This window comes from Myxocyprinus asiaticus, chromosome 10 (genome assembly GCF_019703515.2).
Source record: "Myxocyprinus asiaticus isolate MX2 ecotype Aquarium Trade chromosome 10, UBuf_Myxa_2, whole genome shotgun sequence".
NCBI lineage: Eukaryota > Metazoa > Chordata > Actinopteri > Cypriniformes > Catostomidae > Myxocyprinus > Myxocyprinus asiaticus.
Window position 1 is genome coordinate 48,697,185 of NC_059353.1, and position 144,179 is coordinate 48,841,363.

General features: G+C 37.1%; 2 protein-coding genes across 6 annotated transcripts in view; both read left to right on the forward strand.

The window, feature by feature from the left end:
• The first annotated feature begins 6,108 nt into the window (after window positions 1–6,108).
• LOC127447540 (RNA-binding motif, single-stranded-interacting protein 1-like) lies at window positions 6,109–114,611 on the forward strand. Of its 5 annotated transcripts, XM_051709499.1 has the most exons (15): window positions 19,629–19,771; window positions 19,931–21,298; window positions 44,300–44,481; window positions 59,302–59,360; window positions 66,475–66,566; window positions 76,873–77,030; window positions 80,210–80,289; window positions 85,151–85,266; window positions 101,345–101,394; window positions 101,697–101,784; window positions 102,579–102,629; window positions 106,112–106,222; window positions 107,039–107,119; window positions 109,128–109,203; window positions 109,660–114,611. In XM_051709499.1, the coding sequence occupies exons 2-14, from the start codon at window positions 21,266–21,268 to the stop codon at window positions 109,194–109,196; spliced, it is 1,170 nt and encodes a 389-aa protein (XP_051565459.1). In that variant the 5' UTR covers window positions 19,629–19,771; window positions 19,931–21,265; the 3' UTR covers window positions 109,197–109,203; window positions 109,660–114,611. The 5 variants fall into 5 exon arrangements, with proteins under 5 accessions (XP_051565455.1, XP_051565456.1, XP_051565459.1 ...); XM_051709495.1 differs by lacking the exons at window positions 19,629–19,771; window positions 19,931–21,298 and adding an exon at window positions 6,109–6,306; XM_051709496.1 differs by lacking the exon at window positions 19,931–21,298 and having other exon boundaries at window positions 19,617–19,771.
• A 14,184-nt stretch (window positions 114,612–128,795) lies between these two features.
• Window positions 128,796–144,179, forward strand: part of LOC127447544 (CD302 antigen-like) — a 16,761-nt gene continuing 1,377 nt past the window's right edge. The window contains exons 1-6 of the mRNA XM_051709506.1: window positions 128,796–129,077; window positions 132,017–132,142; window positions 132,274–132,384; window positions 137,742–137,924; window positions 139,854–139,877; window positions 143,495–144,179. The exon at window positions 143,495–144,179 is cut by the window's right edge and continues 1,377 nt beyond it. Of these exons, the coding sequence (XP_051565466.1) occupies window positions 129,008–129,077; window positions 132,017–132,142; window positions 132,274–132,384; window positions 137,742–137,924; window positions 139,854–139,877; window positions 143,495–143,697 (717 nt within the window). The 5' untranslated portion in view covers window positions 128,796–129,007 and the 3' untranslated portion in view covers window positions 143,698–144,179. The remainder of the gene's footprint in view (window positions 129,078–132,016; window positions 132,143–132,273; window positions 132,385–137,741; window positions 137,925–139,853; window positions 139,878–143,494) is intronic.

Below are 144,179 nucleotides of genomic sequence, written 5' to 3' on the forward strand. Positions count from 1 at the left end.
CAGGTTTGCGACTGTGCTGCGCTTATGTAAACAAAGAAGTTGTCGCGTTCATGCCAGATTCCCTTACAAAAAAATCTAGAGTTCTGGCAAACTTACCGCAAATTTGCCACTCGTTATTTTCACATGCAAATGAGCTTGTGATTCCCTACAAATGTTTGCCAGAAGTTTGTAGCTCTTCACCGGTTGTGGTGAACCTGCAGCAAACCTTTGGCAACAATGGACAATTTGCCGCAAGTTTGCCGCAAATTCGCCAAGAACTCTCGATTTTTGTAAGGGTTCGAATTGGCGAAGAGGAAGATTGTCAGTGAATTAAGACTCAAATTTTGGTCTGTTCCTCACTCAATGTGATCATATCACTTAAAATGAGCCTTCTCTGGTTTCCCTGACATGCCGTCGCCTGGTCCTCGATCACTCCTCCACCCTCTGGCGGACGACAGCCGCTCCTCCCCGGGCGGACCGGAGCCAGTCCTCCGACCCCTGGTGGATAGAATGCCCCTCCGCGTTTTGGCGGCCGGTAGGGATCTCCACCGCTCCAGGTGGCCGGCAGCGAGCCCCTCCTCCCCTCGCGGATAGCGGCCGTTTCTCCGCGTCCAGACGGCCAGCAGCAACTCCTTCGTCCCCCGGCGGATGGCCGTGGCTGCTCCTTTGGGTGGATGGCAGTGGCGAGGACTCCAATATAGCGCATCCCTCCTCCTTCCCGGGTTTCGGCACCAATGTAATAAGGTTCAAATGGGGAAAGGAGGAGGCGGGAACCGGCTGAACAGTCAAAATAATATTTAATTTAAACAAAAAGACACACAACACAAACACACACATGGCAGCTGCATGCGGCTCTCTCTCCTGAACTGCCACGTTCCGCTGCACTTATCCCTCTCCTCGGCTGATTAGCCCAACTGGGGGCCGGGCGTGCGTAGTCACGGCCCGGCCCCACCCTCCTCCTCGTCACAAACACCTTTAATCAAAAAGTCTTTGTTTACATAATTTAAGACCAGTTCTCAATCATTTGATCTCATGTATTAGGGAAAATAACATTAAATTCTTTTTGGGTGAACATGCAAGAATGCCAAGAGAACAAAAATATTTCGGGAACTGGCTCATTTGGCTCCGATTTTAAACTCTATTTCTCTAAATGACTCACGCAACTAACATCATATTGCTCAGAAGTTTCACTTCTTGGTGCCATGATAGTGCATTCTGTGCCAACATGCTTTAAAGCAATGCTCACATCAGTGATTGACAGAAAAGAAATTTGAGAAGAAAACATAATTAGCTACAGTCACCATAATTATTCTGTTATTTGTAATGTAGCTGAGGCTTTGTATCCAAAGAGATTTAAAGGTGAAGTGTACAACTTTTTCGATTTTAAAACACTTTATCATATCCCAGTTTTATATGCATATATAACTATAAGTAAACCATTATTAGGTTGATTTACCCTAAATATGTAAGAACTGTAGCTCAGTGGTGCAATCGAAATATTATTCTGTAAGTCTGAGCATCCCAACCAGTGTGACACAGCAACACTGGCTCAACATATGATGTAAGTTTAGGGCGGGACTATCTGTTTGACCATTGGAGGATGGGGAAGTGATTGGAAACAGTTCTGTTTGAAACAATTGTGTACTTTGAAAAAATTGCTACATACTGTAATGACTGCAACGGTGGTCTGGTTTGTTAAGCCATTTTCCACACAAAGAGTCATTTTTGTGAAAGTTAAACTCAAGATAACAGTCTGTCCTTCGGTTGGGGATTTTTCTTCTTAAGAGTAATCACCCAAATCTTAACTGTGTGCACAGATTGTTAAAACGTTATTGACATTGTTCTATTGTTAGAAAATGTTGCTGCTGTTTTCTAAACTACCTGGGGGTGTGGTCTATGGAGCAGGCTGACCAATAGGCTTGCTCATCAGAAAGGTCACTGAGTTGATGGACAAGAGAGAAAAACAAGCTACAGAATGAGACCTGTGAAGAATGCCATGACAACACAAAACACAAATCAGCAGAATGGAAAGTCCTCAAAACTACATGCGTTCACTGACGCGTTACTTTATGTGAACTTTGACACTTAATATGTCGCAGCATATACCTTTATTTTCTACATCAATGTTCTGTACATAAACACTGTCCACAAATCATTTAATGGATAAAAAGCTGGAAAAAGTATAGAAAAATCACAAATGAGATCTCTTTAATATCTCATTTGTTTCTTCTACAGCAGTGAGTTTAAATTGAGAACAAATGGAAACAATAAAAACCTCCCGTAATCCTCTAAAGATCTAATAAATGTCTCAAAATGTGCTCTGCAATCAAAAGTCAGAGATTTTAATAACATTTCTCATCAAATTCTTCCCAGAGCAAATGATCTGAGATACGCTATCCACATTAACAACTGTCTCTTTTGTGTCTATTTGTATTTCCCCATTTACTCACCCTCATGCCATCTCAGATGTGTATGACTTTTGTTTTTCTGCTCAACAAAAACGAAGACTTTTAGAAGAATATCTCAGGTTTGTAGGTCTATACAATGCAAGCCAACAGTGTCCGGAACTTTGAAGTTCCAAAAAGCATATAAAGGCAGCATAAAAGTAAGCCATAAGACTGAAGTGGGTAAATCTATGTCTTCAGAAGTGATATGATAGGTGTGGCTGAGAAACAGATGAATATTAAAGTCATTTTTTACTATAAATTCTCCTCCCTGCCCAGCAGGTGGTGATATGCACGAAGAATGCTAATCACCAAAAACAAAAGAAAAAGAACATGCAAGTGAAAGTGAAGATTTATAGTAAAAATAGAACTTAAATATTGATCTGTTTCTCACCCGCACCTATCATAACACTTCTGAAGACATGGATTAAACCACTGGAGTACTATGGATTACTTTTATGCTGCCTTTATGTGCTCTTGGAGCCTCAAAGTTCTGGTCACCATTCACTTGCATTGTATGGACCTACAGAGCTGAGATATTCTTCTAAAAATCTTAATTTGTGTTGAGCAGAAGAAAGAAAGTCATTCACATCTGGGATGACATGAGGGTGAGTACATGATGAGATAATTTTCATTTTGTGTGAATTATACCTTAAATACTTAGTCAACCTGAAACTAAAATCGAGTTACTTTCTAAGCACACGTTCTTGGACGATTAACAAGCTCACGTTATTACAAAGTCAATAATCTTTCATCGAATGTAATAACTTGCTCCGCCTCTGAAACAGCTTTCCTTTTTGGATGACATCACGAATCCCTCTTGCTTTCCAAACTCTCCCATCCAATCATCTGTCTCCATTCTGGTATGAAACGGACACTTTTCACGATTTAATCAATTCCTGATGGGTAAAAACAAGATTAGCATTTTTTTTTTTTTTTTTTTACCGAATATACTACAAATTAGTGTTTATGACTGTGTGTGTGTGTTCTGTTTTAACCCCTGGAAAGAGTGTTTCTTTTGATAGATGACATGTCACACAGCTCCATCTGGAAGTGTGTATCAGGATAGAGGAGCAGCAGGTAATGAATTGGGCATGACAGACATGAACAGACCAGAGGTCACCTGAAGAGGCCCTTCCCACGCTACATCCAAGGCAACATGGCATCTCATTGTGTAATTACTGCTTATGAACACACATACAAAGGGTAGAGTTACAGATGATGGGTGCATATCTAATAAGTATAACAAAGTGATACAAAGTAGACTTTGTGATCAGAATTTCAGTTCTTCCAAATGTAATATGTCCTGATTATGTCATAGATAAACTCAAACACAAGGCAGAATATAACGTTTTTCTATAGTTTATTTGCAACTAAGTGCTTCAAACAAACCTCGAAATATCTTTCAAAGATTTTGTACCACAAACCTGGCAAGCTTTGTCAAATCCAGTTATTAGTTCTTTCTCAAAAAAATTAAAAACCTCATTGATATCAGTTGGGTACCTTATAAACATGACTTTGTTTCCAGGCTGACTAACTTACCCTCTGACTCCCAGAAGTTGTGTTGCAGCCAATCAGATTGGAACTGCCGATTTCAGCCAACCCTTTCATTTTATGCGTGCAGTATACATCAGAGGGTCAGTGTGCCATTTAGGAGATTAATAAAAACATTTGAGACAATGGTGGCATTCAAAACTGTAAAGTGCCAGCTGTTCATTGAACAGTTCATTTCCAGGCGTACAGTGTGCTTAATTACATGACTATATCTTTTGTTATTTTGTCCTCTCTCTCTCTCTCTCTCTCTCTCTCATCTGTTGTCTAGATTAAGGGAATTAAGATCTTTAATGTGTGCTTGCACTTTTTCACTCTCTCATGGCTTCAGTCCAGGCCTTCTTCACAGGGTGCTTAGACATACGTGATGCTTCCTGTCTCCTGAAACTAAGCAGGAAGCATCACTCGCATGAGCAGCTGGATGGACTCCAAAGTAGAGGCCTCAAAAATATTTTTTCACATTCACATATGTGTTGTTGAATTGTATTTACAGTTAAAGGACCTGCATTTAATTGCATCAGTTGGGGTTAGCCTAACCCTAACCCCTTACCCTAAACCCTAACCCTAATCTAAACCCTAACTCTACCCCTAAACCTACCCGTACCTCAATCTCAGTAGCAACAAATGTGAATCTTGTGGTAATTTTGCAGAACAACATGTATATACACCATGCAAACATTGTATTGTATGTATTTTAATGTTAGTACATAGTAGTTAAAAACAACTTATATAAAGTGGGACCCGATTTCTTCTCCACCAGACCTGCTGTTGTAATACAGTTCAAAGTGTCAGCAACTGTTCTGTGTAAACAGGTACTGCTTAATTGCTTTAAATAAGCAGTTCTGCTACACTCCATCTCTGAGGGTTGAAATATTTAGATATATTTCTTTTCACAAGAGATCAAAATCAAAAAGTTATGTGGAATAAGTGTTGTTTTATTATTAAGTGAAATTATTGTTTTATTTTCTAAAATAAAATTATTCCACATGAAATTAAAGTCCCAGTTTTATTGGGACAAGTTATCACATGCACTCAAAAAATGTATTGGCCTATTTTATATATGGAAAACGATTGTGAAATACAAAGCGATTCATTAAACATCATGGCCCTCCACAAAGAATAATAATTTAAAAAACTATTAAGTGATAAAAGTATATTGGTAAGTGGTAAAGATATATTGAAACCTGTAAAATAAGACATGCATCACATGTAATTTACAGTCAGATTCCTGACCTCAGATCTGTGGAGACACCTCAAAATTGCTGTCCATCGCCAATCCCCAATTAACTTGGTACAGTTTGAGCAATTTTGCAAGGAGGAATGGGCTAATATTGCTCCATCACACTGTGCAAAGTTGATAGAGGCTTATCCAAAAAAGACTGATAGCTGTTATAATGTAGCTGCAAAAAGAAAATAAAAAAAAACACTCAAAAACATTATTTTAAAATGTACATATTTGGATTTCTTAAAAGTATTCCATCAAACTGAATTGTGCAATCATTAACAAATTTAAATTAATACAACTTTAAATAGTTTCTTATTTTATTCTATTAAATATTACTCCATTTAATTGAATTTTATTGTGCAACTGAAATGCGTTCATCTAAAAATCTTAATATTTATTTTTATTTTATTTAGCTGTTTAATGAATCACGTCATCCTGTATTTCATAATCTTTTTCTGTTTAAATTTTTCTGTAAAGAATAGGATAATAAATGTGTCCTATAAACTTTATCTCTTATTTCCAGGGTAAAATAGGTGCAAATGTTCAATAGCATTTTTTACAAATTATTATTATGATTATTATTATTATTAATATAAGACTTAAAGGTATGCCTTTTTAGGTATGCACAAAATTTGACTTTCAAAAATAAACCCGCCCCGAGAAATATTCACAATATTCACTGTGTGACAACTAGCCCCGTTGTCCCATATCTATCTATCTATCTATCTATCCTTAGCCTTTTGCTTTAGAATGAGTACACTATTGAGTATTCAGTTGATTCACTAGTTTATGAACAAGACTTCCCGAGTTTCATGTCACCAGATTTGAGTTTAAATGCACCGGAGCTCCACTGCAACTGCAGCGCCTCCGCCCACCAGTCCGTCAGTGCCGGGCAGCGTCTGGACGTCGACCGCAGAGGTAGGCGTGGGTTTTTCTCCGTGATTCGGGCGCAGATCTGGGCGAGAGCTCCGAAAGGAAAGTAAAGTGTCAGTGTCGGACTGGAGTGATATTTCACGTCTAAATTTACAGCTAATCTTCATGGGCAAGGTTTGGAGGCAGATGTACCCCCAATATACCTATTACTACCCCCCTTACCTGCAAACCAAGGTACGAGAAATCAGTTTTATATCGCTATCTAAAGATTAGGCTGCCGTGTTGCTTATTTAATCCACATTTTACGTTATTTATAGAGGCAATCGCTGCTATAAGTTTGTTCCTGATGGGATTTTCGGGCGGATATTTTAATAGCTTTTTTAAATTTTTTTTATGTAAAATATAAATATACAAACCTATATGTATCGTAATCGTTGCTGCTTTATATACAGTGTTGTTTTAAACTCTGTGGATGTCGGTTTTATGGCGTTATAATAATAATTACTATTTTTTGTTTTATTTATTTTTTTGTCGCTCAGCCATCGTGAATTCCTCTGACATGACATCATATGTTCTGGCTGACAAAAAGCTCTGTGAACTTCAGCACAACTGTGTGTTTGTGATCGAAAAAAGTAATTCATTACTAACTAGGCCTACTAATTACATCTTCTGCAGTGTAATTAGATTACTGTATTAATTACTTTGTTTGAAAAGTAATTGCATTACTTATTACTACTTTGTAAATCCCTTATCAAACTCGACCACATGAAAAACACAAGGATGGGCATGAAACTGTTCTTTTAACCCTTGTGCGACCTTCGGGACATTTTTGTCTTTTTCATTTTGGTTTTTACAATCATTTTGGCTATGTTAATGCCAATGGCATACATTTTGCCAAAGGTGGTTTTTTTGGGGGGGGGGGATTTTGACATTTCAGCCTTAGTTCCTATAATACATCTATAATACACTGTGAACACAAAATAGTTACACTCAGGACCTTCAGGACAAAAATGTCCCCATCAAAACCCATTACAACTGCAATATATGATCCCAGTGCCATTAAAGCATAAAATCATGAATTCTATGATATTATGCTTTCATTCCGGAGCCCAGGCTTCAAAATTTACATTTACAATTTTCCACCAGATGGCGCCATTTTACTCGTGTTTAGCCTATGGAGCAAATACATGCTTTTTCCCTATTTTCTGTTTGCTGTATTATGGAGCACTGCAGGCCAATTGAATAAATGATGCAGCTAAAATTGTGTGGGTGTGTTGGTATGGATGTCAGAGTGTGTTTTGTATGTGTGTTTTGAGAAATTTGTGTGTGTGTGTGTTTGTGTGTAAAAAACAATAGTGGCATTATGTAAACATGCTGGCATTTAAAGGGTTAAAATCCTGAATATGGAATGAATATTTGGTAGTTATGATCAGGACTGATGCTGGTTTATGGACGTACATGGGTTAATTCTTTCGAATAAATCATATACAATTATTTATGAACTTTATGAATACATATATTTTAACATTAGATGTTAAATTTTAATTTTAAATTCACTATTGTTTTATATAGAATTTGCTCTATACAATATTTAACGCAATTACATCAAAAGTAACTGTCAGTAAATTGCTGAAAAATTAAGAGTAATCCCTTACTTTACTTTTATCAATGAAAAAGTAATTTAGTTACAGTAATTAATTACTTAGTAATGCATTACATCCAACACTGTTAATGTGTTAGCAAAAAGCCACAGAAATCAGGCTGTTTATTGATAGACATTCTTTAGTATTGAGTCAGTGCAAATCAGAAATTAGGATTTTAATGTGTGTTATCCAATTTAGGCATTTTATAAAACATGGGGTTTTCCAAAAACTTTATTTCATGTATATTTGAAAGGGTTAGTTTATATAAAAATTCTGGCATCATTTACTCACTCTCATTTTGTTCCAAACCCATATGCCGTTATTTTTCATTGGAACACAAAAGTAGACAGTTTTAAAGAATCTTTGCGCTGCTCTTTTCCATACAATGTCAATTCATAGTGACCACAACTGTCAGTCTTCAAAAAAGACAGAAAGACACAATAAAAGTAGTACTCATGTGCTACGATATTTGTATTTTTATATAAGGAATGACCAAAATTTAAGTCATTATTCACTAATAATCTTTCCCTCTGAAAATATGATGCCAGGCTTCAGGTTTGACATCCGTAATATTTGATCACGCGACACAAAAAACTAATAACGCTCAATGATGTCAGGTGCTGTCATGTATTTTGTTGATTCATGTCTTTTATTTTGAAATGTTTAGTTCCTGTTTCCCTTGTCATGTGATTCCTGTTTTCCCTCCATGTTCATGTGTCATGTTTTCATTGGTTTATTGTTTAATTATCTTGTTAGAGTTCTGTTTGTACATTGGTTTATGTTCTCCCATGTCTTGTATTTAAGCCCTCATGTTTTCCATTGTCCTTTGTCAAGTACTGAATGTAACTTTGTAGTCAAGTCAAGCCATAGTCAAGTCCATGTTCATGTTTTATGTTTTCTTTCACGTTTATAGTTAGGATTTTTTGGATTATCACGTTTGTAAATAAACTGCACTTGGGTTCTCTCTACACTTCGTCATTGTCTTCATCATTGTCATTGCCAGTACTGCCAGCATCGTTACAGGTGCCGTACGCAGTTAATTTAAAAGTGACAGTGGAGATTTTCAGTGAATAACAGCTTAAATTTAATCTGTTCGTCACACAATGCTCTTAACACATAGTGCATGAGTCATACGGTCCTTTTTGGAGCTTAAAAGTCGTGGTCACTATGAACTGCTGTTGTAAGGAAAAAAGCTGTGTGAAGATTCCTCAGAATTCAAGTTGCTATATAAGGACTAGCAGCATACATTTTCAAAATACACGTCAGCTTCAGAATTCATGTTTGAGGTATGACTGTGTGTAATTTATGTTGTAGAACAAAATGTCCAAGTATCTTAAAATATTTTACTCTTAAAGGGATAGTTCAGCCAAAAATGAAAATTCTCTCATCATTTACTCACCCTCATGCCATCCCAGATGTGTATGACTTTCTTTCTTCTGCTGAACACAAACAAAGATTTTTAGAAGAATATCTCAGCTGTGTAGGTCCATACATTGCAAGCGAATGGTGACCAGAAATCTGGAGGTCCAAAAAGTAGATAAAAGTGGCATAAAAGTATTCCAAAAGACTCCAGTGGTTAAATGTATGTCTTCTGTAGCAATGCAATCACTTTGAGTGAGAAACAGCTCTATTGGAACTGGTCTTCAGCAAGGCATCATATTTTACTTTTCATAAATGGATAGTTAACCCAAAAATTACCCTCAGTCTCCATTCACTTTCATTCCATCCTTTTTCCATGCAATGAAAGAAAACAGTGACAGATTTTACATTTTTGGGTTTACTATCCCAGTGACTGAGAATCCTAAGATTTTTGTGTTCAACGGAGGAAGGAAAGTCATAAAGGTTTGTAAACCACATTAGTAATTGATGAAAGAACTGTAAGTTTTGGGTGAACTATCCATAATGAACATTAATCAGGGAAGAACGGTTCGATGCAGGAGGAGCATTGTTGTACTGCGTATTGACTTTATGTGGGTCCAGCAGTGTATACAAAAGTGTCCTGAAACTCCAAACACAACCATACTTACAGCTAAACAGGGTTAGAGTTCATAAACTGTCACACCACAATGAAATGGCCAGAATAAACTGACTTCATTTTAGTCCAGTTCATGGCCACGTATACAGTGTAAAGTTTTGGGAGTGATAACTGTGTTTAAATGCAGGAGTTAATCTCCTAAATTATCGTTCTGAATGTGTTGGAATACAGAAATCACTCCTGAAAACAACCATAGCAACATTTTGTGGCTGTAAACAAGAAACATGATGCAAACAGTTTAACTGTGTGTGCACTTATGACAATTCCGTGACTGTAGTGACATTATTGCAAAATGATATTATGTGGCTCCTTACATGCATCGCGGCAGTTCCGAGGTGAAATGTCCACTGTGTAGCGCTAAAAGCAAGTGAAATGTTCTCCCAAACACGAGGTTTTTATGCTCTACCGAGTTTTAAATCAACAAAACCTACCTCCCTACTGTAAACCTTAAACCTAAACCTAATCGATAGTGTCAGAAAAAGCAAATGTGAGATGAAAAACAACAACATCATTTTGTGGTGCTTCTATGACTCTTTCGGTTCACGTGTCGACTCGTGTGTTCTTCAGGACTCGTTTCCCGGTCCTTTGCATCACAAGAGCAACGCTCTATCAGTTGAGCTACTGTGCAGTTCAAATGGCTTGTAAATGTAATTGGTTATGTAATGAAAACTTTAAAATGTGTCGCTTTACAAGTCATGCGCTATAGTAAAATTGTTTTAGGGGGGGCCTGGGTAGCTCAATGGTAAAGACGCTGGCTACCACCCCTGGAGTTCGTTGTTCGCTAGTTTGAATCCCAGGGCATGCTGAGTGACTCCAGCCAGGTCTCCTAAGCAACCAAATTGGCCCAGTTGCAAGGGAGGGTAGAGTCACATGGGGTAACCTCCTCGTGATCACTATAATGTGGTTCATTCTTGGTGGGGCACGTGGTGAGTTGAGCGTGGTTGCCACGGTGGATGGCATGAAGCCTCCACACCCGCTATGTCTCCATGGCAACATGCTCAACGTGATAAGATGCACAGGTTGACGATCTCAGACGCGGATGCAACTGGGATTCATCCTTCACCATCCGGATTGAGGCGAATCACTACGCCACCACGAGGACTTTGTGAATTGGGCATTCCAAATTGGGAGAAAAAGTGTTTTAATGTTTGAAGTAGTGATGGACTGATATATCAGCCAGGCCGATTAATCGGCCGATATTTGGCCATTTTGCGATTATCGGCATCGACTGATAACTGTAAACACTTGGCAGATAAAGTGCTAACTTTCCCTTGTGTCTTTACCAATAGATTTTTCAATGGATTTAAAAAAAATTGTGTTTAAGGTTTTTTTTTATTATTATTTATGAATTTTAGCAAATATTGTATAAAAATAAGTGTTCGTTTCACTTTAGAAATGTTGTGTACATCTGATTTGCTGTTGTTAAATTGTATTATGTATAACGGCAGTTAGTGTTGTCAAAAGTACCGGTACTTCGGTACCAAGTCGATACTAAAATAAAAAAGATGTAACAATACCAGTGTTTCTGCAGTACAGGTTGTACCGAGCACCGACTCAATCGGGTACCAGCATGCAGTATTACTGACACATGACATTTTGAGCGCATGCTCAGTTACTCCTTACACTGAAATGGACAATTAATCAAATTAAAATCGTGACATGTCCCTGGTGTGAATGATTAAACTGCTAAAGTCTGCAATCTTAGTGTGGAAGATCTGTGTACTTTGAATAAATGCATAAATCTGACCGCTCAAACATATTGAGAATCATTCACATTGTATCAGATGACAGAGCAGAGCACTAATCTACTGTGAAACACGTAGCACATGTAAACTATATATGTAACTAAATCACAGCATTTGCGCTTTAATATGAACTCAACTTTATTTATATAGCATCTAAAACAACAGAGTTGACTAAAGTGCTGCACAGTAATACAATTTATTACATAACATTTCAAAATTACCACATACACAAACACCAGTAATCTAAAACACAAAATACCCCAAAACTGTGTCCTACATTTAATTTGTCAGACTCAAAGGCCAGTGTAAAGAGATGAGATTTCAGACGTGACTTAAAAGTCTGTGTCGAGATCTGTTTATCTGGAAAGTGAAGCTTCAGGCAAAGAATACGTCATAATAAAAGCACGTTTCAAAATATAAGCTAGAGCCCTGAAATGGAAGAAACTGTGACAGAAATATATTACAAATGTATAGTAAAATGTCATATTCACTGTAATGATGATGATAATAATAATAATAATGAAGCAATATATCACAAGCAAGACTGCTGTTGAATAAAAGTTTGGCAAAAAAAAATGCAACAATGTCATGTTGAAAAGTTATATTTATATTTTATCACTTGATAAATGTTTTAAGCATGAATTGATTAGTCACCATTTTGATGATGGAATTAAATTTAACTCTAAAACATGGAGTTCTGGATAATAATAATAATAATAATGACAAAAAGGAAAACGTGATTTGGTAAAGAATAAAACAGATTTCAGTAGGGTGCTACTTAAAAACACTTGCAATGCATTCTTTTTTTTTTTTTTTTGGGGGGGGGGGGATTTTTTCCCCTTTTTCTCCCAATTTGGAATGCCCGATTCCCAATGTGTACTAAGTCCTCGTGGTCGCATAGTGATTCGCTTCAGTCTGGGTGGTGGAGGACGAATCCCAGTTGCCTCCGTGGCTGAGACAGTCAACCCGCGCATCTTATCACGTGGCTTGTTGAGCATGTTGCCACGGAGACATAGGGCGTGTGGAGGCTTCACGCCATCCACCACGGCAACCACGCTCAATTCACCATGCGCCCCACCGAGAACAAACCACATTATAGCGACCACGAGGAGGTTACCCCATGTGACTCTACCCTCCCTAGCAACCGGGCCAATTTGGTTGCTTAGGAGACCTGGCTGGAGTCACTCAGCACACCCTGGGATTTGAACTAGCGAACTAGCGAACTCCAGGGGTGGTAGCCAGCATATTTTACCACTGAGCTACCCAGGCCCCCCTTGCAATGCATTCTTGATTGAGAAACACTTGAAGGAAACACGCATTTCTTTAAATATATTATTTACATTGAAATGTCATTTTTTAAATAGGATAAACGGGTGTGTTCAATAGCACATTGTCATATTAGCATACGGTATTTATGCTGTGGTACTGAAATTGGTATCGAGAACCGTGAAATTTCACTGGTATCGGTACCGACTACTGAAATTTTGGAACCGTGACCACGCTGTCTGCAGTTATATCAGTCGTCGGCCATCCTGCTCTGTAGATATCGGTATCGGCAAATACTGTATAAAATAAGTGTTTGTTTCTCTTTAGAACTGTTGTGTGCATCTGATTTGCTGATGTTTAATTCTATTATGTATATCGGCAGTTATGTCTGTCATCGGCCATCCTGCTTTAGATATCGGTATCGGCCATTGAAAAACCGATATCGGTTGACCACTAGTCTTAAGATAGCATTGTGTGAGGAACAGGGTTAAAAGTAAGTGTTCATGAAATGATAATCTGACTTTTAATAAAAGTCCTTGTTGTTGTAGCGCCTCTAGTGTTCATTTCACCAGGAAACTGCCATGATACGTACAATGAGCAGCGTAAAAATCATTTAGCAAAAACATAGGTAAAGAAACGTGATTCCAGGTCCAGGTTGGTGACTACAGTGTGAACATGGCCCATGTGACTTTCTTTCTTCATAAGCAGAGTTAGATATCTCTTTTTTGTGTGATTAGACTTACATTTCTAGTTCTAGGTCTTTTTTGCTTGGTGGCTGTTTTGCTTTGCTATTTTTGGATGCATGCCCTTGTAGGCGACTGGAAAAGTTGAGATGCTTTTGTAAGATAAGCCTTGACAGGGAAGGGAGGCAGAACAGCCTTTTTTTTATTATTAAGGAAGCTTGATTTCTCTCAAGGCTGGAAGCCAACAGCTTTTATCTTTATTTGAAAGGCAGAGAGGTAGAACACATTTATAAGGAGCTCTACTCTTAGTCCTGTTTACAGATGTCTAAAGTAAAACTTGGACAACTAAAATGATGTACATACTGAATTTGAGCATGTTTGGATGTGGTTAAGTGTTTAATTGTACATCAAAAGGGTGAATCTCAGAAAACCTGACTATTTGCCCTATTTCACACCAAAATCAGAAGAAAATTAAAAAATGATTCTATTTTTATGCTGAATTTTTTTTTCAATATTATATTGATTGACATGACAATGCAAATTTGCATCACTATAAAGCAAAACATATACACAATCATAACTGTTGATTTATATATTATTTAAATTGTAAAGTGTGTATACATAATTGTAGTATTTCATTTTACTTCCTTTAATTTATGCAGATTTAGTTTTTTACAGTAATAGTAATATATGACTTCTACATTTCCTTTTAAATGCATACATGCATGCATGCAATGGACTAGGAATTATGTAGCACTATGAAAAGCAACTAAACTATAACCAGATTTATTCATGTTAAATTTAAAAGTCAATGGAGCCATGGTTTTGCATCATTTCTCGTGCATAATTGTTAAAAAAATGCATAATTTATGACATAAATAAGAATTAAACCACCAGTTTGTTTCCAGGCTGGTTCAAGTCTGTCCAAGCGAAACATTAGCTTGTAGGTGGGCTGGCTGTGTCAACATGGGCCTTTGATCGAGGGGTGGGTTTTAGCGCATTAACTGCCATTGGACATTACACGCAGTGCCTGCAAACAAAGCCATTGTGAAGGGCCTTAAAAAGCCCCATACAATGTTTACAATACAGTCTGAAGAGTTGCCTGGCAGCAGAATGTACACAATTAACCAGCGCCACGGCATGCTCATTATGTGTGCGCCGAGCTAAAAGAATTCCAATTGTTCTCTTATGATAGCTTTCTGGGAACTTTTTGACATGAGTAAAATAAGGGACCCGCACACAATAATACCCACCGCGGCGGTACAGCACTCTGCCAAGGGCCCATTTCACAAACACAGGCGAAGAAATCTACAGGGCCCTTCTGCTTTACTGACAAGATCAAAGAGAGCCACATGGACTGAATGGGTATTAATAGACTGGCTTTGTTAGTTTGTGTAAACAGGCTATTCAATAAATGAGTAGGTAAATATATGAATATAAAAATAGGTTTTCTGTCAAGTAGGGCTGGGCATTGTGACGCTGTATATATGTAGAAACCGGTAGAGATTTTGTGATACCGTTTATACCTACCATCGTAGTCAAGTCAAAATTTGTATATATAGCACATTTAAATGCAACAGAAGTTGACCCAAAGTGCTGCACAATTAAAAAGAAATAAAGAAATATATTAATACAATAAAACTAAAACATATATATCCATATACATAAGATATTTGTCAGTTTGAGTGGTAGTTGTTCGTAGCTGCCAAGCAACATCGCATCTAATGCTGTGTTTATGTCGTGTCAGAATACTGCAATTATACAATATATGTAAAACAGTAAAAAAAACTATTACATTTCTTCTGCATTTCCTTTAGAACACATGCAGTGGACTAGGAATAATGTAGCTTAACAGAAAGCAACTAAACTAACTTATAATTTATTCATGCTAAATGGTGTAAAAATAGATTTGCTGTGGAAATAGTTGATTGTTGAGTGGGGATATATATATATATATATATATATATATAGATAGATAGATACATACACACTGTCTGCACAGTTATCAGTGGGCAGGACTGCTTAATGTCATTTACATTTGAAAGTAACGAAGAAACGTGGAGGAGATGTTTATGCTTTCCAAGCAACATCACAACTTAATATTTTAAGTTGTATTAATATACTGTATGCAAATATCGCTATTTTACAATGGCTTCGAACGTGGCTCATTCAGTCAGAATTTGAAATGTAGCTTTCATTTGTAATGTATTTAATTTGCTGTATTATCAAAATTAGGGCTGTTGATTTAACACGTTAATTCAGTGCGATTAATTATATAAAAAATAACATCTTCAAAATATTAGCGCAATTAATCATTTTTGTATTGTCTTTTTTAACGCTTCACTTGTGTGCCAGAATAATGTAATGCATTTTAATTAACAGTTATAATATTATTTATATATATATATATATATATATGTATAAGTATTTAAATATAACTGTTTATAATTGTTTAATCACTATATATTGAATTATTGTTATTTGAGCGGCTTTCTCAGCAAATATTTATTAAATGCGATTAATTGCGATTAATTCGATCAATTAATTGGCATACCATGTAATTAATCTGATTAAATATTTTAATCCATTGACAGCCCTAATCAAAATATAGGCTAAACATTGGTATCGGTTGATAAAAGCAATTCTCTGCAATATCGTTTAAAAACAATTTCCAATAAGTTCCTGTAATGAGGGGGTGGAAAAACGTTTCGGACAATTAGCCTGCCACTTGTGCTTGTGTGATTAATTATCAGTGATTTGAAACAAGGTAGCATAATATAAGCAGAACTACCAAACTATCTGTATCAGCAGATTTTGTTCTTAATAATCAGATATCGCGATGGACACACAAATTTTGTATAGGTGCATCCATTATGTAAACCAGTTTCCATTGAGTTTCCTGCTAAAATATTTTGATAAGTGTCTGACGATTTCACGCATTCAGTGCGAGTAAATATATATATAAAAAACGCCCCCCCCCCAAAAAAAAACCATAATTAATAGGGCTGTCAATCAAGTAATATTTTTAATCGAATTAATTACATGGTAATTAATCGTAATTAATCACATATATAAATATTTGCTGAGAAAGCCCCTCAAATAACAATAATTCTATATATAATGATTAAGTAATGATAAATGGTTATGTTTAAATAATTACATAATATATAATATATAGATATAGATAATTAAAATGCATTACATTATTGTAGCAGAGGAGTTCAGCATTGATAAGAGAATTCAAAAAGTGGCTTTAGAATCCGATATATTATTTATTTGCATATTATTGAAAATAAGACAATATATTTCCTATAGTTCACAGCAATCCATTTTGCAATTGTATTTGTCAATCAGTCCGAGATTTATTATAAGGGCTTGTCTAAGGATGCATCAATGTACACCTGCGTCAGATGTGCACTTTTGGAGCGCCTCACTTTGTTTGCATCGTGTCATAAATGTACCATTTTTAGGTCGCTGTGTCAAGTTAAATGTAGTTTAACACTTAGAAAAACACGTCTTGAGATCCCTAAGTTCAGATTTGCGCTCCATCAAGCTGTGAACGCAAGAGCGTGTCCTCGTGTGTTGTCTGCTGCTGATTTGTTCTCTGTATAAGCTGCACATTGCCTATACAGCTGAAGCTTCGCTTACTGCCCCCTGCAGAAAACAGGTGGTACTTCAAGCTTGAATAGCTCAGGAATCTTCCTTATTACAGTCTGGGGACATGATTAATTGCATACATTTTTTTTAGCACATTATTTTTTATATAATTAATCAGACTGAATTAACGTGTTAACTCAACAACCCTAATTAATCCTGTCCCTGGACTGTAATAAGAATTATTCCTACCATCGGACCAAGTCAAGCTTGATGTACCACCTATTTTCAGCAGGGGCCAGTAAGCGAAACTCCAGCTGTATAGACAGCGTGCAGCTGAACCGAGAACAAACCACACTCATGCTTGCTTGCTTGCTTGACAGCACAAGATAAAAACACGTTCTTGCTTTAAAACACAGCTGGACGGAGCGCAATTCCGAATGCAGGGATCTCATGGCGTGTTTTTTTAAGTTTCAACCTAAAAACTAACGACCTAAAAACACTATGTTTATGACACGACGCAACCAAAGTCTTAGAAAAGCCTTTTATAATAAATCTATCTATCTTCTAGATTGACGAATGGATCGCTGTGGACTGTAGGCCAGTGATAGGCTTATGTTCAATAATATGGAAATAAAGCCACTTTTTGTATTGTCTTTTCAATGCTTTACTCGTCTGGCACAATAATGTAATGCATTTTAATTATCTGAATTATTATTTTTATAATATATATTTTATTTATAATTATTTTAATATAACTGCATAAAATTATTTAATCATTATATATTGAATTATTGTTATTTGATGGGCTTTCTCAGCAAATATTTATATATGTGATTAATTTAAGTAATTAATCAGCCATTATTGTGATATATACCATTGCTGTGATATAAATGTACTCATACCTTGCTGTTAGATTTTGGTCACCACCCCTACTGTCAAAATGAGGCTGACATTTTAGTGAGGAAAATCTCTGGTAATTTATTCATTGATTGGTCTGTGAAATGAAGACTGTAATATAATCTCCAAAGAAGAGTTTATGAAAGTATCACAACTGACTTGTCACAATGTCACAGTCTTTCCCTCAAAGCAATTTATAAAAACTCATTTTCAGCAGATAACCAGTTTACATATGAATATTTCAAAAGACAACGGCATAATTGATGTTGTGATAGTCAGGTTTTGATGCAAAAAAGATGTTATATAATCATATTTTCGTCATTTGAGGACAATGTTTTTCAGTCTCCGTATATACTCTGGAGAAAATGTCTAGTGCGTTGTAATAATTTAAATTACATGCATTGGCCGCAGGAGTGTTGCGCAAAATGTTGTTTTGTTTCGTGCAAATGCAAAATCATATTATAGACATGATTTTCAGGATCTTATTTTACAAAATCTATCTTTCTATCTATCTATCTATCTATCTATCAAAATTCTAAACTTTTTTTTATTTTATTTTTTACTTTTTTTTTATTTTTTATAAACTTTCATACAAAGATTTGTCAAAACAGCAAAGTTTGTCTTGATAAAAAATTCCCTGGATGTATTAATTACATATTTTGGCTAATTTATGCTTTTAGTTGCCAAAGAGTGTAACACTCTCATCTTTGCCACACTGTTTGAACTCTGTGAATCACAATCTGAAGTTACACAACATTTTAATAAACCACTTGCTAATGCAAATAACCAACTATCAAATAATTAGTAAATTAATTAGTAAAAAAAATAAAAAAATAATTAAAATAAAATAATAAATAAAAGTTGGCACAGCAATTTTCTTGTTTCTATATTCCACAAGTTTTTTTTTTTCTTAAAAAAAAAAAAATACAATAACAAAATAAATCCACTAAATTGGTTAGCATTTTGTAATGTCACATAATGGAAAAAAATAAAGAATTATAAATAAATAAATACATAAAAATCAAATAAAGGAAAATGTACCATCAGCTGGTCGCAAAATAATAATAATAATAATACATTTTAATAAATAAATGACATTTAAATGCTAAATGACTAAATGCAAATAAAGTTTTAGCAAAATAAATATTAACAGGGTGATTATCAGGACGACAACACGAAGAGGATCCGCTTATTACATGGCTACTTACCAAATAAATAACTAAAAGGAATTGAACAATGACTTGACAATTGTTTGACAATCAACAATTGTTGCTTGGGACAATGGTTAATTTAGCATTTTAGCAATCATTATACAGCAATTTGTAATTGCAGAATGCTGCAATTTGCCAATCAGTGTCATCTATTCCAGAGCGATGTGTAATAATGATCAGTATGTCACAGTAAATGAACAGCATCAACTTATTTGGAAATATAAACATGATATATGAACATAATATATGACATACTACATGCCAAAACATGCAGTATACAACAGAGCACACTAGTACACTGCACAGTATACTGTATCCCACAATGAAATGCGTTCATTGCACAAGGCATTCTGTTTCACTTGTGCATTAGTTGTAAGCTAGTATTCCATTCCAAACATAGCCCCACACACATCCATACTCTCTCTCTCTCTCTCTCTCTCTCTCTTTCTCTCATTGAGCAGCCAAGAGACAGGCGTCTTCCTGTGCGACAGACTTGCACACATGTAAACACACTGCTTTCATAGCAGTAACAAACTTGCAGCTGTTGCTGTTTGTGTCTACGATGTGGCCTCCGCCGAGAAGATGGAGCCTTCGATTCGAGCACGACAGCCGAGGCAGGAAGGTAGGCAGGGCAGCACTGTTTCAACAATGCAGAAATTGCAACATTTTCTTTATACAGTGCAAATGAAGTGAGGCAGCAATGAGAAAGAATGTGGGAGGAAGTTGTCAGAAAAGATCTGTACGTCTCTTTAAGGAAGTTACAGTCTGAATTTTTTCTCAGTTACAGCTGAAGGCAGGAGAATGTCGAGAATGCAGTCCGGGCCAGTTGCACGCTTACTTTAACGTGCATGCTTCAGATGCTGTAGAGTTCAACAGCGGGAAATGTTTTTACTAGGGCTGTTACAGATAACAACATTTAATCGAGTTAATCACATGACACACTGATGAATTAATTCGATTGATTGCATATAATCGCATATATCAATATTTGCTGAGAAAAACCCCCAAATTTAGATAATTCAGTGGCATTCAATTATCGTGCCAGTATGAAATACGTAATAAACTGTAGAAAAAGTGGTTTTAAGCTCAATCAACAGCATTTGTGCCATATTGTTAATTACCTCCCTCGTCCCTGGGCCAGGTCCCTCGTTTATGGTTACAGTAAGGCAATTAAAATGGTAAATGGGGCCATTCCATAAACATTAAAATACACACACAAAGAATAGCCTCAGGATGTAAACATATTCATGTTAACATAATTTTAGAGTGATAAAATCAGGGATTTACTGGCGTTACAACAAAGTTGTAATAATGGATATAACTTTACACAGATGAGGTTAAGCAATTTTATCACACTAAAATCATGGTATACATGTGGCTATATTTATGAAATTACCCCATTCACGTTTTCCCAACATGTAATTGTGGTAATCAACATTATGCCACAAATGCTGTCAGTTGAGCTTCACTTGTATTGAACCTGAAGCATCACTTTAACCCTTATATTGTGTTGCGGTCAAAACTGACTGATTAACTTTTGAATAAAATTCCATGACTTTGTTCACACAGGGCATCTGAACACACAATTGTTTTTTTGTTTTTTTACAATTTTAATGGTTCTATTTCACTTTGTCACACCTGTTGTGTTCCTGGTCAAAAATGACCGCCATTGTAAATGAATATGTCAGACAGCAAGAGCGAGACAAAGGGACCCAAAAGCAGAGGAACAGTTCAAAGGATTTATTTACAATAAATGATAATGTTAACTGTGCTGGCGAAGACTGGAGATCCCGGTACCGGCTGCAGTAGAGGGAAGGAGTCTTGTGAATGAGTGTGCGACGTAATCGTACAATGGGCAGATCTGTGAAGAGTGTGTTCGTAGATGAGTGTATGCTTGTGGAAGTCAGGGGCAAATCCGTAGGAATCCTCTGTAGAATCGTAGTGAGGTGCAGAGAATAATGGCCAGCAGATCTGAAGGTAATCATATTCCCGACATGCGGGCAGAGACGAGGAATCCTTCGTTGAAGATTTGTGAGCGCAGAGAACAAGCGTGCAGCAAGCTGGAAGGTAACCACATTCCCGACATGCGGGCAGAGACGGGCAACCAAACAGATTCATGAGACAGGACCAACTAGGCAGAGAGAGTGAGGTAAGTTACTTCACATCAAACACTAATCTAGCAACGGTTCGGAGAACACAAAGGGTTTAAGTAGGGAGTGAATTAGAGGAGAACCAGGTGTTGCTAGCATGCTAATTAATGGCTAAATCAATGGGAATAATCAATGCTCCCATGGAAACACTGATCATGCATGCCGGCTTCGCCTGCCAAACATGAGGGAGAGAAAATAAAACACACAGAATAAACCGATATACTCACTGGAGCTGTGACATTACCCCCCTCCCCAGGGACACCTCCAGGCGTCCCCAGCAAAATTACCTTGCCGGAGGTGAAACTGATCTATGAGGGCACGGTCCAGGATGTCCTGAACCTGGACCCAACATCTCTCCTCAGGTCCATAATCCTCCCAGTCAACCAGGTACTGAAACCCTCCGCCTGACCTCAATCAGTCTCCTAACCGTGTACGCCAGAGAGCCCTCAACAAGATCTGGAGGAGGTGGGACGGGAGTGGTGGGATGCAAATTAGAACTAAAAACTGGTTTTATTTTAGAGACGTGAAAAAAACGTGGTGGATACATTTGAAGTAAGGTGGTAATTTGAGACGGACCGCCACCGGACTAATGACCTTGGCGATGGGAAACTGCCTGATAAACTTGGGACCCAGCTTACTTGAGGGGAGTCAGAGCAGAATGTCCTTGGAGGACAACCAAATCTTCTGCCCGCACACACAGCTGGGGGCTTAGCCCGGTGCCGGTCCACCGACCTCTTAACACGAGCGCCAGTCCGTATGAGGGCTTCTCTGGTGGCTTTCCAAGTGCGTCGGCACCTCTGTAAAAATGCATGTATGGACAGGACCTGAACATCGGGCTCTTGAGCGGGGAACAGAGGGGGTTGGTAACCGAGGCTACACTGGATGGGCAATAACCCTGTAGACGATGACTGCAAGGAGTTGTGGGCGTGCTCGACCTAGACTAAATAATCACTCCAAGAAGACGGGTTATGGGAGGCCATACAGTGCAGGGTCTTTTCCAGTTCCTGATTTGCCCGGTCTGCTTGCCCATTTGTCTGGGGGTGCAACCCAGAGGACAAACTCACAGTAGCCCCAGCTGTTGACAGAATTCTGCCCAAACATGACAAAAATTGGGGGCCTCTGTCAGAAACCACATTGATTAGAAAATGTGGCCTCAGCCCTCAGGGACCAACAAAAGTCAGTGCGGGTGGAGGTGAGATCCGTCAGAGGCACGGTGAGTTGGCTGTAATTTCTAAAAAACCTCTGATAAAAGTTAGCGAACCCCAGAAACCTCTGCAATGCCTTTTGATAATCTGGGGTTGGCCAATTGGAGATGGCTCTGACCTTAGCAGGGTCCATGTACACTCCCTCAGGAGAAACGATGAACCCCAGGAACGGAACTGACTGTGCATGAAAAGCACACTTCTCTGCCTTGACAAACAGCTGATTCTCTAGCAGTCGCTGAAGCACCTGCCTGACGTGCTGAACGTGGTACTGGATATTCTGGGAGAAGATCAGAATATCATCAAAATAAACAAACACAAAACTATCTACCATGTCTCTAAGCATGTCATTTAGGAGCCCCTGGAAGACAGCGGGGACGTTGACCAATCCGAAAGGCATAACTAAATATTCAAAGTGCCCCCTATGGGTGTTAAAAGCCGTCTTCCACTCATCCCCCTTCCTAATTCGGTGAAAAGGTGATTATTATTGTGTAGGTCCAAATTCATAAAGACAGATGCTCCCTGCAAGAGTTTGAAAGCTGAGGAAATCGACGGCAAAGGATAGCAATTCTTAACCGTGATGTCATTCAGCCCATGATAATCAATACACTGTCTAAGCGAGCCATCCTTCTCCACGAAGAACCCCATCCCTGCCAGTGATGAGGAAGGGCGGATGAGAGCGGCTGCCAGAGAATCATTGATATACCTGTTCATGGCCTCCCTCTTGGGAGCCGAGAGCGAATACAGCCATCCGAGGAGGCGAGGTGCCAGGAAGCAATTCAGTTGCACAGTCATACGGGTGATGAGGAGGAAGGGTCGGGGCTCGGGACCGGCTGAACACCGCCCTCAAGTCATGGTATGTCAGCAGTACTCCGGATAAATCCGCCAGTTCATCCTGCAACGAAACACATGACTGGACAGGGGAGACAGCAGAATTAAGACAAACAGTAATGAGTCCAAGCAAGAACAGTGTTGGTTGACTAATCTATGTGTGGGTTGTGCGTTACCAACCAAGGATGCCCCAACACTACCAGTGCCGATGGAGATTTGATCAGGTAAAAGGACAGCTGCTCCGAATGACTACCGGAGACGAAGGTGACTGGCTTGGTGGACTGGGTCATGACAGACAGGGGCGTGCCACTGAGGGTGCGGGTGGTGACAGGTTCATCCAACTGGATCATGGGAAGCCGGCATTTGGATGCCAAGTCGATGTCCATAAAGTTCCCTTCGGCTCCGGAATCCATCAGGGCTGAGACCGTGTGACAGGTAGGTCCATACTGCAGCCGGGCCGGGAGAAGTGTACAAAGTCTGAGGGCTTTTTCCAAAGGTGTTGCCCTCGCCAGTAACCCCCTTCCTACTGGCTACGGCATAGGGCCAGGCATTGGTCAACACGGATAGCCATATCCACCTAATCATCGAAACGTGGGGGCAGATCCAAAGGATAGATTTTGTCTTGGATGTCGTCGGAAAGCCCATGCAGAAACTGGTCCCACATGGCATGGTCGTTCCACTCATAAGAAGCAGCCAGTGTGCAAAACTTGATCGCATAATATGAGACTCGTCGATCTCCTTGAGACAGTCCGGATAAAACCCTCGCCGCCTCCAGATCGTGAGCCGAGCACTCAAACTCGGCGGTGCTCCATGGAGAAAGCGTGAAAAGAGGTGCAACAAGGATGTGTGTTGTCCCACATGGCAGTCCCCCATTCACTGGTCCTTCCAGTGAGGAGTGTGATCACACACGCCACCTTCATCGTCTCCGACGGGAAAGCAGAGGGCTATAATGTGAAGAACAGGGAACACTGTGGAAGGAATGTGCTACAGGATCCCACCTCACCTGAATAAGGGGTTGGAGGAGTGATACGAGCCTCTGAACATCCAGGGACTTGTGGAAATGCTGGAGTCGGTGAGGGTGCTTCCTGAGAGGGACCAGCACCAGGGTGGGCGGAGTTGTTGAACAACTGCGGTGAGCTCAGCGAGCTGCGAAGCCATCATCTCCAGAGCCCGATTAGATGCGGAGATTTGATCTTGTTGATGTCCCAGCAGGGCTCCCTGCTGAGAGAGGGCGGAGCAAAGAGTAGATTCCTCTGCTGGGTCCATACTTGGCTAGATTATTCTGTCTGAGAGCGAGACAAAGGGACCCAAAAGCAGGATTTATTTACAATAAATGATAATGTTAACTGTGCTGGCGAAGACTGGAGACTTGCACTGGCTGCAGTAAAGGGAAGGAGTCTTGTGAATTAGTGTGCGCCATAATCGCACAATGGGCAGATCTGTGAAGAGTGTGTTTGTAGACAAGTGTGTGCATTGTGGAAGTCAGGAGCAGATCCGTAGGAATCCTTCATAGAAGCGTAGTGAGGTGCAGAGAATAACGGCCAGAAGATTTGAAGGTAATCACATTCCCGACACGTGGACAGAGACGGGCAACCAAACAGGTACACGAGACAAGACTAATTAGGCAGAGAGTGTCTGATCAATTACTTCACATCAAACAATAATCCAGCAACGATACTGAGAACACAAAGGGTTTAAGTAGGGAGTGAATTAGAGGAGAACCAGGTGTTGCTAGCATGCTAATTAGTGGTGTGATCAGCGTTCCCCTGGGAACAATCAATGTTCCCATGGAAACACTGATCATGCATGCCAGCTTCACCTGTGAAACATGGGGGAGAGAAAATATATAACACATAGCTATCTCACCTTTTTTATGTTTTTACCAACTCTGAATATAATTGTTGAACACAACACAAGGGTAAAAGATCAATATATTTTTTGCTTTATTCTTTATTTTTGCAATCTGTCCAAAATAGAATTAGGGGCTGTTCTCAGTGTGCACTATTTTTTTAATTGTTAGTGTATGTACATATGTGTCAGACGAACGTTTTTGGTTGTTGCATCATATCTTGCTATGCTCTTTTTATATAATAATTTTACTACATTTACTTGTTAAATTGTCAGTTATAGTTTTTACACCTCTTCGTAGGGCACAGGTCGGTAAAGGCTAGGGAATACTTAGTATTTCCGCCTGTCTCATGGACAATCGAGCGAACCTTACAAAGTGTGCTCTTTTGTCCGCAAGACCATATGGATGTGTTCAACAACTGCTTTGTGATACTCTCTATTATAGTCAACTCAAGGCACATGCACAGACGTGGACTGTCTGCAAGTTTAGAGAAAGTAGGCTGCATGCACGCGAACAGTCCGTACGCACTGGGCCGATGACGAAATTTGCATCACGCTCACTGTGCGCGAGAAGTGCCGTCTCGGAAAAACTAAGTACACTTTGGCCTTAACAATGGGATGGTGCGGGTCAGAATGTAAAAGAAGTTAACATGCTAGCAACACCAAGGTCAAAGGTTTGATTCCCAGGGGACACACAAGTTTATAAAATGTGTACCTTGAATTCACCTCCAAATGCAGAAATGTAAATGGAACAGAAAAATGTGCATGTGTCTGTCAGTGTGTGTACAATATACAGTATGTGTGAAATGGATTTATGCACATGTGTGTGAGTTGGCACGTTGGTGGGTTAGAGTGATATATAACAGCTCTCATAGCGTGTGGGGGAGGCTAAAGCTTTCTTCTTCATTTATTTTCTCTGCACATGCAGCAAGGACAGCTGTATCATGTCATACTGAATCATTTAGGACTGATTTGTGGCCTGCTTTCCTCTGTTTTTGCCATGTAGGTCTAAAGGTCCTAGATTTTGTTGAACATCCTTGCTGTTCTAAACCACTAGTTCTCAACCGATTTGACATTGGATATGAAGTGGTGACCTAACTTAGTACCAAAACAAATGGGTAAACAACAAATGGATAGTCCAGTGACCCCGTCTCACAACTTGTGGCCTTGGTTGAGCCAGTGTTTGGTTGGTTGGGCTGTTCAAACAAACTGAGCAATGTTATGAGAGTATCACAGAGCCACACAGGAATCAACCTACGGATGACTTAATTATAGTTGCATCTGCATATTAAAGTGGGATAGGAGAAAGTATTTTAACACTGAAAAATCACCTTTAACATTTCGAATATATTATTATTTTTTATTATTTATTAAAAACAGGAGCCCTTGAATGTGATATCAGATCCTTATACCCACATCTGTTGCGGGGTCCAAAATAATTTCGCTGCTTTAAAGGAATATTCCATGTTCAATAAAAGTTAAACTCAATCGACAGCATTTGTGACATAATGTTGATTACCACAAAAAATTTCGACTCGTCCCTCCTTTTCTTTAAAAAGAGCAAAAATCAAGGTTACATTGAGGCACTTACAATGGAAGTCAATGGGGCCAATTTTTGGAGGGTTTAAAGGCAGAAATGTGAAGCTTATAATTTTATAAAAGCACTTACATTTATTCTTCTGTTAAAACTAATGTATTATTTGATCTGTAAAGTTGTTTAAATAGTCATTTTTGCGGGATTACATGGTTCACGACGTTGAGTTGTAAAAGTGTAACAATACACAGAAAAGGTTAATAAGTGATTTTATCACACTATAATCATGCTAACACACATATTGTTTACGTCTTGTGACTATACTTTTAAAACAGTGAGTATGTGACGAGGAGGAGGGCATGGCCGTGCTAGATCACGGCTAGCGCTGAATCAGCTGATCAGCGGGAGAGCGAGATAAGGGGCAGCCGGAGATGCCGGATTGGGAGAGAGAGACACACGTGGCCATGGTGTATGTGTTCGTCTTATGTTTTATGTTGTTTTAAGTTTATGTTTGACATTAAAATTTACGTTGACTGTTCTGCCAGTTCTCGCCTCCTCCTTGCCTGTCCTTTAACTGATACAGAGTATTTTAACAATTCGCCCCCATTCACTTCGAGTGTAAGTGCCTCACTGTTGCCTCTATTTTTGCTTCTTTTTTTTTTTTTAAGAAAAGGAAGGACGAGTCTAAATACATTTTTGTGGTGAATATCATTATGCCACTTGTATTAAACCTGTAATATTCCTTTAAAATGATCTAAAATGACTGTCCTTTTCTCGCTCCTCCTTTGTCCTCCCGTTTAATTTCGCATTCTGACCCTTGACTATTGCTGAGTCAGCCCGTTGTATTCGTTCATTTGCTTGTGACATGCTACCATTACTCAAAAACATGTACACAGCATTGCGAAAGGTGCGAAAAGGTCAACAACATGACCCTGAGTGTCCTTTGAGAGGAGAGAAGCATTTTATTCCACCCGTCCATCTACCTAACCATTTACAATCCATATCAATTCATCTTTTTTGAAAACATCCAAATGTCTGAGCAAAGTGGCAAAGCTAGGCCTAGGAAATCATAACTAAACACTGAGTAATTAACACAAATTAACTGATGTTTTAAAGGAATAGTGCACCCAAAAATGAAAATTCTCTCATTATTTACTCACCCTCATGCCATCCCAGATGAGTATGACTTTCTTTGTACTGTTGAACACAAACAAAGATTTTTAGAAGAATATCTCAGCTCTGTTGGTCCATACAATGCAAGTGAATGTTTACCAGAACTTTGAAGCTGCAAAAAGCATATAAAGACAGCATAAGATTAATCCATAAGACTCCAGTGGTTAAATCCGTGTCTTCAGAAGTGGATATGATAGGTGTGGATGAGAAACAGATCAATATTTAAGTCCTTTTTTTACTATAAATTCTCCTCCATGTCCAGTACATGGTGATATGCACAAAGAATGTGAATCGCCAAAAACAAATATAGAAGAATGCCAAAAGTAAAAGTGGAGATTTAGTAAAAAAGGACTTAAATATTCATCTGTTTCTCACCCACACATATCATATCGTTTCTGAAGACTTAAACTACTGGAGTCACTTGGATTACTTTTATGCTGCCTTTATGTGATTTTTAGAGCTTCAAAGTTATGGTCACCATTCACATGCATTGTATGGGCCTACAGAGCTGAAATATTCTTCTAAAAATCTATGCTTGTGTTCAGCAGAAGAAAGTAAGTTACACATCTGGGATGGCATGAGGGTGAGTACATGATGAGAGAATTTTCATTCTTAGGTGAACTATCCCTTTAAGGGAATTCCTTATTTGCCTCATGGAATTGATTTTCAGGGGCATTTTTACCTTTGTGAGGTCATATTTTTTGTAATTAGATAAAAACATAATCCATTTAAGTGCTTAAAGTGAAACATTTTATTAATTCTCAATTTGTAACAATGAAGGAATACATTCTTAGTCGTTACAATTATGGCTTTATAAAATCAAATCAACATCAGATACAAAAAAACAACTGTAAATAATGCATAATCTAATTGTAACATTGTACATAATATGTCCCTATACGTTGAAATTATACACAGAGTTTATAGTTACGAAGTACACATACTTTGTCACTATTCTTAAGTACAGTGTTTAACTATATTTCTACTCAAGTATAAATATTTCTGTTTCATCCATTCTACCACCCATTTTCTATCGGCAAAATATTTCTGTTGTCTTATACCTTACTACATCTTAAAGAAAAGATGAATAGTTTTACTCTAATACATTTATGCAGACACTTATGTTAATGTAAAATGCATGCAGATCGGTGATAGTGATGTAAAATTTATTTAATATATATTTTTTAAATGGTTAATCTGTTTGATATGGAAATTACCGCAAAACCACTGATAATCAATTCAAACAATAACATCAGTAATTTTGTTGTGTACTGTATATGTTTATACAACAGTTAGTTTCAGATTCTGTATGTAGATTATAAAGTAGTCTCACTCTGTTTGCTTTCATTCCCAGCATAGTTGAGCTAAACCCAGATAGTCTAAGAGACCCGATTTTGGTCATAACTCAATTTTGACAAAATGTCTAGTTTATGTTTTCCAGTGTGATTTTTAATCTAAGCCGCTGTCACAAATTGGAAAGGAGAGGATTTCCAAGGGCAAAGACTCCATGCACTCGGTGGGAATGTAAATGACCTATTTACATTATAACTATCCACCAAAAGACTGCTGTCTCAGCACGCTTGGGCATAGCTGGGGATTATTGATACCACAAGGTGTTTTCAGTGCTCCTAAAATCAAATGTATATTCGAAACAGCGGGCTGAAATCGAAAATGATGAGCTCAGGGGAAGTTATTTAAGAAGACAACAGGAAATGCAGTGTTTAGATTAGAGAAGGTGCTGCATGTTCACCACAGCCTCAGAGAGAGAGTGTGTTAGAGAGAGACATGACTTGTTATGCGTTTTGAGAAAGCACTTTTGAGAAATAAATAAAATTATAATTATTTTTCTCATTTATTTTTGTTGTTATATATGTATAAGATGACATGACTTGCATGGTGTTTAAATATACTGTATAGAATGCAATGGATAATCGATGCATGATGTGGTCACAGACATTTTTATTTTGTGATTAATATCAAGATTTTAGGTTTAAATTTAGATGAATGTATAAATGAATGTGCATCACTGCTGAAAAAATATTTTTTTCATTTTGAATGCTGGTGTTCCAACAAGACTTTTTGACCAGCTTAACCCTTTCAGACTTCCTTGGTTAACCGCAGCATTACCAGAAAAACCATATCAGTCGACCAGCTTCACCAGTTACGTTTTGCTGGCAAAAAACTGGCACCAAACCAGCACTAACCAGCACAAACCAGCCTAGACCAGCATGGGAAGATTTCATTTCAGAAGGAATGTCTTCAGTCCTTAAACTGGTTTATTTTATTAAAGGAATATTCCGGGTTCCATAACAGTTTAGCTGAATCGACAGCATTTGTGGCATATTGTTGATTACCACAAAAATTAATTTCCAGTCATCCCTCTTTTTCTTTAAAAAAGTAAAAATCAAGGTTACAGTGAGGCACTTACAATGGGAGTGAATAGGGCCAATTTTTGGAAGGTTTGAAGGCAGAAATGTGAAGCTTATAATTTTATAAAAGCACTAACATTAATTCTTCTGTTAAAACTTGTGTATTATTTGAGCTGTAAAGTTGTTTAAAACAATTTTTACGGTAATGTTAGGGTTTTAGGGTTTGTTGACATTAGAGATAGACCGATATATCGGTTTTACCGATTACCGATGCTTTTTGGAACTGTCGGTTATCTGCAAAAATCTATGCCGATAGTTGCAGATAGTTTTTTCATAATTTTGTCATGTCAAAATAAGAGTCCCCGGTGTGTTTTGGGCTTGTTTATACTTAAAAGTCCCATGTTATGCAACAAATTGTAATTTTTTTCTGGTTATTATTGGGATTTTGGTAGAACAAAAAAACTTTGCCCGCATTAGTAAAGAATTTTTTTTTTTTACTATCGGCCAATTTATTGGTTATCGGCCTCTCCCACCACCTTAGTTATCGATATCGGCAAAATCCGCCAGGGACTAAAAACGGTTCAAGGAACAAAAACAAAAACTATAAACGAACAAACATTTTTGCAGAACGTAACCGAAAACGGGAACAAAGTGATTTTCAATTGTTCCGGAGTGAAAACGTTATTTTTAAATGCAGGTAACCGGTTATAACCGTTTAATTTCGTTCTGATATTTTTTTAATGAAACCAATGGCTAAAGGGTTTATCACAGTTATTTTTGGCACTACACCACTTCCTGTTGCCTGAAAAAATGAAACATGTGCTTTGATCCATAAGAAAACTGCTGCATCACAAATTTCTTTGCCTAATTGCACTTTGTGGATGTCGCATTCTGTGAATGAAGACCTTTATTAACAACTATGTATAATTACTACATATACACGCACAGCTAATCCAGGTACAAGGAAAACATTACTAGAGGTAAAAAGTACATTTCTCAGTTGTTTCCAAGTCTTCACTGAATTATTGTTAGATATGATGCAATAATACAGATTTGATGCTACTGTGTTTTGGCTGAGAAGCAGATTTACCATTTTTGCTCAGAATGAACCAAAATTATTTTTTTGTTGTTTTTTTGTCCCTGAAATCCACTATCTGTCGATCTCTAGTTGACATTATCATCAAGCTACAACTTTACACAGAAAAGGTTAGTAAGTGATTTTATCACACTAAAATCATGTAAACACGCATATTGTTTATGTCTTGTGGCTATACCTTTCAAACAGAGTATGTTCCATTGTAAGTGCCACACTGTTACCCAGATTCTTGCTTTTTATAAAGAAAAGGAGGGGAAAGTGCATTGAACCTGGAATATTTCTTTAAATTGTCCTGCGGTGTGAAACACATTTATGTCATATTTCACAAATATGTCAACTTTCCAATAGTATTTCAAGTCGACTATTAGGGCAATGACAAGGTCATGGGTTTGAACATTTCAAGTTGAATATACTGTAAATCACTTTGGACAAAAGCGCCTGCCAAATGTATAATTATATATGTCAACTATCTATTTATATTCCTTTGCATTTATAGAACCACTGTGTTGAACTCATTTCTCTGAATGAAAATAGGAGTTTTACTAATATGATGCATTCCTGTATATTAACAGGTCCCTGTAGATGTTGACCAAATCCATAAAGCATTTTCCTTGAAGATAGTAAGGTGGCTTTACAATTAATGTAAAGCAATCAACAACAAAAAATTAAAATTAAAGTGGAGAAATGGATACACACTGTTATAATTTTAAAAATGTCTGTATTACAGTAATGAGAATCACCATTTAGGGATTATGAAGAATGACAAAAATAAAATAAAAATAATAATTTTTTTGAATTTTTGAATTGAAAGTCATTCAAACATAATAGTGGATTTTTTCTTTTGCTCTTGGAGCAAATGGGTAAGTGAAAATAATTTTTGCTGTTGTCTCCCATTCATCGCTGTCTAAGTTTACCCAGCAAACGTTTACTTCTACTTTCCAAAACCCGGAGTGTGAAAAAGGTCTATTGCACTCAAAGATCTTCCACCCAAGTCTGTTTACATAAGCTCTTCTACAATTTAATAACACAGCATAACAATAGGTTGACCCTTGTTAACTTATTGTCAACAGGAATAGACCACTGGCATTTTATTATTATTATTATTATTATTATTATTATTATTATTATTATCTCAGTTACAGTTCTTCTTGTTTCTCCTTTCAAACACAGTTAAATCAGCACATAGAGAACATAAACCACAAAACCTTATGGCCTCACTCAAGAATGTGAAGTATGCAAGCCGAAGGCGATCAATGCCATCCAAAGGGGGGCAGTGAAATGTCACATAGTATCCTTCGATACATTTGAACTCTTTACAATTTTCATAGTGAACAGAAATGTATAAAGATGCCCACACAATCGAAATAATCAGTAATATTCTTCCAAAAAAAAGCTTTTTAATTGATTTACTGTTAGCTGTGTGCAAATCCCTCCTATGAAGAGAGTGCAATGGTTGCTTCCAGAGTGGGAGGTGTTGTTGAGTGGAGGAGTCACCGCAGATCAATGAACTGCGCGGAGCAGACGGGCTTGGCACACCGACAACAGCGAGCGTTCTCTGGGATACATGCTGTTCATCCTTCCGCAACATATATTTTGGTCCCCGGTCTTAAAGATACGTCAAAGCGGGACTATATGACATCACAGCTCGGTTTCTATGTTTGATAGAGCCAGATATACAACTTTACGCTCTAATCTCTCGGATAGTAGCACGCACAACAAGACTGAAACATTTGAAAGAAATTGTTTCATCTGTCGGCGAAGATTCGCTAGTTGACGATGATTTTTGCGAATTCTGGCCACCCAGTGAGGACGTCGCATTATCGTAAACAGGTACACATGTATACATTTCACTTTAACTGTGGCCTTCTTTGTTGTTGAAAGTGTGGAAGTGTGGGTTTAAAGTCATAATTCCAGATTTTTCGCGTAAATTAATTGTTTGCGGAAACTGTTATGGCGTTTTCGCACTTTTATAATAACAGTAACAATGTAACATGTGAATGGAACGTTCGGCAGCACTTGCGATGATTGACAGATGGAAAACTACTACTAGTGTCCTTTTATAGAACACCATGAAACTAATGAATAAATAAAAGCTGTCATTTCTTCCCCCTCCGATGGGTGTGCTTTATGTTAGCTTTTAATTCTATTGTGTTAAAGCGCTCGCTCTCATTCACAATTTTATCATCACACCTCGTCCTCCCCCTCCTAATCAAACCCGTCCCACCGGTTTATAAATAGGCCTGTATTTGATCAAGTTTTTACGTGTCTCACGCGCGTCACAACATTTTCTTCCGATGGGAATATCCATTCACAGCCCTGCCTACCTTCCTGCTGTGCAGTTAATCCACTTAACCCAACCTGTAATGGTCAAAAGTCACAGTGCTGAATTAATGCATCCTGTTTGCTCTCAAATGACATTATCTTCATTAAACTAGTCTCTGATCTCACTGCATGCATGCAAGCATACATGTATTTCACGTGCATTTCATGTGCATAATAACACATTCTTATTATTATTTGTTGTAGTGCCTTCGATTTCAGTTGATTTAAATGAAAATAATGTTATTACAGTTATTTTAAGGTAATGTCGTTAAAATCAGCTCTTACTTACAGTAATGAGAATCACCATTTAGATGAATGTCAATTACAAAAACACTAAAAACACATCTGGATGCATTATGGTAATGAGAATGAGTGGAAAACATGCTTAATTGCCATGAAAACAGTGTCACAATGTAAACAAATCTCAGTGGTTCTAAAATAGCCTTTATTTACTTCATGCATTACTGATTTTGGGGTGAAATGGGACCTGGGCATGTTTTCGTGACATTCACCCTTTTACAGGTGAGAATTTGGGGGAAATGTGCTTAATCGTCAGGAAAATAATATTACAATAAGGGCTGGCACTGACATGCGATTTTATTTATTATTATAATTATTTATATATATATATAGATTTTTGATCTTAAGGGTGGGAAAGTGGTTCTCTCTTCATTTGAGCGGGAGTGGGGTGTTACAAGTTTATGGAAGGCACAAATCTTGGGGGGGCAATGCTCCACCAAGTTACCCGGCCATGGTCACAATGTCCAAAAAAAAAAAAAAAAAAAAAAGTCATATTGCTCCAAAAATATCAAAACAAAATTGTGATGCAAAGCATAATTTCTTTATTCTTTTCTTCTGATTTTGTAATTAAATGTGACCTGGACATGTTTTCTTGACATTCACCCTTTTACAGGTGAGAATTTGGGGGAAATGTGCTTAATCGTCATGAAAATAATATCACAATAAGGGCTGGCACTGACATGCAATTTTATTTATTATTATTATTTATATATATATATATATATATATATATATATATTTGATCTTAAGGGTGGGAAAGTGGTTCTCTCTTCATTTGAGCTGGAGGGGGGTGTCACAAGTTTATGGAAGGCACAAGAATCTTGGGGGGCAGTGCTCCACCAAGCCCCCCCCACACCCCCCCACCCACCGGACATGTTTTTGTGACACTCACCCTTTTACAGGTGAGAATTTGGGGGAAATGTGCTTAATCGTCATGAAAATAATGCCACAATCAGGGAAAATGAAGGGAAGGGAAGATGCAAATTTTGGGGGGCATTTGGATCTTAAGGGTGGGCAAGTGGTTCTCTCTTCAATGAAGGAGGAGGTGGGTGTCAGAAGTTTATGAGTGGCACAAGGAAAATCTAAAAGGTCAATGCCCCCCCCCCATGGCCATGGTCACAATGGCAAAAAAATCGAAATGCTCCAAAAATAGAATTATTATTCTTAATGCAAAACATAATTTCTTAGTTTTTCTGATTTTGAAGTTAAATGTATCCTGGACAAGTTTTCGTGACATTCACCCTTTTGCAGGTGACTCTGAGTTCAGATGTTACCAGGTGACCGTATCAGTGAATCACAATGGAATTAGTGTTGCTTTTCAAGCTGCGGAAGCCTTGATGATTTACGTGTTGCGAATTGCATGCTTTTAGTGCATCTTCTAATGATGAAATTTGATTTATCAGCAGCACGGTTACAGATTGACTGCTTGATTGAAAAGGGGGGCGGGCTTGCTAGTCACTCAAGAGGATTATGCATATATTCATAGCCCGGTTTAACCGCCGAGCACGCTGAGTAGGGTGAGGGCGGTTACTGGAAGTTCAGTGTATTTCCAGCACGGATATTATGGGCTGACTGAGTCTGTGGTGCTCTGATAAGACGCCAGACTCTCCCTGCCGAGCTGAATAGTCAAACAGATGTGCGTTACAAACAGGCTTTGAGTTCCTAAGAAAAGCCAGTTCCACTCTGGGAATGTGTTGCTTTTCATCGGGGAAGAGGACCTTACAGGGGAAACGTTAGTTTCTTTTCCTCAAAGATGTTCTTTGTCCATTTGTAGGCCCAGTTAATGCCACATTTCCTTTTTGGAAGACTGTTCTATGATGCAATGGTCAGATGAGATGTTTTGCTTTGTTTTTGAGAGGTTTGTTCTAAAAACAGATGAAGTCATGGCATGACAGAAAGACTCCGTTTTCTTGGACCTTGAATGCTGTTATGCAGACCAAAAATATATTTATACAGTGGGATCGAAAAGTCTTAGACCACATTGAAAATGTGTGATTTTGCTTCATTTAAACAAGGAAATTCATCGAAGTTTTAGAATTTTGATAAGTTTTTCGACGCAAAAAGATTTGACTCTTTTTCTTGGTCACTGATCAAATGTAAGCACATTGGTAATGTTGACCAGATGTTGACCTCCCTTATTAAAGCACACAAGAGGCTCTTTGGAATGTTCTCAAATCATGCGAGATTACATGATATAATCAAATTTTGCACAAACTTGTGGAGTTCATGCCAGCTTGAGTGCATGCGAAAGGTGGGGGGACATACCAAATACTAAAAAATTCTCAAATACATATATTTTTCAATTAAACTTTTCACTCAGATTGTGCCGATGCGGATGAAACACCATACTAAAATACTCTGATAGTGTTTCCTATGGTGCAGTTGAGCGATAACGCTGCCCCGTTACTGAAGTTACAACGTGACACACACAGCAGGACCAGTGAAGTCTGATTCTGGAATTAATAACTCTAATGAGCCGGTTCTTCTGAATCTACAGTGTGTCCAGTGTAGTCAGATTCCCAAACAAATGATTCTACAGAGCTAATTCTTTTAAATCTAAAGCACGAAACACACAGTGCAAGCAGTTTAATCCAATTCCTGAACTAATGAGTCGGTTCTTTTGAATCTACAGTGCAAAACACAGCACGACCAGTGTAGTCTGATTCCCGAACTAATGACACCTATGAGTCGGTTCTTTTGAATCTGCAATGCAAAACACACAGTGCAGGCAGTTTATTCCAATTCCCAATGACAACGTCGACAATAAAAAAAATTGTCAACAAAAATTTTCGTTGTTGAATAGTCGTTTGATGTCATTTAACGCAACATGAGATCACATTAAACTCTAATGATGACACGTGAGAGCAGCACTGCAGTTCACTACTGACCGAGGAGAGGAAGAGTTACACAGATCACAGTCCAGATGCACTCGAAACTTTCCAAACAGCTTCAGCTGATGTAGATCGCAAAGTGTGAGGGAATTCTACAAAATCAGAAGTAAAAACAGAAGCACTCTCGTTGCGGAATATGTGGAGCTAGACCTGCCGCTCCACTGAAGCAAAACTTGCGTGTCGAGCGTCTTTAAAGGAAACACCCCGGCGTTACATCTTTAATGCAGTTCTATTTAATGCATTATAGCTTTATTAAAGTTCAAATAATAAGGAAACTGTAATTTCTCTGTGCGTTCAGCGCCTCTTCTATGAGTTGACCGAATGTCCCGATCTAAGGGGGAGAGATTGAAACTGCACCCAGCTGAGGCACACTCTGTCACGGGACACTCATCCCTCGAGCGCACACGCTTAATGCAGCTAGATTATAACGTGATGGCTCGTGACTTATTGAATCATAATATATGTGTCACTGTGCATTTCTTATCGTGAAGAAAATTGGCCATATGCAGCTTTATTAATAAGAGAGAGTTTGTTTTTGTGAGTTAAAGATGGACTGAAGTGAACAGAAAGGTGAGAGAGGGTTGTCTTCACCCCATTATACACGGCAACAAAATACGTTTTTGATTTGTTTTTGTTTTGGCTTGTTTTCCAATATAAATATCTAAAACTCCTTTAAAACAATGTACATTTATTTTAGGAGCTATACTGCAGAATATATATATATATATATATATATTATCTGAGAATGTTGAATATAATATTAAATATTTAAATATTTGAAAATATCTAAAAATCCTTTAAAATAGATGCATTCACCTGAGAAGCAGCATATAAGATATTTAGACTTGATTTTAGAGAACAGATCTTGAATATAAGTATATTTTGTCTTCACTCGCAGAAGTATAAACAACTGAAAAAATACACTTGTATACAAAATACACTTATATTTAAGATCTATTCTCTTAAAGCAAGTCTAAATATCTTATACGTTGCTTCTCAAGTAAATGTATCTTGTTTTAAGGATTTTTAGACCATTTTAAATGGAAGACAAGACAAAACACTTGATAACAACAGGATTATTTTTACTGAATTAAACTTAATAAAAAGTATTTTTCCCTTTAATTCAGTGAATGTCATTTAGAGGTATTTTTAAAAGATGATTTTGTCCTCTTTATTGTTAGTAAGCACGTTTAATACAACCTTTTATCTCAGGCACAAGCTGAATAATCAGTTAAGAGCTAATGATTAATCGTTGCAATAATCGCCCGAATAGTCGAATAATCGTTCTAATAATGGTTAGATTAGTCAATTATAAACATAATCATTAGTTGAAGCCCATATGACAATGTTTAGTTACAAAAGGCATTTTGTTGTAATCAGTGAAATTATATGAATTAATGAAATACATTTTTTTGTTTGTTTAGAATCTTTATTTAATATATATAGTCTACTGAGAGCCGTAAATGCAATAAAAATGCATTTTGGAATTTCCAGGAATTTGTTTTTCCCTCAAAAATAAGTTATCATTAATGGAACTTTTAAGGCATTGAAATCAGAATCAGCTTTATTGCCAAGTATGCTTACACATACAAGGAATTTGTCTTGGTGACAGAAGCTTCCAGTGCACAAACCATACAACAACAAGACAGAGATAATAATAATAAAAAAAAAAGAGAATAAAAATAAAAAGTGAATAGAAAATAAAGTATATATAGAAATACACATCTGTTATATACAGTGCAAGGGAATGTAATGGCAGAAGAAGTAGGATATGTTGGATAAATATAAATAGACTAAGCTGTTATTGCACATAGTTATTGCTCAATGGAGCAGTTTCAACTGTTCATGAGATGGATAGCCTTGGGGGAAAAAACTGTTCCTGTGCCTGACGGTTCTGGTGCTCTGAAGCGTTGGCCAGTAGGCAACAGTTCAAAAAGGTAATGGGCAGGGTGAGTGGGGTCCAGATTGATGAACCAGACAGTGATCAGAGAGTCCCAAAGCTGTTCTAGGGACAGAGCGATATGCATCCTTTAATGTTGTGTAGCAGTGATGCAGTATATTTCTGTCTCTGGTGGGGCATGTAATGTGCTGTCTGTATTTTGGCAGTTCACGGGTGAGATTGGCTCTGTTAAAATCGCTGAGAATTATAATAAGTGGGTCCTGGTATTGTTGTTCAGTTTCTGTGATTTGATCAGCCAGCTGTTGCAGCGCTGTGATCAAACACGCTTGTGGAGAAATATCAACACTGACCATCCCGCGGCGAGTAGAAAGGCTTACAGTTGATAAAGAGCGCTTCCAAATTAGGACAGCACATCATCTTTAACGTTGTTACATCTGTACACCAACTTTCATTAATGTAGACAGATTAAGATTAAGGCAGACGTAACGCGCTGTCCGGAATGGCTTCACTCAGCCAGGTTTCCGTGACGCACAAGGTAGCAGAGATTGAAAAGTCCTTGTTTGTACGGGCGAGGAAATGTAGTTCATCCGTTTTGTTAGGAAGAGAGTGGAGATTCGCTAGATGAATACTAGGCTTCGAAAGCTGTGCTGACGAAGCTTGTCCAGTGCACCGGCTCGCTTCCCTCGCTTGCGTCTCATAGCGCGCTTGAACAACACAGTTGCGCCTCTGATTAAAATGTCCAGAAGAAGGTCAGAATAGTCAAAAACCGGGAAAAGATTGTCTGTTATGTGCTGCTGAATGTTCAGAGGTTCGTCCCTGGTAAAACTGATTACTGATGGCAGTGGTGGCTGAGTGGTTATGGCTCTGGGTTACTGATCAGAAAGTTGGGGGTTCAAGCCCCAGCACTGCCAAGATGCCACTGTTGGGCCCTTGAGCAAGGCCCTTGACCCTATCTGCTCCAGGGGCGCCGTATCATGGCTGACCCTGCACTGTGAAAAAAAAGAATTTCACTGTATATGTGCAAATGTATAATGTGTGATAAATATAATTATTATCAAGGCTGCCATCCGCGGCACCATCTTGTATCCTTGTCCGCACCATCTTGCATCCTTGTACAAGGTTTAAACAAAATCTATAAACATTTTCTCCATTAACGATAAGGTAAATCATACTCCCCCCTCCCCCCCCCCCCTTTTTTTTTTTTTTTTACAATGTTTTAAGGTACAATTACATGGATTGTCTTGTTAAATAAAATATAATTTTTCCCCATACATTGTAAGGGAACTACTAGTCTCATGACATGAGGAAATAAATAATAAGGCGTGGGAGTCACCGTGAGCAATGCTGGAAAATTGCAAAAAATGTGTTGAGTGTCAGAATGTACAGCACATAAAACCTCATTACAGAGAATTTCATAGACATAACTAAGTAGACAAAGCAGAAAATGCAGCTCTGCTCATGGATATCCGCTTTACTTTCTGTTGCGTGCCTCAAACGAAACTCTGAATATCTTTAAAATATTCAATAAACTGGTAAACTTGGGAAATGATCTGATTATTTCATCCTCAAATGTGCTCATTGTATCAAAGCGGAACTTTGTGAACAAAACTCGGCTTGCAGGCGGACTGATAATCCATACTGTGTGTGCATCTACTCACGGAAGTTCCATCGAACCATGCAGTCAGATTTGCGCTAAGTGGTTCAAGAAAGCGGTTTCCAGATTTGCGTGCTATATGCATTTGTTTCAGAACAAATTGTGGGCGGTGAGCTCTGAGGCTGAGACTAGGGAACTACCATCCAGATTTTTTTGTTTTGTTTTTTACTGTAGCATTTTTAGTTTTTGTTTAATTACAAAAAACAAAAATTGACAGTATATTTAAACAATGGACTTTCTGTTAATTTAATGGAGTAGCACAAATTTTATTTAATAGGTGGAAATAGTGGCAGACAGTTTTACGCTCTTTGATGGGCATCCAGTGAACTGTGTCACTGCTGCATTCCAGAGATTCCGAACACTTCCTCCTCCTTGTTACTTCCACAAAAGAGCGCAAAGGGCTAATCACAGTTTAACAGCGAGGGTACTTGAGCAGGAAGACCTCCACAGCTCAGAACATCTGTGTCCATACACACAGGACGGAAGAGATGTCTTTACCACACAAGAGCTCTTTTATAGTACGGAGAATGAAGCCAGCAAAGCGTTGACCTCCAAAGCCTTTTCAAACATTCCCAAAGATTTTCTCTGCCATTGGCTTCACATTCAGATAAAGCTGTTTTTTAATGTATGTTTCATATGGATCATCATGACTAAATGATTTGATGTTGGTATAGCAGTAGATTGGACTGAATTTTGTGTTCGTTGTTGAAAGATCAAGCCAAAGTTCTGGGGTTTGCTTCATTTTCTCTGGCGTCAATTGGTCGTTAGATTGCTTTATATATAGAAAAACTGGGCTACAGACCACACATACTGTGCTGATGACGAAATTTGCGTTATGCGCACTGCACGAGTTGCAGCGGCACGTGGAATACCGAAGTATACATTTCACCTATTAGAGATAAACCTGCAATATTTGGGGTCTGTTGCACATCTACTCATATCTAGCTCCACCAGAGATGTCAAGCTAATACGTGTTGATCAACGCCACAGACAAAGCTCATCCTTTGACTTCCTGCACCACGTTCACTTCCTTGATGTTCTGAAAGCATGCTCTCTGTCAGCTGTGCTCCTGGGTCAGAGCTTCAAGCCCCTGTGGACCCACTTTAATGCTGACAGCAGCTTTCTGAAGCAGAAGACACTGCACTGCAGATATGGATCACAGTGCTGCCAGATATACATCTTCACAGTGGACACCTCCCTAATACTGACAAACACGAGCAGTGTAACATTTGAGCTGAGGAGATTCTGTGCACACAGGAAGTGGATCCTCTGTACACACACTTCCTTCATGACCAGATTTATTTCAGAGCTTCAACATTCTTGTTTTTCTTGTTAGTTTGGCTAACCCTAGCACACTGATTTTGGTTTACTAAGTTCTCCAATAGAGCTGACCCTTGGTCTTTGTACTTGCATATTAGACTAGATGTCCAACATTTGGAGTTATTCTTTATTAAGTTTGTAGATCTTTTGGAAAACATTCATCTACAGTGGAATTAGCTGGTTTTCTGCATTAATTGGTCATAAAATGTGATCTCATCTTCATTAAGTCACAAGTATAGACAAACACAATGTGCTTAAGATAACACCACACAAACAGTTATAATCTTTCATGTCTTTATTGAACACATCCCATTAAACATTCACAGTGCTGTGGAAAAAGTAAGTGAACCCTTGTATTTAATAACTGGTCGATCCTCCTTAGGCAGCAATAACCTCAACCAAGCGTTTCCGAATTAGACCTGCACAATGATCAGAAGGAATTTTGGACCATTCTTCCTTACAGAACTGCTTCAGCTCAGCCATATTCGTAGGATGTCTGGTGTGAACGGCTCTCTTGAAGTCATTCCACAGCATCGCTATTGGGTTAAGGTCTGGGCTCTGACTGGGACACTCAAAAAGGTGGATTTTCTGTTTGTGAAGCCATTCTGTAGTGGATTTACGTCGATGTTTAGGGTCATTGTCCTGCTGCATGACATAACTTGGTTCAGCTGGCGCACAGCCACCCTGACATTATCCTGTAGGATACCTTGATAAACTTGGGAATGCATTTTTCCCTCGATGGTGGCAAGCGGTCCAGCCCCCGAAGCAGCAAAGCAGCCCCAAATCACGATGTTCCCTCCACCGTACTTTACCATTTGGATGATGTCTTCATGTTGTTATGCAATGCCCTTTTTACATCATACACCGATCAGCCACAACATTAAAACCACCTGCCTAATATTGTGTATGTCCCCCTCGTGCCGCCAAAACAGCGCCAACCAGCATCTCAAAATAGCACTCTGACATGATATTCTTAGTCATACAAGTTTGGAACAGCATGAGGGTGAGTGAATGATGACAGAATGTTTTGTAACACTTTAGGTTGTAATAAGGTTGTATTTGGTAACATTAGTAAATGTATTAAGTTGGACTGGGTATTGATACAGTTATCCCGATTTGATTCGATTTCGATTCATTTGGGGATATTTCAGTGATATTGTCCATTTTGCTTGGGTATGAAAGAAATTCTCTCTCAGCTAATGCTGTTAATTATACTGGAGACTTTCTATCTTGGTACATTACTAAGGGTGGGTAAAAATACAGATTTTCCGATGCATCGTGATCTTCATGAGAATGATCTCGATATCGATTCTTAAATACCAAGATAGATCTTTACCTCTATGTGCAACCCTCCACTACAGTGAGATGAAGTCACTCGCATTTGCAACCAAATTTCACGCTATGCAACTAAAAATGTATATATTTGGCAAAAGGCTGGTATATATTTATATTTCACTCACCAATAATTGTGTAGTGTAGTGGTGAAGTATTCAGCAGCGAGATCCTTTCACTGTATGTTGAGAGTAAAAGTTGTTCCGTGTAATGTGTATCCGAAGACAAGATCCATGCAATTAATTTGTCATTGAGTAATGTCTTTTTTAATATCCTTTCTGTTATTTACAGTCAGTTGTTGATCAACAACAACAAAAAAGAAACATTCTTATCACAGATGAGATAAAGCCATTCGAGTCCACGCTTGTTAACATGCGCTCTCATTCGCTCTTTACAGAAATGCAGGTTTTCTTAAAGAGACAATACCAGTTTTTAGCACGTGTTCGACCAATCATTTTAAATACTTGTAAATAGTACAAATTATACAGTTAAACATGTAACAAAGCATAATATTTGCAATATAATATCATATTTATTGACTGAATACTTGGATTTGTTCATTTTTTAAAAGCTAAAATGTGACCAAAATGATGAAAAACAAATAAAATATAACTAGTAAAATTAATATTTTCATCATGTACCTAGTAAGAAGGTCCCCTGTATGATTAAGTGCATTAGCTGGGAGAGAATTTCTTTTATATGTAAGCAAAATAGACATTATAACGGAAATATACCCATTTGAATCGATATCGAAAGTGGAGTCGAATCGGGAAATCTGTATCAATACCCAGCCCTATACGTACGAAAAGATTTATCTAACAAATGTTATTTTATTATTAGTTTTTCATCATTTTGGTCACATTTTAGCTTTTTCAAAATGTAAAATTCCTTCAATAAATATGTCTTGAAACTGCACATATTATATTGCTTAATTGGTACTGTCTCTTTAAGAAAAGTGGCAGTTCAGCGAGCGTCCCACAGAAGTGTTTTGGTAGAGCGCATATAACCAGAGTCGCACGGCTTCTTTACTGCATCTGATTACAATTAAATATTTCATGCTAGTCATGCTTTTTCTGTCCTATACATTTGTGAAGATACTCTCCCTTTTGCTTCGTTTTCCTATTTCCACTCCACCATAAAGAGAACCTGCTGTTTAGTTTTCACTCGCATGTTTTGTTTTATGTCTTTCCAGTCTGACCGCAGTTTGTTTTGTGTCATTTTCCGGCAGCCCCCTGTTGGCCACGCCTCCCACCCGATGGCTCCGCCCAGTCCTGGAACCAACAGCAGCACTAATCACAGCAGTAGCAGCAGCAGCACTGCCGGCTGGGAGCAGCTCAGCAAAACGAACCTGTACATCCGTGGGTTGCCCCCAACGACCACTGACCATGACCTGGTCAAACTCTGCCAGCCGTGAGTACCACTTTACCATTCATCATTGATGAGAGATGTTGATTCATCCCCCTCATCTTCAGAGTATCAGAGTGCCTTGTGTGTGTGTTTGTGTGTGTGTGTGTGCACACTTCATGAATTAAAGGGATAGTTTCCCCAAAAATGAAAAATTCTGTCATTATTTACTCACCCTTATATAGTTCCAAACCTTTATGATTTGCTTTTTTTCATAAAAAGTCGGTCAAGTAGTCGGGCTCAATTTTTTAACTGAACAGCTTTCTTTTAGCTACTTGGTTTGTTATTGTAATTTTTATTGAATAGCGACATTGTGTTATCATTTACATGTCAGGGACTATATCTTCTAAGAAGGTTGAATTTTTTTTTTTAAAAGAAGAATTTCTTTAATAAAACAATATTTTTATAATAAGTGTGTAATTTATGCACCACAGAGAAAATGTATGTACAAATGGCTTTCTTATAGTTGTCTCTGCATAATAAGCTGGAATGGAAGATATTTTAATATGGAAAAAGTTACACACTTCAGCTTTAATGAAAATTTTGACCTCTTTTGTACCTTTTTGCTTGGTAAATTATTTTAATTGGAGCATTGAAATTATTTTGGCAACATTACTAACATTTCTAAACATTATAACGGCATGGCATTATATGGTAGTATTTAAGGTTGGGTATTGATACAGATTTTTCAATTTGATTCCGATTCACAAGCCTTACGATTCGATTTGATATCGATTCATATAAGTACATTTCTGTTACAATGTTCATTTTGCTTATATTTGAAGAAATCCTCTCTCAGCTAATACTCTTAATTATAAAGGAACCTTCTAGGTACAACTCGAAAATATAAATTTTACAAACTATATTTTAGCATTTGTTTTTCATCCAATTGGTCACATTTTAGCTTTTGAAAAATGTTCGAATTCAGTCTGTTCCATCAATTAATGTCTTGAAATTGCATATACAGTTGAAGTCAGAAGTTTACATACACTTAGGTTGAAGTAATTAAAACTAATTTTTTAGCCACTCCACAAATTTAATATTAGCAAACTATAGTTTTGGCAAGTCGTTTAGGACATCTACTTTGTGCACGACACATGTAATTTTTTACAGACAGATTGTTTTACTTTTAATTGCCTATATCACAGTTCCAGTGGGTCAGAAGTTTAAATACACTAAGTTAACTGTGCCTTTAAGCAGCTTGGAAAATATCAGAAAATGATGTCAAGCCTTTAGACAATTAGCCATTTAGCTTCTAAAAGGAGGTGTACTGAATTGGAGGTGTACCTGTGGATGTATTTTAAGGCCAACCTTCAAACTCAGTGCCTCTTTGCTTGACATCATGGGAAAATCAAAAGAAATCAGCCAAGACCTCAGAAAACATTTTTTTGGACCTCCACAAATCTGGTTCATCCTTGGGAGCAATTTCCAAATGCCTGAAGGTACCACGTTCATCTGTACAAATAATAGTACGCAAGTATAAACACCATGGGACCACACAGCCATCATACCGCTCAGGAAGGAGACGCATTCTGTCTCCAAGAGATGAACGTAGTTTAGTGCGAAAAGTGCAAATCAATCCCAGACAACAGCAAAGGACCTTGTGAAGATGCTGGAGGAAACAGATAGACAAGTATCTATATCCACAGTAAAACGAGTCCTATATCGACCTAACCTGAAAGGCTGTTCAGCAAGGAAGGAGCCACTGCTCCAAAACCGCCAAAAAAAAGCCAGACTACAGTTTGCAAGTGCACATGGGGACAAAGATCTTACTTTTTGGAGAAATGTCCTCTGGTCTGATGAAACAAAAAAAAAAAGGAACTTTTTGGCCATAATTATCATAGTTATGTTTGGAGGAAAAAAGGTGAGGCTTGCAAGCCGAAGAACACCATCCCAACCGTGAAGCATGGGGGTGGCAGCATCATGTTGTGGGGGTGCTTTGCTGCAGGAGAGACGGGTGCACTTCACAAAATAGATGGCATCATGAGGAAGGATATATTGTTGAATTATGTGGATATATTGAAGCAACATCTCAAGACATCAGCCAGGAAGTTAAAGCTTGGTCATAAATGTGTCTTCCAAATGGACAATGACCTCAAGCATACCTCCAAAGTTGTGGCAAAATGGCTTAAGGACAACAAAGTCAAGGTATTGGAGTGGCCATCACAAAGCTCTGACCTCAATCTGATAGAAAATTTGTGGGCAGAACTGAAAAAGCGTGTGCGAGCAAGGAGGCCTACAAACCTGACTCAGTTACACCAGTTCTGTCTGGAGGAATGGGCCAAAATAACAGCAACATATTGTGAGAAGCTTGTGGAAGGTTACCCAAAATGTTTGATCCAAGTTAAACAATTTAAAGGCAATGCTACCAAATACTAACACAGTGCATGTAAACTTCTGACCCACTAGGAATGTGATGAAAGAAATAAAAGTTGAAATAAATCATTCTCTCTACTATTATTCTGACATTTCACATTCTTAAAATAAAGTAGTGATCCTAACTGACCTAAGACAGGGAATGTTTTCTATGATTAAATGTCAGAAATTGTGAAAAACTGAGTTTAAATGTATTTGGCTAAGGTGTATGTAAATTTCTGACTTGAACAGTATTATGTTGCATATATATTTTTGTTACATTTTTATTGTTAACTTGCATAATTTTTACTTTTGCAGCTATTTGCATTGATATGTAGAATACATGCCGAATTGATACTGTCTCTTTAAGACTAGCGGCATCAGCAAGTGAACGCATATAACGAGAAAAGACGTGCATGATTTCTTTAGCGCATTCATTTGTGATTTAGAATTAAATGTTTCTTTTTATTGTTTTTAATTAATAACTGTGTAAAAAAACAAAAACAGAAAGGGTATTAAAAAAGACATTATTCAATGACAAATGGATCCGTGGATCTCGTCTTTGGTGTACGATTGAAACCAAACTCTTAAGGCCTGTTCACACCAAATCCGTGATGATTTTGCGAGACGAACCTCTGACGGAAGGTCTATTCACACAGAGTCTGTAGAAACATGAAATGAAAAAACGATTTCACCCTTGTACAGTAGGCGGCGCTGTTGTTATACCAGCCTCCTGCCCACACCTTCATCTGTTAGAGATTAATATATTGAATGCTGTTAAAGCATTCGGCATAACTGAGGAGTATATTATCTTTTTTTAATGTGAGTGATATGAGTAAAGGTCACTGTTGCATAAATATATGTCCTATTTATATTTGCACATGTATTTATCTACGAGTATCTTCCAAATGTACTCCAGAACCCAACTTCTCTTTATAATACCTTGATAATATAACACTAGGTACAGTGATATAAATACACATGGAATAATGCACATTAATATAAAAGAAAATACTGGCTCTCTGCATTTTCTTTATTTAAATTATTGCAATACTTTGTTACATTCGTACCGAAAAAGCGGGTTTGGTGTGAACAGGCCCTTACTCTCAAGGCGCACTAAAAGGACCTCTGTGCTAATAACATCTTCACTTTACTAGTCAATCATTGGTGAGTGAAATCTGAACATTTACCAGCCAGTGGCTAATCATCGAAATTTTTAGTCGCATAGTGAGAGATTTACTTGCATTATAGAGGGTTGCCACATAGAGTGAAAGATCTATCTTGGGATTTAAGAATCGATATCGATATCGAGATCGTTCAAACAAAGGTTGCGATGCATCGGAAAATCGATATTTTTACCCAGCCCAAGTAGTATTTGTTGTATGTAGCTTTTAATAGTAAAAAGTTTTACTTTTAAATTACTGTATAGAAATGGGAATTTAGTGCTTCATTCTTGAAATTATTTAAATTAGTTTATTTTTGATTTTGGTGTTTAATATGACCTATACATGATTTTATGAGATTCACCCATATAATATAATTTTACTGCATTAATTTAACAAGTTGGGAACTAGAGCTCATGCAGGATGTTCGAGGAATATGTTCGGTTTATTTGGATAATGAAAGCATCATTAGATGCTCTGATTTTTTTTAGTAATCTCACACAGCCTGGCTGTATCGCTGAATGAAGTCTCATATTTCGGTTACTCTGTATGAAGGGCTGCAGGCTGACCATCTCCTCTAAGAGGTCTGGGATTAATGCCATCAATAAAAAATGAGGCATATGCTGTAGCACTCTGAGTCTTATTGGGTCATTTGATTTAGTGATTTTAGAGCAGAATCACAGTATCGAAACTACCAAGCGAAATGAATGAAAAATGTGCAGAGATTGACAAACAGACCATTATGACTTTTAGCAACAATAAAATACAATGTGAAAAAGAAAATGGTTTTGATGACTCCAAGCAGGAGTGGATGGCATCACCAAAATATTATATTACAGTATGAGTAATTTTATATCATGGTGATAGTATGTATAACAATATAGTTATTTTTGCTCAGAATTTAAACGAAAAAAATCATTAATATATTTAAAAACCATGTGGCAATGGCTGTTTTTGGATAATCCAGTGAATTTAATTCTTAAATACAAATGAAAGGTACTTTTCATCATTCATAACAAATGAACGAAAAGTCTTCATCAGTTCACAAACAGCTTCAAATGATGTAAAACTAATATTATAAGACAAATTTTCTTAATTCTGATAAACCTTGTTCACAGCTGTCAAAAATAGCTGATATACGTGCACACCTGTTACTGCACATCAGTTGAGTTATATATGAATGTGGTGAGATGCACCGATGCTTGGCAACTGTAATATAAAGAGCATATAAAGAGAAAATACTCAAACAACAAAGTACTTTTTGTACTTTTCGAAAATAAGCTTTACCACACCCATTAGTTTAAATTTCCAGCAAAATAACTATATTGTGATAGTAACTGTTACAGTGATTAGGAATGGGACAGCATATCGAATTTCGAAATATCACGAAACCATACGACTGTTCTCTCGCTAATGTGCGCTGAGCCGAAATACACTTTTTGAACTCTTAAAGAGACAGTACTATTTTGCTGCTTGCACTTTGCAAGTAAATCGCTTGCATATGCGACAGAATTCCGTGCTACGCAACTAAGATGTGTTTGCTGTTAGCCACTGGCTTGTACATATTAATATGAGGTAAAAACAACTATGTAACTTCTCTCTCATTAATGTGCACTGCGCTAATTTAACCGTAAACACTTGCTAGCAGATGCGCACGTTAACTTTTTCTCTTAAAGAGACAGTACAAATTTAGTGCTTGTTATACATATTAAAGTAAACTCAATGTAAATTGTAAGTGCATATACAAAAAAACATGTAACTAAATGTAGTAATGTAGTAAGTGTAATAAATGTGTAATGTGTTATTAATATTTAAAGGGACAATCATACGTTATGAAATGTTTTTACTTAAAAAAAACAAAAAAAAAACACTGTAAATATTAAAGAATTTAACAAATATGTTGCTTGCAGCATTTATGCAGGGGTTTGGTAAAAAAAAAAAAATTATATATATATATATATATATATATATATATATATATATATATATATATACATTTTTTTTTTTTTTTTTTTTTTTTCAAAAGTAGTTTTCATAGAGTAATTTTTAAATAATTGTTATATTTGTAAAATTTCTGTTTTCATTATTAGGTTTCAAACTTGTGAATATCTAGTTAAAAATGTGTATGAAATTTCAAAGAGTGACAACCGTTTATATCACTATTAATAATGCAATTTCACGACATCATATAAATGTATGTGAAATGTGAATGAAATTTGTCGATTTTTAGAAGTTTAAATGTGATTAAAATGATGAAAAGCAAAATATAAAATAAAGTGTACATTCTCACACACTATATTACGTGATGTCATATATAAATACTATATATATAGGTGAAGATGTCCCCTTCCTGGTTAACTTAATATCTTTTTCAGATATTGTCAGATACATGTCGCCAAAAGTCTGGTGAGTAAAAACTGAAACGTACTAGCCAATCGTGATTCTTTCTCCAACGTGTCCACAGAGGGTTGGCTTGTTATACAAATGAATATAATCTCAATGTAAATACTTGTAATTGTACACATTATATCAAACGATGACAGCTCATATCATTAATGTATATTAAATTTCATGACATAATATTAATTAATAGAATGTAGAATTATTTTTACACAAGGTAAAATGTGATTTATAATAATGTTTAGTTATTTTGCTTGTCCTGCACCTGATCAGCCTGAATATAATTATTTTTGAAGGTTTATTTGTTTGTGATCTTTTACTATAGAGAAAAGTACTGTTTATGAGAAACTCTTATTTGGATTTTAAGCATTTATATTATGTATTGGAGAACTTTATTCTGATGAGAAATTTTGCTCAAACATTTATCATGTCATACTTTGTCATTTAAGAGTTGTTATATTGAATCAAGATTACTTCGAATCGTGAACATCATATTGTACATCGAACCATATCGTCCCATCCCTGTTAGTGATATAGAATTACTCATACCGTTATGTAAGATTTTGGTCATACTGCCCATCCCTATTAGGGTCAGTACGTTTCAGTGTGGTGTAGATGCCAATGTCACTTTGCTGCTTCAAGAAATCCACGTTTATTTATTTGGATTACGGGAAATAACATGTTAAATCTCAGAATTTGTGTCTTGCGATGTTCACAGGTTTGTCCTCAAAGGAATTCAATCAATGTCTTTAATTAGAAATCTGTTCCAGTGTACAGACTCATGCGCAGTTCATCTCTGTGAACACTTCAACTGTGAGCATTTGAAGCACTGGATTAGTGTTGGGCTCTTCACTGCAGGGTCAGTGGTGTGATCGTCTGACCCTTAGCTGTATTTAGCTTAATCTCATCCTGATGGCTAAAGCGGTATGTCCTTTGACCTTTCAGATGTAACCTTTCAGTAAACAATATAAGGTCAGAGGTATTGATGTCATAGTACGGGCATGTTGAGCTTTAAGTATCAAGTAGAATATGATATAATATTGGGCGTGCAACAATGGAATAAATGCTTAATATATATTGTGTAAGAAAAATGACTGCTATAGCTATAGCTAAATCTCAATATTTTTTCAGCCTTTTGAAGATCTGAAATGCTCTGAAATGACCTAAATGTGTCAACCCTTTCCTCCGGCGGGCCCACAAGAAAAACTAAATTGCCAAAACATTAATAACTTCAGTTTTGACCAACACAAAACAGGTATCGTTTGAAAGCTTAGAAGCTCTACTTTACAATGCATGTAGGCATTATCACCAAAACTGAACAAGTGCTTTGAAATTTGCAGACAGATCAGAAGTGTTCCGGTTTGGTAATTTATATAAAAAAATTAAAAAAAGAAATTACACTGAACATACAGTATTATTGCAATCAGTAAAAACATCAAACTCATCAAATAGCCATGTGTTATATGTTGTTGGTAAGCTCTCAAAGAGTAGAATGCAGCCAGCCTATTTGTTTTACTCACAGACAAAAATATAGCGAGTAATAGCTAAGTATATGTCTTTGACAATTATGTTGGTGTTGCTTATATGCCACGTTTTTGCTTATAACTTAACGAATAAACAGAACATAAAATATCACATACCATTACTTAGAGGAGGTGATTATCTTTCAAACAAGCCCACACACAAGGTAATCGGATACATAAATCATTAGATAACCCACACAAAGCACAATGTTACATGTGACCACCAGGAGATGGCGCCAAATACATGACACAGTCTCAATGATGACTCAGATGACACAGAATGAAACTCATTCTGTGAAATCTCATTACTAAAATCATGTCTGCATGCTATGCAAACCTTTAGTCATTGTTGTGTTTGCATGTGTAATTAGTTCTTATGTACAATTATTATGTTTTATTTGTTTGGAGAGGCTTTTGGACACTATGATAAATTATATTTGTAATGCTAGAACTTTTGAATGCTTTTTCGTATCAACACAAACATTTTCTCAGATACAGTTGACATGATTGGGAACAAAACAAAAGCAGTTTTTCGGAGCCACCTTATTTACACCTAGAGATATATAATGTTAAATCAGAAAAAGAAGAAAAAATGTTCATTTTTGGATACATTTTAAAATGTATTTTTCAGCAGTTTGTTAGGCTGAGAGTCTTAGAATGCATTGATACCAAACACTTGACCATCCATTTTTTTTTTGTTTTTTGTCGAGTTATAAGCCTTTCATTTTGGGGATGCCACTGTAACAGGAAACCTTTCAAAACACCTTCAGAACATAAAGGGTTAATTTTTTTTCCTTTTCTTTTTACAATCTGAGAAATCATAATTTGACTAATCATCCATTGCAACAAAGTAGATTCAAAATGTTTAATTGCAAAAAGTAAAATGCTTTAAAAATCTAGTTGAAAATACTGCAATAAAGGCATGTTTAACTGTTTATTATGTATATTTAATCATTTTCATTTATATGCACCAATACATCTTAACAATTGAATATTTGTTGTGAATGATGCAACATTTTGACTGATGATGCAAATGAATCGAGTGCGTTTACATGCACAATCTTACACGATCATGCTTAAAAAGCCGACAGCGTGTGTAGACATTTAGACGCATTAAATGACTTTCCTTTTTCTGTGTAAGGTTAGAAATATTTTAAGAATAAATTGAATCAACACGGGAAGATTTTTGCCCATAACACACTGGTTTTGCGTTGCATGTAAACACTTCAACCAGCGTTCATACCGGCTCATCCAATGTACGCATGTGTTGTGCACGTGATTCTTCACGATTTGACATCAAAAGCAGAGAATAACTCGATAATTTCAAATCAAATGCAAACGCAGTTTTCTTACTTTTGTATTTTTTTTACATTTTTTTAAATAAGCTGATTTTTGGGAGTTATCAGCATATTGGTGTGCATGTAAACTGGCTTACTGAATCAGAGTTTTGAACTGATTCGTTGTAACAGACATTATGAACTGATTCACGAAAATGAGTCCAACTTACCAGCTTTAACACAGTTTTTGCTACTGAAGTTTAAAATCAGTCTAAGCGCTCTCGCACTCGTGTCAAGTTGCGAGACTAAGAAGAATTGCAAAACAAGTTTAATGATGCAGTCCTGAGGGAACTTAATGCCCAAATAAAAAGCGATGTTGCTAATAAAAAGTAATTGCTAATTTATTGTGAATATTTTATATAAAACCCAGTACAAATTATCAGAGGTCTCAAATGCAGAACGTCTGGAGGTGTTTGGTAGAAATAAAGATTCAAAAGCTGATATTTACACTTCTATTTACAAATCATGGTATGCATGGTGAATATGTATACTTTGGCAGCTTAGAAACTGTCACCATACGACACGGTGTGAAAACAGCCTGTTGTTGAAATCAGTCCAGTTTGCTGTCTGTTGCTACAGATTTTCTTAAAGGAGAAATAAGAGGATAATACACTAAAAAAAAGAGTTTGTAAGGCAGCGCTTTGTTGATACTCGTAATAATTTCTCGATAAGATTTGTTCTTAACCCCTAACCCAAAGGATTGCATTTCTGCAATTAATTTAAGCCTGAACTGCTTAACATATAGACTCTATTTAAACATTAAACATTGTTTTGTAATAATTTCAACCTTTTGGTTTACTATCTTTTTTGTGAAAGTCTTCCATTGACTCCCATCAATGTTAAATGATGTAACCGACAGCGATGACATAATTGTAATATTTGCATACTGATTTGTGATTGTTTTTGCCTTTCTTGCATATATTTATCCATTTGCGTTATGTGTTAATTCTCATGCACTGCTGACAGAAAACAAGACGCGTGCTTGGTATCATAACAATGGCAAACCGGATGTGAAATAAAAATCTGGTTGTGGTATATTCTTTAAAGACATTGGTAGGGATATTTTTAGGTTAAAAGCACCATTCTGTTCTATTTTTTTATGTTATTGATGACTGCATGATTGTAAGGGTTTTACTCTCCAAAAAAATCCACTTAACTATAGCGCCTGTAAGTCGCATTTTCATGCAAATAAGAAGATATGCTTTTTCAAACCTTTTCACCTTTGCAAATATCCAGACTGGAGCAGGTTATAGGTGTGTCCTGAAGGAAATTCTGTCTAGCTGTAAACAAAACGGGCTGTTCCCCAAGGGACTGAACATTCTTCAAACATTCTTTGTTGTGCAAGGTTTGCATTCTTATGATTGGTTAGTTTATACTGTGTTCTAACTTGTGGTTGACTGATATGAGTTGTTCAATTACCGATATCTAGAGAGCAGGGTGACCGATAGGCAATGTGATGTTGATATACTGTATATAAGGGGTCGGCAACCTTTTTGACATGGAGTGCCAATTTTTATTTTCCTGGTCAATGGCTGTGCCCATTTGACCATGGTTTAAGGTGGGTGTACCTGTATGATGGGTTGGAAATCTCAAGGATTAATAGTGGTGTTTTCCTTATTACATGACGTGTTGTTCTGAAAGCAAAAACAAACAAATGAAACACGGAATACAGGCTGTCATCCGTGCAGTCTGACCGAAGCAAAGCGGGTGCATTTACTGCACGATTAATCGAAAGTGAAGCGCTGCCGGCTTGTGATGCGCGAATGGCTTGCACGAGTCTGTTGGGTATACTGCAGTCTCATCATATTTTAACTTTTTGTTTAGATTCCCATTCAGCTCATGAAAACATGTTGCATGATAATAAGGAATTATTATATCAAGATGTAGATTGGAATGCATGTGTGGAATTTATATAAACGAAATAGTCTACTCCTCTCTTGTAGTTGCTGGCGTGCCAGTGGTTACTCGCCATTGGTTGCCGACCCCTGCTGTATATAATGCAGTAAAATGCAAATTAGATGCCATTTTTATGTTTAATTAAAGTGGATTGTGAGGTCATTTTATTTGATTTTTTTCAGGGTTAGGGTAAGTTAGGGTTAGGGTTAGTTTTAATGAAAAAGTATTTTAGTTTTTTCCAATTATATCAGTTTTTATTCTTTATATTCAGTTAACAAACAATGTTTGCAATCACGGTAACACTAGTACCCATATGTCGTACACCCCTACTCTTGTTTATCTCTCAACATGTATATGAGTCAGACTTATAGCTACAGTAGAGAAGAGGACTGTGATGTTTGCTTAAACGGGGTTATGAAGCATCGCCCTCAGCTCTTGACTGTGGAGATTAATAATCTTCTGCTGGATGGTAACTTGAGCTATGGACGGCCTCCATAATGGGATCAGGACTGGGGTTGAAATGGCAGGTGAAACAGCAGTCACATTGTTCTCCGGGCCGTGCTCCTCATAGCGTCGACATTCTATCAGTCTTTGAGCTTCTTTTCCACTGTAGGAGAGGACACTGCAATTCAATTGTAATAGATTTTCAGCAGAAGCTAATGGAGAGGAGGCCTAATAGAACAAGTTTTCCTCTCGATAGCCTCGCTGTTTTCCGGTAAACCAGATGCTGAAGTGCACAAAACAACGCCCATAAACGCTGTTGTGTTTTTCTCTCTGGACACAGAGATTAATGAATGACACTTGTCAAGTTTTCATAACGCGTTCCGTCTGTTCCGAAATCTAGTGAGCTGCCTCTTTAGGCTGCATTTTAAGGTGTCATAGATGTGCACCAGACACAAAGTCTGGCACAAAAGGTAGGCAGATTAATCATGCTGCCGTCTAAGATACTTTTGCCCATGTGTTGTATTTAAAAAAAAAAAAAAATATCATCTATATCTCCTCCATTTAAATGTCTGTGAAGCATCTGTTTCTTAACCCCTTAAACTCTTAATTTTAAAAGGTTACCATTGACATACTGTGGACTAATTGCAAAAAAAATGTCACATTTTATCGGAAACCACAAAAAAAAAAAAGAAAAAAAAAAGACTCCAATTATTCATAAATAATATTGTATGCGTTTGAAACTTATGATGTGGTTTTTTTTTATATATATTTTTTTTTTTTATCCTAAATTTGTAAACGTGTAGTTTTGGTTCTGTTCACTTTACCTCACTTTGAAAAGTCTTATTTTATTCCACTAGATGGCAGCAAGCACTAGAAAAAATATTTTCTTCTCTATCACATTCCATCACAATATACAGATCTGAAATGTAGGTGGCACTATAACGCATTTTAGCCCTCGCAGATGTGCTCGTCCATAGACATTCAGTCTAATTTTCAGTTCATGCACCACCCTCGTTGTTTCATTGAATATCTTGGCCTCTGAGTGGACAAGCTCAATCCAAGTGTCATTAGAAAGCTGATATCCTCCCCTTTGCAATGATTTACAATATATATGATTTACAATTTGAAAATGTTATCATCAATAGTCGATAACATATTTTTCTGATGATTTGTTTAGCATGCTTTTCCTGCGTGACCGTATATATTGTTCTGGATATCTAAGATATAACACTAGATTATTCAGCCAAGTAAACTCACAGACAAACTGCCTAAGGTGAAGCAGATATAAAGTTTTTGGCTATTTGGTGCTTACTGCAGCAGTTATCAGAACATAAAAGAGACGTTTGTATTTGATGACTTTCAGAAATCATATTTCACTTTGTGATTCTTTTGAAAATCTTTCAAACTTTGGTATTAGGACAATAAAATAAACTGTACAGTCGCATTCCTGCGAATGAGAGCTTTCATTTGATATATAACTTGTCCATTTATGTGCTATGTGAAGGACTTTTATTTTCAAATAAATATTTCTACCTCATTACCTCTAGGGGGCGCTCATTTTCAATGTGAATGTTTTGAGGCCTTATTTTGTTATTTTAAGTAACACAAATGCAGAAGTGATGGTTACCTATGAAAAGTTCACATTCTACGTTTTCAAATGATACCTCGTATGCCTGACTTATATATACATTAATGTTTCTGTTGTATTTGTTGCAATGCGTGGTTTATTAGCGCAAGAACGTGTCTGGTCTAAATGGTCATTTAGAAGTCAGCTGTAGGCAGAAATACAACCTCACTAGATTTTGTAACGGAGTTGTTTTCGCCCACAAAGCTTTTGATTGAAATACTGCTTTCATAAGCCACTCGCGGTGTGACAGGGAAGGCAGAAGGGAGTTAGCCATCATAACTGATTAATATAAGGTCAATTGGTGGAAACCCTTCATCTCCCAGGAGAAGCAGAACATGAGGTCACCACGACTCCAAAGAGACGTGCACAGGCTTTAGGAGTCATTCGCTATAATTGGATTTAAAATCTCATGAAGGCTTTGCTATTTGGTTATTAATTGAAAGAGCTTAATGACCCTTTTTTTCATATTGTGCTGTCGGTGGCTGTGAAATACTCGAGAGGCTGGATTGAGTACAGCATTCCACTGCAGTTTTTATAAGCTCCTCATAAATCAGTCACATTTCTCTCCAAAGACCCTCATCCTTTCTTCCTCTCTCATCTCTTTCTGTAGTGTTATTTCTAGCTTTAGCATTATTCCTGTCCTGAATTTGAGATCATTTGTGACCAAACAGTCCAAGATGGTTTTTGTGTTGGAAGTCTATGTTGATTCTTTTTTCTTGATTCTCTGACATGTGTCCTGTATGCACATAGGATGTGGCAGAGCCGTAGGCAAAAGCAGTTTAAATATTGTTGCAAGAAAACTAGTGTTCATTCAAATAAAGGGTTGTGGTGTACACTACAGGTTCTGCATGAGTTCTTCAGTTCAGATCAAGGAAAGCAGACTCGAGGCTTTTAAAATACATCCTTATAAATGTTGTTGTAGTTCTTTGATTTTCATCTTGCATTTTTCAATAACTGTGATATAGAAATGAATTCCTACTAAGGCTGGACAATACTGAATAGGGATGTCCCGAGACTGATACTGGTATTGGAGTCAGGTACAATACCACAGTCATGTGTTTTAAAAATGGTCCGATACCAGAAAACAACACCACATGACATACGAATATCATTTCGTAAATATATATATATATATATATCTTTCAAACATATATATACTGTGTATACAGTGGCAAGAAAAAGTATGTGATCCCTTTGGATTTAGCTGGTTTTCTGCATTAATTGGTCATAAAATGTGAACTCATCTTCATTAAGTCACAAGTATAGACAAACACAATGTGCTTAAGATAACACCACACAAACAGTTATAATCTTTTATGTCTTTATTGAACACATCCCATTAAACATTCACAGTGCTGTGGAAATAACTTGGATATAATAACTTGTTTATCCGCCTTTGGCAGCAATAACCTCAACCAAGCATTTCTGGATTAGACCTGCACAACGTTCAGAAGGAATTTTGGACCATTCTTCCTTACAAAACTGCTTTAGCATTTAGCAAACTTATATATATATATATATATATATATATATATATATCTATAGAGATAGATAGATAGATAGATAGATATATATATAAGTTTGGAACCACCAGGACTCTTATATATACATACATACATAAATATACATATACATGCACATATATATATACACACACACATACATATATATACATATACATATATATACATATACATTATATATATATATATATATATATACACACACACATATATATATATACATATACATATATATACATATACATTATATATATATATATATGTGTGTGTGTATGTATGTATATACGTATGTATATGTGTGTATGTATGTATGTATGTGTGTGTGTGTGTGTGTGTGTCTGTACGAAATATGTACAATTCTCCCTGCTGTAGTATAAATCTGTATTTAAAGCAACTTCCTGTCTCAGATGTTTTAGGTATGATGTCCTGAATTCTTGTATGAGCAGTACCATTTCTGTCTGTGTGTGTGTGTGTGTGTGTGTGTGTGTGTGTGTTGGGGGGGGGGTGGTGTTTTAAAATAAAACACATTTCTGAACACATTTTTGTTCTTTTTTGCAGATATGGAAAAATCGTATCAACGAAGGCCATCTTAGACAAAACCACAAACAAATGCAAAGGTATGTACTGTATATGTTTTTCCTCTGATTCATGTGGCTTAAAATCTGTGCTGTTTCATGTTTTGGTCAAATATGTGTTGCATTGTAATATTCCTGTAAGACTCCTTCTCAAACATTTGTGAGTGACAAATAAGTCTTTGTATCAGAGTTTTGAATCGGTTCATTTAAAATTACCACTTAAACCTGTTTTACACAATTGAATCGCACTAATTTTAACAATGTTTAATGGAGGTACTGAAGTTTAAATTGGAGACACTATCAAAACAAAACTAGTCTAAAATCACGGCCTTTAGAAATGGGGTTTCTGTGATCATGGAAAACCTGCAAATATAAAAATAGTATTTATTTAAAATTGTGTTTTCCAGTCATGGAAATTTCTATGGTGACAGGTTTTCCAAAATATGTGTCCAGTTATCAATGCCTGGAAAAGTAATGGAAATTCATTGGTCTAAAATGGTGGGAACCAAATAAATAGCCAAATAATTTTATATCACTAGCAAAATCTTTACAGATTTAACATGAACACTCAATACATCACCCAGCCCTAGTGTTTAGCAGATTAATGTGAAAGTGGAAGTTGCGTTTTGCCGGTTTGACCCTGGGTTGGGTCGATCAGTCGGTCAGATGTAAAACATTTGCATTTGCAGCTGAACATTTTCCAGTTCAGGATCTGTTAAAACCCCACGGTTGAGGTTGCTGCAGGAACCCAAGACATAAAGCAGGTTTATGGTTGCTCTGCTTAGGCCTGGCTGAAGTTACTCATCACATAAATAATCCACAGAGCTCTGACTCAGACACTTGCTCCAGGGCAGTCTTGCCCCTTAAGGTGCCAAGCCCAGGAACAGAGCCAGCTACTCCCTCTGGTTCATGACCTTCCCTGGAACAAACACAGACTGGGACGGGAATAACAGCAAGGGGTTTGGGAAGCAGTGACAGACTGACTGGATATTTGTTTCCGGATCCACCCACGTCAGCATAGCAGTACAATGACGCAAAGCAGGGCGTGCGCACACACACACACACACACACACACACACACACACACATCCAACAAACACATGCATATATAAACACTCACACATCACATATGTGTGTTTATAGGTCACTAACTCAGATTTGCACACAACACACATTGAAATGGGTGAATTTGAAACATGTTCAGAAATTAAGGGGGGCTCGGAGCAAAAATACCACCAAAAATGACCAAAATATCATCAAAATTCAAACTGTGGGGGCAAAAAGTTAATACATTAAAAAAATGCCCTCATAATTTATTCTTCTGTTTTTTATTTGTAAGATCTTAATATTTTATTATAGTCCTTGTTGTATATGTTGATAAGACACAGTTTATATATTAAGTGGTTAGAAAAAAATGCCGTCATTAAGGTAAAAAAAAAAAAAACCCCTTTGAAATCAAATCCGGGGGCAGTTAATGTAAAAGTTATTTTGTGACACTGATTTGAACATATATTGAATGTTCACACTATATTTGTGATGATTTTGCTGGTGATCTTTAAATTGCATTGATTTTAATGCACTTTTTATTTGGCCATTCATTTTTCTAAATTACGTTTTCATGTCATTAGACTAGTTTCATATTCCTTGTGTTGAAACTCCAAATATTAGAGCATAAAGACTAGAGGTCGACGGACAGTGGATTTTGCCTATACTGATAACTGAGGTGGTCGAATGGGACGATAACTGAATAATCGGTGGATAGTTTTTAAAATAGATTTATAAAATGTTAAAAGTTGTTCTTAGAATTTCCTTACTACGACGGACAGTGTCAGAGGCTACAATTCCAAAAAAATCCCAGATTCAGTCTATTGTGGAACCAAATATAGGACTTTTAACTAAGTACAAGCTCGAAATACATGTACTTTTTTTGGGACTCTTATTTTGAAATGATAGAGAGATGGCTTAGTTAGAATGCTCTGTATTTAATTATTTACCAATTTAAGCTTTTATAGCCTATATTATCACCATATTAAGGATTTTATATACAAAAAATACATTATTATTCACAAGAAAGTTAGAGACACGATGTATGTGCTGTGGGTCACATTTCTATATAGTCATTTTTATTTGCATGCTCTCGTTTCAATTTAGATTACTTGATTTATCTAATCAAAACAAGATTTAGATATAACAAATCCCCACAAGGTGTCAGTGCTTGTTTTTATTTTAGTTAGAGGCTGCTGTTATACTGTAGGAATAAAAAATAAAAAACTAGCAGCTTAGAGTTTTGCATATAACCGATAGTTCCAAAAAGCAACTATCAGCACCGATTAATCGGTAAAACCGATATATCAGTCTGCCTCTAAAGACAGAGATGATTTTTATTTATTTTTTTCTCCCAATTTGGAATGCCCAATTCACAATGTGCTTTTAAGTCCTCGTGGTGGCGTAGTGATTTGCCTCAGTCCGGGTGGCGTAGGATGAATCCCAGTTGCTTCCACGTCTGAAATCGTCAACCTGCGCATCTTATCACGTGGCTTGTTGAGCGCGTTGCCACGGAGACATAGCGCATATGGAGGCTTCACGCCACCCACCACGCACAACTCACCACACGCCCCACCGAGAACGAACCACATTATAGCGATCACAAGGAGGTTACCCCATGTGACTCTACCCTCCCTAGCAAATGGGCCAGTTTGGTTGCTTAGGAGACCTGACTGGAGTCACTCAGCACGCTCTGGGATTCAAGCTAGCAAACTAGCGAACTCCAGGGGTGGTAGCCAGCGTCTTTACCACTGAGCTACCCAGGTCCCAAGACGGAGATGGTTTAAAAGTGTCTCTGATTAGCAAAATCAGTGTTAAGGCCACAGTGTTCTTCCGTTGTCCGCATTGCTAATCGCTCTGCGCACAGGATACATGATGCAAATTTCGTCATCAGCACAGTCTGTGCGCGCCCCAGATTTCTTGACACACGGACTCGCAATTGGACTGTTTTGACTCTGACTTGAACAAGTGTTGACTCGGACCTTGCCCCGAGACTAGTCAATTCCCTTTTAAAAAAATATACAGTGAATTAAGCTTCAATATCAGCGGTTATGACGCGTGTGGAATATTTCTGTCAGCTGCGTAGAATCAGAACTAGTGATCCATAAATATATCATACTATTGAGTCGGTTCTTTTCAGTGAATTGGCCAATTAGCCACTACAGCACTTATCTGGGATCAGCTTCCTCATGTCCATTTAATTGTTCGCATTAGAGGAAGCAAACACTGATAGTGGAGCTGCTCTCTTACTCTTACTCTGGCCTAAGTGATCTATGACTCGACACGCACTTAGTCAAACAGGTTGAGATAAGATGCATTCTAGACTGCAAACCGGCACTACAGTAACTAGTCGAGTCCCTTTTCAAAAAATATACAGTGAATTAAGCTTCAATATCAGCGGTTATGACACGTGTGGAATATTTCTGTCGGCTGCGTAGAATCAGAACTAGTGATCCACAAATATATCATACTATTGAGTCGGTTCTTTTCAGTGAATTGGCCAAACGGGTTAGCAGAAAAGTCTGAATCGATTTGCTATTCAGTCCGATTTGTTTGGACTGATATTTCACTGAATAATTTGCAGCAGTTTCTCACTCAGTAAAACGGCATTGGGATATTACAGAAAATGGAGAATAAACCAATTGTTGCATAAAATGAACAAAAAGAACGCTTATTTTTTTTTTTAGATAACTTTGAGAAACTGCCATTGGTGCTGTGTCATGTTAATAAGGGGCTGCGTCCATCCATGCTGTTTTTCAGTTGCTTTCACCCTTAAAAACGTCTCGAGACTGCATTGGTCTGAACAGCCTCTAGGTCTTTTAGAAAGAAAGAAATGCTTTAGCCATTAGTTACATGAATGCTTGTAGGCAAAAGCAAGCAGAAATGCTTACTTGACTTACAGTAAATGGAATATAGTAGTGCAATTGAGTAACAACTTGAATGTAAAGGTTTATATTCACTTTGTGCGTAAACACTGTCATATTTAATACATACAGTAAAACAGAAATGTTTACTTGACTTGAATGGAATAAAATAGGATACATAAGCTGGTAGTTTGTATTGCCATGCTAAGCCAAATAGGCACTTTGCACCTGTAATTTCACTGCCATTTTGTAAACACTGACATGCCATAATTGTAATACCGTTGTGTTTACTTAACCTAGGATGTGGCATTTATTTCATTTTTATTCTCAACTGGTAATATTGTTTAACCAGCATAAGCTTAAGCAAATAATAAATTAGATATATTTGATAAACGAGTCAATAGTTGTTTAAACTATATATTTAATACATTCAAAAACAGTCTTGTCTCAGACTTGACCTACTCTGGTCTTGGCCAGGACTTGGACTCGGATGAGCTGATCTCGACTACAACACTGGTCAAAAGAGTATACTTTGAAAGGCAACGTGGTCGACCGGGCGCGATCTGGTATGGAACGCAGAAAAACTGAGAATACCTGGTCCTTTAGAGTTGTTAAGTTTGGTTTAAGTCTGTTTCAGTGAATCACTTCATAACTCTTTCTTTGATCAGAAATGTTTTTATAGCACCACAGAGTCACCGAGTTTGCACTTTTATGGAAATCACCTACGAACGGCTTGCAGCTGGGATAGAAGAGTTCTCTCACTTTAAGAAAAATCAAACACCTGAACTTTTTATCTGATATTTAACAACAATTAACAACAGTTCCGTCAGATGTTCATAAACCAACACCCTCAACAGAATGTGTTTTACGAGCATTTCTTTGTACTGTACATCACAAATATATTTTGGGTGTTAGTCAGGATGTTTTAGGCTGGCTGAGTTTGTGGTTTGACCTTTTCACTGATTAAATGTAGCAGCCGAGGTGAAAGGAAGGGGCTGAACTACAGCACTTATCTGGGATCAGCTTCCTCGTGTCCATTTAATTGTTCTCATTAGAGGAAGCAAACACTGATAGTGGAGCTGCTCTCTTACTCTTACTCTGGCCTATGTGATCTATGACTTGACACACACTTAGTCAAACAGGTTGAGATAAGATGCATTCTAGACTGCAAACCAGCACTACAGTAACTGGCCCAGCCCACAACCACCAACGTTCCCATAGAATAGGACGCAACAGTGCCCGCCCACTTTTTCAGCCATCTTGGTACCGGAAGTGTTTTTCCTATACATTTTTTGCATAGGCTTTCCATCAAATCCTTCACAAATGAGCTGTAAGCCATGTAAAGCAACCAGCTCTGAGGTGAATCACAACATTACAAACTTTTATTTGAAGCAAAAAAATTATTTGAAAATTAGACAAGAAGACAAAGGGACAAGGCTGTGTACTTATAACACCTTTATTGAGATAATGAACTACAATCCCATGAAGCATTGCGAATGATGCTATTGAATTAAAAGCGATGGAAATATGTAAAACTATTGATTTATCGTTGCTGATTTTAAGTCTAGAAACTGTATATTTGAATTCTATAGCAAAATATTCAGATATATACAATTATATAAGTGTTTTGAGAGTTGGACTCAATTACATCATTCACATGGGAATAAGCGGTCGATGCAGAGCTCTTTTGACGCATTTTGTTCGCCGCAATTTTCTGATCGGTGGATCTTTCTCTTTAGGATCATGGGAAATGTAGTTCTTCAACAGAAGCATATACCATTGATTAACAACCTCAAAATATATATATGTGTGTGTGTGTATGTGTAATATATATATTATATATATGTGTGTGTATGTATGTGTGTATATATATATATATATATATATATATATATATATATATATATATACATATATATGTGTATTATTTTAGTGAGTTCTTAGAAAACATTATTATTTTAAATTTACGCATTTCAATTTCCTAACAAAATTCCATTGAATTGATTTGAGTAATCTTTAATAAAATGAAAATAAATTTTATTAATTTAATTTAGTTAAAAATTACACAAATCAATTTGATGGAATATTGTTATGAAATGGAAATGCTTAAATAAAAATAAAAAATAGGCTAAAATATTTTTAGTGTGTTGCCACCGGTCATTGAAAAATCCGTATTTGTTTTGGATTTTCTAAACCAGGTTTTTTTTTTTTTACTTTTTGATGCCAAGGATCCCCAAATGTAATGGTCTTCCTTGTGAAGGATCTGCTTCTTAAAGGGATAGTTCACCCAAAAATGAAAATTCTCTCATCATTTCCACATCCTCATGCCATCCCAGATGTCTATGACTTTCTTTCTTCTGCTACAAATGAAGATTTTTAGAAGATATCTCCGCTTTGTTGGTCCATACAATGCAAGTGAATAGTAGCCAGAACTTTGACGCTCCAAAAAGCACATAAAGACAGCATAAAAGTAATCCATAAGACTCCAGTGGTTAAATCCATGTCTTCTGAAGCGATATGATAGATATGGGTGAGAAACAGATGAATATTTAAGTCCTTTTTTACTGTAAATCTCCACTTTCACTTTCATTTCCACATTCTTCTTCTTTTGTTTTTGGTGATTCGCATTCTTCGTGCATATCGCCACCTACTGGGCAGGAAGGAAAATCTTATGTAAAAAAGGACTTAAATATTGATCTTTTTCTCACCCGCACCTATACTATCACTTCTGAAGACATGGATTAAACCTTTGGAGTGGTACGGATTACTTTTATGCTGCCTTTATGTGCTTTTTTGAGCTTCAAAGTTCTGGTCATCATTCACTTGCATTGTATGGACCTACAGAGCTGAGATATTCTTCTAAAAAATCTTAGTTTGAGTTCAGCAGAAGAAAGAAAGTCATATACATCTGGGATGGCATGAGGGTGAGTAAATAATGAGATAATTTTTACTTTCAGGGACACATTTATAGTTTGAGAAAAAATAGTAATTGTGATTTATCATAAAGACAAAATTAAATAATTGGCTTTAAATATTTCCATTTTACTACATCCCCAAGATATTCTTAAAAATAAAAGTTTTTTTTTTTTTTTTTTTCTGTGGACCCCCTAGCACCCCATTGGTGGCCCTATTTTGCCACGGTTGTCATGAGAGTCACCCTGTTACGGCAGCTCGTTACAACACTGCTAGGGTCAGTGCTTTGTGTTTTAAGGTGTATCTAAGCTCGACTTTTTCTCTTTCTCTCTCAGGGTATGGCTTTGTGGATTATGACAGCCCGGCTGCAGCTCAGAAAGCCGTCAGCGCTCTGAAAAGCAGTGGAGTTCAGGCACAAATGGCAAAGGTAAGATCACACTAGTGCACACCTGTTCTTATGGTCACCTGCACTGACACAATAAACTGAATGACTGTGACATCAGTTGACTGTGTATGATGTCAGAGGCGGGTGCTTACGAGACTGAATGTACAAGTATGTTATGTTTTTATGGATGAAGCCACACCCTTAAATGTTTTGTATTCAGACAGTAAACAAAAGAAAGAAAGAAATTTCATAACTATGTTGTAGCATTTATTTATTTATTTCACGGACATAGCTTGAGATGTTTGCGATACCAGTGTTCGTATAAAGAAGAAAAATAAGTAGAACGCACAAAGATTTTAGCTTGTTTTTCTGGCCTGGATGTAAACCAAAATGTGTAAAACTGAAAGTTATCTGATCCTAGCACTGAAGGTGGCGTCCAGAGGCAAAGTAGCAGATGGTAACAAGGTAGTTTACATTCCTGAGCTAAAGAAAAGGAAGTAAATAATTGGAAGTTGTCATGGTAACAGATTCTCTGTAGTCTCGACACTAAGGCCCTATTAAAACAGAGTCTCAGTCAGGGCGTGTCTACATTTACTCCCTAGTTCCCTGTAACGTGAATTGGTGGCTCTGTTCCAAATCCTAGTGAGCAGACTACCTAGACAGCATTTTAAGGCATCAGACACACTCCCAAAGCAAAGGCTGTTCCAAAAGTTAGGCAGGTTATGCTGCTTATATAAATATAATTAATTCAGTACTGAGAATTAGCAATAAAAATAGTTCAATATAAATACAATTATTCTATTTTAAATTGGACTTTTAATTAAAACAGCCAGGATATTCTTCAATATTTCACCTTGTGTTTCAAGAAAGAATGTAATATGGGTTTGGAACGAAAAGAGGGGTAAGTAAATGATGACAGAATGTTTTGTTTTTGTATTTTTATTTTTATTTCAAAATGAAAATTTTCTCATAATTTACTGACCTTCATGCCATCCCAGATGTGTATGACTTTCTTTCTACTGCAGAACACAAATAAAGATTTTTAGAAGAATATTTCAGCTCTGTAGGTCCATTTAATGCAAGTGAATGGTGGCCAGAACTTTGAAGCTCTAAAAATCACATAAAGGCAGCATAAAAGTTGTGCTTATGTTTAATCAATGTCTTCTAAAATTATCCAATTGGTTTTAGGTGAGAACAGACTAAAATATATTTACTTTTCACAGTACATATTAACACTATAGACATCTGCAGTTTCCTTGGCGATCATGATCGTATCTTGACTGCAGCGGCAAGATGTATAGAACAAAATGTGTTACTCTTCTCACCCAAAACCAATTGGATCACTTCAGAAGACATGGATTAAATCCGGGAGTCATATGGATTACTTTTATGCTGCCTTTATGTGCTTTTTGGAGCTTCAAAGTTCTGACCACCATTCACTTGCATTGTATGGACCTACAGAGCTGAAATATTCTTCTAAAAATCTGCGTTTGTGTTCTGCAGAAGAAAGAAAGTCATACACATCTGGGATGGCATGAGGGTGAGTAAATGATGGGAGAATTTTCATTTTTGGGTGAACTATCCCTGTTGGTGTTTTAGAAACATATGCATGAACACTTTTTAAATCAGAGTGAACTGACAGCCATGAACTCTGTGCACTAAAGGAGACGTGGAGTCGCTCATGTGCGTTCTGTGTGATTTTTCATACTCTCGTTATGTGGCCTCGACATGTTGCCGTGTTGTCCTTGGATGTGTCTTTCTCTCACCTTGGTTACGATGTAAACAGATGGTTCAACATCAGTATATCAGATAGGAAGCCCCAGGAGTAACCCAGTGACCCCTGCGCTCATAAGAGTCATTGGATATAGGCCTATACGCATCAAACTTTGCATTTTAAATCAAATTTGTGTAAAAATGTCTTGATCAAATAATGAGTCAAGAATGTAATGCTAAAATTAATTACTGACATCTATCACACTGGAAATGGAAGGTCAAGTCAAGCTCATAGTGTGCACAATATACGTGCTGCATACTGCAAAATTAGTATGGTAGTATGCTATTCCGAATATAGCCATACACATTGCACACATTGTATGCTATTGTTTAGTTGAAGTCACGTGTTACATGTTGAGTAAACTGTTAGCAGGTGACACACGTGCACGTACATGCACAGAAATCACACCCGGATGGGACATTTAAAGGGATTTGTTCATCCAGATTTAAAATTCTCTTACTATTTACTCACCCTCATGCAGCCATATACTTTAATCTGCTTTCCGATTCATTCCTTATGCAGTGTTCACTGCTCTAGAGTGTGTACCTTTCAACAGCGGCCCCCATAAAACACCAGCAATTTACGATGCTTTGTAGACGTTGTCATTCTTAACAGCGCTATCTATTTTAAAGGGATCGTTCACCCCAAATTCTGTCATCATTTACTCACCCTCATGTTGTTCCAAACTCGTACGACTTTCTTTCCTCTTTGGAACAAAAAAGGAAATGCAGTTATTCAGTTTCTTTTGAGCTCTGTAACTTTAAAAAAATTAATATGCTTCTAAGGGCTCCAGACTGCAAATAAACGGTTCCCATCTGTGCGACTAAATTTTGTCAGCTCTCTTTCTCTCTGATTATGTGCTGCCCTTTTCTGTTGCAAACCCCTGTGAATATATCCATGAGTGTGTTTACATGCACATTCTTACACCGATTATGTTTAATTAGCCGAGAACGTGTGTGGTCATGTAAACTCATTAAACAGCTTTCCTTTATAAGGTCATAAACACCTTGAGAATAAACCGATCGACACAGGTCGAATGTTGCCTCTTAACCATTTGATGTCAAAAGCAAAAGAATAACTAATAAAAGAAAATCTCATGGTTTTCTTGCTTTGTCTGATTTTTTTTTTTTAAATAAGCTCATTTTTGGGAGTTATCGCATATTGCTGTGCATGTAAACAGGCTCAATGTTTCGGTGAACAAACTAGTTTGAAACCGTATTAATTGACCCCGACATTCTAAACAAAATTGACGAGATGAACAGGAGAAAACATCAAAATTAAGGCACAGACATTATTTAGAAGACCTTTCAGTCATGGATTGAAAGGCTCAGGACCCAAAAGCAGAGTGAAAAATAAAGGTTTATTAAATACAAAAATAAAACACAAAAATCCAACATAAAACTCCCACGAGGGGGAACAATAAACATAAACTACCCTGAAGGGGAAAAAAGGGTAATCTAGGCTGGGGCAGGGGAAAACAGGACCGACCGGACCGAAACAGGAACCAGGTGGGGGAAACGGGACCGACTGGAAACACTAGCACACAAGACTGCAAACAAGATGAACTGGCACTGGACAGCAAACATGATGAGACTAAAATAGGGAGAGAAATTAACAGGTTAACAAGACAGGGCAGGTGTGACTAATAAACTAATAATGGGCAAACAAGGAGGCGGGGTATGACGTAAGACAGAGAGACACGCGGCAATACAGAAACAAAACAAAGCCACGTGCTCTCACAAGACAACAAAACACCCGAATGGCATGAGCGCACATCGCCAAGACAATGAGGCAATATACGCCCATGCCAACCGACAAACAAGACGAGAGAATGCGAAGCAACACCAAACAAAGCGATGCCACACATTCTCACACACCAAACGAAACCTGAGCGTACATCGCGAGGCAAGCGCAACAGGCGACAAAAACAAGACAGGACACCTGTGCAAGAGTCGGCCATACACACACCCGACATCTTAGACTGAAGTGACCGAACCTCAGCACAACATGAAGACAGCTCGCGACCCGGGCGCGCAACGCACCCGTGTTCACGAGAGACAGATTAACAATTGACACGAGTGCATGCGGCCAAGATGACGTAAGTGCGATGCACCCACGTCAATAACAGACAGACATGGAGCACGAGTGTCCGGATCCCGACATAGACCGAAACCGAACCAGACAGGAAGTCAGGATCCAGACACCGTGCTCCCGACATGAAACAAGACAGACCGAAGAGCGCACAGCAGGGAATACAACCGAAACCTTGCGCTCACACAAAGACAGACTACGAAACACAAGACAGACATGGGATGATGATGCCATGGTGACACTTTCAATCTACACATCATTATTCTTAAAAACACTTACCATGTATTTAGTATAGCGACACTAACTGTATTAACTATTGTTTTTTAGGCAGAAACATATTCACATTAAATATTTACATATTTACATACGCTGAACAACGGCTTTAAAAACGGGTTAAAGGTGCTGTACGTGATTTTAGCCGTTGTAGAATTTCCACAAAATGAGCCGTTGGATTAGCCACGCCCCCTATTTCCAACGCCCTGTACTCCAAAGACACCAAATGAGCTTTATTGAGACAGATATCAAGCAGAGGCTGTCAAAAGCAACAGCAGTAAATAGCGCCCTCAACTGACACCTGTTATAAGCAACATGGCATAAAAATGGCTTTAAGCTTCAAAAATTTCGCTGCAACTGCAATACTATGAGAATGCGCTAAATGATTGACAGGCTGAAGGCATCATTGACCGCAGACACATTTTTGGTTGCTGTTTACAAAGTCTAGAGCTGTCAGAGAGACTGAGATATCTCACGACACTTATTTCATTAATATCTTTCAAGGAGTGTGATATTTTTTGCATACCTTTCCATGAAAAAATTGCTTACAGCACCTTTAATTACCTCACCAAAGTTCATCCTATTTATTTGTAGAGATTAATCACTATGTCCACAACATGCATGTAATATTACATCTTACATCTGCACAGACAACGATGCAAATGAACAAGTGAACTTGAACTAAGTTTTGCGGCAGTCATAATATGCATAACTTGTGTTGCATAACTTGCGTTGTGAATACGCTGTTTACGTAAAAAAGACGCTACATGAAATGCAATATCCTAAATTGACTAAACACGAAAAATCAATAAGTCTCTAATGCATGAAAAATTCTAACTTCTGGAGTAGCTAATACTTCAGTATATTCATCATGTGCTATTATTTCAGGAGCTTTGGTTTTCACAACAAGGACAGTTGTACAGTATTTTGTATGTGGCCTGTCTTTTATATGTTTGATACATGTTTGAATTGAGAATATGTTTATACATTTTTACATATGCCATTTTAGTCAGAGTAAAGCTGACTAAAATGAATGAAAATGGCATGACGAAATGTTGACTAATTTTAAAGGACATTTTCATCAAATGACTAAAAACAAAAATATGATGGAAAATGAACACTGGTTACAACCAATAATTTTCATCTTTTATATTTACATTGATTTGTAGTACACGGTACCATCTCACTTCTTCGTCTCTATACTACTCAATCACTAGCTGGGTTTCCATCGAAATGTTTAGCGTTTTTAAAGCGCATTCCTAAAAATAAGACTAAAGAAAATACAAATCGTTGCACGTTTCCATTCACTACGTCATGTGCATTATCTTGAGGGAGCAGCTGAATGACCTCCTTGCTTCGGGAAGAGTTTTATTTGCAGGATTGGAGCTATTGTACCTCATTTTATTAAATGCTGCCAGGAGATGCCATAGAATAAGTGCAATAGCCTATATAACTCTCTGAAATGGATGCAATGCCCATATGATGCCAGCCTCTGCGGATTGATTGTGAGGACCCACTTTAAAGACCAGCTGTGGGTTAAACACTTCCGAATGCCAAGGGCTTTGCACAAAGATCGGACCTTTCATTGGGCTAGTCAGATCAAGCAATCGCACACTCATCACACATGCACAAATGATCAAAACACGCCATCGTTTTGTGAATAAACTGTTTCCATCAGCTTAATGTGCATTTTAACGAATGCGAAACTCTAGAAAATCCACCTCCTCCTAGCACATTAAATTTGATGCAAATTTTGAGAGTTTATTCGAGCATTTCCATTCAGGATTTCTTATGTGCATAAAAATTGTTGGATGTAAACCCAGCTAACGGCAAGTGAAATCTGAACATTTACCAGCCGGTGGCTGATCACCAACATTTTTAGTCGCATAGCGCAAAATTTGATTGCATATGCAAATTATTTACTCACATTGAAGAGGGTTGCACATAGAGTAAAAGACCGATCTTGGTATTTTAAGAATCAATATCGTGATCGTATATTTAAAGATCGATATTTTAACCCAACCCTAGTTATAATTTAAGGAGGCATTTGTATGTAAATGGGTTTAGCAGACTTTCATAAATATGCTCTGATCAAGGTTAGACGCTTAAACTTTATTAATTATAACTTGATTATTTAGACAATGGCATGATATTAACACTATGGAAATGAAGAGCTGATGTTTCTTACATGAGGGTGTCAACTTGAGGTTTATTTTGACATCTTTTGACATTTTGATACTAGTATATTAAGGCATGTATGAGGGTGGCATGAAAATGTACTGTGTAACAGGAATGACCCTGATGGCTGTTTATGATCTCCACCCCCTAGTTTCCTCTTCTGTTCGTCGCCCGTGATGGAACGCCCTTCTCTGGGTAATTCAGCTTCGAGTCAGGCCTCTGCCTTTGTTCACTAATAGTGCTATGCTGCATTTTTCTGTCAGCATATTACTTTAGTAATCCGATCCGCCTCTCCTCTGTCGTCTCTTTGTTCTGCTCATTTTTCCTCCGTCTCTTTCGGGTGGAGATTTAACACAGTAGGATGTTAATGAATATTAATGTAGCGGACGTTTTGTCCCTGGGGGAAACCTCTCTCTCTCTCTCTCTCGCTCTCTCTCGCTCTCTCTCGCTCTCTCTCTGTGTGTGTTTCTGCTGACAGAAGGGAAACTATGGCAGGAAATCAGTAAGCGTTTGGATGGGGTGGCCGAGAGCCGCATGCAAATCAGCAGCTTATTAATATTAATGCTGACTGTTTATTAGCAAGAGAATCGAGGCAGGGAGACATGTTTCCACTTTAACCTCTTTTAATGTGCTTTACATTCCTGTACTGTGAATGTACTTTAATGCTTTGACTTCATTACTATCCTTAACAGTTCTGCCAACAAAGATGTGTTGACCCTGACTTTGAAAGCGGTAGATAGAGATTTTTATAGAAAGATTTGTTCAGAAACCTAGTGAGCCACCTAAGTAGACAGCATTTTAAGGCCAGTTACATGCTCTATGCAGGTACATCAATGCAAATTTAGCTATGCAACCTCGATTTCTGGGGATGTGTGTTCTGAAATGCATTGCATTCTCAGTGTTGGCATTAGGGACGCTATGTCATTGCTTGTTTCCTGCGTGGAGAAGCCATTTCCATTATGCTTTGCGACATAAATGATGAAGCAAAATATATTTGTACATCATTGAAAAATAAAGTATTAGCAAATAGTTAAAATGCACTATTTTAAAGGGCCTGGGTAGTTCAGCGAGTATTGACACTGACTATCACCCCTGGCGTCGTGAGTTCGAATCCAGGGCGTGCTGAGTGACTCCAGCCAGGTCTCCTAAGCAACAAAATTGACCCGGTTGCTAGGGAGGGTAGAGTTACATGGGATAACCTCCTCATGGTCGCGATTAGTGGTTCTCGCTCTCAATGGGGCGTGTGGTAAGTTGTGCGTGGATTGCGGAGAGTAGCATGAGCCTCCACATGCTGTGAGTCTCCGCGGTGTCATGCACAACGAGTCACGTGATAAGATGCACGGATTGACGGTCTCCGAAGCGGAGGCAACTGAGACTTGTCCTCCGCCACCTGGATTGAGGTGAGTAACCGTGCCACCACGAGGACCTAGTAAGTAGTGGGAATTGGGCATTCCAAATTGGGAGGAAAGGGAGATGATATAAAAAATTCACTATTTTACGTAATATAACACTGTGTTTTATTAATTTTATGCAAAAAATAGTGGTGCGTTCACGTCATTTCGAATAACTGTAATTACTTGAAGATTCTACTCTGAGCTGTCCATGTACTCGGATATCAGAAATTATTTGATCATTATAATCATTATAATTATTATAATCATTATAATTGATTATGCTACAGCGGATCCATGTGTAGCTTTGTCATTGACGACAGCAAAATATTTAATCACTCCATCAGTTTATTAATTCACCTCTATGTTCTTGCAAAACGTTTAAGAAACAAAGCAAGTGCTCCAGGTAACAGTGGCTACAGTGAAATGGCATATCAAAAGAAATATGTGTAAATTACCTGTAACTGTTGAGGCTGCTGCCATTTTGGTTCATTTTACATGACACCATGATGGTCAAGTCGGAGCTTTCATACAATTCTCTGTTTACAGCTTGTAATTACGAGTTCTGTGAAGACGTGAATGCTTTTGACAAGTCAGAATCTTGTAATTACTGTAATTCCGACACGACGTGACTGCCCCATATTGTGTTATTAGCTTAGCAACATGCTAACAGCAAATCTATTGGAATACATTTTGTGTCGAGTCTCCCATGCGCTATTTGTGTTGCCACTTAAAATCAGCCACTTAAGAGGGTCAATTATGGTTATGGCACTATTTAGGCAGTAGACAGCAAAGCAGCTCAGTAGGTTTTGGGGCGTTTCTCTTAATAGCAGATAGACAGGTGTGAAAGGCCAGTGATTTTTGCCGCCCATGTGTTTCGGCCGTTAACTGATAAAGTGTATGTAAATACCTGAATGATAAGATTTGAGGCTCTTTACAGGTGTATAACTCGGGTATGACCATTAGCACCTTCTATTTCCCATAACACCTGTTGTACAAAAAGAAAAGTAAATATTGGTTTAGTTAAATTTATCAACAGCATTTATGGTACAATGTTGAAAATAAATCATATATGTTTTTTTTTTTTTTTTATGGTTACAATAAGAAACCTACAATGGAAGTACACAGGGACAGATATCTGGACTGTTTTAAAAGAATAGCCACAAAATGTAAACATTATGCGTGTTTAACCCTACTGTTACAGTATGTTCGACCATTTTTGACCCATTTAAGACTAACCTTAATCTTGTATTCTGTCAAAATCATAGTGCAAATTATGGGGTTGTTGGGGGGGGTCTAATCCCCCCACAAAAGGATCTCAAAACGAAGACACATTTCTATAGCTCTGCTTGATTTTAAGTTGTAATTTTAGCCACACCTGAAATAGGTCATACTGATATTGCCTGAGCGGTTCAAGTAAATGCGCTAAAAGGAAGTGCATTTATTCCGTGCATGGCCAGAGTGCAGAACATCACATAAATGTCTAAAATGAGCGTGCACAGTTCAGTTGAATTATAAAGTTTTACCCTTTTTAACTTAATGCTGGTTAACCAAACGTATGAAGCAAGCTGTCTGCTGAAATAACAAAATATAACCATAAAGTTAACAACACTTTTCAAAAATCAAAATATTGAAATAAGAGTGAGCGTTTTACCTGTCAATTATCCACACGTGGAAGTTGCGTTCGTTATAGTAGCAACAATATACTATGGGCACATTTTCTTTCACAATCATCATTGGCTGGTAGAAAGAAAAAGTTGGACGTACTCCGACAAAATAACTGTAGCATTTTACTTGAAATGAAAATAAGATAGAGACTCTCATATAATGTAGAGGTTTTAATTTATGCGTCAGCTAAATTGTGTAAGTATTCTAATTATAATCTTTTTAAGGTATGAACTCTGGCCACATCCACACTAATACTTTTTCATTTGAAAATGCATTGATTTTGCTACGTTTACGCCTCTCATCCACACTGGAACAGAATTTCCAAAACTGCAATTGTTTGGGAGACAATGACGATAGGAAACTTAAAACAGAGTTTTCAAACTTAAACGGATTAGTTTGGATGTGGTCTGTATTTTTACTCTGAAAAACAGTACCACCACTGCAATATAGGTGGTGCTCTTTCCAGAAGAATTGCTATTTTATAAAAGCATGCGTTCAATGTGAAAAACAAGCCTATGGCAAATTTCATGTTTATTAAAAAAAGGGAGCTGCTGGATATCTATTGGACTGGGTCTTTTTTGACCCGAATAAAAAAATTTTGGGGGAATATTCTCCAATACAAAAGGATGTAAGTCGTATCCGATTTTTCACCTTCAATGTCATGACCACGTAACTCTGGTAAACCTGGTAACTTTTGGATGAAACGCCCAAGGATACCAGAAAGGGAAGGATTAAACTGAGCAAACTCCACTCACAGTGTTCACGTCAATAATCAGAAGTGTGTCCTACTTGTAGTCCCACCTGAAAAGGATACATTTATTTTACCAAGTAACTAAGTGCTTTTTTGTAAGTAAACAGAGGGACGAGTCAAATTGTTGGCATGCGACTGGAAAGAAAATCGGCTTATGCTGCGAAAAATTATGTGTACGTGTTTTAATACAGTTCTAGTATAACACTCTGTCTCTCTCTACAGCAACAGGAACAGGACCCCACTAATCTTTACATCTCTAACTTGCCACTGTCGATGGATGAACAGGAGTTAGAGAGTATGCTGAAGCCCTTCGGACAGGTCGTCTCCACGCGCGTCCTGCGTGACGCCAACGGGGCCAGCCGAGGGGTCGGATTTGCAAGGTGAGGCCTTCTTTGTATCAGACAATACACTGGTTTGGAAACAAAATAATTCAAGCGATTGCACTGTTAGACTTAACGTTTACCAATGGTTCAAGACTAACGCATTTATAAGGGCACAGAAATCAAACGTCCTGGAAAGCAACACAAACACTTCAGTCCCTCCTGTACCAGTTACGTAGTTCTTTTGAAATATTCTTCATATCTGTTTATCTGACAAATCAACACGATAAAGCCTGGAAACTCTTGCTGAACTCTCTTGGTAAATTTATTACACAAAACACATTCACCGAAGGGTTATTCTTAGCACACTTGAAAGAAAAACCCCTAAAAATGTTTAGTTTTTTTTTTTTTATGAGAAAATATCTTAAATATATATACTGTATATATGACATGAACATTAACATGAAACACATTTATTTGCACCAATATTACAATACATAGTAATAAGCAGGCCCAGATGGAATCTGTGTGTGCAGAAACTAAGTATCATTAACAATGTATCAATCCGAACTGCAAAACTTCTATTAAAATCTTCTGAAAAAATGCGAAAAGTCTGCAGATTCTGTCTGAGCCTGATAATAAATAAGCATAATGTACATTTGACATTTAATTGGACATAAAATATTGATTTAAGTTTGAATTATTTCATTTGCTTACATATAGAGACACATAGTGATACGAGACAGAACACAAACACAGCTTTGTTGGAAACGTAGCTTGTACAAAGTAACATTTATCAGAACAACAATGATAGATGCGCAACAACAGCGCTGCCGCCATCTTTGTTTTTTAGGTTAAATGGATCACATGACAAAATACATCATCATTTTTTAATATTTATGTTTTCCCTGTCCACACTGCAACGCGAAGACAACTGGACAAAAACACAGTCTCAGTGTGGACGAAAGGCCAAAACGTAGCGAAATTAACAAAACGTAATTTATCAGAAACATAGTGGAGATGACGTGGCCTTAGATTGCCTGGTTGAGTTTTAATTGATTAAGCAAAACACTTTGAACCGATTCTTGGAAATGAACAGTTTTGCTGCTGAAGTGTAAATCAAAGACGCTATTTAAAAAATTGCTGTCGAAATATTGATTTAAGTTTAAATTATTTAACTTGCATATAGAGACTTCATAGTGATGCAAGAGACAGAACTCAAACACAGCTATGTTGGAAGCACAGGCCACATTAATCAGTTTTTGGTTAAAAGTAAAAAGTAGACTGTTTTACGTTTCCTAACGTCATTGTTTTCCAAAGTATGCAGCACTAGAGTGATTTCGAATGTTGTTTTGAAAGAAAAAAGTTGTATTAGTGAGGGCGTTGCCTTAGGCTACGTCAATATTAATGTGGATAAATTTGAAAATGCCGTTTTCGTTTTTTCGAAATGTATCCATCCACACTGCCGTTTTCGAACGTTTTCCAAAAGTTGCTCGTCAACTCTGAAACGTCTGAAAACGCTTAAATCCCCTAACTGCGCATGTGGTAAAAATGTAAGACGTGTGGCAATGTCCATGTACGGTCTGAAACGCAATTGTCCACGTGCACAGAAATTCCGAGTAAACTTCCCAACGCCTTTGAAAGAATGTAATGTGAAGGTTGTAGTGCAAAGAAACTTCTTTAATAACAATGATAAATGCACATCGGTGCTACAACACAGGCCACCATCTTGATTGTTTTGGGTTGAATGGATCACATGAATGTCACTTGACAAAAATACGTCATTGTTTTCGAATATCTCCATTTTCACTGTCCACACTACAACTCGAAGATGCCGTTTTCATATGTATCCATTTGGAAGAGCGTTTTCGAAAAGCTCAGTTTTTGCTGGACAAAAAGTGTGGACGAGGAGACCACACTTTTTATTGTTGAGTTTTGAATCGATTAAGGCTACGTCCACATTAATTCAAATAAATTTGAAAACAGTGTTTTCTAAGCACTTTCCCACCACACTGCCGTATTCAAGTTGGTCGTTCACACTGAAATCTCTTGAATCCCCTTACTGTGCATGTGAAACATTGGCGTTCCATGTGTGGTCTGAAACGCAAATGTCCTCGTGTTGCTTCATGTTTATTTTTAACAAGGCTATCAAAGTGAAAAACCGGCACAACGCTGCTTCATCATGGGCCGCCGTCTTGATTGTTTTGGGTTGAATGGACCACATGACTGTCACATGACAAAAAAATAAGCCATCATTTTCATTTATCTCCGTTTTCACTGTCCACACTACAACGCGAAGACAGCGTTTTCAAATTTATCCACTTGGGAGAACGTTTTCGAAAAGTTACATTTTTGCTGTCAAAAACGCTGTCTTAGTTTGGACGAGGAGACCAAAATGTAGCAAAATTAATTCAATTAAATTAATGATTTTTCAAATGAAAACTTATTAGTGTGGATGTGGCCTTGAGCGGTAAATGGTGGTTGAGTTTTGAATTGATTAAGACTACGTCCACATTAATTGAAATACATTTTTCAAGCATTTTCCAAAAGTTGCTCGTTCACACTGAAACTAATGAAAACTCTTAAATCCCCTTACTGCGCATGCGAAAAATCGACGTTCCATGAACGGTCTGAAGCGCAGTTGTCCTCATGTTGCTTTGTGTTTATCTTTAACAAGGCTATCATAGTGAAAAACCGGCACACTTTCGACTGTCACATGACAAAAAAAATTCATCATCATTTTCAGATATCTCCATTTCACTGTCCACACTACAACGCGAAGACAGCGTTTTCAAAAGGATCCACTTCTGAGATTATTTTCCGAAAAGTGGTCAAAAATGCTGTCTCAGTGTGGATGGAATTTTCATACGAAAACGTGTAAGTGTGGACATGCTTAGGTCAAAGCCGGTTTTGCTGCTGAAGCGTAAGTAAAAAGACGCTATAAAAACATCGCTGTCTAAGTACTCTCATACTCGTGAGTCATGAGACAATGAAGGATCGTGAGACAAATTTTATGTTAATATTTACGATGTTGTGAATTTTAGACGGCCAGCAAAATCATTGAAAATATATTATTAATATTCAATAAAGAATGTTTATGCAAGTTTAACGTGTTTCCCAGCATTGAAAAATGGCACATATTAGCAGTTTTATTCTGAGACTGTGAATTAGAAGTTTTAATAATACTAACCTGCAATACATAATCCATATGTACTAATAAACACAATATTATTCTTTAGGATGGAGTCGAAAGAGAAATGTGAAGCCGTCATCTCACACTTCAATGGCAAATTTCTGAAAACACCAGCCGGAGTCATGGGTAAGCGGGTGTGTGTGTTTGTATGTGTGTGACGTCTGTTTTAACTCTATTTGTTTGTGTACAAAGACACAACACTGCTCTCTGTTAGAGCACACTCATTCTTTCACTGGTAATGAGTCTTCTCGGCTGCAAGTCTATGGAAACAAGCTCTTGGGCATGTAGCGGAACCATTCAGCCATACCAAACAACCATTGCACAAATGTACATTTAGACACGCTACACAAAATGCTGAAATGATAAAAAGCTGGAAGACGTTGCATAAGTTACAAAGCTGTTCGTAATTTAAAATAGTTAAACTACAGTCAAGCTACACTTTTGAAAATAGTTAAAAACACTAAACTTCTAACAAAAAGTTGCTAACTGCAGTGGAGTTATTTTGCAGATGTTGCATTTTTGAAAATAAAACTAGCAAATGATATAATTTTTTGTAATAAGAGCACTATTTATTCAGCCTGATCTCTTGAAAATGACATGACTGTGACGACAATTTCGCCAAATGATTTTACGTGGTTCCTTACACATATCGCGGCAGTCTCGAAGTAAAATGTCCACTGTGCTGTAAGCGATTTCAGCCTTTCTACTTCCACGAGACTGAGCCGTTGAATAAGCCACGCCCCCTCGTTCCAAAACCCCACACTCCAAAGATACCAAATTAGCTTTATTGAGACAGAAACGGTTGTTTAAAAAAACAGCAGCAAAATAGCGCCCTCAACTGACAACTGTTATGAGCAACATGGCATAAAAATGGCAGTAAGCCTCAATAATTTGCTGCAACTACAATACTATGAGAACGCGCAAAATGATTGACAGGTGAAAAGCGTCAATGTCCATGGACACATTTTGGTTTGCTGTTTACAGAGTCTAGAGCTGTCACAGAGACCAGTGAGATATCTCAGGACACTTATTTCATTAATATCTTAAAGGGAGTAGGACATTTTTTTGCATACCTTTCCATGAAAAAATCGCTTGCAGCACCATTATATGTTCTCCCAAACAGATGAGGTTTTTAAGGTTAATGCTCTATCGAATTTTAAATAAAAAAAAACGACCTCCCTACCCTAAACCTTGAACCTAAACCTAACCGATAGATTCAGATAAAGCAAATGTGAGATGAAAAACGCAATTATTGTCATTTTGCTCTTCAGGACAGGCCATATTAAAACTGTTTAGATGTCATAAGATAGCACTGTGTGGCGAAAGTAAGTGTTTATGAATCAATAATCTGCTGTTTTACTTGTGATTTGTGTGAGAGTGAATAAAAGACGTTGTTGTTGGGCCTCTACTGTTCAATGTAACTGTTGCGATATGTTCAGTGAGCCTTGTAAAAATCATTTTGCAGAAATCTAGGTATAGGGATGCACCGATATGAAAATCTTTGGCTGATATGATACCAATTTTTTTACATTTTATTTTATTATTGGCCGATAATGATACAGATATTTGGACACTTATCTTATTTTGTCATCAGATCACTGTTTTACTTTTGAAATTATGCTTTTAAAGTGTACAAAGAGATACAAAAACATTTTTACTGTTCAAACAATGAATAATTGCCATTGAACATGGATTGGATCTAAACACATGACAGGCCAAACTTTTTAAGAGAACCACAATAAAAGGTAAATAAAATATAAAAAATATGATAACATGATCATTGATATAAAAAATTGTATTTTGTTTTTAACATTTTTGCACTTCTGTTTTTGCAGTTCAAAACAACAGAACTCACATTTTACATGTATGCACAGTATGTAATAGAACATTACAAATTCATTTCCAATGCCACATGTTAGGCAATTCCACGCAAATGTCAACCACATCATGGAAAAATAAAACAATTTAACCAAAGGAACAAAACACCCTTTTAAATTCTGTGTTATGGTGGTATAATAGATAATGCTGTCCAAACCGTTAGAGGGCGCCGCTTGCTCACACAGCGCTGAATGCAGCAATGCAGCCTTTTAAGGTTTAGTAACCGCACAAGGCCATAATGAGATTTCAATCTTAATTCAAACAATCATGCAGCATTAATGATATCATACCGATGTCTCAGAAGTTAAAGTCTGCTGGTTTCAAAGCGTTTTTTGATGGTTTTCCTCATGTCCGTTTATGCCGTTTTTCCCTCATTAACGTGAAAACAAGAAAGAAAAAAAAAGTTATATTACATGTTCTTAGGAGTGCCAACCCTTCTACATATTGTTTCAATTATTATTTCTAGATTGTGCATTTGAACTCAGAGTTTTTACAAAGTGTGTTACTAATTAATTATAAATAAACCATTGTTTTTTTTTTGTATTGCCGTTTTCATGCTAATAACCGATTTGCCAATGATTTTAATTTGGATAATAATTAGCTGATTAATATCAGCAAAACAATACATCAGTGCATCCCTAATAGTAACGTGGTTTTATAGGACCAGGTTGATTTATTTGGCATAAAAACTATTATGTTGATGCCATTCAGCAGCTTTTGAACGGATAACTTTACACTAAATTTTACCAATAAAACCATTCGAAAACATTGTAATAAACTTGTAGTTTTTGTGGTGCAAGTTGAAAGCTGTGTGTGCTCATTCTTTCTGTGTGAGTCTTGGAGTGGAATCCAGGCCTGTTTTGGCCTCTAAGCATATTAATTGGATTATTAGACTGAAATAGTCTCCACTGACCATGTCAGAAAGGAAGAAAAGGGGATTATACTGTATGAAGACAGCTTCCAAATTAGATGACTACTCTCTGAGCTTTGTGGGAATGTGAGTAGAGACAGCGAAGCCTCAGAGTTCTTACACTTAGAGGGATAGTTCAGCCAAAAATGATAAATTCTGACATTTACTCACCCTCATGAGGAACACAAAATGAGATGCCTCAGTCACCATCCACTTTCACAGGTGCAATGAAAGTGAATGCATTGAAATTGAAAAATATCTTTTGTAATGCTAGCACCAATACCAGTAGAGAAATGCAAATTTGGAACAAATTTAAATTCTGTATTATAGTGCTGTAATTAGGGCTGCATCAACTATTTGATAAAATCGATGATTATCGATAATGAAAATCATCGACAACGAATTTCATTATCAATTAGTTGGATATGTGCAGCCTGCACTGAGAAGCTCAGCCAGTGACGTCACTTTACAGCCCAGTTAAAATGTGTTGCATGATGAAACTGGAGACAAATTGAAGTGTGAAAAACACAACCCAAGATGTACAGCACACAAGAACACTTTATAAACACTGCAAAGAAGATCATAGCAAGCATACAGTTTAATATGGAGCGGTTGCTGCATCAGGTGCGTTGAAAGAGGGCGTGTGTTGTTTGATGCGCTTAAGAGTCGTTTCTCTCCAGTGCATAACTTACATTTTACTGCTATTTTCTATGTTTTATAATGTATACATGTTATGAATTCAAAATCAGGTGTGTATTTCCAGGTATTTCGCAAAACTGTTTGCTTTTACCACATGCAAGTCTCCGTTAAACTTCACTGAGCAAACGAGCGCGCACATCCACATCAATCAAATCAATCGCAATGGAGAAAGGGAGTGCAATCATTTTGATTAAACTCATACAACATCATACCGTGCTTTTAATTTCATTGTAATCAATCGTGCAGCTTTCATGGATGTCATGGTCATGTGTGCCGGTTTTTGAAGTGTTTTAGATCATTTCTCATCATGTAACCGCATGTAATACAATAAGCACCAGGATGAGACTTTTAGCACGAGTGAATCTGCACTGCATTTGCAGATGTTTGTATTATGTTAAATTGTATATAATACTGAATATAATGTATAATAGTGCTAAGGGTCCTGATATTTGATAGTCCAGATAGTGCCAAATGTAATGTCTGATTTCACCAGTAAATTTATACTATGTCAAACATGATTTTACTGGATAAGCTTTCAAAAGAATACTTTTGAAACATGTAATCAGTGACAATATGGTTTTAAAACATACAATATTAATTTAAAATACTTCAAATGTATGTAAGCAATGACAGTGAACAAGCATATATACGTATCTAACATAATTATGTATTTTTCAGCTGGGCAGAATTATTAATATTTCTATTCTGGTGTCACCATTGCCCTCTCCTGTGCTGATTTTTTTGTCCCACTCCATCCCTGATGGATCATTTTACTCTTTAATAAACAATACTTTTTAAGTATTACAAGTAACGGAAGGGAACTGTTTTGCATATGTCCTGAAAATAATAATAATAATAAAAATCAAACCTAACTTATCAGGCTTTGTTCAAAGTTTTGTGAGAGTGTAGAATCGTTCAGTACAGTAAACCAAACCAAATCCTTACGCCCATTATCATTTAAGTTTCCTAAAAAATAAAATGTAATAAAATACATTTACCCGATTAATCGAAGAAATAATTGAAGATTAATCGATTATCAAAATAATCATTAGTTGCAGCTCTATCTGTAATGGACAATGGACAATGGATAATGCTGTCCAGACACCTACAGGGCGCCTCTTGCTCGCATAGCGCTGACTGAAGCGCTGAATGCAGAAGCGCATCCTTTTAATGTTTAGTAATCACGCAAGGCCATTTTGCGATTTTAATCTTAATTCAATCAATTATGCAGCATTAATGGATATCATACCAATGAGGAACTCTTGAGGAACACAAAAGGAGATGCCTCAGTCACCATCCACTTTAACAGATGCAATGAAAGTGAATGCATTGAAATTGAAAATTGTCTTTTGTAATACTAGTACCAAGACCAGTAGAGAAATGCAAATTTGATCACCTGTGTACACCCAGTGTTGAATGACGATAAAAGCTGACTTGACTTGATTGGTAAAGAGAGGAGTCAATATCATGCAGTGTTCATGTCTCTCTCTCTCTCTGCAGCTCCGTCAGAGCCCTTGCTGTGCAAGTTTGCAGATGGAGGGCAGAAGAAGAGACAGAGTCAAAATAAATATGTGCAGAATGGACGAGGCTGGAACAGAGACGGGGAGACCAGACTTGTGAGTATTTCTGTGTTTGTGTGTGCAAATCTCTGTCCGTATTTCACCTGTCACAGCTCGTTAGTAAAGAGACATGGGCAGCAGGGATCGCACACACAGTCTGGTTTTGGTAGGCATGTGGGTGGATGTTTTTATACAAACTATGGTTTATGCAAAATGGTTTAACGCCCGATTTACTAAAGGAATTGTTTAGATCAGGCAGTGGCACAAACGTGGCCTCAAAATTTGAGCTGAACGCAGTTTGCACGGCGCAATTCCGATCTTGCGACCCAATTTTGAGTTCATCACTCCACTACTGTGATCCAGACACCTGAATTATCTCTTTAATGGTTTTATTATCATTAAAAGAAACTTAATCAAAAACTAAACTTTTTTACTAAAAGAGTGGTGATTGGTCAACTGGGTAGAGCGTGTGTCGGAAATATAACGCCCCTAACCATAACTGAGTTTCAGCTCCCGAAGCTTCGTGACCAGCTCTGTAAACACTATTGTAACTTTGGTAACAGTGGCGTCAGTTTTTACCGTACCAGCTCTAGCCCAAATCCAATAATGAAAGTTTGGAAGAACAAGCTGATTGACCCAAACCACCTTCGCAAGCACGACTTGAGCAGGACATTTTGTAGCTTTCTTACAAGTACACTGTTGATTATTGTGAACCTAACAAAGCTTCAAGTAAAAGACACAGAGTGCATCTAAGTTAGTCATCTTTTGCTGGAAAGGGAGTAGCCGAACTTTTTTCACCCGAGATATGAACAGAGAACAGAGGCTTACTCCCTCATTACCAGGTGTATTAGAGAGTTAATGAGCAAGTTAGCCATGTACCTCCGTGGATAGCGGCCGTAACATTACAGCTTGTAATTATGTAATTATATAAGACTCTTGAGATCAACCATTTTGTTACACAGTTTTAGGTAAAAGCCGGCCCACAGCTGAATAGTAAACCCTTACCAAAACAACGTTACATAGCAAGTTAACCGAGCACTACCGTGGATTGCAGATGAAAAGTGAGCGTTTGTAAAAATAAATCCATCTCCACACTTGATCACTATTCATGATAGTAATAACAACAAACAATCTAAATAATTCTACACAATTGTAGGTAAAAGTGGGCCCACAGCTGATTAGCAAGTGCCAGTTGTGATTCTGAAGTGCCAGATTGTACCAACAAAGTGGGAACTGCACCATCTTTCAGGAGTAACCGTCTTGAAAATCTGGCATTGGTTGTGGTTGTAGTACTAAATAATTCAAATAAATTTTAACCACTGATTCTTCAATTTGTCTGCCTTTGGAAGTGCAAACAAAGAGGTTTTGATTTTGCAGTGAAGAAAACAGCATCTTCTCGACATGGCGACAACACTAACCCAACTCATCCTGGTGGGTGGGCCAAAGTAGCCCTTAGGCGGTCATTATGCAAATGTGTTACATAGTGACGTAGATACTTTACAGAATAAATGGCTGGACTACAATCCAGCCGTTTCTTGTAGTTTTTGAGCAGTGTTGTCTGTGGGAGAGAATAACTCCCTTTTGTGTGGACTTTGTGCTTTGTAACTTTGCAGACCTTTTACATGCACAAAGAGCTATGTTACACTCTAAAGGAAATGTAAAATCCCAAAAAGCATAATAGGGCCTCTTTAAGTAAGTGAGGTGTGTGGGTGAAGCAGAGTCAGGGTAAGGAGAAAGTTTGCCTTTGTGTACGAGTGTTGTGCATATGGAACTTGATTTGAGGATTGAGACAAAGACAATAAAAGGACTGAATAAAAGTGCTCAGCACAAAAAAGTGTTGTCCATAAAGGCATTAGCAACTGGTCTACTTGAGTTAATGTGGAGTGGCATGTGTTACGGTAAACTGCAAGAAGCCTGCTGACCTGCCGAAGTGCTCTGCGGTCAAGTTGTGCTGGAGTCAAAGTTTTAAGTTGATGCTCCACCAGATGATCACTCTGGTCTTCTGACCTGCCCAGTTCCTTCTTGTGACTTTTCCTCTGTGCTCCTGCAAGCCAGTACCTCACTCTCAGGTACATGTAAACACTCCTGACCCAGCGCACATCAGTGCACTCATTTCAGAGCAACTGAACTCTCTTTCATGCACCTACTCCCACCTACACCACTCACACACACCTACACTCATTGTAACTGTTTGCTATGGAAATTGTTTTTGATTTATTGGATTGTTTAATTGTTTAGTTTTGTTGGTCATTGTTTAGAATAAATGTGTTAATGAGTTGAGTTACAGACACTGGTGTCCTTTAATGGTCATTATCCTCCTTTGTTTTAAAGAGATTTCTTTTAAGTGACAGTTCCCCAGAACTCAACCAATGTCACTTTCATCACTGTAACTGGTGGCTTGTTTAAAGCTATCCTGGGCAAAAGATTTATTTTGACTAGCCAAATCCTGTCTGGCGCCCGAAATAAATAAAAAAGAACTTGTATTTACCCCCTTTTGAGTACGCCACCATTACAGAAGTGGTGCCCAAACAGGGACCTGAAGTGACTTGAACAGTTGATTTTGTGATTTTTCTAACCCCTGAAAACTTAAGGTGTTTGTTAGAGGTGTAACGGTTCTCGGTAAAAAACCGAACCATACAATTCACCACCCACGGTTTGGGAAACATTGGCACCGCGTTCTGTTCACCTCACATTTAATGACGCATCTGGAGCACAAGTTTTGGTCAAGAAAACAAAGCGTCATACAGACAGGCACAGTTACAACCTCCGCTAAATGCACCTGAATGGATCTGTAAATGGATACGATCCACCTGTGTTTCACGTGGGTTAACTTGATGACATCACTGTTCTGCAAGAGTTGTGTGTAGTTGAAAATGGCAAGTGGAGAAAACGAAACGCTGATAGAGAAGCCCCCTGTGTTTCTCCTTTCTGGGAACATTTTCTTTTTGCAGTCAATTACAACAGCGATGGTCAAAAGACGTTTACAAAACAGGCACTGTTTGCAGACATCGCTCGGCACAAGTGCTGTATACTGGTAATATGTGTCAATAATGCGCATGAGGGTTTGTTTAAAACGCGCACGCAAGTTCTTCCTGTTTCCTCACATGGCTGTAATCTATCACGAGTGTCAATAATGCGCTTTGATAAATGGCATTTAGATGCCGTTATAGTGATACATTGATACATGATTAATCATTTACGCCGACATCACCCATGGAAAGAGCCGCAGGTGAGCCGAAACTGCACACACTCCCTTCCATTTTTAAGCAGGCACTCAGTGCTAATTCGGACAGACATGAAACAATAACTAAAACGCTTGGGGTGTTCATGTGGGATTTCCATGTATGATTAAAATACTCACAGTATTATCACAACATCCCTTCTTGTATGCATTCTAATAGCAAGGTTATTCCTTCTATAGTGATGTACAGCTTCTGAATATTTAATATGTTGAGATGAGTTTGAAGTGTTGATGCATGTAGCATATTAGCATATTAGTGCAGGTATTAAGTTAAAATGTTGATTTAGTAATTAGAGAAAATGTTTGTTTGTTCTTAGTTAAGGACCCTGACAAAAATTAACCATGATTTTACTGTGGTAATATTGTAGTAACCATGACTGCTGTCACCATGGTTTTCTGAGCAGAAATCATGGTTTTGATACAATTAATCATGGTTTTACAACAGTAATAGTGTATTTTCTATATAGTAACCATGATTTTACTATATATTGTAACCATGACAGTAACATGTTTATATTGAGGTTACTATGATTGTACTACAAATGCCATGGTTAAACTATGGTTACTGTTGTAAAACAATGATTGTTATTTAAGGGCAAACCTGTTGAAGTGTTTACCAAATAGATTTTTCTTTGGATTTGGCAGTAATATGTTTTTATTTTATTTTTTATTTTAAACTAAGCAAATACTGAACCTTACCGAAACAGTGACCCTTAAACCGTGATGCAAACCGAACCGTGAGAAATTCGAATCGTTACACCCATAGTGTTTGTGGATTGTGTTGAATAATTTAAACTAAATGTACTGAGAAACTATGAACTGAAACACTGAAACTTTGTGCTTGTGATTTTGTTATTTTGTGGAAAAGTGTTTGTAACAATAACTCCAAGTTCAGGTATGGGAAGGAGGAGACAGGGAGTAGTGACATGCTTTAGGTAACATTTTATTTCTTGGAATGTGCAGCAGATGCACTCTTTTCAGTTTCTTTTACTCAGTTCAATAATTCACTCTCAGAAAATAAACAAACATTTTACAAACACTCAACAGCTTCAGTACACACAGTGTCAGCAGTTTGGCAACGCTGCACACTCGTTCTCTCTCCCTTCTCTGGCATGCTCCTCTGTTTTAAGGCGTCTCTCTGCTATCACTATAATGAGAAACAGCTGTTAGAAATCATGTCAACCAGTTTGATGAGCCACACCACTCCCTCTCTCCACAGACAGACACACGACCACGCCCCATCACCATATAACCCACCGCCTGACTCAGGCCGAGGCAACATCCCCCTTTCGAGTGAGATCAGTCAGCGGGCTGGTGACGTCAGAGAAACTAGGCACAAACCTTTGGTAGTAGCCAGCCCCAGAAACTGTCTCACCTCCTTTTTGGTCTTGGGCACTAGGAAGGTCGTGATCACTGTGGTTTTGTTAATTTGGGGACGCACCTGCCCATGGCCCAAGTAGAACCCCAGATACGGAACTTCCACCCGCCCAGTTCCGCACTTCTTCGGGTTGGCCGTGAGCCCTGCCCGCTGCAGCGAGCTCAGGATGGCTTTCAGATGTTGCATGTGTCGCCGCCAATCATTACTGTAAATGATGACATCATCTAGATAAGCGGTGGCATATGTCGTATGTGGTCTGAGAATTTTGTCCACGAGATGCTGGAACATGACTGGGGCCCCGAACAAACCAAACAGAAGGGTCACAAATTGGTGTAAACCAAATGGTGTGGAAAAAGCATTTTTTTTCTCAGGAGATTGGAGCCAATAACTCTTTGTTAAATCCTGTGTCGAATAAAATTGAGCCGCACCCAACCGATCGAGCAATTCATCAATCCGGTCTCAATCCGGTTGGGTACGCGTTTCGATAGTCCACACAGAGTCGGACTGTCCCGTCGCTCTTAGGTACCAGAACCACCGGGCTGGCCCAATTGCTGTGTGACCCTTCTATTACGCCCATCTCCATTACGCGCATTGCCTCTAATTATTCCTGATCTACCTTTTTTGTGTTCGGGAAGGTGATGGGGCAGCTATGAACCACCACCCCTGGGTTGGTCTCGATGTGGTGCTCTGAGGTTTGTGCGACCGGGCAGAGGTGAGAACGCATCCGCGAATTCAGCTTGCAACTTGGCTACCTCTGTGAGCAGTGATGATGAGAGGTGGTCTCCAGACAGGACCGGGGTGAACTGATTAGGTTTACGCGTCACTTCTGGCCAGAGCTCTGCCCTCTCGGGAACTACCATCACCAAGGCCTCAGGGACTGCCTCCCTCCATGATTTTTGGAGGTTGAGATGGTAAACTTGATGTGCTCCGCCCCTATCCGTTCGCTTAACCTAATAATAGAGATCTCCAACTCGCCGTTTGACCTCACAGGGCCCTTGCCACTTGGCAAGTAATATAGAGATTGATGTGGGCAGTAATACAAGCACTTTATCTCCCGGTGCGAATTCCAGTAGTCGAGTGCCCCTGTTATACAGCCGGCTTTGACGTTCCTGAGCTTGGAGCAAATTCCCCTGTGTTAGTTGACCCAAAATGTGGAGTTTTGCTCTAAGATCAAGAACGTACAGAATTTCATTTTTACTGTTTGAAGGTCCCTCCTCCCAAGCTTCCCGCATGATGTTGAGCATGCCACGCGGCCAGTGCACATACAGCAGCTCCAATGGGGAAAACCATATGGAGGCTTGCGGGACCTCTCACAATGCAAATAATGGGATCGAGCCACTTATCCCAATTTCTAGCATCCATGTGCATGAATTTACAGATCATGTTTTTCAGGGTTTTATTAAATCGTTCCACCAACTCTGTGGTGTAAAAGGGTACCTCGATTAATGGTAGAGGGCGCAATGGTGCTTTTGTGGTGGCCGGTGGATTCACCAACTGACATTCACGGCACGCCACACACTACCTGTGAATGTCCCCATGAATGCCCGGCCAAAAAAAAAAAAATGGGCCATTATATGGTTAAGTGTTCTTTCCTGTCCTAAATGGCCAGCCATTGGATTATGGTAAGCCGCCTGGAAAAGCACTTCCCGACGGCTCTTTGGGACTAATAACTGGGTTATATTTTCTTTTGTTTGAGTGTCCTGCGTCACTCGATACAACTGTGGCGAGGAGGAGGGCGGGTAGGGCTGTGAGTGCACACGGCCGGCCCCCAATCTGGCTAATCAGCCGATGAGAGGGATAAAGCCAAGCTGGATGTGGCAGTTCGGGAGAGAGCCACACGCAGCTGCCGCATCTGGCTTGGCTTTATCCCTCTCCTCAGCTGATTAGCCCGATTGGGGGCCGGCCGTGCGCACTCACGGCCTGGCCCCACCCTCCTCCTCGTCACAACAACTTATCTTTGATAATTGAAAAATACAGGTATGTGAGTCCGACATCAGGCCATAGCTGTTGACCATCGATTACTCTCACTTTGTCAAATTCTTGTTTCAAGGACTCGTCGCGTGACTGCTCCAGAGGGAAATCCTCCTCAGGGAATTCCCTGAGGATGGGCCCCCCCACCCCCCGTGTCATCTTGACGCAGACCAGATGTAGTCGGCCCTGGCACTGCCTCTCCAGCCATAGCATCGCACGTCACACACCAAGACATTATTTCACAGGACCCATCTGCACAAATTCGTCGGCTGGCCCCATTTTGACAAAGGTGACCGGTTGGACAGCTGGGGTGGGCTCCGGGGCTGTAGCAGCAACCCCTCGTGTCTGACCAGACTCTGGAACACCTGTCGGTCCTCCACTTGGGCATGGAGCAGGAGTTGAAAACGCTGCTCCTGCTCCAGGCGCAGCTCGACGAGGGCCTGATGTTGGGTTTGCTGGATGCCGGCGAGGGTCTTGATCACCTCGCCCAGTGGTGAGGACTCGATGATAACATGTCTCCTCATCCCGGGTTTCGACACCAGTGTAACAATAACTCCAAGTTCAGGTATGGGAAGGAGGAGACGGGGAGCAGTGAAACACTTTAGGTAATGTTTTATTCCTCGGAATGTGCAGCATGTGCACTCTTCTGGTTCTTTTACTCAGTTCAATAATTCACTCTCAGAAAATAAAAAACTTTTTACAAACACTCAACAGCTTCAGTACACACAATGTCAGCAGTTTGGCAACGCTGCACACTCGTTCCCTCTCTCCCTTCTCTGGCATGCTCTGTTTTAAGGCGTCTCTCAGCTATCACTGTAACGAGAAACAGCTGTTAGAAATCATGTCAACCAGTTTGATGAGCCACACCACTCCCTCTCTCCCGCAGACAGACAGACACACGACCACACCCCCATCACCACAGTGTTTATAATATGTGGGAAGAGTGTGTTTAAACTTTGTGAACCTTGGGAAAAAAATTTGTCAGTCAGATATTTTTGTAAACCCATGATATTGAACTTATTGAATGATTGTGGTAATTGAGTGTTAGCTTCCAGGTAACAACCAGTTACGTTAATGGAAGTGTAACCTATTAATTGAAAACCAGTTGGGACCGACCGTGTGGACTTGGTTTAAAAATGTGTGGTCGGGAAAAGTGTGCTGATTGAGCATTTGTAAAATATTGTAATTTGTTGTTTTTGTTTATAACCCCTGATTGCCCCAAATATAAACACACATTGCAATTTGGCAATTCACTCATTTACTAACATCTTACACAACATTTTACATACCAAATGAACTTACATCAACACAAGATTGAATCATGGCTGCTCCCCCTCTACCTCACCAAATCACTTTGGTGGAAATTGAGGCTCCGGACATTTCAAATCCAGTCTGGCCACCTGCACCACAACTTCTGATTCCTCCGGGTCCTCCTCCTTGTGTCCCCGCCTTCTATGACATCCCTACTCAGCTCAGCCCCACCTATCCAGGAACCCATGTGTGAATTACCTCAGCTCTAGCTGGCAGCACTGCTGTGCAAGCCTTCACCTGGGCACCAGAACCAGACCACATGCAAATCTGCACTTTATCTGAAGTTTTACCTCCCTCTTCAGTGGAACAGCATGACCTGCCCGGCATCTTTCCAACTCCTGGAAAGGAAATACATCATCTTACTGCTCAGGTACAAGGGAACTGGGATACCTTTTTTGAATTCATGAAAAAAACAGGAGAGAACAGTTAATAAAGTCACCCAGGAAGTAAAAACAACTTTTCCCACCACGAGAGCCAAATCGCAAACCTTGCTGCCAAAATGGAGGATAAAAAGCATCAGGTTTTCACAACTGCAGCCAAGCAACAAGAGGAGTCTGAGGCGGATCAACTGACTAAAGCCATGAGAATTATGATTTCAGAGGAACTTCAAAAAGTGGAATCTACCTTTGTGTTTGAGGTTCAACAGGACATCAGAGCTGTCCAACACTTGTTTCAAAGAAGCCATGATCACATTACTACAGAACTTCATCAGTGCTTCACACAAACTGACAAATTTTACACCTGTTTAAAGGAGCTAAAAAATGAAATGGAGGACGGATTTAAAATTTACAAAAAGGAAAGTGTGGATAAACAAAAGCTAAGTGCATCGTCCACCTTTACTTCTCCCCTGGCATCAGTGACTGCTCTAACCCCTCTTCCAACTTCTATGGTTAAAAGTGATCATATTAAATGAACTTTTCCCACTTTTGGAAGGCCATCAGATGATGCTGACCCCCTACTTAACCAGATGTCAGGATTTTTTGCCACTACATTCCCTGACAAATGTTGACATCCTGGCTACCTTCCATACTGTATTGGATGGCACAGCATGTGATTGGTAGAAAGTCGGACGTTCCACAATAACCACATGGAATGAGTTTGAGTCTGTGTTCCTCTCTGCTTTCCTTTCCAAGGATTTTGAAAATGAACTGGCCTAAAGTGTCCGTACTAGAACTCAGGGAGATAAAGAGACTATAAGAGACTTCACATTCACCTGCAGAGCTCTCTGTAAAAGATGGAAGCCAGACTTAACAGAGAGTGAGATGGTAAAAATGATCCTTAAGAATATCAAGCCTTACCTTGCCAGCCAGTTGCAGTCGGAAGAACACCGTGGAGGAAATGGTCAAACTGGGACATCAGCTAGACAAGGATTATAAGCAACAGCTTTGATATAAAGGTCGAACAGGCCCTAAGTATCAATCCATGTCACAAAGACCCTCATCTAACTGACCTGCTGATATACCCCCGGTTCAGTGTTGGAGATGTAGAAGACATCATCCACCAGGCAACTGCCCTCACTATGCCTCTCCACCATCACACCAATCATCTGGTCAACATTATTCCACCAGCGGAAAAAATCCTTACCAATCTCCTAAATCGAATGGTCAACCTTCCAACAACTCTGTGGCTGCCACAAAAACGCACAAGTCACAATCAACCACCAAGTAAACCTCAACCACTACAAGCCCTAATACACTCATGGCAGTACCTCAACAATTAGTAGTCCCCATCAGTATTGATGCCTGGTCTGGAAAAACCATAGTGTATACTGGCGCAAGCTACACTCTTATCCACAAGAGTCTCATGAAGCAGCTCACATCACCAGACCACCTCCATCCATTGTCCCTTGGCCCTCTCTATCTGGCAAATGGAGAAGCTGAAATTCCATTAGGATGGAAGAATACCACCATACACATACACAACAAAGTTTTCACCTTACCTGCTGTCATTCTTTCTTCCCAAGCCCTCGCCTATGCCGTAGTCCTAGGGTTGGACTTTATCTTCTTCAGCAGCCTACAAATAAATGTGACAGACCAGAAATATTCATTCAAGTCTGCCCCTGATGAAGATCTCCCATTTCAACCAGGTAACGCAAGTGTACCAATTGTCAATCCACAACACCTGAAAGAGAGACGACGTCCTAAGAAAACCAACCAAAGCATTTCCCTGTTAAGTTCTGTTCCTCCTCCTCAACCCACATTGACAATACGACAACCTGACAGTGTGGATGAAGAAGCATTAATTAAAATTGCAGTGAATGAAGCTCACCTACCTCCTGACGGAAAACATCAGTTACTCCAAATCCTGGAGGCCAACCCTCAGGTGTGTACTCTCCATACTGGGCATACTGATGTCCTACAACACCATATTTACACCACTTGCCAAGTGCCCATCAAACAATGGTCATATCGCCTGTCCCCTATAAAACAAACTGCAGTGGGAGAACAGCATGAGGAGATGCTGAAGGAAGGAAACATGGAACCATCTCACTCTGGTTGGGCCTCACCTGTTGTCTTGGTACCAAAAAAAAGATGAAAGCCTCTGATTCTGTGTAGACTACTGTTAGGTTAATGCTATTACAGAGAATGATGCCTACCCTCTTCCACCATTGACCTCAACAGTGGTTATTGGCAGGTGACCATGGACCCCGACAGCAAATCAAAGACATCACTCCAGCAGGTCTACACCACTTTAATGTCATGCCATTTGGGTTAAAAAACGGCCCAGCAACATTTCAGAGTCTGATGGAGAAGGTTCTGGGAGAGTTAAGGCGAAACATATGCTTTGTCTATATCGATGACATAATCATCTACTCACCCTCTATAGACAAGCAATACTTCAACCTCCAGACTGTTCTCCACAGGTTAGAAACCGGTGGTCTGACCATTAACCTAAAAAATAGTAAGTTCTGTCTTCAAGAAATCACGTTCCTAGGACATGTTGTGAGCGTCAAAGGCATTTCAGACGATCTAATAAAGATTGAGGCCATTTGTTCCTACCCTGTGCCTAGTAACTTTAAAGAGGTTCAGCACTTCCTTGGATTAGTTGGATGGTACCACCGGTTTGTTCCAAGCTTTTCCAGGATCGCTGAGCCCCTCAGTTCACTGAAAAAAGGGGCAACAAGCATTTAAACAGTTGAAATCATGCCTCACATCACCTCCCATCCTTGGCCATTCTGATCTCCAACTCCCCTTCACCGTGTATATGGATGCCAGCGACACTGATTTGGGTGCCATTTTGACACAACGAAAAGATCCTGGCAGGGAGGAGGTTATCACTTATGCAAGCAGAACCTTAAACTGGGCAGAAATGAACAGAAATTACACTGCAACAGAAAAAGAGTGCCTTGCAGTCATATGGGCCCTGGAAAAGTGGCAGCATTACCTGGAGCACAAGCTCTTCACAGTTGTCACCGATCATTCTGCACTGCAATGGGTCATGAGCTCCATCAAAACCACCAGCTGCCTTATCCGGTGGGTCCTGCGACTGCAAAAAGTACTGTAGAGTACTGTAAGGGAATGCTAAATGTGACACCTGATGCTTTATCTCGGACTCCCATCAAATCAGGTTGCAACCTGTACTCCAGCCAAAAGGAGGATCCAGAACTTCCTGTATCGGATGTTGTCCTTTGGGAGGAACAGCACAAAGACCCTGAAATTACAAAGCTATTTCAAGCAGTAGCAGAGAATCATGCCCACCTGATGGATCAAAACGAGGTTGTAAAGGACAAAATGTATCAGAAAACTTACCTGATGAATAGCCAAATACATTATCAAGTGTATGTCTCCGGCAGTCTCAGATCATCTCTCCTGCAGCACTATCATTCCAACCACATGAGTGGCCATGTAGGGATCTACAAAACCTATGTGACTTCATGAGGTGGCATTTTTGCCAGGAATGTGGTCAGAAGTAAAACATCACGTGAGAAGATTTGTGAAATGCCAGACATTAAAGAATGATAACCAAAAACCTGCTGGAAAACTACAGCAAATCACTACCACCCACCCAAACTAAATGCTGGGATGGACATATGGGTCCAATGCCACGCAGTACAAATCACGAGTACCTGCTAGTTTTTGTTGATTATTATTCCCGCTGGGTTGAGTTATTCCCCATGCATAATGCCACTGCACAGAATGTTACATCGCTTCTCAGAAAATAAGTACTGACCCGGTGGGGCATCCCAGACTTCATCCTATCAGACAGAGACACACAATTCATCTTATCTGTGTTTAGGTAGTTATGTGAAAAATGGAGCCTTACCCCTAAGTTAACCACAGCATACCACCCACAAACAAATGTGACCAAAAGAGTAAATCGGACTCTCAAACACATGATTGCAGCCTATATGGATGACAACCACAATAAATGGGACCATTTTCTGCCATAATTATGATTTGCCATAAATTCAGCAGTCCAAGAGACCATTGGGATGTCCCCAGCAGAATTCCAGCTTGGGAGGAAACTGCAAGGGCCAATGGATAAGATATTTCATGGGTCAAAATCTCACTCCAGACATTGCCTCCTATGATGTTGTCCATCATCTAAACCAACTGCAATCTCAAGCCAAAGAATGCAGCAAGAAAGCCCAGATGAGAAACTACAACAAAAACAGGCAAGACATCACATTTAAAACAAGGATCGGGTATGGTTACGAAACTTCCCACAGTCTAGTGCACAACATATGTTTAGTGCAAAGCTAGCACCAAAATTGAAGGGGCCTTATTGTATTCTGAAGCAGTTAGGACCGCTGAACTATCAGTGCTGGAAGGATGGATGATGTCCGGGAAGGATGTCCGTACAGCTCATGTGTGCAACCTAAAACTGTGCTTTCCAACAGCTGATGAGTTGGTATTCCAAGAGAAGAAAAAACTCCTGGAAATATTTCAAGAAGCCTCAGATGAAGGTGAGGAGTTCCTAGGATTTTAATTTGTAATTTATTCCAACAACCATGGGTTGATTTTTTTCAGGGGGGAAGAGTCTGGCGGTACGGAAAATCCTGTAAGGCAACTTTAACATTTAATTTCACTTTAACATTTCCCTTTAACGTTCCTTTTACAAATACATTGGCAAAATGGGAGTGAGTCAATTAAAAGAAAATATGTGGAAAGGAGTTTAAAGGAGAGGTCAATTGCACCAGGAGGGAGATCTCATGTCACGAGTGCATCGCAGTTCACGTGAGAGGGCTTACGAAGGAGAGGAGCAAGACTTACGGGTTAACTTGGTGTGGGAATTGTGTTTCCAGTCAGCTTGACTCTTCCGTGCATGCTAACTGGTGCTTTGCTCAGTCCGGGAAGTGATGCGTTGCACTTTCAAGGACCGGCTGCATCATTAGCTGTCCGAAGGCGAGTGCAAGGCCAGTTATAGGTAAATCCTTGAGCACCACCGAGGACCCAGGACACTCTTCAGCAACCTTTCTCTTTGTCAATCTTGGTCAACAAACTGCTCAACAAATACAAGTTTGAAACTAATATAATTTGTGTTGACGTTATCAAAATAAATACCTTTAAGACAATTAAAGTGCTTTGGTTAAAAAAGAAAATGCAGTCTAATTGTAATATCTCCTTTTCCTTTATGTAACAGGTGTTTTTTTTTATTCGCTATCCCAGGTTAAAACGTAATTTTTGGCAGGCTTAAACCTGTCTGGTGCCCAAATTTATAAAAAAAAAAATTGTTTACATTTATTTTGGGGATCGCCGCCGTTACAGGGTCAATGATGTGACGTTCATGTTCTATTAAATTATAAATACATAAAAAAATACATTTCACACAAACTATTTACTTGAATTCACCTCTTCTATAATGAGCATATTTTCAATTTCTGTGTTTAACGTCATATTGACATTTTTTCTGGGACTTGAAGTAAAAAATATGTGGTGTCCAGAGAAAAACGTAAGTCTCATTAAAAGCTGAAATTCCTGAAAAAAGAAATGGTGGCATGACTAGTGCAGAATAATCTTTTATTGTTATTTCTTAAAAAAAATAAGTAGTGAAACAATTGTGATTTTAAAATATGATTCATATTTAAAAATGCTTTTGTCCACCAAATGTAGGTAGACATTTTGTTGTTTATGTTGACAATAAAAACCATAAAACAGAGCGCACATCTTAAGATCCCCAAGACTGATTGTGAAGTTTTAAAACATCTGATATTTATTTTGACATTTTTAAGAAAAGGTGCATTTTGTTCAAGTCATATGAGAAATCTTCTCATTTTTTTTATTAAAAAATGCATAATATTTATTTAAAAAAAGAAAGAAATGTTACCTTGAAAAATGTGTTTGAAAACTTTTTTAGAAATTAAGTTGTTTATACTCATGTATTCAAGGTTTAAAGAAAGTATTTGAATACTTTTTACTTGATGGTTACACCACAGTTAAAATTATTTTTATAGAAAATGCTATAAATGTTTTTCAAAATGTATAAAACCAAACTGGACACCAAGATAACATTTCTGAGAACTTGACATGTGTTTTAAACTAGATTTTTAAAAGATTTCAAATTTTGACACCTTGGACAACCTAATTTGTCAATGAACCATAAAAATTAGATACATGTGAAGTCATCTTTTTTATCAACATTTTTGAGAAATTGCATCTAAATATAACATAATATACAATTTATATTAACATCTAAAGGGAGAATTACTAGCCATTAGAATTAATTTCCTGTTACTCATAACTGCTCAATACAACTTGGTTAAAAGTTATGAAACCAACATATTATTTTTCAACTAAACTTCATCGAACAAAGTACACAACATTAATATTTATTTACTATGTTTTTAATTAAAATCTATTCTATTTACTTGCATGAACTGCTGAATGTTGATGTGTGAGTTTGCTAAAAGCTGGTTCGGCATCAAATGTGGACAATTTCCTCTTCAAGCTCTATTTAGACTGATGTGTGCATGAACATTTACTCTCACCACACCCTCTTTAGACAGTAGTACCTTTGATTTAGTTTATTTATGTTTGTTACATCTGTCTTGTCTGTTTTGTACAGGAATGTGTGTGTGTGTGTGTGTGTGTGTGTGTGTGTGTGTGTGTGTGTGTGTGTGTGTGTGTGTGTGTGTGTGTGTGTGTGTGTGTGTGCAGTCCCATTGAGAGACAAAAAAGTGTGTGAGAGAGTTTGGGAAAGAGATTAAATATAAGTGAAGTGTTTATAAGTTAAACATTTTTTACATTGTGTCATGTGTAAAGTCACAGTTGTAATTATTATTATTTTGTCTCTTAAACTGTTTTATAAAAAATCTGAAAAAAAAAAAAAAAAAGTATTATGTGTATTTTAATAGTCTTGACAAAGTCCCAAAGTTTGGTTACCGTACTAAAAACTATGGTATTTAAAAATTATTATCTACCTCTCCCGGGTCAAAAATGACCCGGATGCAATAGGTAGGTTAAATAAAATCAGTAGACGCTTTAGCTTTGGCAGACATAAAATACTAAAATTAAAACGAAACTAAAACTAACAGAAAAGTTGTGAAAACAAAACTAAATTGAAATTACAAATTGAATGTAAAATTGAAATAATAACTAAATAAAACATAAAAAACTTTAATAACCCTGCTTTAACATGCCAAAAGGTGCGCTTGACAACAACCCGCATCTGGATACATGCAGGTAATGACGCTCTTCAACATCATTTGATCATTATTTAATGAATTACTGCTGCCGTGATCGCTAGAAAATGCATACAAATGTCTGTCTCTCTTGAATAAAATTCAGTTTACCACCTGCTTTCCTCGGGCGGTAATAGTGCGATGTTAATTGCACAAATAGCACCGAGTTTTGTGAATGAAGCGCAATTTATAATGAGCCTAATTCAGTGGTGTAGTAGTGTCTGAAGAGGTGGGCATACTGTGAATTTATGAAGCCCAACTCAGTCGGACTGTCAGTCTCTCCTGTGCCATCAGTTGCGCTCCCGTCTCCCTGCTCCGTGCATGTTTAGAGAGAATCTCTGTACACTTAAAAAAACATTTGCTCAAAGGTGCTGCGGCATCACGTTAGTAGATTGAAAAAGTTAAGGGTGTTCTGGCGGCGATATGTATCATCACTTATTTTAGGTGGGCATACGCAAAGTCCTAAGAAAGATAGGTGGGCATAGAGCGTATGCCTTCATATGCCCTAGACTGCACTACTGGCCTAATTTACGTAGTACAAATGAAACAGCAGTGATGAGCTCAGAAGCATGAGAATTGTCTCTCTCTCTCTCTCTCTCTCTCTCTCTTGTAGGCTGGAATGACCCTCACATATGACCCCACCACAGCTGCTATGCAAAATGGGTACGAGACCACCAGAGCTGAGTAACTCCGAAATAACACCTCAACATGAGCAAATTCTTACTGAAAATGTCATTATATAACAGATAGTTACTGTTCTGGATGCTGATTGGTCAATAAAGCATTCCAGCCATGCAAAAATACATAATATAGCAAAAGCTATTACGTGAGAAAATGTCTCAAAATCAAAAGAGGAAAAAGGAATAACACTTTGCATAAAGAATGTGAAGCCTGTTTTTAGGACCAATAAATGATATTTCAGCCCAAAGTAAAAAATGTGTCTCTCTTTCTCTTCGACTCTCCAGATTTTATCCGACCGCCTACAGTATTTCTAACAGAATGATCTCTCAGACTCCCATATCTCAATACATCTCACCTATGTCCACATACCAGGTAACATGACAACAGTTCCTGATCGACATGTCAGACATGCATGTGTCTAAACTGTATCTAACTCAGCTTGTGAAGTAGCCACAGAGTCTGTAGTTATCACTAGTTTTCAATTAAATTTTTGTTCAGTTTTATTTTTTCAGTGTTTATTTTATTTTATGTCATTTTAGTATAGTTAAATTTTTTGTTTGCCTTTTTAATTTTGAGTGTTTTTATTTTAGTATGTGTAATTGTGGTGTATTTTATTTATTTATTTATTTTAGTTTTTAATTTAGTTTTTATTTGATTTTCAGTTTGTCCTTTGTTAATTTTTGTTCAGTTTTATTTTTTGTGTTTTTATTTTTATTATGTAATTTTAATTTAATTTCTTTGCCTTTTTATTTATTTTCAATTTGGCCTTTTAATAGTTATCGCTAGTTTTCGCTTTGTTTATTTTAGTTTGGATTTATTTTTGTGGTGTTTTTATTTTTATTTATTTTATGTTATTTCAGTTTAGTTTTTTTAGCCTTTTTTTTTGTTTGTATATATTTTATTGTATGTCATTTTAAATATTTCAAATGTAATATACTTTGCATCAAAAATTTAAATTAGTTTAAAGTCATTTTTATTTTTGTTCATTTTGGAATTATGAAAAGGTTATTTTTATTTTCATTTTTTTCCCAAACTTACGTTTTTTATTTCTATTTCAGTTAACGAAAATACTGTCATTTAGTTTTCATTTTAGGTTTCGTAAACAATAATAGCATTGCTAAAGACGTGTGTGTGTGTTTACATGACCGTGTGTTTTTAATATTCAGGTACAGAATCCATCCTGGGTCACCCATCAGCCTTACATCATGCAACATCCAGTAAGCCTCAGTTTCTTATTTCTCCTCACCCTATTAATCATCTGTGTCCAATTTTTATTGGTTTCAAATTCAAATAATTGCATTTTGTAATCTTTCTTTAAATGTAACTTTATCAGAATTTGTATCCATCTAAAAGTAAAAAATACAGATAATGACGCGCATATCTCAAACACAAAGCGTAATATACAGTTCTGAGAGAGAGGACATTAATGACTGTAGTGCAAGTGCTAAGTGTAAAGTTCAGTAATATGATTGACTGTGTTACGGAGGGTGAGACCAAATGAGGCGTGTGTTTTTTGATGTGTTTGAAGTGGGTGTGTATAATGTAAGTAATGTGTGATAGAGTGTGTATATGATCATAATGTGTTGTTTAAATGAGGAAACGGTGTTATTTAAAGGGCAGTAAAGGCCCTGATGTCTCACAGCACTTTATTACAGGAAAAATTTACAGAGTCTGACTCACAGCGTTAGAAAACATCAAATCTGGTCTCACATAGCCTGACTTTGGTCTATCGGTGTAAAAGTCTAGTCATGTTTGCGGTTTATTCTGGCCAAGAACTGCCCACTTAGACAGGAAGAGGTCGTCTGAACGACATGTAGATTTTTTTCTGTGTCATTTAGGGGCATGTTTATCTGAGAAAGATGGTATCACAATAACAGATTGCTGTGGGGGGAATAAAATATTTAAATAAGGCAAGTTTATTTTTATAGCACATATCATACACATTTCAAAGGGCTTTGCATAGAAATGATAAAGAAAAGGAAAATACATAGAAGTCCATTTTAAAAACACTTACGAACAAGAAATAAAATAAGAATAAAAATATTTTAAAAATGTATTAGAGTAAAAAGGAATGCAGAAATAAAAATAATGATGCAGTAGTTTCCTCAAACAGTTACAGAATAAGCCGACAAATAGAGGACAATGTGTGTTGACTTTGAGATTAAGTTTCTGTCCGCCCAAAAATAATTTCATGTTCAACAATTTTTTTTAATTTTTTATAAATACATGATTTAATAAAAAAAATTACAAAATACTTTGTCTTATTTTTTTAAACGGGTAAATCAATTGTTTTAGCATTTAAACCGTAACATGCTTTTTTTGTTAAATGTTTTACTTAAAAAGTTAACTGACATTTTGTTATTTAATACAGTGACAGCCAACCATTTTTAAATATGTTTTTAAGTATCCAAAGACATATTTAAGACATGTTACTGAGTGATTAAAGGAAAATTACAGGTTCAACACAGGTTGAGCTCAGTCGACAGCATTTGTGACATAATATTTATTAATACAGCAAAATAAAAAATATGAAATTGCCCCTCGAATAAAAAAAAAAGCTAAAATTGCAGTTACAGTAATGGAAGTGAATGTGGTCAATCCATAAACATTACTTTTGAAACAGTGTGTATTTTATAGTTGCAAAACGTAAACAATATACGTGAAAATTCTGCTTACTATCCTTGAGTTAGAAGTTTGTTGTCATTACGATGTACCGCCGGTAAACCTTGTAATCCTGTTATTGGATATAACTTTGCACATTTAAGGTTAGTAAGCGATTTCATCACACTAAAATCAAGTTAACATATAATGTTCACGTCTTGTGGTTATACTTTTAAAAAAGGGGTGTTAGTTTAGATGTTATACAGTTGTGCTCAGAAGTTTGCATACCCTGGCAGAAATTGTGAAATTTTGGCATTGATTTTGAAAATATGACTGATCATGCAAAAAAACTGTCTTTTATTTAAGGATAGTGATTATATGAAGCCATTCATCATCACATAGTTGTTTGGCTCCTTTTTAAATCATAATGATAACAGAAATCACTCAAATGGCCCTGATCAAAAGTTTACACACCCTTGAATGTTTGGCCTTGTTACAGACACACAAGGTGACACACACAGGTTTAAATGGCAATTAAAGGATAATTTTTAAATTGCAATTAGTGTCTGTGTATAAATAGTCAATGAGTTTGTTAGCTCTCACGTGGATGCACTGAGCAGGCTAGATACTGAGCCATGGGGAGCAGAAAAGAACCGTCAAAAGACCTGTGTAACAAGGTAATGGAACTTTATAAAGATGGAAAAGGATATAAAAAGATATCCAAAGCCTTGAAAATGCCAGTCAGTACTGTTCAATCACTTATTAAGAAGTGGGAAATTCGGGGATCTCTTGATACCAAGCCAAGGTCAGGTAGACCAAGAAAGATTTCAGCCACAACTCCAGAAGAATTGTTTGGGATACAAAAAAAATCCCACAGGTAACCTCAGGAGAAATACAGGCTGCTCTGGAAAAAGACGGTGTGGTTGTTTCAAGGAGCACAATACTTGTTGACCCCTCTCCAAACATAGCGCTTATGGTTGTGACCACAAAGCTCTATTTTGGTCTCGTCACTCTAAATTACAGTGTGCCAGAAGCTTGTCAAGATGTTGTCGGGCATATTGTAACTGGGCTTTTTTGTGGCATTGGCGCAGTAAAGGCTTCTTTCTGGCAATTCGACCATGCAGCTCATTGTTTGTTCAAGTATCGTCGTGTTGTGCTCCTTGAAACAACCACACCGTCTTTTTCCAGAGCGGCCTGTATTTCTCCTGAGGTTACCTGTGGGTTTTTCTTTGTATCCCGAACAATTCTTCTGGCAGTTGAGTGAGCTAACAAACTCATTGACTATTTATACACAGACACTAATTGCAATTTAAAAAGCCACAGGTGTGGGAAATTAACCTTTAATTGCCATTTAAACCTGTGTGTGTCACCTTGTGTGTCTGTAACAAGGCCAAACATTCAAGGGTATGTAAACTTTTGATCAGGGCCATTTGGGTGATTTCTGTTATCATTATGATTTAAAAAGGAGCCAAACAACTATATGATAATAAATGGCTTCATATGATCACTATCCTTAAATAAAAGACAGTTTTTTTGCATGATCGGTCATATTTTCAAAATCAATGCCAAAATTTCACAATTTCTTCCAGGGTATGCAAACTTTTGAGCACAACTGTGTAGATATATATATACAAGGGACAAAATTAAGAGTCAAAATAATTTTGATTATAATTATTATTATTATTTATTTTTTAATGAATTATTATTTATTTTTGGTGATCGACATTATGCAATGAATGCTGTTGATTAAGCTTAACTGCTATTAACCCTGAAATACACTCCTTTAAGATTGTCATGTACCATGGTATTTACATGGGAGTTATGAACTGCCTCCAAGGTACTTCAAAGAATCCCATAGTACGACCATGCTTGTACATGTTCAAAATAACATGATATTACCATGGCACCATGTCCAAAACAAATCATGGTATTACCAGGTGCTTTTTGGTACTTTTTCATAGTGAAAATTACATGCAAAATGAAATCAACAAAAATAAATAAAAACTATTGAGAAACCACTGCTCATTAAATTACTTACTTGCTTATAATTCATGTATACCTGAGTGATTTAACTCTGTGAAATTGTGTTTTCTCATAGGGAGCTGTGATATCGCCCTCTATAGATCACTCCATGTCACTGCAGCCCACGTCTATGATGAGCCCTCTAACCCAACAGATGAGTCACCTCTCACTGGGCAGTGCAGGAACTGTGAGTACACACACAGAACACTGACTTAGCATATAATTCACAAACTCTGCAAAAAATGTGTGTATTTATAAATATAGAGGCAATACACAATGTATGAACAACTGCAACTCCAGTTGATCTCAGCAAAATACACAAAAGTAACAAAATACAGCAGCTGACGGGATGAGTATGATTCAAAAGTGTGCAGATTTTGTAGCCGCAGATGTTCAGGTTTCCTTGTGAAAGTTCTTTGGGTCATTTCTGTTATATAGAACATTTTGAACTCTGTAACTTAAAAAAAAGATATATATATATATATATATAATACAGTTGCAGTGGAAGCGTTTCTATTAAAAGTTATACTAGACTTTCAGAAATATGTTCTGGTCAAGCTCAGGCACTTAAACGTTATTAATTTTAACTTGATTATGTACACAATGCATTGCAGAGTGTTAATTAGGAGTTAACTTAGATGAGTATATTTTTAACTATCTTTTTTATTTTCACAAAACATCACAGAGTTCATCTTATCCATTGCTAACACTTAGTAATATTTGTATTCTTATTTTCCCACCAAAATGATGTCACTTCCTGGAGAATGATGTCATTAAGGGACTGGCTTCTGTTAGTTAAAGGGAAATTATATATATACAGTGTGTGTGTGTCTGTCTATATATATATATAATTCACACTTATGCTCACTTAATTCTTATTTTGTGATAAAAGAAATTTCACTTAATATGTTTTCCATCAAAATTGTGAGTTTAATATTTTATCCAATATATCAAGACTGTATATATGATATATGATGTCATTAAAAAAAACTCTCACCTGCAGTTTATGACAGCCAGTCCAGCTCTGCAGGGGCCATACATCCCTTCATACACTCATATGCAGACCAATGCAATCTCAGTAGAGGTGAGTTCATTTGATCAGGAATGATAGGAAATATGTCCAAAAGTTTGGAATAATGTTCAGATTTTGCTCTTATAGAAAGAAATTGGTACTTTTATTCACCAAAGTGGCGTTCAACTGATCACAATGTATAGTCAGGACATTAATAACATGTAAAATTATTATTACAATTTGAAAAAAATGGGGGGTGTATGTAATGATCCTTTAAAAATGTGCTTTCTTGGGCCTGTGTAGCTCAGTGAGTATTGACGCTGACTATCACACCTGGAGTCACGAGTTCGAATCCAGAGTGTGCTGAGTAACTCCAGCCAGGTCTCCTAAGCAACCAAATTGGCCCGGTTGCTAGGGAGGGTAGAGTCACATGGGGTAACCTCCTCGTGGTCGCGATTAGTGGTTCTCGCTCTCAGTGGGGCGTGTGGTAAGTTGTGCGTGGATCACGGAGAGTAGCATGAGCCTCCACATGCTGTGAGTCTCCGCGGTGTCATGCACAACGAGTCACGTGATAAGATGCACGGATTGACGGTCTCAGAAGCGGAGGCAACTGAGACTTGTCCTCCAACACCTGGATTGAGGTGAGTAACCGCGCCACCACGAGGAACTACTAAGTAGTGGGAATTGGGCATTCCAAACTGGGAGAAAAGTGTGCTTTCTTATTTTAAATGCAAAATATAATCTATAATTTTATATCTATATGTATATCTATATATATATATATATATATATAATATAGATATGAGGGCTGTCAATCGATAACATTTTTTTACCAAATTAATTACATGAGATGCCGATTTAATTAATCAAATTAATCACAATTAATCACATATATCAGTATTTGCTGAAAAAGGCCCCCAAATAAAAATTATTAAATATATGTTATTAATTCAATAATTATATCATAAACACAGTGTTTTTAGGATGCTGTTTTCAGCAAAACATAGTTTAAAATTTAGAAAAACACTGAGACTCGTAAAAACATAAAGTGGTTGTACTTAAAGCTTGAATTGCTCCGATGGTAGGAAAATTCCTTATTACGGTCCAGAGGCACGATTAATTGTGTTAATTGTTTTAATTAAATATTTTTTATTTACTAAATTGCATTAAATCGACAGCCCTTATATATATATATATATATGTATATGTATGTATAGGGGTGGGAAATATGACCAAAAACTTATATCATGATATGAGTAATTTTATATCACGATAACGATATATATAAATAATAAACGTTTTCTGAAAAATCAGTACAAATTGGTTTGTATATTAAATAAGCATATTGTAATGTCTGTTTTTGGAGACTCAAGTCAGTGAATTAAATACTTTAGAAATAAAAACTACTACTAATATAATTTTATATAATAATTTATTTGGAACTGGACAAACTTAGTTAAATTGTATAAAACAATCAACTTGTTTTCAAGCATTAACCTTACCAAAATGCTATATTTCACGTTATACCACATTTCAAGTCTGATATGTTGTTGACCAATATTATTATTATTATTATTATTATTATTACTATTATAAACTTTGCTCATGAAACTCAAGATGTTTTCAAAGCAATGCAATAAAGAAAATAATATATAATTTAAAAAATATCCAACGAAAATGAACACTACTTGCAGAAAATAAATATCAAATAAGTATAAAAACGTATTGCAAAAAAAATAAAAAATGGACAGAATTAATGCGGAGTTTATCTTTTGGCTTTTATAATATTCTTTGCGTGCGTCATTTTGAGGTGGTAAAACAGATTGCTTGTATTACGAGTGATTATCGTCGTGCGACAGTATTGCAGATTACATTTTGCTTCTCTGTGCCGGCTTTTGTGAACCCACAACACAGATGTCACACCTGTTTCAATAACGCGCTCCTCTTCGTTTTCTTGATTTGTTTGGGAGTCGTCCCGTTCTGTGGAGATGTCTTTCTCCCTTAGGGGTTTTCCTTTTGTCAAAAATCTTTTCATTTGTTGTTTTAATGTGAAAAATAAATATGAACTTTTGTGCTTTAGGAGAATAGTCCACAACCTCAGATGGAATCGTCCAGTGATTCACCTTATACCTATCAACAGGCCAAGTAATGAAGAGGTATCATAATTCTCACCTTTCACTACCCATTCTTACACACAGAGACATCATGTTATGTGCAGGCCAAGACAGAATCTACCAACGAGTAAATCTGCATAATTATTCGTAATGGATTTAAAAAGTTTTATACCAAATGAGATGAATTGGAAATATTTGTCAGAAGTACTGTCATATCAGTAGTTTTATTCTACATGGAGCGGGTCACCTCAAGACAAATAACTGTGTGCATCTTCCAAAAATACTGAAATCTTATTGGTAGATGAAAGCCAAATCAAATCAGCCAAAATATTGAATCAATGAACATGCAACTGACAGGTGAAGGTGTTGAACTAATACGTTTTTAATGATTCATCTCAAAAGTGTAAACTGTTTTAGAACATGCAGTTATAAGTTCGAGTGATTTTGTGCCACTTGCACTCATGCTAATAAATTAAAGTGTATTTGTGTCTCTTCTAGGGTTAGTCGGGTCGAGAGCGAGTCAGGCAACTGCTAAATCAATAACAGTTTCCTGAAGGACCGGCTCTACCGATGAATCCACATTTGCACAGGTTCTACAATAAGTTCCTCGGTTTTTGTAATTAAACGACTTCGACTATTTTTGGTATAAGTTCCATTAGGTGCAAATAAAGGATTCATCAAAGGATGCTAACTCTCAAAGAAAGCGTGAAAAAAGTTTTATTTTAATAAGGAAAAAATGCTTATTTTTTATCAAGAATTGTCACGTAGATGCAGGAACTTCATGCAGAGATGTCCATTGTTTTTATGATTTCAGATTTGTTTGATCTTTTTCTCTTTTCTTTTGTACTTAAATAGATGTTTGTTTTTAGAGATTTATCATTCTGAGAAAGATGAGTTTGTGTTTGCCGTGTGAGTGTTGTTGGTGACGTGTTTTTCTGTCGTGTGCTACGTCGTGTCAGTCTGAACGATCTGTCTGTCTTCTACGATTTGCCTTAAATTTTTCCCATACAGTAGTTAAAGAATATTGCGAGAGATAATGCCATCTACTGCCTTGTAAATCAGCTTGAATAGGGCTTTTCTAGCATCTAGCAAATGAACATTTTCGCTATGCTTGGATTTTTCTGTGTTTCGCTTTTTTTTTTCTTTGGAGCTTTTAGAGTACAAACTTTTGAGTGATTAAAATTGATGGAGTTTTAATAGGATTTAATGTTTTTATAATCAGAGGTAACAATCCTTTGGTTGTTTGAATGTGGTAGAAATTCTGCTAAATGATCACATTTTTGATAATTGCCTTTCGTTTTCGTTTAGAAATCGTGGTGTTGTAGTGTAGCTTTAGATGAACTCGTGTGGGTGGGGGAAGTGCTTTGACTTGTATTCAAATTTGGGGGAGGGGAAGGGGCGTGGCCTGTCAGTCAAGCCGCATATCGTTTGTCACATTCGTTCAGATGCAGGCGAACATTCAGAATAAACCTTCAGTGACTTTCAGCAGAAGTCTGGGGGGGTTCTTCAGGAGAGGTGAACATATAGATTTTAGTGCTCGTTTATAGGAGGCAAACAAAACTTGGCACTTTCAAGTTTACTTCACCAAAGACAGAATTTAACGTCATTTTCTCTGAAGGCGGTCCATACTGAGACTTTTTAACACACTTAAGTGGACATGCCATCTAAAAAACACAATCTCAGACAAATACGTCTGTCTAGCGCATGTTTTCATTGGAAAAACAATAGGAAAACAGCATAAACGGATGCAAAAACGCATTTGGTGTGAACGGCCCCTTAAATTGCAGTTTGGATAATTTGCCGCCTTTGTACATATGCATTCAGCTGTCTTTAGTTGTTAAGATGTGGACAACAATAGCATGAAGATTTGGATCCAGCAAGTGCCACAAACTAAAACAACATCACTACAGAGCGGAGACAACTGAAACTAAAACAGAAAGAGGACAGGTTAAACAAATGGCTCTGTTCCTAAAACCTAGTGAGCTGCCTTACTGTCTACTGCGTACATAGGCAGCATCCTAACTGAAATAGTGACCGGTCAAAAGTGACCGATTTGGAATGCGCTACTTAGGCGGCCACTTTTCCAGTACTTAAGAAGACAGTGTAATCATGCAGCACGGGAGTGCGCCTGTGGCACCTTAAAATGTTGCCAAATATGTAGTCAGCTCACTAGATTTTGGAACACAGCCTTTGTAATTATAAACGCATATATGATAGAAAAAACAATACGCAACAAATGTTTTTCGTTATTTTCTTTTTAAAATCACAATTTACTTTTAGCAAGTCTTTATTAATTAATTTGTCTTCCAAAAGACTGTGTTTTTGGCCTGGTGAGTCTCGTTGACCGCTTATCTACCTCAAGAGCTTTGTTCTCCTCTGTTTTGATTGGTCGGGCTAGCAGGTTCAGCCCGCCCCTCCAGACCAAACGGGCGGCTCAGGAGCTGTCCAAATACACTTGATTTCTTTCAGGTTTTGTTTTTTAAATACTTTGATTCTCTTCTTCTTCTTCTTTAAACAAACAAAAATGCTTTTTTTATTATTATTATTATTATTATTATTATTATTATTGTTATGGCTATAAGAAAAGTTGTGCGTTGAACATGTCTAGTGTCATTTAGCATTCAGATTCATCGTTTCAAAGCAAAAAACTTTGCTTTTTTTGTCACAAGATATTCCAGTAGTTGATGAATTCAATTACATGTGTCCTAACCAGGTGACGCAATATATCACCAAAGCGATAAAAGCTGGCTTTTTGTTTGTTTATTTCAGCGACATACGACAGGATATTTTGTTGATTGATTGGTTTCTATTATCCAGGCATCGTATTGGGTCGCCCTGCCCACTGTAAAATCAAAAAAGTAATCCACTAGAAATTACTTCTCTGAAACATGATCTCTAAAATCAGATTGTTGATTTCTTAATCGAAAAAGTATTTGCATCACTAATTACTTTTAAGTTACTTTATAAAACACATTTCACAGAAACGTTTGTTTTTCCACTCAGCAAATTCAAAATTCACTGTTATCATATTATTTTAAAAAACGTGTAGCCCAGTAAGTAATTACCTTAATTGAAAGTCAGTTAATGTACATTTAAAACATTTTAAAATATGTTACACTACTTTTTTAACTTAAAGTATTCATATCACACCCAACACTGGTCCGATGTCCCGCTTTATCTAACTGTAAATTATCATATATCTTTCATTTAGCTGTGATTTTGTTATAGATGTGCATAATAAATGTTTTAAAAATTGACTTGTCGTTTATAACGAAGCTGGTTTAAGGTTTACCTGACCCCAATCAGATGTGTTATTAAGGTTTGAGTATGCTTCGGTTTTCCGTGCGTCGTTCTGTCTTGCGCACAGTCGAGCACTCAGCCTTTTAAAGTATACTCAATAACACTTTCTATGAAGCCCATATTAATAATGCTTTGTAAAGGCATTATAAATACATTATACTGCATTCATAATGCCTGAAAATACACCTTATAATAAGTTATAACTTCTCATTAATAATTGCAACTACTGTAATAATACACTATAAGACTCACTATTCATAGTTATACTTTAGAGTATAATGCATTATAACACAAGCAACATCCGATTTTAACGCAGCAGAAGTTAATAAAGTTAATGTTATAAGTGCTGTATAGTGTAAACAGTTAAAAGGCTTTATGACATGATCATATTATAAGAGGTCTTTACCTGCTTTAAGTAAAGTTACAAAAGAAATATCTTCTTATAAACAGCCATAACATAAACTTGTAACATACAATACATTACAAGTCAAACTAACATAATGGAAGTTATTTATAAAATAAGTCTCCAAATAAGATGCACAAACGTTAAAATGTATTAAACAGAGTCCAGTATAGAATCAGTTTATATATATATTATTGGGTGTGTTTACAACATAAGAGAGTTTCGGATATATTTTACCTTGTAGCTTTATAAGTGTTTTTCATAATATCTCAGAATTGACACTGAATGTGTGTTATTTTGTATTTTGTGCATGTATAATGTATATAACTTCCAGCATCACTTGTCATGTCTTATAACCACTTACAAATATCTTATGGATGTTTATAAGTAGACATATTGCTTTTGTCACATATATTACAAATATATATAATGCATTATAACTTCTGCAGATAAAATTGTATGTTGCTTGTGTTATAATGCATTATACTCCAAGGTATATCTATGAATATGTAAGTATTATAATTGTAGTTACAATTATTTATTAGTTATAACATATTATAAGGTGTATAATGTAACATTAATAATGCATTATAATGCCTTCACGATGCATTATAAATATGGGCTACATAGAAAGTGTTACCGTATACTCTTTTAGATGCGAGCCCATACAGACGCGTTCAACGCATGCACACTAAGACTGCTTTTTATTAGTCGTATAGCACAGTTAATGACCGACGCATGCACCAATGATACGTTGTTACAATTACAACTATTTTTAGCTACAAACAAAATGCGGTGGCCAAAAACTTCTGTTTGAATGTTAAAGGGGACAAACTGTTTCCGAGAGGGCTTTATCTTGCAAACTGTCAAACAGCTAAAGCTACAGATGATACAAATATCAAAACAAAGAAGTAATCGAGATAATCGACACACAAATCGACTTATTGAAGACTAGTTTCACATTCAGTGTGGACAGACAAAATTGCTTGTTGCCGGAAACTTGTCACGTCACGCCTGGTTAGGACACGGTGTCAGAAAAGAAAGCGCAAGAGAGAACGTTAGAATGTTAGGAAGCTAAAAGTTGTGGTTTTCCCATGATCTGTACTCCCAAGAAATTACAGTTTTTTCAGGCGTTGTCCAAACAGACATTTAGCAGCGTAATCTCCGCATTTAGCAGAGTCGCTGAGTCCCTCTCTTGAAGTGTGTGTGTTTGTGTGTGTCTGTGGTACCGAATGAAAGTTACTGTGGAGTTCTTGTGTGGGTCATGCTGCTAGTAACAACAGAATCCGAAGTGCCAATCTGCGTCCGGGTCAGAAGAGATGGACAGAGGTGTGTGTGCAGAGGGACATGCTCATGAATATGAGAAATCATGTACTAGACAGTCATTAAGTTATATGAAAAACTAATAATTTATGAAGAGAGAACTTTTGTACAGACTCTTTGAAAAAATAAAAACAATAAAAAGGTTTTCATAGAGATATCTATATGAGAGTTAATTTTGTAATTTTTATTTCTCTTTTTTTTTTTACATGTGCCACACGCTTGCCAGTGGTAACTTGTACATTTGGGTTTATCAGAAACCTTCTTCTGTCGTTGTTTTTTTTTTTTTTTTTGTATTTGTTTTAAGCCAAAAAAAAAGAAAGCTTTTTATTGCTTTTCCCCCCTTGTTTCCAGTAGATTGTTAATCAAGCTTTATTTCTGTTCATTTCTTGAAGAACTTTTGAATAAAAACACTTTTTTTGTTTTATTCATGTTGTGTTTGTGTGGTCCCTTGGCTTCTGATCTCAAAGAAAATGCAAAACGTGTGCGTCTGGAAATTTAAAAAGTGTGATTTTATTTATTTATTTATTTTTTTAAGGTTTACACATTTCAATTCTATAACAAAACTAACAAAAAGTAAAATATTTATATATTTTTTACTGTTTATTTGATTAAAGATTACTCGGTTAAATTTGATGGAATTTGTTATGATGTTGAAATGCGTAAATCTTAAAATACATTTATATTTGTATAGTGCTTTTCACAACACTTCGCTTTAATGCAGCTTTACAGAAAATTATGCTGTAACAGAAAATGAAGCTGTAATGTCTTAAAGTCATCACTGTGCGATTATGCCTTAATATAAATGTACAGGTGCATCTCAATAAATTAGAATGTCGTGGAAAAGTTCATTTATTTCAGTAATTCAACTCAAATTGTGAAACTCGTGTATTAAATAAATTCAATGCACACAGACTGAAGTAGTTTAAGTCTTTGGTTCTTTTAATTGTGATGATTTTGGCTCACATTTAACAAAAACCCACCAATTCACTATCTCAAAAAATTAGAATACATCATAAGACCGATAAAAAAAAACATTTTTAGTGAATTGTTGGCCTTCTGGAAATTATGTTCATTTACTGTATATGTACTCAATACTTGGTAGGGGCTCCTTTTGCTTTAATTACTGCCTCAATTCGGCATGGCATGGAGGTGATCAGTTTGTGGCACTGCTGAGGTGGTATGGAAGTCCAGGTTTCTTAGACAGTGGCCTTCAGCTCATCTGCATTTTTTGGTCTCTTGTTTCTCATTTTCCTCTTGACAATACCCCATAGATTCTCTATGGGGTTCAGGTCTGGTGAGTTTGCTGGCCAGTCAAGCACACCAACACCATGGTCATTTAACCAACTTTTGGTGCTTTTGGCAGTGTGGGCAGGTGCCAAATCCTGCTGGAAAATGAAATCAGCATCTTTAAAAAGCTGGTCCGCAGAAGGAAGCATGAAGTGCTCCAAAATTTCTTGGTAAACGGGTGCAGTGACTTTGGTTTTCAAAAAACACAATGGACCAACACCAGCAGATGACATTGCACCCCAAATCATCACAGACTGTGGAAACTTAACACTGGACTTCAAGCAACTTGGGCTATGAGCTTCTCCACCCTTCCTCCAGACTCTAGGACCTTGGTTTCCAAATGAAATACAAAACTTGCTCTCATCTGAAAAGAGGACTTTGGACCACTGGGCAACAGTCCAGTTCTTCTTCTCCTTAGCCCAGGTAAGACGCCTCTGATGTTGTCTGTGGTTCAGGAGTGGCTTAACAAGAGGAATAAGACAACTGTAGCCAAATTCCTTGACATGTCTGTGAGTGGTGGCTCTTGATGCCTTGACCCCAGCCTCAGTCCATTCCTTGTGAAGTTCACCCAAATTCTTGAATCGATTTTGCTTGACAATCCTCATAAGGCTGCGGTTCTCTCGGTTGGTTGTGCATCTTTTTCTTCCACACTTTTTCCTTCCACTCAACTTTCTGTTAACATGCTTGGATACAGCACTCTGTGAACAGCCAGCTTCTTTGGCAATGAATGTTTGTGGCTTACTCTCCTTGTGAAGGGTGTCAATGATTGTCTTCTGGACAACTGTCAGATCAGCAGTCTTCCCCATGATTGTGTAGCCTAGTGAACCAAACTGAGAGACCATTTTGAAGGCTCAAGAAACCTTTGCAGGTGTTTTGAGTTGATTAGCTGATTGGCATGTCACCATATTCTAATTTTTTGAGATAGTGAATTGGTGGGTTTTTGTTAAATGTGAGCCAAAATCATCACAATTAAAAGAACCAAAGACTTAAGCTACTTCAGTCTGTGTGCATTGAATTTATTTAATACACGAGTTTCACAATTTGAGTTGAATTACTGAAATAAATGAACTTTTCCACGACATTCTAATTTATTGAGATGCACCTGTATATATATTATGTGCACGGAAAAGTCATGGAAATTGACAAAAGACCCCAAGAAAAATGTATATTCGCCCCTGCAGACCAGATGATGTCATAAATATTTTTGCTCTGTTTCCCTAAATTTTAAATGCGTGTATGTGCTTAAAGTTCCTTTTGTCTAATTTTAGGGGTATACAAGTGTATAGACTGCTTCAAAGCTAGCAGACACTGACTAAAAGCCACAAAAATCCCATTTTGATTTCATGGGGTTTTTAAAAAGTCATGGAAAATTCAAGAAAAAAGATTATAATAAATATGGTACTGGTTATGTTCAGCTCAAAAGTATTTAATTGGCTAGAAATTGCAATTGCAGTCTCTGTATAAAAAATAAAAATAAAAATAAATAAATAAAAAATGTTTTAAGTCACAAAAAAACATCATGCAAATTCATTGGTCAAAAGGGGTGGAAACACTGTATATCATCTCCTTAATGATACATTATTCCATACATTAAGTGCTAAATGTAACCCAAAAGATAATACCAAAAACAGAATAAATAAGGGTCTGATTGAGTTTACTCCAGGCTTTTAGCAAATTGATTTCTTTGACCTGATGGTTTGTTTCAGGTGTTTTGCAGTTGGATTTCAGTGTTATTAGTTTGAGAATATTTACAGTTTACAGTACTTCTTAAATGTGATGCCTGACATTAATAACTCGAAAATTGTCAATAAAAATTGTAAAATGGGCCTTAATCAGAGTAGGGCCACTATGAGTTAGTTTTAATCATTCAGCTGATGAAACTTTGATAAAACAACTTTCCAAAAAAAAATTCAGTGGACAAAAAACTCAGAGGTTTTGAAAACAAGATGTGATCTAGGACCTTTACACAGTTTGGAGAGACTGTAAAGTCTATCGGTCGCAGCTTTGTTTTCATTAACGTCAAATGTGAAAACAAATAAGGCCTGTTAACCACAAGATTCAGTTCAAGCTCTGCTGTTATTTACCAAGACCAATATCAGCAATACCCTCACTGTACCAGCAGTTGTCACTGTCTGGATTTGGGACTGGACCCTCAGGAGATTTTTTGCATTTAGTGTGGGGAATAAGTATTTATTTATAGCTTTTCATCCAAAGTGCTGTTTCGTATAATAATGTAACTGCAGGAAGAATACACCTGGAACTGTCTGTCTGTCTAAAACTATATAACCTTTAAACTTCAAGGCTTTTAAGGTATCTTTGACAAGCCAGTATTTATAGTTTGTCTTGGCAAACTATTTTTCTACAGTCGTTGATTTTGTTTTTGATTTTTTTATTATATGAACATTAAAATGGACACTTTACAAGGACTTGATCATTTATTTTTGGTACTTTTTAAAGGCCTTTATGTACAGGTTTTACTCTTGTCCCAGACCCAGACTTCCAATATTAAACTATGAAAATCCATTATAAAAATACAAATTATCGCATGTATAAAACTACGCTAATCCGGGGGTCTGGGTAGCTCTGCGTGTACAGGGCGTGCTGAGTGACTCCAGCCAGGTCTCCTAAGCAACCAAATTGGCCCGGTTGCTAGGGAGGGTAGAGTCACATGGGGTAACCTCCTCGTGGTTGCTATAATGTGGTTCGCTCTCGGTGGGGCACGTGGTGAGTTGTGCGTGGATGCTGCGGAGAATAGCGTGAAGCCTCCACACGCGCTATGTCTCCGCGGTAACGCGCTCAACAAGTCACGTGATAAGATGCACGGATTGATGGTCTCAGACGTGAAGGCAACTGAGATTCGTCCTCCGCCACCCGGATTGAGGCGAGTCACTACACCACCACGAGAACTTGGAGCACATTGGGAATTGGGCATTCCAAATTGGGGAGGAAAAAAAAAACACTGTCCCGCAGTTGTGATGTAATTTCCACCACACCAAACAATTTTGCCCCTAATAATTTTTTTCAACCAAGTGCACAAAAGTGTCAGTGAAGAGCATGCTTGAGATTAAATGTATGAAGAAAAAAATCAAGGTAAATATCATATGTGAGCAAAATATTTTTATTTGGGGTAATATCCAATCAAGCTGTCATTTTGCAAAATGATGCAAAAAGTGTGTACAAATAATTTGATTGTGTGTACTTAGGATGCACAAAATGTTAGTTATGAAACAAGCCTAAGCAAAAAGTCGGTCATTTTATTTTAGAAATGTAAAAAATGTCATTTCCAGCACAGAATTCTATTAAACACAGTGCAGAATTTGAGATGTTCTGGAAATGACAGTGTCAAGGGAATTACAAATAGACATAAATCTCCTGTCATGCATGTTCTGTACATATACTGTTGGACATTGATAGTTACAAATTTTTAAAAACAAATTGTGAAAAATGTTTCAACGAGACTTTAGTCTCTAGAAATTCACAGTGCTAAAATATGAATTAAATGCAATCAATTCTTTTAAACAAACATTATTTACACATTTCTGTTGTGTAAATTTCTGCATGTTTCATTGACGGTCAAATTTGTGCAGTGACATGCTTCAAATGCTACAGACATCAGATGGTCACAGCTAGGTCCTGGAGGGGTGTTATGTTTGTGTGTGTAGAGTAGTAAGGGTCTGTGTGTATGTGTGTTTGCATGCATGTGTGAGGTCACTCTACGGGAAGCCGTGTGCACCAAACGAGGAGTGACAGCCGAACGGCAGCTGCTCTCTGCCACCTGAGCCCGTCTGGATGCTTTACTGCAGAGCTGGGTCATGAACTTTCACACTCACAATAACAACACTTAATGGATATAGTTCTTACAGTATACTGAAATATTACTCTTACTATTTCTGCAGTATGTTTAATGTACACAGTATGTGAATTTTCTGCATGCATAGAACACTTGGATGACCTACTATACTACATTTGTGAAAATATGCTCTTTAGAACTGTGTATTACACTTTGTTTTCTAAGTTATGACTGTGAAGTACCTGTTACCTATGGAAAGCATCTGTAAAGAGAAAATATTTTATAATTACAGTAGTTATATTTCAAACAATTTTCATCAGGGATTATGCAGTTTGTTTATATGTGTCTTTGTGATATATACATATTTTTCAGTACCATTACCTCTATATTCTCATGTCCCACTGTGAACACAAAACAAACCAGTCTCACTCCCTTTTTCCATTTCGATTTGTTTTTTACTTCTGGACACTACTGAAAAGACACAATAGCACATGAAACGAGTTAGTGCTCTAATATCAACAAAAATCAATTGATAAAATCATGAAAAGCACTGAAACGTCTGTCAGTGAACTGTAGTGTCCTTCTTCCTTTTTGAGATTTGAAAGTGTCTTGAGAAATAAATGGGTGAAAACATGTCCAGGTCCATTTCACCCTAAAATATATTTTGCATCAAGATAATAAAGCCATTAAGACTTTTTTCTGTGGCATTATTATTTATTATTAATATTAATATTATTATTTATATTATGCTGCATGGCATTATTATTTATTTTATTGATATATATTATTCATATTATTAATTTCATGACAATTAAGCATATCTACATTTTGTTCGATTTATGATTAAAACAAGAAAAAACTATTTCCAGTGGGGTGGGCAAAATAAACTTAATTCAAGATATATTTTCTATTGTCTTAATATCTTATTTAATAGCAATTTTGCTTTTTAAGTAAACTTGTCTTGTATTAAGGATGTTTAGATATTAAAAGGGAAAACAAGACCTAAAATATTGATTACAGATACAAAAAGATATATGTGAAGTTTTTTTGGCTGAAACCGATTTTTACAAAAACTATAGGCTGATACCGATATTTTGCCACTTACCTTATGTTGTCATCTGATCACTGTTTTACTTAGGAAGGCATAAAAAAATGTACAAAGAGGTACAAAAGCCTTTTTACTGTTCCAAAAATACTGATTCGGGATTTTTACCGGAAAATAAGACAAAAATACTGAGTACGAGATGTATTTATTGCAATGTTGAAGATGCGATGACAGAGATTCAGAAACATAAATTTAGTCAGGTATAATCCCGGCCTGGTCAAAAAACAGATTTTTAGGTAGCAGGTGGAATATCAAGGAATAAAATGTTCTTATTGACAAAATTGTTAAAAACACAATGAGTAATGATTTCAAAGGAAATGCTTATGGGTCATTTTTCAGAACCTATAAATAATAAATATAGAATGACGAACAAATATGTGATATACTGTAATATGTGATACAAATGGAAATATGTATACATTTTTGGCCGATACCGATATTTTGTCATCAGGTCACTGTTTTACTTAATTTTACTTAATGCATAAAACATGTATAAAGAGGTACAAAAGCCTTTTCACTGTTCCAAAAATACTGATTACGGATTTTTACACATTTTAACCAGAAAATAAAAAAACATTCTGAGACAGAAAAGGATTTCTTGCTATGTTTAACCCTCCTATGGTACTGAAAAAGGGCACCTCCCTTTGGTATTGTGGTCATTTTCGACCGGAAGGGTCAGATGTTACCTTTTTTTTTTTATGATGATGATGATAATGATACCATTTCTCCTTCCCTGAAGTAAGAACAATAAATTGATGCATTTCTTTTTATGCTATTTTGATCTTATTTACATGTAAATTTCTCAATTTTAACATTAACTTGCATAAACAAATAAGCAAAAAAAAAATGTTTTATTAAAAATTCAGAACCTACACTTCTATAAGTTGAAACATATACATTTGGATATATATTTAAACATTATCAAACTATTATTTAGCATTTTAAAATTGATTTGAAGTGTCAGTTTTGGCAGTTAATGTCATTATGCTTGCAATCAAACCTGACCATGGTGTTACAAAGTCACAGAATAAGCATTTTTATACCAATAATTAATTTCAAACAAAATAATGTAATAACTCAAAGTAAATCCATAATAATGGCAAGAAAATGAACATCAAGGAACAGAAATGTACTGCAAAATTAGAGCATAAAACCCATATTTTGCCACTTACCTTATTTTGTCATCTGATCACTGTTTTACTTAGGAAAGCATTTTTACTGGAAAATAAGTCAAAAATATTGAATTAAAAATGTTTTTTTGTAGTGTTTAAGATGAGATGACAGAGATTCAGAAACATGAATTCAATCAGGTATAATGCAGCCCTGTTCACAAACCAGATTTTTAAGTAATAGATGAAATATCAAGGAATAGAATATTCTTATTGACAAAATAAATAAATGACGTAACGAGTCATAATTTCAAAGGAAATGCATATGGGTCATTTTGGGGAATATAAAAAGGACATTTTTTTTTTTTCAAATTTCAAGGATATAAATGATTTTATTTTTTAAATATCCAAAAAATAACACCCTACAGGGTCAATTTGACACCCCTTTTTGAATTCTAGTGTTAAGATTTATGAATTAGTATGTTAAACTTTGGTGTTAATATGTGCTGTGAGAGTTATCGGTTATTTTGGCTTTGTACTGGACTGTCTGGACTGTCAGACATGAGGCATCTTCTCTGCGTGAGATCTTTGTGTTGTTTCAGGGGAAAAAAAAGTCTGTGGAGACATTTTTGTTTGAAGCAGTGGGATACTGTCACACCCCAGAGAGAGAGGGGACCTGCTATATAATACACATGCAAATGCGATATGAACTGTAGACTAAATTTTAGCACAATGATTTTAAGATGAAATAAACCTCAACTCTGTAGCCTTTAAATAAGGAATTAATCATTAGATGTTTGCCAATGAAGTAGGTCACAAGCAAGACTGAACATACTATTACAAGTGCTGTACACGCATCCACAAAGCAAAGAAGTGGAAAGCCTAGTGCGTGCAGAAAAAGCGTCCTCTGTTGGACACATTTGAAATAGAAGGCCAAAATTGACACCTAATGTATTTAGCAGTTTGAGGACAACAGTTTTATCCCATCCAAAAGTGTCTCAGTTTTTTCAGAGTTTTTTTCCAAAAGCACTCCTGAAATGGAAACAGAATTTTCCTTTGCTTTCTTTGGTCTGATAATGAGGTTTTACAGTAGTAGCCATAAAGCTTGAAGCTTCGCAGGGTCATTCTGCGAAATCAGTGCCTTTTCCATTTCAAAAAGGTGATTTTTAAAGTACATTTTTAAAGGATTTTAAACCGTCTGTCAGACACAGAATGTCTTTGGGTGTTAATAAATTGCACTGTGCCATCTCAAGCTACATTTAAGCTTTTTAATATACTTTGGAACTTGTGATGTAGCTATGCCTTTAAAAAAGTAACATGTTTGACAGTTTTAAAATTAATTTAGCCATTACAAGATTTATACTCAAGGTCATGACACTACAACATGTTTTTTAGAAAGATAATTTGATCCTTTAAGCTTTGAAGGTGTTTTTAAATATTTCCTGTTTCAGTGGCATACCCAAAATTAAAGTTATATAATGCAACAAAAATAAAAAAATTTTAAAAAAAAGGGTCAAGTGTTTGGTATCATTGTAAAGAAAACTTACGTTTTTTAATGATATACATTATGATACATTCTGAGACTCTCAGCCTAAGAAACTGCTGAAAAAACAAAGAATTTTATGTTGATTCAACAAAGCAATTTTAGCATTACAAAAATAATTTATCATTGTGTCCAAAAATGTCTCTAAGTGTCCAAAAGCCTCTCCAAACAAATAAAACATAATAATTGTACATAATAACAAATTACACATACAAACAAAATAATGACTAAAGGTATGCATAGCATGAGGACATGATTTTAGTAATGAGATTTCACAGAATGAGTTTCATTCTGTGCCATTTGAGTCATCATTGAGTCTGTTTCATGTATTTGGCGCCATCTCCTGGTGGCCATATGTAATATTGTGCTTCATGTGGATTATCTAATGATCTATGCATCCGATTACCTTGTGTGTGGGCTCTTTTGAAAGATAATCACCTCCTCCAATTAATAGTATCTGATATTTTATGTTCTGTTTATTTTTCATGGAGTTATAAGTGAAAATGCTCCATATAAGCAACACCTGTTTACATGTAACATGTATGTCAAAGACATACTAGCTATTACTACCAGCTATATTTTTATCTGTGAGTAAAATAAATAGGCTGGTTGTATTCCACTCTTTGAGAGCTTTCCAACAACATATGACACATGGCTATTTGATGAGTTTGATGTTTTTACTGACTGTGATATTATGTAGCTACAGGGCAATTTTTTCCCCATAAATTATTAAAATGGAACACTTCTGATTTCAAAGCAAATTTTGAAGCACTTGTTCAGCAGTGCATAGCGGATACGGCTGTCACGTGACAAAAGAACGAACGACTTGGACCAAAAGATTTGAAAGGTAAACTAATCATTTCTGTTTCCTGTACAGCGCCTATGCGATTTTCACATAACAAACAAACGGAGGTTGCGCAATGTGCCAACACAAAATGAACGAATCACTCTCTGAGACTACTCGTTCTTCTGAGTCACATAAAAGATTTGTTCAAAATGAACGAATCGTTCATGAACGACCCATCACTATTTCTCACACACTCTACATGTCTTCCTCTGATTGCATTAGTTTTGAAATTAAATAAATTAATATGTTGGCACAATTATATTTTTGTCTACAAAACTAATTTCAAACATTTAACCATACGCCTTCAGATCAAAAGATTAAGATCATGAGAAACATTTCAGGCAAGTGACCCCAAACTTTTGAATGGTAGTGTATGTTTGGTTTACCCTTACAAAAATTAACCATAGGTTCACTACAGTAACTATAGTTTAACCATGGGATTTAGTTTAACCACAGTTACCACACAATTAACCATGGTTACTACTATAATATTACTGAGGTAAAACCATGGTTTCAGGCCAAAAAAAAAAAACAATAAAAAAAAAAAAACATGGTTACTACAATATTACTTAAGTAAACCCATGGTTAAATATTTTGTATAATTATTTATTAAAAAACAATTACACACAGACTTATTATAAGAAATGTCACCTTAAAATATGTTGTTATTTTAGCATGGATTTACTCCAGAAGAAGCTGTTTCTCTAATTTTCTATCATTACCTCTACAAGGCACTGATCCCTCTTGTCTGACTGAGCCTTGTGTCTGCATGTGTCTTTCAGCATGCATGTTAAGATGAGCAGAAGAAATAGTTCCCATCCTGCACAATATTTGCTAATATATCCTAATCCTTTTTATTTTACTTTGAAGCTTTTGATTATTGTTCATGTTCACGGTAAATAAAATATTAATATCCCTAGTTTAACATTTTTTTTAGAATCGATATTTTTGTGTGAGGATCGATATTTTTGATACAACATCAGTATCGAAAGTATCGATCCTTTTGGACACATCCCTACAATGGAAGTCGTCTCGGTTATGTACATAACCTCGGTTCCCTGAGACGAAGGGAACGAGACATTGCATAGTTACGCATATGGAGAGTGCCTTACACAACCTATTTGAAACCTCTCTACAATAACGCCAATATTCTAATATTGGCTATGGTGTTTGAGCCCAGCCTGTTTAGGCGCGAAACTGACCGCTATAAAAACAGGTGCACAGACACCATTTCCTCATAATTTCTGACTGAGAACAAGGAGCGCATCACTCGTGCCTCAAGAACTCTTGTCTTGTAGTGCGGCTAGCATTCACAATGTCTCGTTCACTTCGTCTCAAGGAAGTCCTAGAGCTGGCCGCCTGGCCAAACTGAGCGATCGGGGGAGAAGGACCTTAGTCAGGGAGGTGACCAAGAACCCGATGGTCACTCTGACAGAGCTCCAGCATTTCTCTGTGGAGAGAGGAGAACCTTCCAGAAGAACAACCATCTCTGCAGCACTCCACCAATCAGGCCTGTATGGTAGAGTGGCCAGAAGGAAGCCACTCCTCAGTAAAAGGCACATGACAGCCCACCTGGAGTTTGCCAAAAGGCACCTGAAGGACTCTCAGGCCATGAGAAACAAAGATTGAACTCTTTGGCCTAAATGACAAGCATCATGTCTGGAGGAAACCAGGCACCGCTCATCACCTGGCCAATACCATCCCTACAGTGAAGCATGGTGGTGGCGGCACCATGCTGTGGGGATGTTTTTCAGCGGCAGGAACTGGGAGACTAGTCAGGATTGAGGGAAAGATGAATGCAGCAATGTACAGAGACATCCTTGATGAAAACCTGCTCCAGAGCGCTCTGGACCTCAGGCTGGGGCGAAGGTTCATCTTCCAACAGGACAATGACCCTAAGCACACAGCCAAGATAACAAAGGAGTGGCTCCGGGACAACTCTGTGAATGTCCTTGAGTGGCCCAGCCAGAGCCCAGACTTGAACCTGATTGAACATCTCTTGAGAGATCTGAAAATGGCTGTGCACCGACGCTCCCCATCCAACCTGATGGATCTTGAGAGGTCCTGCAAAGAAGAATGGGAGAAACTGCCCCAAAATAGGTGTGCCAAGCTTGTAGCATCATACTCAAAAAGACTTGAGGCTGTAATTGGTGCCAAAGGTGCTTCAACAAAGTATTGAGCAAAGGCTGTGAATACTTATGTACATGTGATTTTTTTCATTTTTTATTTTTAATAAATTTGCAAAGATTTCAAACAAACTTCTTTCACATTGTCATTATGGGGTATTGTTTGTAGAATTTCGAGGAAAATAATGAATTTAATCCATTTTGGAATAAGGCTGTAACATAACAAAATGTGGAAAAAGTGAAGTGCGGTGAATACTTTCCGGATGCACTGTATATATATATATATATATATATATATATATATATATATATATATATATATATATGGTCAATGAATAGCAAGTGCTCTAAACAGAGAGGACTTGTAAAGAAAGAGATGTTACGTCTAGGTTGAGGAACTTCTGCTGCAAAACATATGTCTTGTAAGGACACATCATTCGTCCATGCCCATGAGGAGGCCATGCCTCTCGTTGAGTGTGCTTTAACACCAACTGGGCAAGTCTGACCCTGCGACTCATAAGCCAGGATAATTGCATCGATAATCCAGTGAGAAAGTCTTTGCTTTGAGACAGACATTCCTTTTGCAATGATTGTTCCTCATCCAAATTAAATGGAGGAGGGAAGAAGGCCTGAAGGTGAACCACCTGCGCTTTGAAGGGTGTGGTCAGGACCTTGGGTACATAGCCTTTCCTGGATTTGACAGTGGCTCTTGAAAGACCGGGGCCAAACTCCAGACATGAATTGTTGGCTGATAGTGCATGCAGGTCAAAGACCCGTTTTACTGAGGCCAGAGCCAGCAGTAGTGCGGTCTTAACGGAGAGCATGCGCAAATCAACAGAGATCAAAGACTTGAAGGGGGGCCCTGCGAGAGCTTTTAGGACTAAAGTCCTAAAGTTGGGACTGTAGCTGGCCGAGGTGGGTTTAATCACCTTGCTCCTTTAAGGAACTTTATGATTAAATCATGCTTGCCTATAGAGGCGCCGGTTTCATGTGCGTGATACGCAGATATAGTTGCCACATACACTTTGAGCGTTGACAGGGGGAGTCCTGCGTCTAATTGCTCTTGAAGAAATATTAGAATTTCATGTATGGGGCAGTTTACTGGGTCCTTGCTATGTGAGAGACACCAATCAGTGAACACCTTCCATTTTAGTGCGTAGAGGCGTCTCAAGGACAGTGCTCTGGCCTGTAAAATGGTGTTCATGACTGAACGCGTCAGTTCTGGCACGTGTAGTGCGCCCCGTTCAGGGGCCACACATGCAGGTTCCACAGCTGGGGCTGGGGATGCCAGATTGTGCCTTGCGCCTGAGAGAGGAGATCCCTCCTTAGTGGTATTTCCCATGGTGAGCTGTACAGCATCTCCATCATTTCCGGGAACCATGGCTGGTTGGGCCATTTCGGTGCAACAAATAGAACCGTTTCCTTGTCCTCTCGGACTTTGCATATGACAGAGTGAATAAGGCATACCGGGGGAAACATATAGTTGGTAAAACGCAGAAGCTGTCCATGGTGCTAAAACAGCTATACAGCGGTGGGATATAGTGATGCGTATGCGCCCTTGGCGCCAAGCACGTCGTGGCACACGGCGCTTAAGCCAGCACTGAAGACGTCTCATGTGTAAGAGACCTAATGGAATGATGGATGCTGCCACCATAAATCCCAATGCTTTCTGAAACAGTTTCAGTGGAAGTGTTCTCCCCAGTTTGAACTGAGACAGACACTGTGGAATGGCTGAAGCAGTAAGTCTGTGCTGGCATTACAAAGCCTCTGATTGCACCAGTAACAGCCAATCATCGAGGTAGTTCAAGATGCGTACGCCGCTCAGTCTCAGAGGGGCGAGAACAGCATCAATGCACTTTGTGAATGTGTGAAGAGCCAGAGACAGTCCAAAGGGCCAGTGCAGACGTTTGTCGACACGGTTTGGAAGGATGTATGGGGCGTGATTGCTGGGCAGAGGTGTGCCGCTTGAATAACCGTTTTCTTCCCCGTGATCCACATTAAAGAGGATGGCGTCACTGCGCGAGTGCGCCATATAAGGTCGCGTGCCAGATCTTGGATAGTTCGTTATGAATTTCGGGGAAGAATGGGGCAGATTTGCAGGACGCTGCTGTAAGACGGCGTCCAGGCTGCTGGAACCATTCATCGAGGCGAGACTGCTTAGGTTCCTCTGAGGGAGACCACTCAAAGTGAAGCTCTTCGACCTTGTAAGGACGCAGAGTATCTCCCTGTCAGTGGCACGTGCACACTCCTCGCCCTCGCTGGGGGGAGGGGCGGCAGCATCATCTACTGACCACTCGCCTGATGCAGCGAGAGACACAATGACATCGTCATTATTATCCCCAGCGTCAGAACCGCTGCACGAGACAAGGCCGCCCGCTCTTTCAGAAGGTCAGAGCTCGTCTCGCACATAGCGTTTCAGAAAACATGCGCTTCGGAGATTGAGGGGCTCGTGGGGCGTGTGCCGCCACAAAGACCATCTCAAAGTCATCCTGCTCGACCTCGCGGCCCCGCCGTGCCTCCTCGAGTGAATCCTCGGGTATCACAGAAGAGGCGGGTGGGAGGGCTTGTGAGGCTGAATCATCCCTCAGAACAAGGGTGATTCAGGAGCAAAGTGTCTTGAGACTCATGCTCTCACACTGAGGGCAGTCTGTCTCCATGAGAGCTGACTCTGCGTGGGTGCATCCATAGCCAATATTAGAATACTGGCGTTATTGTAGAGAGGTTTCAAATAGGTCGTGTATGAAGGCACTCCCCATATGCGTAACTACGCAATGTCAAGTGGACTGAGTCGTAAGGGAACTTGGTGTTTACGCGTCTACCCATAACGCGTCCTCGCGTTGACGCCTGTACACGAAATTCCGTGTGTAGACGCTATAACGCGTACACGCGGTACTGACGTCTTTATACGATATTCATCTTTACATGTAATGTTTGTATATGGTACGCCTAAAGACGTTTTTGTCCGTCCAGCTTTCCGTATCTGCACGCAGCCATATCAGAACTGAATGAAAACATGGATCCGTGTCGAGCATGTTATTTTACACTGTTTAACATTGTTCTTCTCACTTTAACGCGAGGACAGGGTGAGATGTCATTTTTAATATTCCACTGTTTGCATTAGCGATCATTTGATTTGATCTTGATGTGTTAAACGCAAAGCTCGTGACTTGTTAGTTTGTTTTAAAGATAGATAGATAGATAGATAGATAGATAGATAGATAGATAGATAGATAGATAGATAGAAAAAAATAAAAGACAAAAAGATAGATAGATAAAAAGAAAGAAAAGACAAAATTAATGATAGGTAGATAGATGATAGAAAAGACAAAAAGATAGATAGATAGATAGATAGATAGATAGATAGATAGATAGATAGATAGATAGATAGATACAGTTGCAATCGAAATTATTCAACCCCCCCAAGACAGTAAGGATTTACAAAGGTAAGCTTTTCTTATGACCAAGAATTTTTAAACTTTTCATCTATATCAGTTGAGTGACACATTCAAAGTCATAGTGTGAATATATAACCTAATATTTCTAAATAGCAGGATTTTTAAAAATACAGCCATGTCATAATTATTCAACCCCTATTGCATGTTGCTGTTTTTTACATATGTAAGGCTACACTAGTCATTGTTTTAAATTGAAATTAAGTCATCAATCTGCAATGGCACTTATTTAAGTTTTAAAATGTAAGTTTAGCGTTGTAAGCAAAAATGTATTTCTATGCAAAAAGTGCAATTAAAAATAAGCTGTCACAAAAGCTAATAGAGGAGATTATTTCATTATACATGAAAGGTCATGGCTAAAAGTACATTTCCAAGGCACTTCAATTTCCAATAGACAAAGTTGGCAGCACCAATCATACATTTTTTTTTAAATATGGTACAACAGCAACCTTCTTGGGGTGTGGAAGAAAACAAAACTTCACCAAGGGAAATGTTGACTCCAGTTGACTGAATATTCAATAAGTAATTAGGAAAGACCTGTGGAGTCCTGGAAGAAGGTTTTATAGATGTATGACACTAAACTGAAAATGCGTTTTAGACCCATGGGTCAGCAGTACGTCTGGAGTAAGATGACAAGGTGATGACAAGAACGACACCATCCCCACAGTCAAGCATGGAGGTGGGTCAGTCCTGTTATGGGGGTGTTTTGCGGCTGCAAGAAACGACTATCCTGACTATGTGACTGACATCATGGATTCTTTCAGGAATCAGTCCATTTTGAAAAATTTGATGCCTTCAGTGTGTAAATTGAAGCTCGGTGATCACTGGACTTTCCAGCAAGACAATAACACCAAGGATACATCCAAGTTGTCCAAAATCCAGTTCAGGGATAGGTCGTGGAATGTCCTTAAATGGCCCTTTCAGTCCATCATTTAAAATCCCATTGCAAACCTTTGTTGGGATTTCAAGGAAGCAGTGGCAGCACAGAAACCAAAGAATGTCAATGAGCTGGAAGCTTTTGCTCATGAGAAATTTGTAAAAGTTCCAATAGAGAGGTGTCCGAAGCCCGAGAACACTTACCTGAAACATTTATTTGCTGTTATTAAGGATAAAGGATGCTCAACAAATGATTGACTTTGGGGGTTGAATATTTTTGACATGACATTTGTGGAGAGAATTAGTTATTTTTAATTTTTAAATTGGGGTAAACCGAACTCTTTGTTCTCAAAATCACTCAAATATGTATTAAAAACTTACTTTGACTGTTTACTGAGGTTTTAGTTGATGTGTTTTAATTCACATCACCAGAATGTACTGCTGGTCAGGGGGGGTTGAATAATTTTGATTGCAACTGTAGATATATAGAAAGAAAAGACAAAGAATGATAGATAGATAGATAGGTAGATAGCTAGATAGATGAGAGAATAGATAGATAGATAGATAGATAGATAGATAGATAGATAGATAGATAGATAGAAAATACAGAAAGAGTGATAGATAGATAGACAGACAGATAGATAGATAGATAGATAGATAGATAGATAGATAGATAGATAGATAGAAAATACAGAAAGAGTGATAGATAGATAGATAGATAGATAGATAGATAGATAGATAGAAAATACAGAAAGAGTGATAGATAGATAGATAGATAGATAGATAGATAGATAGATAGATAGATAGATAGAAAATACAGAAAGAATGATAGATAGATAGATAGGTAGATAGCTAGATAGATGAGAGATAGATAGATAGATAGATAGATAGATAGATAGATAGATAGATAGAAAATACAGAAAGAGTGATAGATAGATAGATAGATAGACAGACAGATAGATAGATAGATAGATAGATAGATAGATAGATAGATAGATAGAAAATACAGAAAGAGTGATAGATAGATAGATAGATAGATAGATAGATAGATAGAAAAGACAAAACGATTGATAGAAAGAAAGAAAGAAAAGACAAAAGTAATGATAGATAGATAGATAGATAGATAGATGGTAGATAGGTAGATAGATGGGTAGATAGATAGATTATAGAAAAGACAAATAGAAGAATTTACTATTTATGATAGATAGATAGATAGATAGAAAAGACAAAGAATGATAGATAGATGATAGAAAAGACAAAAAGAAAGAGATAGATAGATAGATAGATAGATAGAAAAGACAAAAAGAATGATAGATAGATAGATAGATAGATAGATAGATAGATAGATAGATGGGTAGATAGGTAGATAGATGGGTAGATAGATAGATAGATGGGTAGATAGATAGATTATAGAAAAGACATATAGAAGAATTTACTATTTATGATAGATAGATAGATAGATAGAAAAGACAAAGAATGATAGATGATAGAAAAGACAAAAAGAAAGAGATAGATAGAAAAGACAAAAAGAAAGATAGAAAGAAAGAGAAAGAAAGAAAAGACTAAAAGAATGATAGATAGATAGATAGATAGATAGATGGTAGATAGAAAAGACAAAAAGAATGATAGATGGATAGAAAGATAGATGGATATAACAGAGATATTTACTAATAAAGTCATATATGTAAATACAGACTGCCCCGCAGATGGACGCACATGGGTGCTGTTTGGCCACAACTGCTATCACTTTGTACATGGAGAAGAGAACATCGCCAAAAGCTACTCTCTTCAAGATGCCAAAGATATGTGCAGAGGATATGGTCATTACTTTTTTACGTTTGTATTTGTCTGGTGAAATATATACTTTTCATGCAGTTACAGAATCATTTTGGCACTTACTGTATATTACTGTATGGCAGAGTTTAACCCTCTGGTTACAATTGTTTTTTAGATCTCTTGACAATAAAAAGTGCAGAGGAGAATGAGAACATCGTTAAACACAGCCCTTTTGTGTGGAAAGGCAAAATAAACATATGGCTTGGAATATACTATGACAGTGATGGTAAGTTTGATTTCCATCTGAAAGCATGCATGTGTCTCAAAAGCTAGTGAGCTGTGCTGGTTTTGAGACAGCTCTTGGATTCTATATGTTATACCGATGAAACGTTATGCTTTTTGAAACTATCGATTATCTGCAAAAATCAACATTGAAAGATAAGTATAACAGCGGCCTCTAGAGGTGAAATAAAAACAATCAGCGACTTCGTGTGGAGTAGAGGTCGATCGATATATCAGATTTACCGATTTATCACGCCGATTAATTTTGCTTTTTGAAACTATCGGTTATCAGACAAAAATCAACACTGGAAGTTGCCCAAATTTTTTATTTTTATTTTATTCCTCTGTTTCCGGTGGTGGAGGGTTCTACATCGGCCTCTAGAGGTGAAATAAAAACGATCAGTGACTCAGCGTGGAGTAGAGGTCGACCGATATATCAGATTTACCGATTAATCGGTGCCGATATTTGCTAAAACTTTTTGCTTTTTGAAACTATCGGTTATCGGCAAAAATCAACACTGAAAGATGCCATTGAAAGTGATACTTACTAAAGTTCAGCACTATTTTACATTTAGTGAAAAGTTTTCATTCATATTATACATTTTAAAAACTATCAGCTGATTAATTGACTCTCAGCCTGTTCTCCAACCTTAGTTATCGGTATCGGCAAAACCCACTATTGATCGACCTCTAGCCTGGAGGTTGTTGTGCCACGTGACCACACATATATACAGAGCCGGACACTTAAGAAGCTGATTTAAAACAGACAGAGAAAATCCAATGTATGTTTGCAGTACTCAGTATCAGTACATACAATTAAAATACAATCAAATCAATCATTTAAGACAACTAAAAATTTACAGTAGGTGATTTGATAATTAATATGTTCATAACTAATTGCTGCATTGGAAAACTGCATGTTTGCCGACAAAATGGAGAGGATGTTAACATTAGCTGTTCGAATGGTTTGAACAATGTTAGTTGGATGGAAACTGCTCACCTTTTGTCTTAATTAGTCATTGACACATCTGGGATTTTATTCATTTTAAACTCTTGCCTCTATGTCTGTACCCATCACAGTAAGGAAAGACTAAGGACATTTTTAAAATTAAAAAAAAGGTTTTAAAAACTATCGCCGATTAATCGGTTATTTGCCTTATCGGTTATTCGATTGCCTTAGTTTTCAGTACCGGCAACATCCATTATCGTTCGACCTCTGCCTTAGAGTCAACATGAAATCCAAATTGACGCTATTTGCTTCCCTTGGACAGGTTTGTTGTCTTATTGTGCACAATTCATCCACATCATCCCAGAAAAAAATACTTTGTAAACTTTCAGCAAAATGTAACAACTCGCTCTTCCTCGTAAATTTCATTCCTTTTTGAGTGACATCACCAAGCCCTATTTTTTTCAAAAAAGTCTTTACAGGAGTAAAATGGCTTGTAAACGCTGTTTCATGTTGACTTTAAAGTATTCCTCTTTTCCAGGCATGGAAAATGTTCCAAAAATAAGATGTAATATTTTATCCATGAGAAACCAAAATGTACGCAAGAGCCAGTTAAGCAGATTATTGGACTCGGTCCAGTTTCTCTTCACTGGAATATAGCTGAACTTGACCAATCTGTTCAAGGCAGGGGCCTTAGCAAAAACATGTTTACCGAACTGTTGCTTAGTCAGTGTTCACCTTTAAAGGAGAAATGCTTTCAAATATCATGAGCAGACTACTTGCCTACACAGTTATCTTCTTAAAGTTTGTATGACTTATCAAATTGGGTAAATTAAGTCATCTGTTTACAGATAAAGTTGCTCAGATCTTAATCCCTTAAACTAAATTTTTGGGCTGCCACCTGCATTTTTTCACACCCAAATTTAAAAGCTCACCATTCACACATACTGTGGACTAATTGCAAAACATTGGTCACATTTTTCATAAAAACCCCCAAATAAAATAAAAAATAAAGACTCCAATTATTTATAAATATTATTGTACATGTTCACAGTCTTATGATGAACAAAGTTTTTTTTTTTATTTGTAAACATGTAATTCTGGTTCTGTTTACTTTATCTTCTTTTAAAAAGTCTTATTTTATTCCATTAGATGGCAGCAAATACTAGGAAATTTTTTTTTCCTCTATCACCTTCCTTCACAATATACAGATCTGAAATGTAGGTGGCGCTCTAACGCATTTTAGCCCTCACAGATGTGATCGTCCATAGACATTCAGTCTAATTTTTTCTTCATGCATCACCCCCATTGTTTCATAGAATATCTTGGCCTCTGAGTGGACTAGAAGCTCAATCTAGGAGCCATTAGAAAGCTGAGACCCTCCCCTTTGTGATGATATTGATATTTTATCATCAATAGTCGATAACATATTTTCAGATGATTTGTTTTGCATGCTTTTCCTGCTGGACTGCATATTTTGTTCCGGACATCTAAGATATAATATTGGATTTTTCACACAAGTAAGCTCACAGACAAGTAAAAATTACTCATTTTGTAGAAAACTGCCTAAGGTAAAAGCAGATATTATTTGGGGCTTACAGTAGCAGTGATCGGCTCATAAAAGAAAAGTTTGTATTTGATGTCTTACAGAAAACATATTTCAGTTTGTGATTTGAGAATCTTTGGAACTGTGCTATTACGGCAACAAAATACTATAGTCACATTTCTGAGAATCAGAGCTTTGATTTGATATATGACTTGTCTATTTAAGTGCTATGTGAAATACTTTTATATTCATATTAATATTTCTGCCACATAACCACTAGGTGGCACTTATTTGCGACACCAATATTTTCAGGCCTTTTTTATTTTATGTAACAAAAATGCAAAAGTGATAGTGTTCTATGAAAAGTTCAGATTCAAAGCTTTCAAATGATACCCGATATGCCTGACTTATGTATTCGGGGATTTTATCATTTGAAGCGTAAACTTACTTTGCGATATAGTTCCCCCCTCTGGAGTTTAAGGGGTTTTAAGGCTATAAATGTAGTCCATATGTATGGTTAATGTATATATGAGACCACATTTTGGCCAGAAATATATTCTACGCAAGTATGCGAACACAGGTGCATCTAGCTATGGAAGCTCGGTTTCACATAAATTTGTTGAAAATTGAAAATTTTGTGTGTAAAAATTGCATAACGCAACACAAGTATACGTTGTATTTTTAGTGTTGCCACAGAGGGTGCTATTCTATTGCCACCTTGAGTATGGAGGTTTGTTACTGCCACAGTAAAGCAAGAATGCATGTCAAGTATGTACAACAGGACTGTATGCTCTCCAATGCATTGGCCGAGCATTCGCATTCATGTCTGCATTTGTTTACTTGTGCAGAGTATGTTTCGAGCCTAACTTTCCTTAGATGTTTTCCACTAGCGCAATTTTCACAAGAGTCGTTCCACAACGCAAGGAAATCCTGTGATTTTGGGGCTGAATGGGGGGTTTGGCAGGTTAGAAGAATAAATCGTCCACACCCAGATTTATGTTGCTTTCAAGTAAACAGTATAAATAAACAGTCTGTTTACATAAAACCAGATTGGCTGCATGATGAAAGACTTTACAGAGTTATTGAACAATGAATAAGAAGACGAAGTGATCTTGGACCATCTTCTGCAGGGTTCAACGATAAGGATGACCCGATTACACTTGGCCACATAAATGTGTCTCTGCAAAACGGATGTAAATCCAATCTACTATTTCAATGCTATATGCAGTTATAACAGAGTTCACTTTTGTGATGATAATAATAATGCCAGGCAGTGAAATTTTGCTGCATTTGATGTGGTGCATAAAACTGGAAACAGAAGACGTCTAAACTTGCTTTGACGGCAAACGACAACAGCTGTTATGTGTCGCATTTTCTTTGTTGTCTTTGGGCTCCCAAACTTAGAAAGCTGAGTATAATCAATGTTTGTTTTTAAATTGTTTCTTTTTTGGTAAAGTTTACTGTTAATAGAAAGTTCCGCAAGTTGCTACAAATAATTACATTTCTGCGTTTCTGGGTTGCAGTGAGGCACTTACAATGGAAGTGAATGGGGCCAATCTACAAATATTAAAATACACACTGTTTCAAATGTATAGTCACAAGATGTAAACAAAATACTTGTGCGCATTATTTTACTGTGATAAAATAGCATACTAACCTTTTCTGTGTGAAGTTATAACTAATTCGGGATTATAAGGTTTCACTGTCATGACACCGAAGTTGTAAAATTGGATATAACTTTACAGAGAAAAGTTTAGTAAGTGATTTTATCGCACTAAAATCATGTAAATACATATAATGTTTTATGTCCTGTGACTATATGTTTGATACTGTGAGTATTTTAATGTTAATGGACTGGCCTCATTCACTTATATTGTAAGTGCCTCACTGTAACTGCAGTTTTGGGATTGTATTTATTTATTTATAATATAAATTATTGTATTTATTTATTTAAATATGTATATTATTTAATAAAACAAGGTTTGAAATTGTGAAAATGTATTTTTGACACACGTGTTGCAAAAAAAAAACTTTTCTATGGTGGTGCCAGTGAAAATATCACCATGGCACTTAAAAATCTGAACTGCTAGCCCAACCAGGCCAACAATTACATTTAGTGCTGTCAGTTTATATGCGATTAATCGCATTTTTATTTTTTTATTAATCACAGATTTTAGAAAGTGTTAAAATTTGACACTACATAACTTCTTTTCTTGTCAAAATTCATTTATGTCCATCTTAGGAAAGAAAACAAAATTATATGTAGCAATATAATGCTTTATTAACATTTTCCAAACAAAGCCTTCCACAATATAAAGACAATGCATTAAAATATCACCAATTCAAGTAACATTAAACATTTCCCAAAGTCTAAGTGAGAGTTTGACTAATTGAAAGAACTAGTCTCCACATTGCATTTTCATTGCAACGGGCATTAAATCTTTTAAACTCAAATCCTCATAAATTTGCCGGTAGACTGTGGCTGTCTACTTTCCTACAGCAGTCGTGAGCCATGTTCATGATTCGCGTCAGAGCGTCAGCACCAATGCATCTTTGAACTCCACATGAAAAGCGCTTACAAACAAAAACGTCTCATTCTGTGTTTTGGTGATAGTTAAGATTTGGTGTGCTTCTGTGGTAATTAAACGTGCCTTACATAGGCTGAAAAATACTTGATTTCTATCACAAGTCCCATCTGGGCTTGATTTGTACATTAAGAGGTCTTAAATGCGTTAATCACGATTAAGAAAAATTAACGCATTAAACTTTTAATTAATCGCAAGCGTTAACGGGTTAATTTTGACAGCGCTAGTTTCATTACAATTATTTATCACAACATTCTCTCATTTTGATTCCTTGTTTCTTGTAGATGATGTGTTCAAGTGGCATGATGATGACAGTATGTTGAGTTATAATAACTGGGAGGACGGTGGCTCTGATGACACGGATCTTTCTCTCATGGACACGTGTGTGGCTCTTCACACTAGCACTGGAAAGTGGGAGAACATCAGCTGTACAGATGAACCTGAGAATGGAGTTGTGTGCCAGACAGGTACGTTCACATTTACACCATCATCCTCAGGTGAAATTTGGAAAGACCTTCAGGAAAAAGGCTGGCTTTGATATTGCCTGATTTTATAAATGTTTCATAAACATCTGACAAAAAAGTTGGGACACAGCTGTGAAACCTTAATCTTTTGCTTCTGTCATTTATACAAAACATTGTAAAAATGTTCCTTTATATATATATATAAAATACTTTTGGCCACCAGTGTGTATATGTATTTATATACACACAGACTGGTGGCCAAAAGTTTGGAATAATGTACAGATTTTGCTCTTATGGAAAGAAATTGGACTTTTATTCACCAAAGTGGCATTCAACTGATCACAATGTATAGTCAGGACATTAATAACGTGAAAAATCACTATTACAATTTTGAAAAAAAATCAGAACTTCTTAAACTACTTCAAAGAGTTCTCATCATAAAATCCTCCACATGCAGCAATGACAGCTTTGCAGATCCTTGTTATTCTAGCTGTCAGTTTGTCCAGATACTCAGGTGACATTTCACCCCACACTTCCTGTAGCACTTGCCATAGATGTGTCTGTCTTGTCGGGCACTTCTCACGCACCTTACAGTCTAGCTGATCCCACAAAAGCTCAATGGGGTTAAGATCCAGAACACTCTTTTCCAATTATCTGTTGTCCAATGTCTGTGTTTCTTTGCCCACTCTAACCTTTTCTTTTTGTTTTTCTGTTTCAAAAGTGTCTTTTTCTTTGCAATTCTTCCCATAAGGCCTGCACCCCTGAGTCTTCTCTTTACTGTTGTACATGAAACTGGCGTTGAGCGGGTAGAGTAGGTCCTCGTAGTGGCATGGTTACTCACCTCAATCCGGGTGGTGGAGGACAAGTCTCAGTTGCCTCCGCTTCTGAGACCGTCAATCCGCGCATCTTATCACGTGGCTCGTTGTGCATGACACCGCGGAGACTCACAGCATGTGGAGGCTCATGCTACTCTCCGCGATCCATGCACAACTTACCACACGCCCCATTGAGAGCGAGAACCACTAATCGCGACCACAAGGAGGTTACCCCATGTGACTCTACCCTCCCTAGCAACCGGGCCAATTTGGTTGCTTAGGAGACCTGGCTGGAGTCACTCAGCACGCCCTGGATTCAAACTCACGACTCCAGGGGTGGTAGTCAGTGTCAATACTCGCTGAGTTTAAGAGTTTAAACTTTGCCGGTTACATGCAGTTTTAAAAGGAAATAACCATCTAATCGGAAAAACCATCTAATTTAAAAAGCGCATACGTACAGTATACATGCACAAGAGCTTCAAAGATCTTCTTCAGTGTGTCTGATCTCAACATGCAATGACACAGATGAGAAGCACACACACATCTGAAGCTCAGTTAATGGAGGTACTCCACTAAAATAACGGAGAATTCGGCTTTAAATGTTGTGTTTGTGTACACAACAAATGCATTACAATAAAGTAATGCACTATAATTATCTGAATTATATTTTTTACATATATTCCTAATTATTTAAATTTAAATATTTATAATTATTTAATCATTTTATATTAAATTATTGTTATTTGAGAGGCTTTAATCAGCAAATATTTATATATGTGATTAATTGTCACATATCATGCATATCATTTAATTAATTAATTAATTTAAATAAAAACTTTAATCGATTAACAACCCTAGTTTTAACATCGAGAAAATGACACTCTTCGGCTTTAAGATTAATATATAATTTATATGATGTATTGAGTTATGGTCTGAGGACAGGTGATTTAAAGGTAATTTTGATAAAATAGAAAATAAAATGAAATGGTGAATTTATGCTGAGAAGTTCTTGCAATTTTCTGTTTTCAGAACTAATTATAGGTAAAATTGCATGTTTGAAGTTAAACTTAGAAACAAATTGACATTTTTGCTGATTTTATTTTATTTATTTTTTCAGTGGGATTCTATATATGTGGAACTGGTATGTATGACTTTATAACTATTAAATATTCTTGTTTGATTAAATGTAATTTTGCATTAACCTTTCTGTAGACTTAAATGAAGGTTAAATAAAGGATTTCTGTTAAATGGTTTTTTTCCATGATTCTGTTTTGATTATATAGGAAACGATGCACAGAATTTTTGTCAAACGTCAAATTCAATCCCTTTCTCTCCAGCTGATTCAAGAAGGTATTAAATTAAGCCCCGTTCACACTGACAGCAGTAATCTCTGGAGGTTGTCGAGTCTCTGTGCTGATGATATTCGCAATTCACTGCATTGCGTCGTTGCTCATTTGTATGAAGTTAAACTGTTGCGTCATCAACAGTCGCTGTCATTCATGTCGCTGAATCTTGACGATTCTCAACTCTCTTTTTCATAGTGTAAACACCCCTTTTATTATGTTGGATTGTGATTACCGGTAGTTTTTTAATTATTATTATTAAAGGTACACTACGGCATTCTGGGCTCTCTGGCTCTTCTGGAAATCTGTGATTAAAACATAAAATTGCAAGTACGTTGCACCAATTCCAATTTTTGAAGGCTGAGACATATGGAAGCCCATGTTCACCACATACAAAAATGTGGTCATAATTTTGTGATGAAAAGTCATAACTGATGAATATTTCAGTTGCTTCCTCTTAAGTGTAAGAGATCCAAAATGCTCTACAAACGGGTATAGAGCATCTTTTGTTCTGGGGGCTATCCATTCATTAAATAAGGTAAATCAGGAGACCTGTACTGAGCCAAATTTAAATGTAACCTTGTAATGGCCATTTGGAAATGAGAACTGTTCAATTTTGAAAGGTAACTTATTTACAATTGTATTGTGTATATTGACCTATTTATCCATTTTACCCACGAATCCTTAATATAGAAAATATTGTAATTTTTAAGTACATATTTTTACATAATCATGTTACTAATTTTTTTTTATTATTATATAGTTGTTATTGTTTGTCTTGTTTGTTGTTTTGTCTTGTGCCCAAACTGAATTGTTGATTAATAAAGCTGTATGTAATGAAATAATTATGAGATACTAAATCATAATTATGAGATCATTTTTATCTCATAATTCTGACTTTTTATCTCAAATTCGGACTTTAATAATTATGACTTTTTATCTCATAATTTGGACTTTAATAATTATGACTTTTTATCTCATAATTTGGACTTTAATAATTATGACTTTTTATGTCAGATTTGGACTTTAATAATTATGACTTTTTATCTTATAATTTGGACTAATAATTATGGCTTTTTATCTCATAATTATGACTTATCTCATAAATATGACATCTCAAAATTGTGACTTTTTATCTTATAATTATGACTTTTTATGTCAAATTTGGACTTTAATAATTATGACTTTTTATTTCATAATTTACTTTTTATCTCATAATTTGGACTAATAATTATGACTTTTTATCTCATAATTTGGACTAATAATTATGACTTTTTATCTTATAATTTGGACTAATAATTATGACTTTTTATCTCATAATTATGACTTATCTCAAAATTTTGACTTTTTATCTCATAATTATGACTTTTTATCTCAAATTCGGACTTTAATAATTATGACTTTTTATCTCAAATTCGGACTATAATAATTATGACTTTTTCTCTTATAATTTGGACTAATAATTATGACTTTTTCTCTTATAATTTGGACTAATAATTATGACTTTTTATCTCATAATTATGACTTATCTCATAAATATGACATCTCAGAATTGTGACTTTTTATCTCAAATTCGGACTTTAATAATTATGACTTTTTCTCTTATAATTTGGACTAATTATTATGACTTTTTCTCTTATAATTTGGACTAATTATTATGACTTTTTATCTCATAATTTGGACTAATAATTATGACTTTTTCTCTTATAATTTGGACTAATTATTATGACTTTTTCTCTTATAATTTAGACTAATAATTATGACTTTTTATCTCATAATTTGGACTAATAATTATGACTTTTTATCTCATAATTTGGACTAATAATTATGACTTTTTATCTCATAATTTGGACTAATAATTATGACTTTTTATCTCATAATTTGGACTAATAATTATGACTTTTTATCTCATAATTTGGACTAATAATTATGACTTTTTATCTTATAATTTGGACTAATAATTATGACTTTTTATCTCATAATTTGGACAAATAATTATGACTTTTTCTCTTATAATTTGGACTAATAATTATGACTTTTTATCTCATAATTTGGACTAATAATTATGACTTTTTATCTTATAATTTGGACTAATAATTATGACTTTTTATCTCATAATTTGGACTAATAATTATGACTTTTTATCTCATAATTTGGACTAATAATTATGACTTTTTATCTCATAATTTGGACTAATAATTATGACTTTTTATCTTATAATTTGGACTAATAATTATGACTTTTTATCTTATAATTTGGACTAATAATTATGACTTTTTATCTTATAATTTGGACTAATAATTATGACTTTTTATCTTATAATTTGGACTAATAATTATGACTTTTTATCTCAGATTCGGACTATAATAATTATGACTTTTTATCTCATAATTTGGACTAATAATTATGACTTTTTATCTCATAATTTGGACTAATAATTATGACTTTTTATCTCATAATTTGGACTAATAATTATGACTTTTTATCTCATAATTATGACTTATCTCAAAATTTTGACTTTTTATCTCATAATTATGACTTTTTATCTCAAATTTGGACTTTAATAATTATGACTTTTTATCTTATAATTTGGACTAATAATTATGACGTTTTATCTCATAATTTGGACTAATAATTATGATGTTTTATCTCATAATTTGGACTAATAATTATGACTTTTTATCTCATAATTTGGACTAATAATTATGACGTTTTATGTCAAATTTGGACTAATAATTATGACTTTTTATCTCATAATTTGGACTAATAATTATGACTTTTTATCTCAAAATTTTGACCTTTTAATCATGAATATTACTTAGTATCTCATAATTTGGACTTGGTATCTCACAATTAAGACTTATCTCATAATTATGAGTTTTAATCTCAAAATTATGACTTTATATCTCATAATTTTGATTTACTGAAGCACTATTTTTTATTTTTTTTTATGTGGCGGAAATGGGCTTCCATAATACAGAGTACCGATATGAGTAGTTTTGTGTTTGTGTGTGAATACCATTCCATTTATGCATGTACATACAATAAAAGTTTGACAAAAAATTTGATTTGACATTTAATATCTTTATATAGCCAATAGTAACATGTTCAGTAATTGTGCGGATGAATCTGATGGTTTAAGGTTTTATAATCAAAGTTGTCTGTGATCAGGATATGACCAGCTACAGTACACCAAGAGTCACAGTATCATTGAACTTGTATGTATGGACTCACCAAAAGAGTATCCTTTGCAAGGCTAGAGCACTCGACCGTACACCGTATGTGGAAACAACGGAGTATACCCTAGCCTTAAGTTGTCTGGAGCCATTTAGTAGTGTTGTGTTAGACACTATCTAAACCATAACAAATCAACAGAGATTGTCTTGTTCTTGTGTTTACTCCTCCTTGTATCTAGATGGTAGTCCTCTTCTGTTAGTTCTGGTCATCATCAGTGTGGTGCTGATTCTCGCCGTGTCTGCTGTGGTTTGGTTCCTTCACCAAAGAAAAAACCCGGGATCCTCCATCCTCAACTTAATCGAGTACCACCCATCCTTCCGATCCCCGTCTGCTGATCAGACGTGCCTGACAGAAGCTGAAGAAGTCGAGGAGATACCTTAGAGCTCAACACTGTGATGATGATGTTTTTCAACCATGCCTAGGTTAGAATAAGCAGCAAGACAGCATGGAAGATCATAAACTCGTCCCTTTTTTACTGGTTGCTGTGGAGTTCCTCAACTATGGGCTACACAGAACAAAACAGAGGCGTTTATAGTCATAAGTGGAGGACTAGGGGAAATGTTGTCTGTCTGAAGGCCCTCAGTTGGTGGGACTTCCTTTACAAAAGAACATTAAAAGGTTAGTTCACCCAAAAAATGTAATTTACTCACCCTTATGTCATTCCAAAGCTGTATGACTTTATTTCTTCCATGCAACATTATTAGTCACCATTGAGGCTTCAAAAAGGATGCCTCAGAAATGATCTGTATGACTTGTGCACTATGTTCCGTCTTTTCTAAAGCCATACGAGAGCTTTCTGTGAGGAGTAGACCAAACTTTAAGCCATTATTCAATACTAATCCTACCCTCCAGTAAGCTGGTTA

What these genes read in the sequence shown, in the direction of transcription:
- LOC127447540 (XM_051709495.1), top strand. Translation starts at nt 6,238, where the DNA reads ATGGGCAAGGTTTGGAGGCAGATGTACCCCCAATATACCTATTACTAC. An exon ending in TTCAGGCACAAATGGCAAAG is followed by an intron (nt 66,567 to 76,872) that starts GTAAGATCACAC and finishes CTCTCTCTACAG; the next exon opens with CAACAGGAACAGGACCCCAC. An exon ending in GAGACGGGGAGACCAGACTT is followed by an intron (nt 85,267 to 101,344) that starts GTGAGTATTTCT and finishes TCTCTCTTGTAG; the next exon opens with GCTGGAATGACCCTCACATA.